Here is a 121,896-nt window from a genome sequence, read left to right as displayed (position 1 = left end):
CTCTAAGCTGAGCTTTCACACTGCATGGGGATGCTCTTCCCAATTCACTGCCTTAATCTCCTGCCGCTTAGAGGCCACTTGCCTCTGGGATCATTCCTTGACCCCACAGTGTAAGTAACACGTTCTGAAACGCCTCTAGATGCCATAACACCCTGTGTTTCTCTCTCTTACCCCAAACAATGATGAGATTATCAGTCTACAGGAGACCGGTGGGTTCACCTGTCTGTATCACTCAGCAGACTGTAAGTGCTCTTAGATATCAGAAGCCATGAATCTTCTTTATCTTTGTAATCCCAGTACATCATACAATGCCTGGCACATAGTGGATTTTCTAAATAAATGACTTGCTAACAATTTGCTAAGTAAATGACTCCCAATTCTATATCTTAGTCCTGGCCTATTTCCTGTAATTTAGCTGCCTGCTGAGCATTTATAATTGTTTCTAGCTAGTACCTTCATTTCAATGCACTCCAAAATAAACTCAACACTTTCCAAGACTACAGACTTTCTTATCTCTCCATGACAACATTATTATTCTAGTCTCCTGGGCCTAAAATCCAGGCACCATCTCTGACTATTTTCTCCCCCTTGCCAGGCAACATCCGACGAGTGGTCAAGTCTGTAGATTCTACTTTCAGAGTTTCTGCAAACTTTTTCTTCTTTTACTATTTCTACTTCTACAATCCTAATATAAGAGATTTCTTACATTTAGATTAGATGACTAGAAGAGTTAGTCCCATGGGTTTCAGCCTCCAATCTCCTTCTAATATATCCCATTATTAATTTTTGAAAAATGCATTTCCAATTATATCATTTTTATATTAAAAATCTTCAAAGATTCTTTACTCTCTATTTAGTTAAAAACCAAACAGCCTAACATTTAAGACGTTTCCTGATATGGCCCCAAGATGACTGTTCATTCTTATCTTTTACTATTTTTCTATAAGAATGGGATGCTTCAGTTAAACCACATTGTTCTACCATCATGTTCTGCACTTTCCCTCATGGACATGTTTGTCCTCCCTCTGCCCGACTAGTGGAATGCCCTCTTTCCGTCCCCTTTCTCCATATGTTGAAATCCTCCCCACACATCTAGGTTGATCATACAGTCCACATCTACCATAAAGGCTTTCCTCATTTCACGTGATGAAATATGATCTCCTCTAGTGTTAAACCCCCAGAGCGCTTTGTTTCTCTTACATGGTACTCATCAGTACGAAATTTGTATTTGCCCCTTACTATAGTCATACAACTCTAATACTCTGTTTCTCTTCCTGAAAATCCACTGAAGTTAGGAGTGATAGCTTATTTTTTTTTTAATCAACTCACCCCGGCACCAGATATAACTCTCTGTGTACATGGATGCACGTACACATTACACACACACAGCAACCTACAAGACTCATGCACTCTCTATCATCGTGACGAAAAGAGAAATACCCATTGCTCTGCTCTTTTCTCTGCATCTATTATTCAGGAAACATACACTGAAATACTAATCATGGCTATACTTTTTTTATTCCTAGGGCATCTAAGATATATCTCATTCCTGCAGCTCATGATCTTTTTTAAACTATTTCAAACTAGAGGCGCTACTGGACCAGCTGCTTGCTGTCCTGTGTATTTGGAAGACTCCCTTTATGGAACTGTACACAGACCAACGTGGGTCTCTCCCAGGCATCACCTGCATCCCTGTGTTTCCCAAGGTCTTCAGACAGACCTTGCCAACTCCCGGGCGACTTGAGAAAGCGCTGTCCTTCTCAGGTAGGATTCATGTTCACATTTCCAGATGAAATCACCAGCCCCTCTGAACTTGAGAATGAAGGGAGGTCGTTCTTAGCCTAAACAAAAGGGACTTCATGCCTGACTTGTTCCCCAGGGTGAACAAACACAGTCATGTTTACCCTCACCAGGGCACATTTGCAAGCTAAAAAAGACTGGGCATATTCATCCCTTTCCTGTTTAGAGTAATGGGGAGCCCAGCTGGGGTGGTTACCAGGTTCACAAAGAAACAGGCAAAATGTTGGCAAGTCATTGGGAGACCTAGCAACAAAATTCACTGCGCCCACCCCCTTTCCCATCCATCTGAAATGCAGGTTGCCTCAAAGAAGCATGAAATCCCTGGGAACTTCTTGTGCCCTTTGAACAAATCAGCTCGATGAAGGGAGATGACTCAGTCTCCTTTGCCCCCGAAAGCCGGAGCCAACTCTGGCTACCAGCAGTCTTGGCTTCACAAAAGAACAATTTACCCTGGTTCCCTCCCAGACTCCAGTCAGTCTCCCTGCAGCTTCAAGTGGCATCAAAGAGGGTATGTATACTTTGTTTAATTATCACTTGCTCTTCTGGAAATAGTTCTTTGAGGGCCTGTGTGTGGAAATGTGCTCATTTACAAATGGATGTTTCTATTTGCCAAGTAGAACAGCTCAATGCAAATGAAAGAACTCTTCCTTTACATTTAGGAAACTTTTTTTTTTTTTTTCAAATGGGACAAATCAGCACTGCCCAGTTATGAACTGGTTCTGCTGACTCTCAGCAATTTAAGACTGTTAATTAAATTGGAAACTGCTTGCTTTCTGTGGTGCAGCAGAAAGGATTTATAAGACATACATGCCTTATATATATCTTATATATGGTGGGGTTTTTTTTTCTCTAAAGGAAAATGTGTCTGTTGAATCTTTGTATTGGTGTATAAACCAGTCCTGACTTGGCCTGGAGCAAGACTGCTGATGGCAAATTGAGACCTGGAGACACATCTCATTGCCTGATGGATGGAAGAAGCTACCCAGCCATGTTGCCTCATTTTTCTCAGGAGGAGGGAGGACTACACCTCTGTTCAGAGGAAATAAATCACAGGGTCAGAGGTCAGAGGGCATTAGTCTATAAAGTTTTACGACCTGTAGCTGACAGTTATTTCTCTTGGATAGAGGAACAAGAAAAAGAAAAGACAACTTGTACTTGTTCTCTTTCTCATTTCTTATCTCTCTCTGAATTTAATTTCCTTGTTGTTGCATTCAATCCCAAAACATTGCTTTCTCAGCGTTTCTATTATTTATTCTTCACTATCTCATTCATTTTTACCACTGTTCGCTCCAGAATTCTATTTACCTTTTCTCAGTCGTGCTATTACTGTTTTATTTGTTTCAGCCAGCTTGTCATCCTTCTCCAGGAACTTACTGTTAGCAAAGACTTGTTTATTGACAAATTCCTGTCTCCTTGAAGAAATGCTGAATTAAATTGTTGAGATAAATCCTTTATGTTCTTGTACATTTTTTATATTATTAAGGTTATTTTCTTAATTTTACATTTATTTTTGTATTTTTACATTTTATTTTGGGCCTTGGATGGCGGGAAATAGACGAAAGGATAACAAACAAGAGCTACACTATCTTTTTAAACATTTATTTCTAATGTTTTATTTTATACTTCATTAAAAATTATTGAATATTAGGCTTAATTTTAAAGATTTCTCAGCAAATTTAAAAATAAAATGAACCTCAGTACATGCATCTATGTAATTTATTTGGAAGAAGGTATTTCTGAACATTAATGGAAATATGTTCATTTTGGTTGTTTAAACAATACAAAGATTATGAATAAAATAAAGAGTAGAATAGAATAACAGAACTTAACAGACCTCCAAAAGAAAATTAAAATTTAAAAATGAGTCTGGAATAGCAGTAATGGAGATCAGAGGCAGAGAGACTGTTCTAGAATGAATTAGGGATGAATCATGTGCTCCTTCACGTCCATCAGAATCATCAATAACTGTCATTTTCTGAGTGATAGCTAGTGATAGCTAGAATGAAAGCTTCTTTGAGGTAGCTCTGTGTCTTGTGTGGAGCTCTATGTCTAGCCTCTAGCATAATTCCTGACACACAAGAAGTACTCATTAAATACGTGCCTGTGAGTCAATGACTGAACACAATTATCAAAGACTTATGGTAATGGGGTTCTGATTGCAGGAACCTCCTGTTCGCATATCTGTCCTCTATCACACTATAGCCCACAGTGTAGTTCTTGTGGTTCTCTATGTGCACTGTGTTTTCTCATTTTAGGTTTCAACACTGTGCTGCCTGACTGGAGCAGATTCCTCTCTCTAACCACCTTTACTTCCTTCTTCCTTTTAGCATTTCGTTTAGATGACCCTCCTCAGGAGCTGGGTGAGGTGCTGCAACATATAACATGCATCCGACTCTACTGGAGTTGCATGTTTGGCTTGCTAGACTAAAAGCATCTTGAAGGTAAAAAGAGTGTCTTACACAGCTCTGTACCCTCAGTGTCTAGCCCAGAGCATGAGACAAAATAGAAGCTAACATATCTGCTGAATTAATAATGAATGAAGGAGCAACAACAAAAATGTGAAAAAATAGAAAGGAGTAGCAGATAATGGCAAGAAGAGGTTGAAAAGCAGTCCTCTGCCTTTACCTTGAGAATACAAAGCACAATCTTATACAACAATTAAATTGATTTTGATTCCAGTGCCCTCCAATGTGGACCATTTGGTTAGATATTTGTTGTTCTGAGAGATTAAAGGTAAGGAATAAGTTGGGTAGTGTAGATTGTTCAGTTAAGAGTATGAATGACTAGAAGTGAGAGGTAGCGTCATGTGTGGGCGTTGTCCCAGTCATACAATGGGGAGCACTATGGTGGATTCTCCCACTCTACCTGCTAGAACTTATTCCCCACTCTCCCTTAATGCATTCCTTCTCATCTGGTTAAATCTACATATTTACTGACTCTATAAAATACCTTATTAATTTGTACTTTACCACCTTTTCTCAGTTTCCCTCTTTTCTGTTGTTTCTTCTCCCCCTTCTCACATATAAAAATATGATCCTTCAAAGATCAATTCATATTTTTCTGCCTTCAGACTATTCTAAGACATGCAAATGGTGTTTCTGCTATCTTCAGAACACCTGCAGTATTGCCACCTACACTATACAATCGATAGATGACATAACTATGAATAAGACTGTATTGCCCACTGCTTTCTCCACTCAATTTGTCTCCCAACCAGACTGTAAACTCTTTCAGTTCAGACTGTAAACACTTTGGACTTTTTATACTCCTTTACGGCACTTGCCCTTATAACATGCTAGTTACCCCATGAGTAATTGATTGAGAAAAATGGGTTACTAGATAGCTTTTATATATATGTATGTAACATCATCCTCAGACAGCTATCTGATTATCCTACCCAAATATTGCTTTTAGGGCATCCTGATTTTATAATTTTATATGGATATGTGTATGTAAGCATAGAAATGGTTATAGTTAAAGATGTAAATATAGAGAAGTAGAAAGAGCTCTTTCATTGTTTCATTGGACCCTTCAAGAAGTTCTTAAACTTGCAAGCTTCTTTTCTCTTCTTTCTTTCTAAGAGGGCATGATAAACAGTTGTTTACTGCCCTTTGGATAATGGACTGTCACAAACACTACTCTGGTTTCCTCCTTTCTTGGCTAAACAACCTTAGCCCCTTTAGACATTTAAATGCCATGAACAGATGCTCAATAATATTACTTGGTGGTTAGCCATAATTTATAGTGCTTATTTATGGAAGTAGATGAAAACAGAAGCCTTACGTATTTTTAAACTTTTCTTTCACATATGGCATACTTTAGAGAGAGTGAGGATTTGGATGAATGGATAGATGAATGCAGCTAATATTATCATTTTGATCTCATCTAAAAGCGGGGAAACATAGGAAACATTAGAAAGAAAGCTAAAATGTACAAGATGCTATTTTACTATTAACTCAGACTTTTCTTATGCCAGATGGTGTTGGAGGAAAGCTTTTGTTTTCTTGATGATAGGCATTTCCTTTGAATTTTGCTAACCAGACACATTTCCTCTCTTTTCAGTATGCAGAGACACAGCAACCATCTTTTAAACACCTCTTAGATACAGTAACTGGTTTGGCATTTCCTGGTGACTGTGGGTCTGACAATTGCTCAGAATTTCATCACTGCTTCAGTCATATGTAGAAGATGCTCCCAGAGATAAGCATGAGACCCCCATCAGTAGAGTTATTTTAGGCTTAGCATTACTAAAACAGCATCAAATTCTAATTGGACCTACCAGACTTAATTTAAGGAGCTATAGTGGACTAACACCAATGTACTGTGACATCCAAACTATCAATACAACATTATATGTAATCACAAATGTGTGTTTGTGTGTGTGTGTGCATGTGATGTATATGGTAGAGGGGAGGGCAATGTGGGTGCAGGCTGGTGGGCTGAAGACACCTTTAACCTTGCTTTTGTACTATACCAGATAGGTCTTGGTACTGCCTCTCAAGCAAGGCCTAAGAGTATAAAAGGGAAGGGTAACTAAATAAGCAAAAGAGATAGAGGTTGCCATGCTAGTCAAACTAGATCTTGAGATGTTAGGAAACTGAGAGGTCAGTTAACACAACTTCTTACTTGATGGGGAATGCCATTTCCATTGTCATCAGTGAATATCAACTATCCTTGAAAGGCTATATTAAAAGATTATTATTTATTTTGCAAGCATAAAGACAGAGAAAGAAGAAGAATTGAAACTATTAATTTTCAATTAACAGTTGGGAAGGTTAAAGATAGGGATGGATTTAGTCACCTATTAGCAGAATGTCAGACTTAAAGGCACTTCTTGAAGCTGAGAGATGGGTGTGTGCTTGTGGCATTTAGCTCGGCAGGATAGAATGTAAATTACACTTCTTGCCCTAAGAGCTGGATTCTAGCACAGGCTCCATCATTAGCTAGCTATGTAGCACTGAGCTACACACATGACTTCTCACCAGTAAAATGATCAGGTAGGATTAAACGATTCCTAAGTTCTTTTCCAGCAAGAAATTATGTGATCCTAAAGAAAACATTTACTTCTAACAGTAGATCAACTGTAGTACTGATATGAATCTCAAACTTTCTATCACATTCTCCTCTACTGAAAATTATATCATCATTGTGTCTACCTCATAGGTTTGCTCCATATCTTTTTCTCTGAGCCCTGCATTTTTCTTTATAAGATTATCTTGCTTCCAGATTCCTCCCACAGACTCGGTGTTGGATTAGAGAGGTATTAATGTGCAGAAGGATGATTCTAAGGCTATTATGTATCTTTTCCAGATTACATACTGCACAAGGGTACCCAACTGAAGGATCAAGTGGGAGCTGCAAGCAGGGTGCCTTGGGTGGATGCATCCACCTGAAGGCAGGCATGCCTATTGCTAATCCATTCTAGGGTATTGGCTTAGGGTATTCTGAAAAGTGGGATTCACCCATTTGTTCTATGATCTGAAAAGGTCTGAAATATACCAATGCTATTAGCATTGACTCTCCAATGCCGAACATATATCACAAAACCAATTACAAGAGACTCTGGGGTTAAAAAAGAGATGTTACATATTGGTTCCTCTTAAGGGGCAAAACATTCCAAGACAGCTCAGATTAAACTTTTGCATCACCTATTTTGTGGGAATAACAGTACATTATCATGGGAGAACACATTTTTAAGTGAAATTTATTGGATAAAACATCCTCCAGGCGAACTTGCACTGAATCCCTGCTGAATGATCTCAAATGAATAAAACAAATTATATACACTGCATTAGGCCTTAGCATGTATAGTACCGTCAAAAGGAAATTCAAACACTCTCTGTAGATGCCCTGCCTGGCAGAAGAAGGCAAATCTCATTGAGGCACTTGTTGGTAATCCTTCTCTCTCATAAAGAATTTGATAGACTTTTCTGCAGATATTCAGCAACTTATTTGGGGTTTGGAGTGAAAATGTGGTGTAAAAGGCTGCCCTAAAGTTTCATGGAAAAATGTAAATTGCGTGAGTTTTCTTCCAAATCAAATCGGACTGAAAATGGCTCCCACAGCTTCTTCCTTCAACCATAAGATGTTCCCATTAGTGCCAATTAATGCTGAGACCCTGGCAATCTGTGTGCATGATTCATTAATGAGGAGCCTCATTTACAGTTGAAAAAGTAACGCAATGGAGCAACTGCAGTAATGTCCTGCTTTTTCCACACTGACCCATGCTCTGCCAACTGCTGACCTCTCCCCGCAGAGAAGATTTCCTCCAGCTGGTCGATGGCAGCATATGCACAAGGGACAGTGGACATGGCAACAATGAAGGTGAAATCTCACCTACCATCCCAACCTCCATGCTTACTTGAGACCAAACATGATGCTGAGATTCTCTTTCTTCTTAAATGAAATTTCTAGTTTAATTAAGGAAGGAACAGAGAAGCTGAGACCTCTATTACTCTACAGCACATTGCTTTTCTACAAGGTATCCACTTCTTCAACACCCTCTAAATCTGTAGAATATCCTGCTATCCTCATTACTAACATGACACCAAAAAACAAATGGGCTCAATTAATTTGTAATGCTGCTCTGTGTGAGAGATACTGGTTTTTACAATATAAATATATATGTACATCTTTTTAATTTTGCCTGAGTATTTCACTGCAATGACTGATGATGGTTATTTATTTAACTGTAACAGTCAAATCAACTTTTCCCTCTATCTAGTTGCATCCTTCCTATTCTCCAACCTAAACAGGGATAAAAAAAAGAAGGGCCTGGAATTCTGGGCACCAGCCAGTGTCCCAAATCTACTGTAGCCAGAGAGTAGGGAGAATGCAGCCTGAAGTCTAGAAAGCCGGGAAACACTAATCCTCTTCAAAATGAGAAAGTGACTTTCTCTGCCTTGGAGGGAAAAACACACCAGGCCCAGCAATCTCTTTTTTCCATGAACTTAGCAAGCATTTTTCTCCCCACTCCCACTCTTACTGCTCATAGGAGAAAACATGACACACTTATTAGCAAGGTCATTTTAAATACTGTTTTGCTTAAAACAGCATCAAATTCTAAACAAAAATCTGTGGGTTTTCATTTTCATTTTTAGTTTATTTCTAGTGGGAGCTGGGCTAAAATATAATTTTATACTTTCTACAAACAACAGTGTAAGTAACAATGAAGAGGAAATGTTTATGCTGCTGATATGGTTTGACTCTATGTCCCCACACAATTCTCATCTCAAACTGTAATCCCCATGCGTTGAGGGAGGGACCTGGCGGGAGGTGACTGAATCATGGGAGAGGTTCCCCCGTGTTGTTCTTATGATAGTGAGTTTGAGTTCTCATGAGATCTGGTGGGTTTCTTTTTTTTCTTCTTCTTCTTTTTTTTGAGACAGAGTTTCTCTCGTCATTCAGGCTGGAGTACAGTGGCGCAATCTCAGTTCACTGCAACCTCTGCCTCCTGGGTTCAAGTGATTCTCCCACCTCAGCTTCCTGAGTAGCTGGGGTTACAGGCGCCCACCACCCCGCCCAGCCAATTTTTGCATTTTTAGTAGAGATGGGGTTTCACCATGTTGGCCAGGCTGATCTTGAACTCCTGACGTCAGGTGATCTGGCGGTCTTATCAGTGGCAGTTTCCTTGCTCTCTCTCTCTCCTGCCACCATGGGAAGATGTGCCTTGCTTCCCCTTCCCAATCCGCTATGATTGTAAGTTTCCTGAGGCCTCCCCAGCCATGTAGAACCGTGAGTCAATTAAACCTCTTTTCTTTATAAATTACTCAGTCTCTGGCAGTATATTTATAGCAGTATAAGAACAAACTAATACAGCTCCTAAGCAGAATCAGCTGTTTTCCACATCTTTTAGCAATAGTACATTTGATCAATATCCCTTCTGAGCCATTAACAAGCATGTGACCTTGAACAAGTCTCTAAACCTCTATAGGCCTCAGTCTGCTCATCTGTAAAATGAGACCACCGGATTAGATTTTCTCTATGGATCCTTATAGCTATAAGAGGTTATGATCCTGCACATGAATTGCAAGTGACTCTTACATAGGTGATAAAAACCACTGGCCCAACACGCTATTGAAATGAAGGCCGTTTCTAGCTTTTTCTCTCCTGGATGAAGATGGAAATAACAATCATTATCTGGGGCCTTGGGGGCTACTTGCTTGTACTCAGGCTTTTTGGAAAGTTGAAAAGCATTAATTGGTTATCTTCCGGGTCTAAATCTACTTCAAAATTGATTAGAAATGTTGTATTTTCTCTGTGAGATTCAGCAGTGGCTAGGTACTCAAAAGAAGTTATTGTTAAACAAGGAAGCATAGTCCAGCTCTCTGGAGGGATCAAACTAAAACGAACTTTATTCCTACTTAAGCCTCTGGTAATTTTCTAGAGTATGAAGGGACCAAAAATTACCCAGGCAATTAGACATTTCTGATATGTTTAACTAAACTGAAGCACCGTATATATCTCATAGAGTTAGGATGATGCTGGGTAAAACGTATTAACTGTACTATCCAACCCAGGTAAGTTTACTCATGAGGCTACATACTCTTTAGGTTTATAACTTGTCATTCATTTAAAAATATTAATATCTGCAAGGATTCATTGGCTACAATGCCTTTTATTTTGTATAAGGCTGTGTAGTCAGATTAAGCAAAGGTTAATAGCACCAGTTTGTTCTTTTCAGAGAAAGGCAAAAGCCTTTGGACTTATGGACAGAAATTACACAGGGTTAACTGTATCCTTACAAATCTCTATGGAAAGGGATGACCGGACTTTGGCTTCATTCCCTCAATCGCTATATCAATAGAAGAAGTGCTATAATTTCATTTCTTGGGCAACCTATTCAGATAACCTTTCACACAGAATTATAGCTTCTATTAAAAATGTGTATCCTTTCCCAAAGCCTTTTTACTCTCTTGTTTTAATATGAAACAATTGAGAGTTATAACAGCACATTGGGAAAGAATTATTATCCTTGTCAACATCCTTAGGGGACTTGATTAATATAAGAACCCCTTCTTCCTAACTAATGATACTACAGGCTGCAGGAGCATTCCCCAAACAATCGTGTAATTCCAGTCCTTTGTATCTGGTGTGTATCTGACAGACTGGTCAATAGCTTCTGCTGAAGAAAAGTATTCCTCTCAATTTCAGTCACAAAGCAACCTCTAAGGAAATTCTCAAGTCTCATAAGTAGGCTGGACTTAGAACATCAGGCTCACCTGTGACACCTCTGCCTCAACAGAGATGTTGAATTCCAAAAGATGTTGAATTCCAAAGAGGAGGCTTTACAAGGAAATCTGGAGGATGAATGACAGAGAAAGGTCAGGTACTGTGGTACAGAGAAAGACAGTCAGGTAAATGGTAAAAATCTTAAATTATTTTTATATGATGATACAAGGAATAATAAGCTATTGTATATGGAACACTTTCTTTCTGCCAGCTAATTTTCTAAGTGTTTTACAAGTATTAACTCATTTAATCCTCACCTCAACCTTATAAGGTAATGTATAGGACTATAATATGTAAACAGTTTTCTCTACTACTATTTTACTTAATGTTGTTTTGTTTGAATTTTCCTATATCCTTTCTTTCCATTTGATATGTAAAAGCTGTTGACTTTCATCATTTACGTGATCTACGACTTCATTCACTCATCACAAACTTGGCTTGAAAGTTTCCTCTTTGCCAAGAAAGGGCAGAGAAGCTTCCAAATATATAATAGGGGATGAGTAAAGGATGAGCATAGATTTTATTGTAGTTTCTCAATGGTGTCAATTGAGTTGTGTGCCTTTGCTTTGGTAGAGCAGTCGTTATGTTTTCGACTGTGCCAAAATGGCTAATAATACATTTGGTGTCCAGTATGGACTGAACTGTGTCCCCCTGCCTCCCAAATGTATGTGTCCAAGTCCTAATCTTCAGTACCCCAGAATATGACTATATTTAGACATAGGCATTTAAAGACTAAGGTTAAAAGAGGTCATATTGGTGGGCTCTAACCCATGAGACTGTATTTAGAGACAGGGCTCTCAAAGAGGTGATTAAATTTAAACAAAGCCATTAGGGCAGGCCCCTAAGCCAATCTGACTGGTGTGCTTATAAGAGGAAATCTGGTTCTGAGGGAGACACTGGGGGCACACACAGAGGGATGACTATGTGAAGAGGCAGCAAGAATGAGGCTATCTGCAAGCTAAAGGTCTCAGAAGTAATCATACCCTGCCAGCACTTTCACCTTGGACTTCCAGCCTCCAGACTTATGAGAAAATAAATTTTTATTGTGAAGCCACTCAGTCTGTGGTATTTTGTTATGGCAGCCCTAGCAAGTACAGTATAGAGCAAAATGCAGGCTTTAGCTGTTTTTCATTTAACCATTTCCCCTTTAATTAGTTAAAATAAACTTGTATTAACGAAAAAGCAAATCTTGATAAGCCTTTAGAACACATGTCGAAAATGGCCAGTCAAACTCAGACCATATGTACATAAATAATTTAACCCTGGCGATTTAGTAACACTACCGAGAGCCTATGGGAAGTGTCCAGCGAAGAAATGGTGATATTTACATATCTTACTAAGCAGCATTTGGTGTTCCTCAATCCTAGGAACTACTGGAAATTGTAGCATCCCATGACCATGGGCATCTGTAGGTCCATCCACAGTGCAGCGCAGAGCAGTAACAGCACAGAAACATATCTTTTAATTGTCCTGCCTTTCCATGGCATAGTTGGGTCTTGAAATCAGTTACCTTGATGCCAAATCTTTACTTTTTTGGTATATAGGCTTTAAAATGTTTAGAACATACTGACATTCAAGTATTTATTAAATTGTAATTTTATGTTGTATATTTATACTGTGCTTTGGGTAGTGGAAGTAGATCTGAGAGAGTATTGATACTTACCCTTTTTCTTGAGGAAATCTGGGGGTCCAAAATTCTAAATAACTGAGATGTGTCATCTAGTCACATTATTATGCTGAGTGCTCCTTACGCATTTTGGAAAATAAGGCCCATTTCAAAATAATATCTTTTAAAATTTTGGCACAAGTTTTTATGACAGTGTTGATTAAAAACTCAAAAAAGATAAAAGCATATGCTGTCATTTTAAAGCACAGATGTCTCCCTTCAGAGAAATCACATGCTCGCTCTCTCTCTCTCTCTCTCTCTCTCTCTTTCTGTCTGACTCTCTCTCAGACAGTGCCTTTGGTTATCCATTGAGGAATATAATCATTTCCAACATTGAGAAAGGTTTTCTTACATAGATGATCTTAATCTCTAATGTAGCAGTTTGTCTATTTCTTCCTTTTAGGTCTTCAGCAAAAAGAACAGCTGGTCTCAATCTTTTCTATGTCAGTTTTTCACATGCTGGGGGACTTAAAATGGTGAGCTAGGTCATGTCTGTCAATTATAATAGCAGACTTGAATTCATATAACCTTGTTTCTTTTAACTCCCTATGCCTGAGAAACAGAGGGTGGGGAATAACTGGTGTTTGGCAGGGTTTCATACGTTGCCATAATCTTATTTCCAAACAAAGTATATCCTGATCAGATTTGTCCTAATTCTTTAGCAAAATGCCTCAGGAAAAGTACACAGGATAACCAAGAAAATTTCTTCTGTGCATGGTTGAAGTAAACTCACACACAAAAAGGCAGACAAGTCCCTGTGATTTTTCCTGTGTTACTCGTGTTTTGTAAAATGTGTTAAACACTTGCTAAACACATTTTGTTAAACACTGTGACCCTTATGATCCTCAATTGCTCGCCTTTAGATTAAAAAGTAAAGGTTTTAGGGTTTTGGCCTCTATGGATTAGCTTGGCCATGTCAACCCTCCCATAAGTAACAATGATTAAATGTAAACAAAATTTAAAAGCAGCAAACAAACAACTATTTGAAGGCACTGCAGTGACCAAAAACAAGCCGAAACTAGAGAAGACTGCTTTTGAAAGACAAGCTGCAATAGGTGAAACTTACCATTTTGTGGCTATTTGCCTAAAAAAAATATATAAAATACAGCAGAAAGACAAAACTCTACATGCTTGAGGTCTCAGAGAATATAGTTTTGGGTTGTCAAGAGGGGTCAGAATGCTTGGGGAGGAAATCTGGAAAGTGAAGGGACTGAGGAGATGATCCCTAAAACAAGTGTCCAAAATTTACCCAGACTCTTGGCTAACCAGTAAACTATATATTTACAGGGAAGATCCTCGGAGGCCAGAATAAAAGCAGCAGGTGGAGGCTAAAATTACTGTGTAGAGAGTCAGCTAATACCAATGTAAGAGACAGAGTTTGACTATCAAATTAACTGCCTCCTAGAATATTTTTTAAAAATCATTCCCCCAGATAAACACAGCAGAATCCAGAATCTTTACAAAATACATCATTCATAATGTCCTAGATCCAAATAAAAATCATTAGATATGTAAAAATAAAGGAAAATGTGACCCTCACTCATGAAACAATGAACAGAAACAAACCTCCAGGTAAACCAGGTGTTGCAGTGAGCAGACAAATACTTCAAACAGCTCTTACAAACATGTTTAATTTCTTAAAGGGAAATATGTGTATAATAGATGAACAGATGGGGAATCTCAGTGCAGAAATAAAAACTATAAAAAAAGAGCAAAGTGGGAATTATAGACCCCCAAAATACAGTAATTGAAATGAAAAATTCACTGGAGGGGCTTAAAACAAATTTCAGATAGCAAAAGAAGGAATTGGTAAACTTGAAGATTTATCAGTAGAAATTATCTAATCAAAAGAACAAATAAATGAAAAACGGAAGAAACTTGAACAGAACTTCAGAGATCTGTGGGACAATAACAAGAAGTTTAATGTACACGTAATTTGAGTTCTAGAAGTCAAGGCAAGAGAAAATGGAGCAGAATAACAACAAATTGGGGAAATAATAGCTGGAAACTTCTCAAATGTGCTGAAAACATCAATTATACTTTGGAAGATACAGTATTAGATATTCATTTTCCCCAAATTAACATTAAATTTTAATCATATTCCAACAGCCATTTTTATAGACATCGATAAGCTTGTATTAAAATGTACGTGAGTATGCAAAGAACCTAGTATTTGCAAAACAATCTTAGAGAAAACAAAAAAGAAAAAACCTGCAAGGCTTGCACTATTTGACTCTAAAAATTACTCTAGGTTAATTTAATCAAGACAACATAGCACCATCACAAAGATAAACAAATCAATGAAATAGAATGGAGTGTCCAAATGAACCCATGTTTATATGGCAAATTCAGTCTCAATAAAGATGGCAATTTAGTTCAATAAGAAAATGACAGTCTTGTCAATAAATGGTGCTGGATCAAATGAATATCCATATGCAAACAAAAATGTTCAGCTCCTAGTAACGTCATGCACAAAAATTAATTTGTGATAGCTCAGAGGCCTAAATATAAAATCCAAATCTATAATGCAGCATACAAGAGTATTTTTATTAATATTACAAACATTAAAGAAATAGGCATAAAGAGTGTAAAAAATATTCAAAAATATGTATTTACAAAACATATTTGACAAAGGACTTGTATCCAGAATAGATTCATAATTCCCACAGTTCAAACTATGGGCAGAAGACATGAACAGACAAGTCACAAATTAAGTTATATACATGGCCAATAAATACATGAAAAATTACTCAACAAATTAAAATGATTTATCACTGAATTCCTATAAAATGGCTAGAATGTGTAGAGTGAAAGAAAGACAAGAAGAGTACATGCTGAATGATTTCATTTTTGTAAAGTTTTAGAAGAAGAAAACCTTATCCAAGGCAAAAAGGATATTAGAATACTGGTTATCTGGTTTGGGATAAGGGGATACAAGTGGAATGGAATACAACAACGCTTTAAGGAGAGGCAAGAAGGCCCTAAGTTATGAGGTGTGAATTGTGGGTTACTCAGTTCTATTCAGTTTTTTGAAGTGTACATTTCATGTTTGTGTATTTTATTATAGGTGAATTTTACCTCAAAAAATTAAAATAATACCACTAATACTACTAATGATATTCAAACTGTAGATACAAAATGGTTGAAAGCACAGAAAAAACACAAATGGAAGAATGTTGATATTTGTAAAATCTGAATGATAGGTCCATGGGGTTTCCATGTACTATTTTACTTACTTTTTATGCTTTTACTTCAGAAAATTTATAACAAAAAGTTAAAAATAATTTGGTATGTCAGCTGGGCGCAGTGGCTCACACCTGTAATCCCAGCACTTTGGGAGGCCCAGGCAGGCGGATCCAGTTTGAGACCAGCCTGGCCAATGTGGTGAAACACATCTCTGCTAAAAATACAAAAATTAGCAGGCGTGGTGGCGGGTGCCTGTAATCCCAGCTACTCAGGAGGCTGAGGCAGGAGAATTGCTTGAAATTGGAAGGCAGAGGTTGCAGTGAACCAAGATCACGCCACTGCACTCCAGCCTGGGCAACAAGAGCAAAACTTCATCTCAAAAAACAACAAAAAATAATAATAATATTTTGATATGCAATACAAACAGTAACATGACAATTATTGGAAAATGGCATTATTCAATAATTAAAGCTCAAATTTGTATTAGATTTTATCTAAAACAAATATAATTGCTCACACACATAAATAACTTTTGTAACTTAAAAACCAAATGGAACAAACAATCCACTTAAACATTTATAAGAAATTTAGGAGGAGGTTCCATGAAGGCCGAATAGGAACAACTCCAGTCTACAGCTCCCAGCATGAGCAACGCAAAAGACAGGTGATTTCTGCATTTCCAACTGAGGTACCGGGTTCATCTCACTGGGGCTTGTAGGACAGTGGGTGCAAGACAGTGGGTGCAGCCCACGGAGCATGAGCCGAAGCAGGGCGAGGCATCGCCTCACCTGGGAAGCACAAGGGGTCGAGGAATTCCCTTTCCTAGCCAAGGGAAGCAGTGACAGACGGCACCTGGAAAATCAGGTCACTCGCACCCTAATACTGTGCTTTTCCAATTGTCTTAGCAAACGGCACACCACCTGGCTTGGAGGGTCCCACGCTCACGGAGCCTCGCTCATTGCTAGCACAGGTGTCTGAGAATGAACTGCAAGGTGGCAGCAAGACTAGGGGAGGGGTGCCCGCCATTGCTGAGGCTTATGTAGGTAAACAAAGCAGCTGGGAAGCTCCAACTGGGTGGAGACCACCTCAGCTCAAGGAGGCCTGCCTGCCTCTGTAGACTCCACCTCTGGGGGCAGGGCATAGCTGAACAAAAGGCAGCAGAAACTTCTGCAGACTTAAACGTCCCTGTCTGACAGCTTTGAAGAGAGTAGTGGTTCTCCCAGCACAGAGTTTGAGATATAAGAAAGGACAGACTGCCTCCTCAAGTGGGTCCATGACCCCCGAGTAGCCTAACTGGGAAGCACCTCCCAGTAGGGGACTACTGGCACCTCATACGGCCAGATGCACCTCTGAGAGGAAGCTTCCAGAGGAACAATCAGACAGCAACATTTGCCATTGTGCAATATTTGCGGCTGTGCAGCCTCTGCTGGTGATACCCAGGCAAACAGGGTCTGGAGCAAAGCTCCAGGGTCTCTAACAAATTCCCAAAGACCTGCAGCTGAGGGTCCTGTTAGAAGGAAAAGTAACAAACAGAAAGGATATCCACACCAAAACCCTATCTGTACATCACCATCATCAAAGTCCAAAGGTAGATAAAACCACAAAGATGGGGAGAAACCAGAGCAGAAAAGCCAAAAATTCTAAAAATCAGGGCACCTCTCCTCGTCTAAAGGAACGCAGCTCCTCGCCAGCAATGGAGCAAAGCTGAACAGAGAATGACTTTGATGAGTTGAGAGAAGAAGGTTTCAGATGATCGGTAATAAAAAACTTCCCTGAGCTAAAGGAGGATGTTCGAACCCATGGCAAAGAAGCTAAAAACCTTGAAAAAAGATTAGACGAATGGCTAACTAGAATAAACAGTGTAGAGAAGACCTTAAATGACCCGATGGAGCTGAAAACCATGGCACGAGAACTACATGACATATGCACAAGCTTCAGTAGCCAATTCGATCAACTGGAAGAAAGAGTATCAGTGATTGAAGATCAAATGAATGAAATGAAGTGAGAAGAGAAGTTTAGAGAACAAAGAATAAAAAGGAATGAACAAAGCCTCCAAGAAATATGGGACTATGTGAAAAGACCATATCTACGTCTGATTGGTATACCTGAAAGTGGCGGGGAGAATGGAACTAAATTGCAAAACACTTCAGGATATTATCCAGGAGAACTTCCCCAACATAGCAAGGCAGGGCAACATTCAAGTTAAGGAAATACAGAGAACTCCACAAAGATACTACTCGAGAAGAGCAACTCCAAGACACATAATTGTCAGATTCACCAAAGTTGAAATGAAGGAAAAAATGTTAAGGGCAGCCAGAGAGAAAGGTTTGGTTACCCACAAAGGGAAGCCCATCAGACTAACAGCAGATCTCTCGGCAGAAACTCTACAAGCCAGAAGAGAGTGGGAGCTAATATTCAACATTCTTAAAGAAAAGAATTTTAAACCCAGAATTTCATATCCAGTCAAACTAAGCTTCATAAGTGAAGGAGAAATAAAATCCTTTACAGACAAGCAAATGCTGAGAGATTTTGTCACCACCAGGCCTGCCTTACAAGAGCTCTTGAAGGAAGCACTAAACATGGAAAGGAAAACTGGTACCAGCCACTGCAAAAACATACCAAATTGCAAAGACCATCGATGCTAGGAAGAAACTGCATCAACTAACAAGCAAAATAACCAGCTAACATCATAATGCCAGGATCAAATTCACACATAACAATATTAACCTTAAATGTAAATGGACTAAATGGTCCAATTAAAAGACACAGACTGGCAAATTGGATAAAGAGTCAAGACCCATCAGTGTGCTATATTCAGGAGACCCATCTCACACGCAGAGACATACATAGGCTCAAAATAAAGGGATGGAGGAAGATCTACCAAGCAAATGGAAAACACAAAAAGGCAGGGGTTGCAATCCTATTCTCTGATAAAACAGACTTTAAACCAATAAAGATCAGAAGAGACAAAGAAGGCCATTACATAATGGTAAAGGGATCAATTCAACAAGAAGAGCTAACTATCCTAAATATATATGCATCCATTACAGGAGCACCCAGATTCATAAAGCAAGTCCTTAGAGACCTACAAAGAGACTTAGACTCCTACACAATAATAATAGGAGACTTTAACACCCCACTGTCAACATTACACAGATCCATGAGATAGAAAGTTAACAAGGATATCCAGGAATTGAACTCAGCTTTGCACCAAGCGGACCTAATAGACATCTATGCAACTCTCCACCCCAAATCAACAGATTATACATTCTTCTCAGCACCACATCGCCACTTATTCCAAAATTGACCACATAGTTGGAAGTAAAGCACTCCTTAGCTAATGTAAAAGAACAGAAATTATAACAAATTGTCTCTCAGACCACAGTGCAATCAAACTAGAACTCAGGATTAAGAAACCCACTCAAAACCGCTCAACTACATGGAAACTGAACAACTTGCTCCTGAATGACTACTGGGTACATAACAAAATGAAGGCAGAAATAAAGATGTTCTTTGAAACCAATGAGAACAAAGACACAACATGCCAGAATCTCTGGGACACATTTAAAGCAGTGTGTAGAGGGAAATTTATAGCACTAAATGCCCACAGGAGAAAGCAGGAAAGATCGAAAATTGACATCCTAACATCACAATTAAAAGAACTAGAGAAGCAAGAGCAAACACATTTGAAAGCTAGCAGAAGGCAAGAAATAACTAAGATCAGAGCAGAACTGAAGGAGATAGAGACACACACACAAAAAAACCCTTCAAAAAATCAATGAATCCAGGAGCTGGCATTTTGAAAAGATCAACAACATTGATAGACCACTAGCAAGACTAATATAGCAGAAAAGAGAGAAGAATAAAATAGATGCAATAAAAAATGATAAAGTGGATATCACCACCAATCCTACAGAAATACAAACTACCATCAGAGAATACTATAAACATCTCTACGTAAATAAACTAGAAAATCTAGAAGAAATGGATAAATTCCTGGACACATACACCCTCCCAAGACTAAATCAGGAAGAAGTTGAATCCCTGAATAGACCAATAACAGGCTCTGAAATTGAGGCAATAATTAATAGCCTACCACCAAAAAAAGTCCAGGACCACACGGATTCATAGCTGAATTCTACCAGAGGTACGAAGAGGAGCTGGTACCATTCCTTCTGAAACTATTCCAATCAATGGAAAAAAGAGGGAATCCTCCCTAACTCATTTTATGAGGCCAGCATCATCCTGATACCAAAGTTTGACAGAGACACAACAAAAAAAAGAGAATTTTAGACCAATATCCCTGATGAACATCGATGCAAAAATCCTCAATAAAATACTGGCAAACCAAATCCAGCAGCACATCAAAAAGCTTATCCACCACGATCAAGTGGGTTTCAACCCTAGGATACAAGGCTGGTTCAACATACACTAATCAATAAATGTAATCCATCTTATAAACAGAACCAAAGACAAAAAACACATGATTATCTCAATAGATGCAGAAAAGGCCTTTGACAAAATTCAGTAGCCCTTCATGCTAAAAACTCTCAATAAATTCAGTACTGATGGAACATATCTCAAAATAATTAAAGTTATTTATGACAAACCCACAACCAATATCATACTGAATGGGCAAAAACTGGAAGCATTCCCTTTGAAAACTGGTACAAGACAGGGATGCCCTCTCTCACCACTCCTATTCAACATAGTGTTGGAAGTTCTGGCCAGGGCAGTCTGGCAGGAGAAAGAAATAAAGTGTATTCAATTAGGAAAAGAGGAAGTCAAATTGTCCCTGTTTGCAGATGACATGATTGTATATTTAGAAAACCCCATCGTCTCAGCCCCAAAATCTCCTTAAGCTGATAAGCAAAGTCAGCAAAGTCTCAGGATACAAAATCAATGTGCAAAAATCACAAGCATTCCTATATACCAATAACGACAAACAGAGAGCCAAATCATGAGTGAATTCCCATTCACAATTGCTTCAAAGAGAATAAAATACCTAGGAATCCAACTTGCAAGGGATGTAAAGGACCTCTTCAAGGAGAACTACAAACCACTGCTCAACAAAATAAAAGAGGACACAAACAAATGGAAGAACATACCATGCTCATGGATAGGAAGAATCAATATCGTAAAAATGGACATACTGCCAAAGGTAATTTATAGATTCAATGCCATCCCCATCAAGCTACCAATTACTTTCTTCACAGAATTGGAAGAAACTACTTTAAAGTTCATACAGAACCAAAAAAGAGCCCACATTGCCAAGGCAATCCTAAGCAAAATAACAAAGCTGGAGGCATCACGCTACCTGACTTCAAACTATACTACAAGGCTACCGTAACCAAAACAGCATGGTACTGGTACCAAAACAGAGATGTAAACCAATGGAACAGAACAGAGCCCTCAGAAATAATACCACACATCTACAACCAACTGATCTTTGACAAACCTGACAAAAACAAGAAATGGGGAAAGGATTACCTGTTTAATAAATGGTGCTGGGAAAATTGGCTAGCCATAGGTTGCAAGCTGAAACTGGATCCCTTCCTTACACCTTATACAAAAATTAATTCAAGATGGATTAAAGACTTAAATGTTAGATCTAAAACCATAAAATCCCTAGAAGAAAACCTAGGCAATACCATTCAAGACATAGGCATGGGCAAGGACTTCATGTCTAAAACACCAAAAGCAATGGCAACAAAAGCCAAAATTGACAAATAGGATCTAATTAAACTCAAGAACTTCTGCACAGCAAAAGAAACTACCATCAGAGTGAACAGGCAACCTACAGAATGGGAGAAAATTTTTGCAATCTACCCATCTGACAAAGGGCTGATATCCAGAATCTATGTAGAACTTAAACAAATTTACAAGAAAAAAATCAATGCCATCAAAAAGTGGGAAAAGGATATGGACAGACACACTTTTCAAAAGAAGACATTTATGCAGCCAACAGACACATGAAAAAATGCTCATCATCACTCGCCATCAGAGAAATGCAAATCAAAACCACAATGAGATACCATCTCACACCAGTTAGAATGGCAATCATTAAAAAGTCAGGAAACAACAGGTGCTGGAGAGGATGTGGAGAAATAGGAACACTTTTACACTGTTGGTGGGACTGTAAACTTGTTCAACCATTGTGGAAGACAGTGTGGCGATTCCTCAAGGATCTAGAACTGGAAATACTATTTGACCCAGCCATCCCATTACTGGGGATATACCCAAAGGATTATAAATCATGCTGCTATAAAGACACACGCACACTTATGTTTATTGTGGCACTATTCACAATAGCAAAGACTTGGCACCAACCCAAATGTCCATCAGTGATAGACTGGATTAAGAAAATGTGGCACGCCGGGCGCGGTGGCTCAAGCCTGTAATCCCAGCACTTTGGGAGGCCGAGACGGGCGGATCACGAGGTCAGGAGATCGAGACCATCCTGGCTAACACCGTGAAACCCCGTCTCTACTAAAAATACAAAAAACTAGCCGGGCGAGGTGGCGGGCGCCTGTAGTCCCAGCTACTCCGGAGGCTGAGGCAGGAGAATGGTGTAAACCCGGGAGGCGGAGCTTGCAGTGAGCTGAGATCCGGCCACTGCACTCCAGCCCGGGCTACAGAGCAAGACTCTGTCTCAAAAAAAAAAAAAAAAAAAAAAAAAAAAAAAAGAAAATGTGGCACATATACACCATGGAATACTATGCAGCCATAGAAAAGGGTGAGTTCATGTCCTTTGTAGGGACTTGGATGAAGCTGAAAACCATCATTCTGAGCAAACAATCGCAAGGACAGAAAACCAAACACTGCATGTTCTCACTCATAGGTGGGAATTGAACAATGAGAACACGTGGACACAGGATGGGGAACATCAGACACTGGGGCCTGTTGTGGGATGGGGGGAGAGGGGAGGGATAGCATTAGGAGATATACCTAATGTAAATGACGAGTTATTGGGTGCAGCAAACCAACACGACACATGTATACATATGTAACAAATCTGCACGTTGTGCATATGTACCCTAGAACTTAAAGTATAAAAAAACAAAGAAGAAACAAAAAAAAGAAAAAAAGAAATTTAAATAGACATTTTACTAAATGATACAGATGGAAAATAAGCATATGAAAAGATGCTTAGCATAATCTGTCATTAGAAAAATAAAAATTCAAACATCAATAAAATGTCACTATATATTCATTACAAGAGCCAAAATAAAAGAGATTGAAAATTCTAAGTGTTGGCAACTATGCAGAACTAGTGTGAAAACAAAATTAAACACACTTACCAAACTACCTAGAAATTTCACGTCTAAGCATTACAAGGGAAATAAGAGGATATGTGCACACCAAGATTTGTGAAGGAATGTTTACAGATAGCAGTTTTACTCATAATAACAAAAAACTAGAAACAATCCACATGTTGACCAACTTTAGAAGAGACAAATTCTGGATTACATATACTACAGAATGCAATTCAGCAATAAAAGGGAACAAACTCTTTATATTCACATCATGATTGAAACTCAAAAACATCGTATAAAGAATCATAAAATAATCCAGTAACAATATATTACGTAGTCTATAATTTTGCTTATATGAAATGCTAGGAAAGGGGAAAAAATCAGTGGTTGCCAGAGTTCCATGGGTGGAAGGAGACAACTGATTACAAAGCGGCAGGTGAGAATTTTCTGGGATGATGGAAGTATTTCCCATCATGATTGTAGCAGAGTTAACAGCACTGTGTACATTTGACAAAACCCATGGAATTGAACAAGTTAAAAGGGCAGATTTTGCAATTTAAAAAGTGGATTGGGGTTCCTGGTGCTGCTTGTGTGCTCGTTTGGTGCGGACCTGGTACCTCTTTTGTGAAGCGGCAGCTGAGCAGACTCCAGCGCTCGCCATGGCCTACGAAAAGCCCAAGGAAGGAGTCAAGACTGAGAACAACGATCATATTAATTTGAAGGTGGCGGGGCAGGATGGTTCTGTGGTGCAGTTTAAGATTAAGAGGCATACACCACTTAGTAAACTAATGAAAGCCTATTGTGAACGACAGGGATTGTCAATGAGGCAGATCAGATTCCGATTCGATGAGCAACCAATCAATGAAACAGACACACCTGCACAGTTGGAACTGGAGGATGAAGATACAATTGATGTGTTCCAACAGCAGACGGGAGGTGTCTACTGAAAAGGGAACCTGCTTCTTTACTCCAGAACTCTGTTCTTTAAAGACCAAGATTACATTCTCAATTAGAAAACTGCAATTTGGTTCCACCACATCCTGACTACTACCGTATAGTTTTCTCTATTCTTTCATTTCCCCCTTCCCCATTCCTTTATTGTACATAAAGTAACTGGTATATGTGCACAAGCATATTGCATTTTTTTTTAACTAAACAGCCAATGTTATGTTTTGATTGACATCAAGTGGAGACGGGATGGGGAAAAATACTGATTCTGTGAAAATACCCCCTTTCTCCATTAGTGGCATGCTCATTCAGCTCTTATCTTTATATTCCAGTAAGTTATTTTGCTCTCACTGTTTTAACAGAAACACACAACGTAAAAATCCTTGCATAACTTGTTCAATTGGAGACTTTTAATGTTTTTCATTTATCATTGTAAAACCAAGGACAATTTTATAACTTTTTTTGTACGTAGCTGTTACATGTAGGGCAATCTGAGTTTAAGTAGGGATAAATTACTCTAAAACAAAAAAGAATCCTAGATAGTTTTCCCTTCAAGTCAGGCGTCTTGTTGTTTAAATAAACTTCTTGTTTAAAATGAAAAAATAAAAATAAAAAATATAAAAAGTGGATTGGAACATGCTTCTACATACACAGAATCTATCTTCCTTGGGAAGTTTAATTTTTTTTCCTGGTACTGTTTCTGAAAGAATACAGTATGACCACAGAAAATCACATTAAACATGAAGATGCAGAATGGAAAGCAGGCTTAGACTTCAGCACAGGCACTAAAAGGCTCAGGAAACACTATGCTCTACTTAGACTCAGTCTTATGACTCAGTCATAGTAAAAAGTTATCCCTCTGAAATGCTAACGAACTGTGTGGTTTTAAATACATCGTCTTCAAATCAGTTCTAAGTAAAGGCCAACTTTTTACATGCTATCCTACTTGCTGGCTATGCCTTATGGTCACTAAGTGCTTCTCTGAGAAGTTGTTGCGTAGTGTTATTTCACAGTCTTCTGTCCTTTTTATGAGTCAGAGAAGGAGGGCTCAGTTGAGAATTAAAGGGGGAAGAAATGAAACACAGAAAGTAACTTTGTCTGTATTGGGAGACAAATGGAGCTAAAAAGGCAATCGTTTGAGACTAGTGGTGGTATCAACCTGTCCACAAAGATTTTTGTTGTGGTGGTTTGCAATTGTCTTAAGGATGAAAAATTCAAAATGTATCTAAGTAACATTCCTAGTAACTCAGAATGTGAATAACCTTCCTGATACCGTGTTTTGCATTTTTGTATTGTTTTTGTCAAATAAAAAATCATATATATGTATGGTGTACAATGTGATGCTTTGATATATGGATACATTGTGGAATGGCTAAATCAATCTATTTAACATCTGCATTACCTTGCATGCTATTTTTTTTTACAGTGACAACACTTAAAATCTACTTTCAGCAATTTTCAAGTATATTGTGATAATAATTACAATGATGTACCCTAAATCTGTTGAACTTATTCCTCCAGTCCAGCTGGAATTTTATATCCTTTGGCCAACAATTCCCTTGTTTAAGTTTCTAGTTGCCTTTTTTGGTACCAGAAGTCATAGAATGCAAAGATGCAGAGGGAACAATGGGCATCATTTGGTTTTAGTAAACCAAGTAATGATTTTTATAAAGCCTCACTTATAGAAAGCTGCCAATTCCAAGGCTGCCAACAGTTTCCTGACTGTGTTTACACCCAGTTTGTCAACATCACAGCAAAAAGCTGACAGAGAAGATCTATGGTGTGCCTGCTGCTAAACTCAATGCCAAAACTCACCATTCTTGGGCTTCTTATCAGGGCTGTGTCCCAGAACAGCTATTCCTAGAAACCAAAATATGTATGTGTGTGTGTGGTGGGGGTGGGAGTGGGGGTAGGGTGGGGGGAGTGGTGGTAGTGGTGTTGAATGTAGGAAAAGAGACATTGGAGAGATGGCGTCTTCATGGTTTCCGTACCATATTTGGCTGGGTATATCAACCACATTTAGGATGTCTGACTTTTAGTCACACATCAGAATTTTGGTGGGAGATCTCTCCTTTTCTCTTCTTGAATCCCAGTGCTCTCCACACTACACCATTCTGCCTCCAGTTGAGTAGATGTTACCATAGGCATGAACTGGCAAGGGAAAGGATAAACCAAAAGCAAGAAGGCTTCTTGGCTGTTGCAATAAACAAGGATAAACACCAAATTAAGTAGTAATTATGATGATGTGAGAAAGTTGAAGATACAGGAAACATTTAGGAGGAAGAATTGGAAGGTCTTGCAGACCTGATGAGGTATTGAAATTAAGCAGGGGCAACTGGGTGGAGGGCACCACCATTCTTGGAGCTAATGAAACAGAAAATGCTGCTGGCTGAATTTGGGAAAATTGGAGAGCATAGGCATGTAAGGGATCCATGTGAAAATTCACGAAGAGTCTTAAACTGTGGAGTGAATCTTGTGGCTTCATTGTTTGCTTGCTTAATATTTGATGTAACTGTCTATACTCTTTCATGTCCACTTACTTTGCTTTCTCAATCTTCTAGCACATTTATACTTAGCTTCTTCCAGTTCCTTGAATGCTCTTTGCTTTATCTTTCTTTTGTGACTTCTGCACATGAGTTTCCAGGCCTCTTGCCTTCACTCATTGCCACTTACCCTTCAGGTTTCCACTGAGCCATCCTTTCCCCTGGAAACCTTACATTTCCAACCTCCCAGGGCCCAAGTTAGGTAATTCTCTAATATACTTTGACTTCCCTTATTGGAGGAATTATCACCAATACTGATACTGGACTTTTAGTTGTCTCTCTTCATCTCAATATTGTAAACTCTAATAAGACAAAAACATTTGCCTTGTCAATAATGAAGCCCAAAGATCACAATAAAAGTTAAATACGTGTTAATAGAAGTGAATATTTTTAAAATTATGTATTAAACTTAAATAAAATTAAAACATACAAAGATATCCCAATTCTCACTCTTTGTATTCATTATAATTTGTCTTAATTTATATAAATTATAATTCATAAGTGATATATGAAATACATACATTCATAGGAATATAATTACATATTATATAGCCATATATGTATGCATGTGTATGTATATGTACTCATGTACTGTATTAGTCCATTCTGCATCCCTATAAAGGAATACCGAAAACTGGGTAATTTATAAGAAGAGAGGTTTATTTGGCTCACAGTTCTGCTAACTGCATAAGTAGCATGGCGCCAGCATCTGCTGCAAGTTGGGACCTCAGGAAGCTTTTCCTCATAGTAGAACGTAAAAGAGGAGCAGGTGCGCCACATGAGAGACAGAATAAGAGAAGGAAGGGAAGAAATGCCAGGCTCTTCAATCAGCTCTCTTGTGGACTAAGAGAGCAGAACTCACTCATTACTGTGGGAAAGGAACCAAGCTATTCATGAGGGTTCCACCCACATGTCCCAAACACCTCCACAGGGTCCCACCTCCAACATTGGGATGGGAGATTTTAACATGAGATTTGGAAGGGACAAACATCCAAACTATATCATGTACACATATACATACAAACACACATACAATAATATAATTCAATGTATTGCCTTTTGCTTTATAGCACCTTGCAGATATTGTGTGTGTTTTTTTAAATATAAATTGAAGGTTTGTGGCAACCCTGCATCAAGCAAGTCTGTTGGTACCATTTTCCCAGCAGCGTGTGCTCACTTTGTGTCACATTTTGGTAATTCTCACAATATTGCTAACATTTTCATTATTATTATATCTGCTATGGTGATCTGTGATCAGTGATTTCTGATGTTACCACTGTAACTGTTTTGGGGTGCCGTTAACAATGAACTTACTTGGTAAATGTCATGTGTGTCTGACTGCTCCACTTTCCTTCTCTCTCTCTCTACTTCAGCCTGCCTATTTTCTGAGAACAGCATTATTGAAATTAGGCCAACTAATAAACTTGCGATGACCTCTAAGTGTTCAAGTGAAAGGTAGAGTTGCATGTTTCTGACTTTAAGTAAAAAGCTAGAAACGATGAAGCTTAGTGATGAAGGCATGTCAAAAGCTGAGATAGGCCAAAGCTAGGCGTTTTGTGTCAAACATTTAGTCAAGTTGTGAATGCAAAGGTATTATTGAAGAAAACTGAAAGTGCTACTCCAGTGAACACACAACTCATAAGAAAATGAACAGTCTTATTACTGATAGGGAGAAAGTCTTATTGGTCTGGAAAGAAAATCTAACCAGCTACAACATTATCTTCCTTAAGTCAAAGCCTAATCCAGAGCAAGCCATAATTCTCAATTCAGTGAAGGCTGAGAGAGGTGAGGAAGCTTCAGAAGAAAAGTTTGAAGCTAGCAGAGGTTAGTTTTTATAAGGTTTAAGGAAATACGTCATATCCATAACATAAAAGGGCAAGATGAAGCAGCCAAGTGCTGATGTAGAAGCTACAGCAAGTTATTCAGAAAATCTAGTTAAAATAACTGATAAAGGTGGCTACAGTGAAACAACATATTTTCAATGTAGATGAAACAGCCTTCTATTGGAAGAAGATGGTATCTAAGACTTTTGTAGCTACAGAGGACAACTCAGTGCTTTTCTTCAAAGCTTCAAAGGACAGACTGACTCTCTCATTAGGGACTAATCCAACTGGTGACTTTGAGTTAAGCCAATGCTTATTTACCATTTTGAAAATCCCAGGGTCCTTAAGAATTATGCTAAATGTACTCTGCCTGTGCACTATCAATGGAATCACAAAGTGTGGATGAAAGCAACTCTGTTTACTGAATAGTTTACTGAGTAATTTAAGCCCACTGTTGAGCCCTAGTTCTCAGACCAAAGGATTCCTTTTAAAATATTGCTGCTCAGTGACAATGCACCTAGTCACCCAAGAGCCCTGATGGAGATGTACAAGGAGATGAATCCTGTTTTCATGCCTGCTTCCACGGCATCCCTTCTGCAGCCCATGGATCAAGGAGTAATTTGACTTTCAACTTTTACTATTTAAGAAATACATTTCATCATATTATATGTGCCATGGTAGTGATTTATCCGATGGATCTGGGCAAAGTCAATAAAAACCTTTTGGGGAGGATTCAGCATTCTAGATGCCATTAAGACCATTTGTAATTCATGGTAGAAGGTCAAAAGATCTACATAAAAAGGAGTCTAGAAGAGTGAGTTCCAGCCCTCATTGATAACTTTGAGGGGTTCAAGATGTCACTGGAGGAAGTAACTGCAGATGTTGTAGAAATATTAATAGAAAGCAAACTAGAATTAGAAATGGAGCTTGAAGATGTGACTGAATTGCCGCAATCTCATGATAAGCCTTGAAAAGATGAGGAGTTGCTTCTTATGGATGAGCAAAGAATGTGGTTTCTTGAGATGAAATCTACTCCTGGTGCAGATGCTGAGAACATTGTTGAAATGACAACATAGGATTTTAAATAGTGCATAAACTTAGCTGATAAAGCAGCAACGGGATTTGAGAAGGTTGACCCCAATTTCAAAGAAGTTCTACTGTGGGTAACATGCTACCAAAGAGCATCACATGCTATAGAGAAATATTTTATGTGTGTGAAAGGAAGAGCCAATTGCTGCAGCATACTTTATTGTTGTCTTATTTTAAGAAATTGCCACAGCCATCCCAAACTTCAGCAATCTCCCCTGTGATCGTCAGCTGCCGTCAACAATGAAGCAAGCCTCTTTACCAGCAAAAAGATGATCACACTCTGAAGGCTCAGATAATCATTAGCTTATTTTAGCCATAAAGTATTTTTAAATTAAGGTATGTACATTATTTTCAGACACACGCCATTGCACACTTAGTAGATTACAGGATAGCATAAACATAACTTTTATATGCATTGGGAAGCTAAAGAAGTTTGTGTGACTTGCTCTATTGAGATACTCCCTTCATTGTAGTGGTCTGGAGCTGAACTCACAGTATCTCATAGGTATGCCTGCATGAGAGCGAAAAAAGTGAGAGAGAAATGGGAAAGGGGGATTGTTAAGAACCAGGAAACAGAGTTTTAAATAAAATTCTGTCCTTAAGAAGCAGAATATTGCTTTATATATGGCATTTAAATACTCGATTTAAATTTTATCATTTTTATGAAGAAGATATAAGATGAAGAAAGTTTTATGCTCCTTAGTATTTATGTGAATCTATGAAAATAAGCAACCAAGAGGCTTATTAATTGCCATGTGTGAACAGGGATTTTTCAAAAGCAAGGTAAGAGCTAGGGTAATGTCCAATAATATGTGAGTGGAAACGGATTTTACTTTTTTTTTCAAAAATAAATATTACAGCATGAGTCATTTTCAAGAGCAATTTTATTCCTGGATTCTTCAAGTTTGTTTTTATTATTTATTTATTTTTATTATACTTTAAGTTTTAGGGTACATGTGCACAACTTTCAGGTTTGTTACATATGTACACATGTGCCGTGTTGGTGTGCTGCACCCATTAACTCGTCATTTACATTAGGTATATCTCCTAATGCTATCCCTTCCCCCTCCCCCCACCCCACGACAGGCCCCAGTGTGTGATGTTCCCCATCCTGTGTCCAAGTGTTCTCATTGTTCAATTCCCACCTATGAGTGAGAACATGCAGTGTTTGGTTTTCTGTCCTTGCGATAGTTTGCTCAGAATGATGCAAATTTTATTTATTATAAATAATTAACTAAGCCTAGCAATAGACTTGCTCAATATGTGTGATGCCCACCATAATACAGAATAAGTCAAGTGCAGCTAGTTAACACTGGTAAACACCTTCTCCTAACATTCAACATTAATGAGAGGCAACACGGAGGCTATAGGCACAAATCAAGTACATGCAAAAATTAATGGCTAATATGGTAGTACATCATTTCCAAATAAATATAAGATGTGTAAACAATAGCTGAGAAAGTGGAAATCTTTTCAGCTGTTCTAAAACAAAAGAATAACAAATTGGGAAAAGTCCTGAGACATCATGTAATCCTACGCAACTGGAGACTTGTACCTTTTTGAAATGCCCCAGTTAAGTGCTGTCCCAGTTACCCTTGAAAATCTCTGCAGAGGCAGTCTCACTGAAGTAACTCATTTCACCTTTGGACAGCTCTGTTTACAGTACAGTGTTTTCTTTTATTGTGATCCCTGACGCTTCCATTTATTGGTTTTAGTTCTGCCACTGTAATCCAGCAAAATACAAATACTTTTTTTCAAATACTTCTTTCACATGATAGCCTTGGATTACTATTACCAACCTAGAATGAATCCCGAATTTTGTATTTCTATGCAACAGAAAATGTAATATGACAATCAAAACTTTTTGGAGCGAGACATGAATAGAAGTTTAATTTCTTTTTTATTCACTAAATTACAGAAATTATAGTTCAGCTTAAATTCTGATTCATGTTGTTTTTAAACTACCGCTGCCCTCTTTTAAAAGTATCACACCACCTTCTTGCCTCTTTTTTTAGTCTGACATCAATCACCATAATCTAATTGTTCTTGTTCTTGCTTCTTGATACCTAGAGGTGGGTGGTCAGTTTGATGACATCTGGCATTTAATGCTTGCTGAGTTCTCTCTTTTATAGAAATAATTTGACGTATTGAAGCAGGCTACCAGCTTAAGTATGCTGGGGAGTGGGGTGGTTGAGGATGGTGAGGGCCGAAGCCACTTCTGCTTTCAGATAAAAGTGTGTTGTAGTACAGGGTTAAGAAAATAACATCAATAAAACAATGAATTCTTTGGAATAAGACCAGACCTAATTTTGTAGCCTGGCTTAGAAAGTTACTGTCTACATAACCTTCATTAAATGAGTTGATTTCACTCAGCCCTAGGGTCCTCATCTATAAAATGGGAATAATGTTGACTTTGCAGGCCTGCTGTGATAATTAAATGAGACTGGCACACTTCATCTAGTACCATGTCTGGCTTCTCCTGTTCCAAAGCTACTGTAGAGTTAGACACTTAGCTCTCAGTTGTTGGTAGCTTCCCCAGCACACCTGCTCCCAATCATCTCAACAGTATTTTTGTTTAGGGCAGTCCCCCACCCCACAGTCAGGACAGGTGGCATTTTCTGCTCTGGGCTTCCAACTTCTAAATGGGAGCTCCTCAGCAGTGGTTAAGGCATCAGGTTTCTAATTTCCCAGAATAATAAAGGTGCTGGCAAGGCAAAGACCGAAGAGAAGTTGAATGTTTCCAGGACTCAGTTTGGTATGTCCCTGAGTGACTCAGGCTGCTATGCTTCTGAAGGTCCTCTGGATGGTATTGGAATGGCTTTGCATGAGAGAAATCTGCCGCTATTGCCCAGTGAACCAAGGAAGAAGAAACATATACAGAATATTGAATTAGGGCCAAGAACCCTGCCAGATCTGTGCCTCAAAAAAAAAAAAAAAAAAAAAAAAAAAAAACCTCATTAAGATATTCATGCATTCATTTATGCACTCATTAATTTATTCATCAAAAGTGTTGAAAGCTCCCTTTGGGTCAAATTGTGTGCAACAGTCCCAGTGAATAAGTTAGAATATAGTATAAAAAGTACAGTAAAAGATGTAAAATGTACAGAAATGATACAGAGAAAAGGATCCCCTAATCCTTGGGGTTCGAAGAGAAGGCTTCCAGGAAGAAATGACAGAAAGTGAGGTTTGTAAGCGAATAGGCTTTCAGAGAAAGGATAATTCAGGCAGGCATAGGAACACACATGTGCCAACAGAGGAGGCTTGACCTAGCATAGCTTGTTATGGAAATGTCCATATGTTGATATTATAGAAGCTTAACATGCCAAAGGGGGTTGTGAAAATAGCTTAAGTTAGAAGAAGAGTGTTGTGGAAAAAAGACCAAAACCTTAAAATTTAATCTAAAACTATGCTGCTTACCAATAAAGGAAAGGTAGAATTCTCACTAGTTAGTAGTGTCTGCGTTGCTATCACATTTCAATTCCTTTGCATATCAAAATCTTAGGCTTCCTGACATATAAGGGTACAACTTAAAACCCATTTGAGAATCAAATTTTGTTGGCAATGGAGTGGAGATTTTATGATCGCAGGTGATGAGGGTATACCTTGTGAAAAGGAAGGGAGGAGAACTCAGGGTAAAAATAGGGGAGAGAAATCTTACAGAACACCATTTTCAGAAGGCTGTTTGTGAAGAGTAGTGGCAACTTAGGCTTGAAAGAGGCAGAAGCTTTTTCTGGTAAACATTAAGGTGCTCTTATTTTGTAGAGACCTTATATTCTTCTCTCTAGCAGGAAGTTATGTGAGATGAAGTTCTGACTGATATAGGAGGGTTGGCTTTTTTTAACCAGGAACCTGGACTTGTGTGTTATATACATCTTGCAAGGCTAATAAGAAATTGTAAGCATGTAGAGTCATGATCAGATTTGCATTTCATAAATATACCTTGATCACAATGCAGAAGACCAATGTGTGGGGTATGAGGCTGGAGGCAGATAAATTAGTTAGGAGGCTATTGCAATATTCCCAGGGAGAGATAATGAGGGGATTAAACTAAGAAGAGCCATTGGGAATAGAAAGGGGATGATGAGGTTATCTAAAAAAAAAAAAAAAACCCACAGAAAATAACAAACATAATGGGGAAAAATTAGATGCATTCTGTTTAAAGTTGGAATAAGGCACAGGTGACTGCTATCCGGTATACTTTTCAACATAGCACAGAAATTCTGTCTGATTCAGAAATTTTAGAAGAATAAATAAGATGTATACAGATTGGAAGCAATGATACAGTATGTGATTGTTTGCAGATATGAGATACAGGGACACACACGCATACACATACACATAAAAATCTACAAACTATTAAAATTCAAATGAAATCTATCAATATGCTAGATACAAGATTATATTACAAATCAACACACAAAAGATCAACAAATTGAACAAAAAAAAAAAATTGTGCCAAAGACCAAATTTCCACTCAGGGAATGTCCTCACACAACTATCTCCCTTTTTCTCCTTCACATCTAAGGGTGGCAAACCTCCCTGCCCGCTTCAAGGGTACCCTTAACAACCAGAAAACTCTATTGTCTCTTGTGGTTTTCCTATACTTGACTGCACTTACGTAAAATATCGTTTATTAAACTCTCTGGCTAGGACCATGACGAATATAATTCCTTCTCAAGATGGGTAGTATTAGCCACCATAGAAGCTCCATTCTTCTTGTCTGTCATTGGTTCAATAAATGTTTGTTGTCATGTGATTCCATTTTGGCCATTAAATGAGGTTGGAATTCTGTTGACTAGCTTCTGAAGAAATGTGTACTCATAAAAAATTACAAGAAAAAAATGGTTTCTTCTATCCTCTGAACATTGTTCTATCTGAATGTGCAACCTGGAACTTCTGAATCATCTTCCTATCAGCCTGTGGATGAAGTCATCCCAAAGTGTTCCTTCAGCACTGACAGATGGAAGTGAATGGATGGAGAGGGAGAATGCAAAGGGCCGGACTCTAGAGAACTTCAACACCTGGTAGGTGGTGTGAAAAGAGGAATCTCAGAAAAGAGCAATATTAATCAAAGAGACAGAAGATAAACCAGAATAATAGAGAAATTAAAAAAGAAAGAACTTCAAGAAAAATGTCATGGCCAATATCATGTTGCTGTTGGAGGGGCTTGTCAGGTAAGGTCTGAGCAGAGACTAGACAGTCTGAAGCAAAAGCAGTTGCAGTGGAATGATGGTGCTGAAACCCGAGTGCTAAGGCTTGAGAGAGAGAAGAGGCATTAGACTGTGTAAGGAGACCATACGAGAAGCTAAGTACATTTTCAGAGAGTTTTCCAGTGAAGCAGAGGAAGAAAAGTAGCTATGTAAAGTTGTTATTCCTTTTCTTTGTTTTTTGTATAGGGAATAATTCAGGGTGAGAAAAACCTATAGGTAGAAGTGATAAAGTCACAAAAGAAGAGAGATTATAGAACTGTAACCAACTTGAATAGCCAGGCCATTTTGAACAGCGGGGTAATTTTAATTGACTTTACCTCACATATTTGAACATTCAGACCATCCCTATAGTCTGAAGTGGTGTTAGAATCTGGGTTCCTACTTACGCTCTCTTCTCTCTCTCTCTCTCCTTCTCTGTCTCTCCGTAGAGTATTAATACTAAAACTGCAACCTCTGTATGCTGAAAGCATGTCACTTTCCTTTAGGATTTATGTGCTTTGACCCAGCCTGATCTCCCCTAGAAATGCCTGTGGCCCTGGTCACTGCTTGAGTTGTTGGTAAGTGATGCTGTACTGAAATAAGCGCTGGGGAAAACTCAGGAGGGCTGATCTCAGCCAGAGCACTTGAGCAGGATGTACCTACTTCTGATGGCATTTTTGGCTGGGAGTCATTTCTCTAACTCCTGAAATCTAGGTCTTGCCTCAGGGCAGGGGGCTTGGAGCTTGGAGAGAGACAGATTGGAACAGGGGATAGGTGTTCAGATGAAGGTCTAGAAAATGTAGTTGTAAAAAGGCAGAGCAGCAACTAGTTTATTTTTTTTTCTTTCTTTCCTTCTTTTTCTGTTTCTTTTCCTTTTCTCTCATTCTTTTCTTTCTCTCTCTTTTAAATTACCAAAGCCTTTATAATAATTAAAGATAGTCAGAAAATAATCTAAGCTTTTTAAATTTGTTTTGCACTTTTGGGAATTCATTTCCTCCCTCACGCTCGCCTCCTGTATTTCCTTCCTATTTAATATTAATGCGATTCCGATCCTGCTTCTCCTCTACTCTGCCTGCTTTCTTTTTCAACTTCAGTGACGAGTCCCTGGCACTCAGGTTAATTTTCCCTTTATTTTAATTATTTCTGCTTTCTCATCTTGACCTTTCCTTCATTTCTAATTGATGCCCTAAGACTGCTCTGAGAAAATTAAGTCACCTCCATCCATTTCAGAGGACCAAAGTGTGTATTGCTCAGTCACAAATTCTCCATCTCATTTTCTCCTGTAACAGAGGCCCATAGAGATTAGTCAAAAGGGCCGGGCAAGGTGGCTCAAGCCTGTAATCCCAGCACTTTGGGAGGCCGAGGCGGGCGGATCACAAGGTCAGGATATCGAGACCACAGTGAAACCCCGTCTCTACTAAAAATACAAAAAATTAGCCGGGCGCCGTGGCGGGCGCCTGTAGTCCCAGCTACTCAGGAGGCTGAGGCAGGAGAATGGCGTGAACCCGGGAGGCGGAGCTTGCAGTGAGCCGAGATCGCGCCACTGCACTCCAGCCTGGGCAACAGCGTGAGACTCTGTCTCAAAAAAAAAAAAAAAAAAAAAAAAAAAAAAAAAGAGATTAGTCAAAAGGAGCAAGAGATGGGTGACCTATTTGTTCATGGTAGTTAAAAATTTAACATACAGCAACAGCACATTTACCTCATTTCCTGAGGGTATGGGGTGTTCCATGGAAGTGATTTTTAGAACTAACAGGAACTCAGTGTATATTTCTTTTGAATATCAGGCTCCAATATTCAAAAGAAACAACTTTCTCTTCAATGGAAGTCTTTGTGAAGACTGATCATCGTGGGATGCACTTTCTAAATAGCAACCTCAATACATAATGCCACTGGAAAAGGGAGGCAGTGAATTTATCTGAGTTTAGCTCTGCCAAACTCTCCAGGGACGAGGTAGGAAGGTTTGGGAAGTTACTTCATTTCTCTAAGTAGCTTCATCTGAAAAATGAGAGTTTTAGTTCCATGATGCATTTCTAAGATCTCTTCCAGCCTTGCTAGTCTGTGATTCAACTTTAACTTTTCTGTTTAAATTGTTCATGGTTATTATGAACATTAGTTATTATTATAGTGATACATTCAGGCCTAGGCTTTATGAAATAAAACTTTTCAATAAAGAAATAAATGGATACATGACCTTCCATAAATGAAACCAATATGCTACCCTATGTAAAATACTTGTATCTATCTTGGCAATTTTTTAACCTTTTTATTCAGCAATTATTTACAACTTTATATGTCTCTCAGCTCCCTTTTTATAGCTTTTTTCTCTGTTTTCCAATTTGAGGTTTCTAACCTGCTATGTGTTGGAAAGTAAAAATCACCATACTTGCTATAAATGTGCACAAACTGTCAATGAGTTCGAGATAATGAAATGACTTAGTGTGCTATGAACAACATGCTTTTGTGTTGTACATTTAGTACCATTTCTGCTAATTTATTTGTACTAAAAATATTTCAGATAAATGAAGTTGCCAAGTAAGTAGATTCTTGTATTAAAATATTATAACACTCCCACATTTAAGAAGACTAATACATCCTGGCAAGCTTTATTGTTTCATTTTAAATAGAAGTTAGAACCAATTCTATAGAGTCAAAGAATGTGTACAATATTTGTTTAAAAATAAGCATCATAGTCACAAAATATCATGTCTAAAATTCAATTCTAACCCCCTTGTGGTAGAATGAGAAGAACATGGGCTCAAGAATCTAGCAAGAATATGTTGAATCCAGATATATGTTTGCAAAGGGGATTAATCCTAGGCAACTACCGAAGGGCTCTGGATTCCCAGACTTGCCTGTGGAGTGGAGATGAGAGCACCATCTCCCAGGTTGGTGGGTGAATTACCTCACTTATTAACACATACAATTTATTAAAAATATAGTATTTTCTTCTCATTGTCATTTATTATTCATCAAAGACATTTTGATTACCTTGAAATTGCTTGCAGAAAGCAATTTAATTTTTTTTCTTTATCAACTTTTATTTGCAAATCGGGATACACGTGCGGGTTTGTTACAAAGGGATATTGCATGATGCTGAGATTTGGGGTATAACTGAATCCGTCACCCAGGTAGTGAGCATAGTACTCACAGGTAGTTTTTTTAGCCCTTCCTCCAACTCCTTTTCTCTTCACTCTAGTAGTACCCAGGGTCTATTATTTCTGTCTTTATGTCTGTGTGTACTCAATGCTTAGCTCCTACTTGTGAGAACATGTAGCATTTTGCTTTATCCTTCTGCATTATTTCCCTTATGACAACAGCCTTCAGCTACATCTATGTTGCTGCACAGGGCAAGATTTCATTCTTTTTTATGGCTGCGTAATATTTCGTGGTGTATATGTACCACATTTTCTTTATCCAATCCACTGTTGATGGGCACTTGGGTTGATTCCATGTTTTTGCTATTGTGAATAGTACTGTGATAAACATATGGGTGCATGTGTCCTTTAGGTAGACCAATTTATTTTCCTTTGGGTGTATACTCAGTGATGGGATTGCTGAATCAAACTGTAGTTCAACTCTTAGTTCTTTGAGAAATCTCCAAACTTCTCTTTACAGTGGCTAGACTAATTTACATTCCCACCAACAGTGTATAATTGTCTCTTTTTGTTCTGTAGTCTCACCAATATCTGTTATTTTTTGACTTAAAAAAAAACCATTCTGATTAGTGTGAGATGGTGTCTCCTTGTGGTTTTGATTTGCATTTCTCGGATGACTAGAGATAATGAGCATTTTTCATATGTTTATGGGCTATTTGTATGTCTTCTTTTGAGAAGTGTCTGTTCTAAAATTCATATGGAACCAAAGAAGAGCCCAATAGCCAAAGCAATCCTCAGCAAAAGAACAAAGCCAGAGGCATCACATTACCCAACTTCAAACTATATTACAAAGCTGTGGTAACCAAAACAGCATGATACTGGTACAAAAACAGGCACATAGACAAATAGGACAAAATAGAGAATCCAGAAATAAAGCCACACATCTACAACCACCTGATCTTTGACAAATTCAACAAAAATAAGCAATGGAGAAAAGACTGTCTATTCAATAAATGGTGCTGACATAACTGGCTATTCATATGCAGAAAGAATGAACTCCTACCTATCACCATATAAAAGAAACTCAAGATATTTGATTAAAGACTTAAATGTAATACCTCAAACGATAAAAATCCTAGAAGTAAACCTAAGAAGTATTCTTCTCAATATTTGCCTTGGCAAATAATTTATGGCTAGGTTCTCAAAAGCAATTGCAGCAATTGACAAGGGGGACCTAATTAAACTAAAGAGGTTCTGCACAGAACTCACAAGTTCAGAAACTATCAAGGGAATAAACAGACAACTTACAGAATGGCAGAAAATATTCACAAACTATGTATCTGACAAAGGTCTAATATCCAGAGTCTATAAGAAACTTAAATCATCAAGCAAAGAGAAAATAACCCCATTAAAAAGTGGGCAAGGGACATGAATTTAAAATATTTTTACAGGTCATAAGGAAGTTTATGAAAATGAACATGCTACTAATTATGGATAATCCATTAATACAGAGTTGAAAGTGAGTAGGTTAACCAATGTGAATGTAATCAACCCATCAGAAAATCTAAACAAGCTCAGAATCCAAAGTTACCTCATCTACCAAGAAAGCAGTGCAGTGCTTTGAGAGAAACTCAGATGTGGACTAAGAGACGTGGATTTGAATTCCAGCCAGACAACACTTTACTAATTGTGTGACTCGGAACAAGTCTCTTGATCTTTTGTGACTTAGTTTTCTCATTTACCAAGTAGAGGTATTAAGATATTAATATTTTGTATCTAGGCTTCACTAGCCTATTGTCAGGGAGAAATCAGATGAAATAAGTCATAGGTTTCAGAAACTAAAAGTGCTCTGAAAATGCAGCAAGTCATTATTACCACAATTACATTCTACCCTATTTGACCAGTATCAGTATATTTTCTGAATATTTAGTCTTAAGAATAAACATTCCCCTACTTTTACAAAACTCTGAATAACTTACAAAAATAATTCACATATATATTTTTTTAATTTTTTGTGGCTTCTCTTTAATGTCTAGTTCTATATTATACATACTGGATGATTCAAAATAATACAGGATGCAGATTTAAAACATAGATGGGAAAATAAAAATAAACAGAAACAGAATAAAGGTTAGTCCCACATTTTGAATTTATGGTCTTCATCCTCATTTCACACCAAGAAAAATAGCTCTGTTGGGTCAAAGAACACATGAAACTCTAAATTATATATAACTTAGGTTTCTAATAGATACTCACTCTTTTCTAATAGATATTCATTCTTTTTTCTCAGTCTCTGTGGACAATAGAGTAGGACCAGACATCTGAAAACTTTCTTCTTAAGGATTGCCCACCTTTTGGAAAGCCGAGGTCATCAGTTGAGGCAAAGAGGAAAGGTCACACACAGTGAATGGCTCAGGTCAGTTCTCCTCTTAGGGGGCAGCACAGCAGAGTGGTTGCAAAAGTACAGCTGTACAACCAGAGAGGCCTACGTTTTACTGCCTATATGTGAAATCTTGAGTAAATGCCTTAACAACTCTTAGCGTTGGCTTCCTAAGTGAAGATAAGTTTACGTGTATATGTCGCCAGATGAGTGTGAGTATTAAATGAGATAATCATGAAAAACTCTTGATTGGCACACTCAATAATGACAGCTGTTAATAACTGCTAAGCTTTAGAGAAATAGACTCTCCCTTTTTAAACTGTAAAATAAATAAAATATGAAGATACTAAGCAGGACTTGGTTAGGCCCAATGAAAAAGGAAGCCTAGTTTAAATAAACTGAGTCAGTCTCTTTTCTAGGTCTTAAGCTAAAAAATCTTAGACTCTTAGAGGTCCATACACTGTATAGTCCAGAGTCCAGTTGCAAATAATTTTATACATTTCTTATTTCTACCAGAGCATTTTTGGATATACTCCCTAATAGATAGTTACTACTTTTGCTTTAAGAAATCAATTATTTTTTCAAGAAATAAAAGTATTAATTTTTACCTCCAAAAATTTTCATACCTTCAATTTATTTCTTAATTTCATGTTGTCTTTTATATTATTGAACTTGTGAGTCATATTTAGAGTCTCTGTTTCAATATTCTTTTCTAGTAATTCCATTGCTTCTACCATTTGGAGACATTTTTCTATGACATATTTTTTCCTGCTTTTGGATCTTTTAGTCAGCTTTTTTGGTCTGCCTTGTAATTTTTTATTGAATAGCATATATTTTGAATTTTGCATTGTTGGGTGATAGATTTTGATATATTCCTTTAGGTAGTATTTGTCTCTGTTCTGGCACACAACTACTTGAAATCACTTGGGTCATTTACATATTTGCTTTTAAGTTATATTAGGGAAGTTGCAATGCAATCTTTCTTTTCAGGTTAATTGAGTCTCACTAGTAAGATGATTCCTCTGTGGAGACTCTACCTGAAGCCCCTTATATTATGGGGTCTTTCTCTGTTGACTAGTCAGAACATGATTTATTTCCAGCCTTCTGAGAAGTTCAAGACTTGTTTAGCCTGCTGCTTTTTGCTGTTTCCTTCCAAGACCTAATATATGTGCATATCAGTACTCAAAGATGACTGAAGGGCCATTTCTGCAGAGTCTCTGTAGCTTGCTGCTTTCTATGAAGCAACCTCCTCTCCACTGCCCCTCAATTTGAGCCTCCTTGGCCTCCACAAACTCTTATCTGTATCTTTTCAAATCACAAATACTACCAAGCACTTCTTGGGGCCACTTCTCCCTGCACTGTAGCCTAGAAACTGCCTCCAAGCAGAAAGTGGGGCAGTTATTAGGCTCCTCTCATTTGCTTTCCTTCTATAATACTAAGGATCCTAGTCCTGTGCTGCCTTTTGTGAAATGTCTGGAGACCATTATTTTATGTATTTTTTTTTCTAACTTTATTGTTGTTTAAGTCAGGAAGATTAAGCCACTCTTCGTTACACCATCATGGTTGGGAGCAAACATCTACAACTCTGTCTTTACTCTTGAGTGACTAATTGACTGTTTTCTTTAATAATTTTTGCATGTATTATTTTATGAACTTACTGCTATTGTGAAGTTTACTGTCAGTGCATTTGTCATTTATTCATAGGTAATATGCCTCCTTTTCCCCCCAATCCAAAGCAAGAGGGCAAGGGAGCTCGTTCATATAGTTCATACAGGTAGGAAAAAAAAAAGCATCCACGTTTGCCTGAGACTGCTCTAGTCTTTGCAATGAAAGTCCTGTGTCCAGGATAGTTGGTCATCCTACAATACAGGTCAGCATCTAAGGGTAAAAAAACATGGTGAAGAAGGGTGTAAAGCGGATTGAGAGGGACAAATAGAAGGTATCTAACACACATGGTCTTGATAATGTTTTCATATTAATTCTCCTAATTCTTAATCTTTAAAAATATCACTAATTCTCTAATTAGTAAAATTTTAAAATTTTACTACTTCTCCCTTTAGTTGTGTATAGCATGCCATTTAACCTTTCCTTTTTTGTGTGTGCCATATTTTTCTCTTATACAATTTCTGTTTCATGATTTTTCAAATTGGCTAATGTATGTTCGTTTGTTCTTTTTTTATGGTTCTATGTTATCTCAGATTGGGTTCTCCGAGAAGCAGACTCTCGGAAGTAGATGAGCAAGCAGGACATATGCTAAGTAGTTATTGGGACCAACATCTGCGAAAGGGAGAGAGACAAAACAGGGTTTGAAAAGAGTGAGAAGATGAACTGCATGACAGTCCCAATGAAAGCTTAGCTGATGCCAGGGGAAGCTCTGGAGATGGAATGGCCTTTCAGATTTATACTGAATTGGACCAGGGGGTTAGTTTATCATCTATCTGATTAATCACTGGAAGTGGGGTGCCCCTAAAAGGTGGTGTGACCTCAAGTGAAGCAGTTTCTTTATTTGAGGCAACCTACAAAGAGGACTCATAGCTGAAAGGCCTATCCTGGAAGCCCTCATAGCAGCTGGGGAAATAAGTATGTTACTTCCAAAGGAGAATCTGAGTAGTCTCTCACAGCAACCACCACACGTTATTTTTTCTTCTCTTTCTTGCATGCCTTTATTTATGTTGATCATAAATGGTAAGCTTTATCTTATAGCTTATTAGCTTAGCTAATCTAAATTTTTTGAATGTCTGATTGTGTGGTTTATTGTGTCTATTGACTTCAGTTGATGTGAATGACGCAAGAACTGCTTTTCTTGGTGTATTTTGTAAGTGTGCACGAGTAATTATTTCCTGTGGGAATTTAACTGTAGAAATTCTCTGTAGCTTATATTTAAGGTTTGTCTTTCTAGAGTGTTTATAATTTACTCTGCTGTAGGTTTTCTTAGGTTTTTCTTTTATGTTAACTTTTAACTGGCATATTCCTGTACCACAGGGTTACATTTTAACTCCAAACTCATGTGAGATTCAGACTCAGGATATCAAAGTTTAGAGAAAGCCTTTGATGTTTTTGTTGTTATTCCTCCAGCCACAGCTCAGGTGGAGAAAAAAAAGCTTCATTATTGTCTCCTTGTGATGAACTTTTGTTAATCTCTACCTTTTCCAGATTATATGAACATTATTCGGGGATTATACCTTGGCATCACTTTCTCACAAAGGCTCAGAGTCTCAACTCCTATTTCTGTGGGATAATTAAATTGCAAATTTAGGCAACCTTATATATTAGTAGTTAATGCCAGCTGATGTAACAAATGACCCCAATATCTTAGAGGCTTACCACAACATAAGTTGATCGTTCACATATCATTCAATAAAGACTAAGCATCTCTCTTGGATACTTTTCTCTAAATAGCAGTTGGGGGTCTAGATGCCTTCCATGACATAGCTTCCCTATTTTCATTTGCTTCCAGATACATGGATGAAGGAGAGAGTGTGTAGAAGTGTGAATAGGCTATATTTAGGGATAGTCCCTCCTACCCACCATCCATTGGCCAGAACTCACTCACATGGTCAACTTAACTGCAAGGGAGGCTGAGAAAGATACAAAGACACATGATTATGGATAAACACTAACAGTTTCTGCCATATTTTGACAGAGAATTGCCACAGTATAATTCTTGTATTACACATAAGCTCAGTGCTCTGCTCTGGTTTTCCATTCCCTCTTTTTTTTTTTCTCCTTGTGAGCTCAGCTAAGCATTTAATGGGTGTTAGCCTATATTTCTAGGTATTTTGTTCTTGCAAAGCTTTGAGGTTGTCTGGTTCTCCATATTGCAGAGAACAGAAGTCCAAATTTGCCAGTCTAAATGCAGCTGTCCTAAATATGCTGTTCAGACAGGATATTGTCTGAACAATCACTGAAAATTTCGAGAATCTAACACAGTGCCTGACACATAGGAGGTGATCAGTAAATGTTGGTTAAATTGTAAAATTATAAAATATAGCACTCTACAGAAATCTTTATGCAAAATATCAAGAATCCATGAGTTGCAAAATCCAACAAGAAGTGCTCCTGAGTTATCTTTGGAATTGCTTGCATGTTACAGCAAATGGAGATACCCTCTTTCTCATTCTATGAAAATTAGGCCTCTGCTCTCCTAATGCCATCAGTGCTAAACAGACCTTAATTTTCTTTAATGCTCATAGCTTCCTGACATAATTTTGAGTGAGGGGACTTTGCCTTACTCATCTTGCCTAGCACCATATAAATAAAGTGGTTTTAGTGCTTATGGGTTTTCCATTCTCCTGGTTTTTTTATTTGAGGGTTAAAGCACATAGAGTGTAGTGCTCTGTGTCTGGATGTAATGACCTAGGAGTCCCCTCATCATCTGCCATTATCTTTTTCAGCAAGTAAATGCTGTATTTTCACCTTAGTCTGCCCCAATATTTTACTGCATCTAGAGATTTATAAAGGATACAAGGTTGAGGGTAAGAGAAAGACAACAGAGGCCTACTCTGCAACTCTGCAATACTGTTTGCACACACAGATTGTGCAGTCAGTATTTATGTACCTTGGAAAACCAGGTTGGATGACAGCACCTAGAGAACAGCTTTGTCTTTCATTTTGGTTTCATTTCCTGGTGTCATGGAAGATGAGTGCTTGTTTCCTTTGCTGTTGGCAGGTGTCGTACCCAAATTCAGCTGCATTTTCCCTGTAATTTACTTCTTCTATTCTTCTTGAAGTAAATGTCACTCATAGTTTCTTGTAGCTCCCATTGGCCTAATGTATATAAAATGCAACCCTCAGTCCTGAACTGATAGCTGATGTGTGGATGTTACAAAAACCAGATCAGTAAGATCATGCAATGGAATTGAGGGCAAACCTTGGGAATAACCGTGGACAAGTCCATTAACCTGTTTTGGCCTCAGCTTCTTTATTGGTAGAGTACATATGTTAATCTATATCATCCTTTCCACTGTGACATCTTGGCGTTCTAGCTCTTGTGGATGTTTTTTATTAATGGTTAGTTTCTGCATTTCTTAGTGAATTGTTTAAAACATTTTCTTACATGTACACTTAATTATTGGTCTAGGCCATTAATTGCCATTTTGTGAATCTATGTATTAAATATTAAATGTGGATGCATCGCTGTGAGTGCAATTTCAGATGGTGTTGCCTTGAGGAAAACATAGATTACAAGTAACTCAAATGTTTTCTTGAAATCCTCAAGACTAAAAAAATTCTCCAAATAGTGCACAGAAATATTTTTTAACATCCCTTGCTCTTTCTACACTTCTCTATCTTCATAAACTCTCTGCAGCCTCTTCCCTCCTCCAAGTGCAGAAGAACCTCTTAATCCCTCACTTCCTCTCTTCTTCCTATCAATTTCTCTTAAATTATTTCATTTCTTACAGAGATTTCATGCTGCCTTTCTTAGTCCCCAGAGAATTATAGTTTATCTTCTATTCTCAGTCTATTCTTACCCTTCTCTTCATCATCTGTCTCCATCCACTTCTTGGGCAAAGGATAAAAGACAGGGAAGCAGACAGGGAATTTCTCCTTTTTGCCATATTCATCTCTAAGTGATGATTTCTTTTTTGGAAATGGTTATGAAAGGGCAGGAATGATAATTCAAGGAAATAATGATGAGAAACATGAGAAGGGTGTATTTCAGCTCCTTACCTGTGGTGTAGAAGAGACCTGAAGAAAAGAATAAACTTCCCAGTAACAATACCTTCTCTTCTCTTCTCTTACATTGAGTTTATTAAAGTGCAGGGGGTCATGAGTCCTTGGAATATGAATCTGGGCACACTGCCCATTATTACCTTTCCTCCCAAATACTAGTAAACTGTGGGATCTTTGTGGGCCAGTTCCAAAATTATATAATATTCAAGTGCCCACTTCGGGCAATAATTACCTCCGAAAGCCTATTATAAGACAAGTTAATTATGGGATAGAAAAGTAGACAGGTAATTCATTTTTCATTTTTTTAAATTCAAACTTTCTTGAGTTGATTCTGAGTTGGTCAGTTTCTGATCAAGTTTACTCTTATCTAATCTAAATGTCCACAAATTGGTATAAATTATTGAATATGTGGACTGGCCTCCCAACTGCTGACCCTGTAAGAGAAGGTATCTTATATGATTTAGAAACCATTGACTGCTAGCATTAAATAATAAAGGTTGTTTCTAAACACAAAATGTCTCAAGAGATGCAGCTGTTTGCACTATTGTGGTGACCTATGACATCAGAGGTGGCATCTCTGTGATTAATCTGGTCATTCTTTTATCTTTCCACATCATGACCACAAGATGACTTCTGTAGACTCAGCTTTATGTCTGCATCCAAGCAGAAAGAAGGGGAACGGGCCGGGCGCGGTGGCTCAAGCCTGTAATCCCAGCACTTTGGGAGGCCGAGACGGGTGGATCACGAGGTCAGGAGATCAAGACCATCCTGGCTAACACGGTGAAACCCCGTCTCTACTAAAAAATACAAAAAACTAGCCGGGCGAGGTGGCGGGCGCCTATAGTCCCAGCTACATAGGAGGCTGAGGCAGGAGAATGGCGTAAACCCGGGAGGCGGAGCTTGCAGTGAGCTGAGATCCGGCCACTGCACTCCAGCCCGGGCGACAGAGCGAGACTCCGTCTCAAAAAAAAAAAAAAGAAAGAAAGAAGGGGAACAGAGAAAAACTTTCCCCCCCTTTAATTAGGAAACTATAAGCAAGCACTTTCCCCAAACAACCCTACCCCACCCCTACCCACTGTCATCCCAGTAGGCGTGTCATTTGATAGAACTAGATTTTGTGGCCATTCCTGACTGTAATGGAGGATAGAAAAGAAGAGGAGGAGACGGATGCATGAGCCACTGCCCAGGGCCATGAATACCGTGGCTCTGAAGTGATTGGGGTGCTTCTTTCAAGGAAAATGGGGCAGGGGCTGTGACAAAGCCAGTCCTCACTTGTTCCAAGATACCTCTCAAATAAGTGGACATCATCTTTTAGAGACCTTTTTAAAAGAAAAGGGCTAGTAAGGTTTTGCAGAAGTTTACTAGTAAGTGTTGATCAAATAATCTTCAGTATATGGAGACTTGTTCCATTACACCTCTCAAAGAAGTAGAGCATCATCTTTTAGATAACTTCACCTTTAAAAAAGAGTAGTAAGCTTTTGCAGAGGGTTTTCTAGTACATGTTGATAAAATATTCTTCAATATATGGGAGCAGGAAAGAGAAAGAGGAAAGGGAAAAGAAAGCATGAATATCCATGGGGAAAGTCATGGAACTGAGGCATTTTTTCCTGGTGAACCTAGAGTGTAAATTTATATTTCTCTGTAGAATTCATCATCCATTCTACCTTGCATTTTCCTTCTATGAAATTATTCATCCACCCCACCTTGGTGCTTCTAGATATTCTACTTTAATCTGAGTTCCTCAGTACTAGCATGACTGAGTGGTACCAAGTGACTATGGGTACATCCCCTTCCTTTAGTTTTGTAAAGATAAATGAAAAGCTGAATGTGTAACTCCCTGAGAACCTGGCAGGCACAGTGGTATGCAGAAATCACACAGTCAACACAGGCATGTGGGAGAGTTTTTCCTCTCTTGGGGAAAGAGAGTTTCCCCAGTGCTGAAGAACTGGAGGTATAGGTATATTCAGAAATACTTGCACACTGAATCTGTGTTTACACCTCAGCTCTAGATAAAGCCTTGCTGCCTTTGGACGTGTTTGAAGAACTGTAAGAATCCAATGTTTAAAAGCATTTCTTTAGATGTAGTGAATAAATGTGTTTCATAATTTCTTCTGGATAGAGATGCAAACCTTAAGTATAAAAGACTGGGGAATCAACAGCAGAGTGTTTCAGGTCTGGAAAGACACTACTTTGTGTGTGCAATGGTACTGCAGCCTTGCGGCCCCCGAAGTTGAAATCCCTTAGGACTCTGAGGTTGAGGAACACTTTGCTGAAATACGGTTTTCAGTTCCAGCCCTATGTGCCCTCTCACATCCATTAAAATATTTTACTGTGAGGACTTAAATGACAAAGTAAATCTCACTTTATGGTAGATCTATGCATGTGGTTCTTTCCCTCTTGCTAGCCTCCAGAAAAGCAGGTTTCACAAGTTAAGACTGATGACATGGAAGACCGTGGTCCTGTTTGCTCTTCCCAGTGCTGGGTTTTCCTGCCACACTTCAACAGGGCTGTCTGGGGAAAGACTGCACTAATGTGGAACAGGTTGCTACTACTGGAAATATACCAGAAAGAATCTTGTTGACTAAAATTACCTGTTACAGCAGCCTCAGCTAGTGTATTAAATGAGTTCCAAGGAAAAAGAAAACTGAAAAAAAAAAAAACGAGGCACCTGACAAGGCACTGATAGCACATTTATTCCTATCAATCACCAAAATCCTAATAAGAATTGGTAGTCTGCTCACCTTATTGAAGCATTGGGAGAAATCTGGGAAACATTACACCAAGTACATGTCTGCAGAGGTATACTCCTGAACCCCCAAAGGCAGGCCTATGCAGAGAAGTAATTTCTAAATTCGAAGGTTGCAGCATCTGTGGCTGATATATGGAGAGAATGGTTATTGAATCCCAGCAAAGTCACCCTATTCTTCTAGTGTGGTTTCCTCCTGATAATAAAGGAGCAGCCTGTCTCTGTATGAATGACTTCGCACCCACTTAGCTGTGAATTTGGAGCAGAAATAACTTGGAAGAATCCAAGAAATGTGGGCTTTAACCATGAGATGCCAAAAACCTGTGGGGATAACACAAGATCAGGAACCTAACCAAGCAAAAAGCTACAATTTTTATTATAAAGCAAGTAGCAGCCACAAATTGAAAGGCATGAGCTATATCAACCAGTTATAGATACAGCAGAAAAAGAAGCCACACAGAAGGATGCCATGTGGAAAATGTTCTGTGAGCTTCTTAAGGAAACACAGAGCAGAGAGCACGGTGCGGAACTAACATCCCACAGGCTAATTCTTGCTGTCAGATTACAATGCCTTGATTTGCAGTGATTGTCAAAAACATGAGTCGCTAGAGTTCATCCCCACCCCCACACTTCAATAAAGATTTCCTGGTAACTTCACTGACAGTAAATATAGCAATAGCTGCCATAATCTAAGTCCACTGCACTGGGAGTAGGCGCTGCTCCCAGCCACTGAGGGTCTGAGGCTTTGCTGTTCAACACGGTGACTTACAAGATTTCCTTTGCTCTTCTATCTGTGGCAATAGCATATGCTTAAGCACAAGCAAGCATAGAGTATCTGGGAAAGGAGCACTAAGGAAAGCCTTTAATTACTTCATACATTTGCATGTGGCCAATGTTATAGTCATGGAGAAGAGCAGAATAGGTATTTGGCTAAATATTTTATTTTGGTGTCAAGAACAAAACAAAGACTCTAGACATTGGACTGCTGAATAGCTGTGCTTTTTCCTAAAGAAATGATATCTGAAAACAAACAGCCCTAAATACAATTAGCGGTTTACAAATCACTCTAGGCCTTGGTTTGAATGACTTTGCTCTGCCTGGCTATAGTTAAATAGAGTTCTAATTACATGTAAGTACCATGGGGCAGTGCTGCTGCTACACAGAAGACCAGAACTGTTCTGTACAGAGTGGCTTTCTGACTTGCTTAAAATTCTTTTCTCAATGGAAATGTTATTAGAAACCCAAATATATAATACATTAAAAAGCTGAGTTTTTAAAACTTACTATTTTAAAATCATTATAGACTCATAGAAATTTGTAAAAATAGTACAGATAGGTCTCACATATCCTGCACCTAGCTTCCCTCAAATGTACTATCTTACATAAAACTCTAGTATGACATCACATATCAAAACAGACCTTCTCCATTATTACATTGTCATGAGACTTTGTAAACACTAGCTTGAGTAAAAAAAAAAAAAAATCTCAAAACATAATTGTATGTATTACATTCTGGTTGCTTGGCTTTTACATGTTTTGATTACTGATGCCTAGATACTACCCCTTAGTTAATCAGCCAATAGAAAACATGCTCTTAAAACAAGGTTCTTCATTTATAATAATAATGACAAATCTATCTTTCAAAGGATCTCATTGATAATTTTGTGTTTTTAGGCTGCCATCTTATGCAATCTAATTAGATGACAGTTTTTTTTTAAAAAAAATTGAGATCTAACACTTTCTTAGAATAAATTTTTGCTATCTATCTACCTGACAAAGGGCCAATATGCAGAATCTACAAGGAATTCAACCAAATTTACAAGAAAAAAAAACAACCCCATCAAAAAGTGGGCAAAGGATATGAAGAGATACTTCACAAAAGAAGACATTTATGTGGCTAACAAATGAATGAAAACAAGCTCATCATCACTGGTCATTAGAGAAATGCAAGTCAAAAACACAATGAGATACTGTCTCATGCTAGTTAGAATGGCGATCATTAAAAAGTCAGGAAACAACGGATGCTGGAGAGGATGTGGAGAAATAGGAATGCTTTTACACTGTTGGTGGGAGTGTAATTAGTTCAACCATTGTGGAAGACAGTGTGGAGATTCCTCAAGGATCTAGAACTAGAAATACCATTTGATCCAGCAATACCATTACTGCATATATATCCAAAGGATTGTAAATCATTCTGCCTTAAAGAGACATACACACGTGTGTTTATCGCGGCACTATTCACCATAGCAAAGACTTGGAGCCAACCCAAATGCCCATCAATGAGAAACTGGATAAAGAAAATGTGGCACATATACACCTAGAATACTATGTAGCCATAAAAAAGGATGAGTTCATGTCCTTTGCAGGGACATGGATGAAGCTGGAAACCATCATTCTCAGCAAACTATCACAGGAACAGAAAACCAAACACCGTATGTTCTCACTCATAAGTGGGAGTTGAACAAGGAGAACACATGGACACAGGGAGGGGAATATCATACGCTGGGGCCAGTTGTGGGGTGGGGGCCTAGAGGAGGGACAGCATTAAGAGAAATACATAATGTAGATGATGGGTTACTGGGTGCAGCAAACCACCATGGCATATGTATACCTATGTAACGAAACGGCACGTTCTGAACATGTACCCCAAAACTTAAAGTATAATAATTAAAAAAAAAGAATTGTAAGTAATTGCAGTGCTTCCTTTTTAGTGTTTTACGTGAGTGCATGCATCGTTAGTATCATCTTCAACCAGTGAGGGACTTTCAGAATCCAAGAGGGTAGATTTCTGGAGAGCACTGCTGTGTGTGGCATGCTACCTAAAGTACTCAGTCATGAACCAGAATGGTCACTACAAGTAATTTTCTCCACACTGTACAGTTTCCTCTTATTCCAAACACCTGGAAGTTCGCCTTCATCTTTGTTCTTTACAAAACATTAAAAAAATTGTTAATACAAATTAATTCTTTACATTGTGGTATGTACTAAGTACAGATTACATAAAGCCAAATATGAGCATAAATATATTCAGTGAGTGACAGAGGCCACACAGAAATAGCTCTATCGTTAGAGAGCCTTAAACATGCCATCATAAACATTCCTTAGGGATTTTCCATGTGTCATATATTACCTCATTTAGTCTTCCTAACCTTTCATTGGGGTAGGTGTTATGACTTTTTGTCATAACTTTGTAACTTTTCAGATGAGAAAATTGAGGCTTTAAGAAATTAAGTTGTGCTATATCACAAAGCTAAGTGGAAGATTCAAGATCTGAACTTCAGTTGAATACTAAACCAGTGCTTTTAAGTGCTATACAGTGTGTTCTCATAGGACATTGTGGAAACCCTTATTCTGGAGGGACTAACGATCTCTCTAAGGCCCACACAGGATCTTGCTGATCAGGGAACATGTAGGTGCTGATACTGTCAGACTAATCATAGAATTATGATTAATGAAGCTCTCTTTTGACAACTGTTATTGTTCAAAAGTCAGACTTTAATTTCAACCTTCTTCCCCAGCTATTCATAACTCACCTGTATTTTTATTCTGTTCCCAAATGCTATTGCATGTAACAACAGCTGACAGGGATTTCAGGAAATATGAATCCTTTCATGTTTCCTTCAATCTGGAATGCCCCCAGTAAATACTGTCTACCTAGAAATGCTGATTTTTTCAGCTATGTGGGACTTACCATCTTCCTAGTAAGGCACTATCGGCATTAATTCGTCTGAAAGGAAGACATTCTCCCGTACACTAAAATGGGCTCGTCTTCCTGTCATTTCCAATATTCTAGCGACAAGTAGCTTAGGGGAAAGCGTGGGTGTTTTCCTCTTTTATGCCCATTCTCTGCTACCTGAGGCTATATCCAGCTTTTTTGGGTCTTAAAACTCATACAACTTGGCAATCCCTTTTTAAGAAATGTAATACAGAAATAGCTTCCATTTTTACAACGGGTACACATTGCTAAGGCCCCCTCCAGATCTTAGGAAGTGGCCCATGCAGGCACCTCTGGGAAACTTAAACTCCAATAGCTTCATGATGCAGACAATCTCAGCCTCTGTGGGGTAATGCTAGTCTTCTGAAGCCATAGAAGAAAGACATTATGACACAGGTATACGAACATCTGCTTCAGAACCAGAGAGAACTTGAGACACCCTCAGAGTGCTAGGAGGGAGGTGGGTAAAGGGAAGGGCATAGGAATCTCCCGGGGAAGGCAACACTCAGACTCTATCATACACCTGGCATCTGGCAGCAAATTTTATGTGTTATTGACTAAGAAAATGAGTATAGAGGATGTCCTCGACAGGTCTCACAGGTGGATTTTTCTGATCTAATGAGCCAATGAATTGGTTCTGCTTTAGTAAAATTCAGATATTTTAAATTAAGATCTCTTTAAAAACTCTCTATTTATTTTAAATATGAGGCTAGGACTTTGACTCTGTGATCATTCTTGGTATCCAGCATGCCAGATCAGTTTTCCTTGCCACTCCAGAGCAATCGAGTTCATGACAGAAACGTGCAAATCCATGTCCACATATGGTCAGACAAGCCTCGTACGCAGAAGGACATGGCGAATTAAGAAGTGCATCTGTCCCAGGCAAAATGCGTGCCCGGAAAAAGTGGATTATGTCCGAGCTTTAAGATACTGTGATGTCCAATTTATTTATAATGTGTTTTCAAGGCAAAAATCCAAGGATGTGTAAATGTAAGGAAGGGAAGGAATAAAAGCAACATTTGAAACTCAACGAGCTCCAGATCATTTTCATCAAACTTATTTCCAGTCACTGTCACTCCCCCGAGCAGACATTTTTGTCATAAGGCACCAGGCCAATGCAGTCAGGTTCCTGACAGATTTCTTCATCAATCCAGGAAATATATAGTGGGCTATTTGTGCCATCTGCCACCCAGGTGTCAGTCATTGAAAGGCAGCGCGGAACCCAGGAATGGCATTTGGAAGACTGCTCAGTGCTGCACTGAGAAAGAGACTGGGAGCACATCAAGTATGATAATGAAAACGACCACATCAGAAGAGCACAAAGGAGACAAAGACTTATGTTGAAGCTCTGACGAATGAGAGGAAATTCTACTGTCTCTCAGCCAATTGGATAAGAGTCTTGTTTTAGAAATCATAAAAATTTCAATATTTCTCAGGCATTTTGTAGTGGTTATTATACTCTGTGTGTAAGTATCTCCCTTGTAATAATATTTGCACACCCTTCTTTTTGGAGAGTGAGAACATGAGGGAAGAAATTTCTGTTAGAGACATCCTAATCCTGACCTCATCTCAGCTTGTAATAAAAAAGCTTCACTGTATTTACCATCCTGAAATAATTATGATTTTCACTTGGAAACGTATTAAAGTCACAGCAGTAGTCCTCTCTTAACCATGAGGGATATGTTTCAATACCCCCAATGGAGGCTTAAAGCCACACATAGTATCAAACTCTAGAGATACCATGGCTTTTTTTTTTTTTTTTCCCAAATCAGATAGCCAAGATGGTTATTAAATGACTAACAGGCAGGAAGGGAGCAAATGCCCTGTGGATCCACTAGACAATGGGAGGATTCACATCCCTGGAGGGACAGAGTGGGGCAGTGGGAGATTTCATCACACTACTCAGTGCAGTGTGAAATTTGAAGCTTATGAATTATTTCTAGAATTTTCCATTTGATATTTTCAGATCATGGTTGCCCATGTGTAACTGAAACCACAGATATAGGGAGGTGCCATTGTACTGCAACTCTTGTACAAGTTGGTGTTTAAAGCACTGGAGTCTTGGGTTCTAAAAGGCATCCATTTTATTTGCCTCGAGATGAGACTGTCTTAAATTCTCAGTTTGGAAGGCTTAATACAAGCCACTGAGTTTTCACGCAAGGTGGGCCTATAATGGAACTGCACCCAATGTCATCGAAGGGGTCACTGTTTTGTCTGTCTTTGTACACTGCTCAAGTATCTGTGTGACTGGTGCTGTTGTAGGTCTCAGTTATACTTATCCTGTTTTCAACATTGGATCATGACAAAAGAGTGTAGTTGGTAAAACTTCCCGTTGGTATCATTCTACCTTTTTAGTGCTGCTTCTGCTTTTGAAGGGGTTCTGTGTTTCCTTCCCTCCCTAACCCCTTTACCTGTCTCTTGCCTTCCACTCAAGTTGCTACCTGTTGCTTGATTCCAACAAAACCTAACCTGGGGCTTAGGAGCATTCGTAAGGACTTGGGTTGTGTTTCTCAAACTTGAGTAATATGTGTTTCCTTTTAAAGAGTAAAACAAAATACTTCTAGATCTTGAAAATTAACTAATGATTCTTGCTGCTTAAGTATGTATGAGCATAAAGCTAGGTATAATCTCCATCTGTTTAAAACTGTTATACAAGAATACACCTAAAACAAATTTATATATTAAATACAAAGAAAAGCTATAAAATCAATAAAAGTCAAATTAACAACATTAATTTAATGTCATGGAAAAATCTGTTTTGCTAAAATCCAATCGACTGTCATTATGAATACTCTGTGCTATGGCTCAGGCTCTTGAGTTTGACATGCATATAACTATTGTATGTCCTGTGGTGACTATATAGGCGTGCAGGACAATTGTCATTTTGACATCAAGACAGGCCAGTATAAGGACATTCCCATACATTAGAAGAATTACAAGATTCTACTATTTTTAGATGTCTTCTTTAATTTTATAAATAATCTTGGAATTTTTAAGAATTCCATTCCAAACAATGACTATATTGATGGTTACTTATAACAAGTTTTCTTATTGTGTACTATTATTATTGCTATTAAATAAAAAATCTCTTGAAAATTTATATGCCCTAGTTTGAGTTTCTTTTGTATGTATTTTTTTCATGTATTTAATTATTGAAATAGAATGCAACAAATGCCAAATCTGAGACTTGTTAGAAACATCCACAGTTTTTTGCAATTCTACAGGAAACCTTACTCACTGCATAATTTATTGCAATTTTTTTTCCTTCAAACCTTCGGCAATATTTGGTCTGTGTCTTCCCAACATCTTTGCTGATAGAGGAACATGTTTTAGTTTATTTCCATATGCTTTTCATGTTTTATTTCAGTCATTTTTGCTATAAAGAGAAAAACAGCTATTTACTCCAATGGTAAATGGCTTGGGGTTTTTTTTTTTTTTTTTTTTGTCATTAAGAAAACTTAAAGTCCGCTTTCATATATACATAAATCATATTACAGATATGTACACATATAAAAATCACATTATACATACACATATAAATCATATGTATTACATATACATATATAAATCATATTTATAGATATATACACACACACATATATATCAAGCATTAGAAAATTAGTATTGAAATAATCATAGCCTCACAGGCATTTACAAAATTAGTCTAAAGAGGTTCCAGATACCTTTCACCTGGCTTCCCTCAGAGGTAACATCTAACATAACTCTAGTATAGCATAAAATATCAAAACTGGGAAATTGGCATCAGTATACAACCCACAGGCCTTATTCATTATGAAATGTTAGTAAAACTTTGTAAATACTGGCTTGAGTATAAATGACTTCTATTACCAAGAAAACAAGTATAATGTGTCCCATGATCCAGGTGCTTAGTTAGTAAATGTTTTGGTGCCTGTTGTGATGTTTTCATAGTATCCCTGAGCTAATCCTGTGAGGGAACACAGGCAGTTGGGATGAGGCTCTTCATTTATAATAATGTAAATCCATGTTTCAAATCCTTTTGAGGCAGGAGGATAGGGTCTGGAGGCAGGGAACCTGAGGCTGTTTCATGCTGACTTCCTAGAACTAAATTGAAAGGAAAAACATAGTTTTGCATGCCTAAGTAACAAAAAGACCAGGGGCATTCAGGTCCTTTTGACCTTTTTCTGTGTTGCGGATGGGAAATCGGCTGTCTGCAACAAATCATATCGAGTGTGGGTGGAATCTTCGTTTGCAACTTTGTAACTTTACTGCAGCCTCTGAATGGTTGTTGTCCACAACGAATCAGACTGATTGACCACAGAGTCTTCATTTGTATAAATTTGTAACTTCACTTCAGCCTGTGGTTGGCTGCTTTCTGCAACCAATCACTGATTGCAGGCTGTCACTTCATTTATACGAAGTGAGCATGAAGTGGCCAATGGAAAACTTCTTGGGGATATTTGGACCCAAGAAGATTCTGTATTTGGGCTCTTGAGCTGCTGCTGGGGTCCACTCCCACACTGTGGCGTGTACTTTCATTTTTAATAAATCCCTGCTTTTGTTCTTGTGTTGCTTCATTCATTCTTTGCTTTTCTGGGCGTTTTGTCCAATTCTTTGTTCAAAATGCCAAGAACCTGGACAGCTTGCAGTCATGACCCTCTACTGGTGACACTTTTATTGATAATTGTTGTTTCCAGGCCCTATTTTGTGCAATCTGATTCGAATACGATTTTTCAATTTTATATATGGCTGACAGTTTTTTTAGAAATAGAAAATCTGTCAGTTCTCTCCTTTTATTGTTTCGTACAAGTACATGCATGATTATTATCTTCAACCTAGTTTCTCTACAGGAATCTTCTTTCTAATCACTTCATTTTTTAAGTATTTCACTAAAATCAGATATTTATGTAGTAAATCTACCTAACTAGGTACATGTAAGTTACATAATCACTTAAGATAAAAGAATGAGGCTCCAATTCCTCTCGCCCTACCTTTATGTTTAGGAGCATTGTCTCTTCATTCAGGGTTACTTTATATACTTCATGTGACACCTGACCTATGACTTCCTTGTGAATATTTAGAAAACATGAGTTGAAGTTTAAACACTCAACTGATCCTTGTATCCCCTACCGGAGGTTATAAATTCCATTTAAAATAAACTGACCGACAGGATATAAATCCTTCCTGGTTTGTTCCTTTCTAGCCTCAGCTTTGAGTTTACATGCTCACAATACCAAACTACTGATAACTCATCACATACATCTTGGTATTTCACAGATCCTCTCCTGTATAAATGCTTTTCCATCCATCTGGAGTTTTCTTCCTTCTTTTACTGATTGAGAGGACTTCTCTTCTTTGAAAGCCCAGTTCAGTTGTCTTTTCTTCCACTAAGATTTACCACACTCTGGGAAGCTGAGGTGGGCGGATCACTTGAGGTCAAGAGATTGAATATCCTGGCCAACAAGGTGAAACCCTGTCTCTACTAAAAATACAAAAATTAGCTGGGTGTGGTGGCACACACTTGTAGTCCCAGCTACTCGGGAGGCTGAGGCAGGAGAATCGCTTGAACCTGGGAGGTAGAGGTTGCAGTGGGCTGAGATCGCTCCACTGCACTCCAGTTTGGCAACAGGGCAAGACCCCGTCTCAAATTAAAAAAAATAAAAAATAAAAAAACCACACACACACAAAAAAGATTTTCCTCTTTCCTTCTCTGTATTTCATGCCTGTTCCATGTGAATCAACCTGTGTCCTAACAGCTCATTAGGCTGCAATCTATTTCATTATATCTCTACGTTTTGAATATTAAGAGTTAAGGTGTATTCTTCTTCTCAGTGTTTAGCATTTTGGACTACATTTATTTTAGACTGGGTCTTTCCCCCGCCCCATCCCCCCAAAAACAATGGCTTGTCTTTATCATGTCTTGATCATTTGGATCACAGGGAACCACTAGAAGAATCACAATGATGGTGAGGTCGGAATATTTGCCAATACAATTTTTAACTGTGATTTTCAGAACTGATGCAGCTGGAGAAAGGAATTACCTGTAAAATAAATAACAAATTTTTCTAGGATGGGTTCAGTTTTCTGACTATTGTGAAAGAATTTGGAGGACAATACACATTATTTCCCTGTAACATTCAGGATTATTATTTCAATTGTGAATTAACCTATTATTTTCTTATTCATAAAGGTACAATGAATATTTCCTAGGTATTTTGTGACCTTGCCTCCATAATCCCTCAGAGATTCTAACCTGTATTGCAGCCTTCAGGACTGTAAATTATATTGTGTGGGGTAAGGGGAGAGAGGTGTCTGAAACTAGACTTTAAAACCCAGTCTTTATAGTCTCATGACCTTTGGGAAATGAACCGCAGCTTATACATTTCTAATTTCTGTCCCTTCAGGAGGGTGCCAAACTCAGGCAAAGGGGAGAGAGGCTGCTTTGGGCTCTGCTTTTCTTCTCTGAGACTTGCTTTATAAAGGATCTATTAACAGGCTTAAGGTAAAATTTCTCTATTGCATAAGCCTGAGTATGTAATAGCCACCCATTGTACCCTCTATGAAGTATAAAATCAGATGCCAAGTTTTATGGTTGTTATCTTTTCATTGGTTGGGATTTATAAAGTGTTTGTCTCTGGTGCTCATAGGGGAGACAGTATCTCAGATAGCCCAGTGATCAAAAGAGTATAGTGAGAGGCAATGGGGAGTTAGAACAAGAGAGGAAGGCAGGACTTAGCATATCAGACACATGAGGAGTTATGGTAGATGAAGCCTTGATTTGTTTTTCTTCATATAACCTGGTCCATACTTGGAGGAAAAAAACAGGAAGATAAAACAGGAAAGCCAAAACCGGCATGGCATGGCATGGCATTGCATTGCCAAAAAAGATAAGACCACAGATGGGAATAGGCCCCAAAGAGCTGGAGTTGGCAGTTTGCTCTTGTCAGGTTGTGAGAAACAGCATTGCATATCTGTTCCCAACTCTCCTTCAGAAAGTTATTTTGGTAAACTGAAACTCACCATAGTAGGAATATTTACACCACTGCAAGTGGGAACTCTGTTACAAATCAGGGCTTTTTTTTTTTTTTTTCCTTAAGAGCTGATTATGGAACATTTGCCAGGTCACCCCTGGGAGTAGATTAAATTCAGATAAGTATAAAGATATACATGGGATCAATGGGTCTATAAGAAGGACTTTATCTTTTAGGTTGCTGTGCTTAGTATACATATAATTGCTTACTACTTGCATAATAATTCCACACTTCTTATCAGCATCAGCTAGAGTCCTGGCCAAAACAAGAAAATAGTTCATTCAAAAACTATTGAGTGAACTATGGGTATTCTGATCAAGGTTTAGGGCATGATGAATAAAAACCCAAAGGATTAGTACAAATAACAATGAGGATCCCTTACTATTTTTTAGCCTGAAGAAGAGAGAACAAGGAGCCATTACCAGAATCTGGGGACACAGCAGCTGTGTACAGAAGTGTACTTGATAGGACCTGTGACCTTTGGAAGAAAGATGTAATTAGCCTAAGGGAACCCCTGGGAAGGAGTCAGGGGAATACTATGATCTCACTCTTCTCCCTAAGAAATCTTGTCACTTTCACCATTGGCCCAACCCAATGGTAAGCCAGAGAGCAACGGAGCCTGTTGGTGGAGTTCATTCAGGTCCGAGTCATAGGGAAAGAGGAAAGGTAGAGTGACTCTGGAGATATAAATGGAAGATATCCAGTATAATACCCATGGATGTTGGTTTTATGTATCTTTCTGGTGTGTGGGTTTGCAACATGAAAGATGCTAGGTTTTCGAGAATTGCTTTTGCTGATTCATTACGAAGAGGCAGCTAGCAGTAAACTATAGGTTGCCCTGTCAAGGACTGAACCAGACATTGGTAGTATGGCTGTGCTGGGTCTAAGAACTCAGGTCACTTGTGTTGCTCTTTTCTCTAATTTGCAGGATAAGTGGCTACAACTGGATCAAGTGAATACTAGATATAGATGTTTTCCTCCTGAAGGAACTATCCACAGTAAATGGCTGATGGGAAGAACTGGTGCACTTTTCTAACTGGGGCTTCTCTGTGCTCAGTCTCTATTTCATGGTGGCCTCTGCCCAGTGGTGTGGTAAAGCAGGTTTCTACCAACTTTGTGAGAGACAAATGCTTATGTCTTCCTAACTTCAGTTCAGTGACATCATGATGATAGCTTGAGATCTACCATGATGTGAGAGTTTACACCATGGAAATCAGCAAACAGTATAAATAATTTTATTTTCTTCTCCACAAAGTTTGTTTTTAAACACTGAGCAGCATACCGCTGCCTCTGTATATGGAAATTCTGTATAACAAGTTACTGAGTTCTATGAAACAATTTTTTGCTTAGGTCTCAGATCTGAGTTTCTGCCCTTCTTGTTTTATTATTCTTCTCTCAAAATTTGATTTTAAGTGTCCCCCAAAATTTGAATTCTTTCCCCATGCAGAACTACCAGCTCACTAGAGTATTAGGAAATTTATGGAGTGAAAAACCATCACATATGAATAATTGTTTCTTTTTAAATACTTACTCCAAAATATGAAGGATTGTTGAGGCAAAGGCAATTAAGAAGCAAATACAAAAAAGGCCCCCATTCTTTTCTGAAAGCAGGACATAGATTTAAAAATAAAAAAGGTATCCTGTCCCTTCACCTCAATCCCTACCAAGAATAAAGGTTAACCACTGAAGACAACTTTAGGCCCTTATCATCCTAGCGATGGTACCAGAGGAATCTATATTAGCAAGCTTTGCTAAGTAGCCTCTACCTGCCATTGATTTGCCTTCTGGCAAGTTGCTGCCCCAAGATACTTGGCCCATGACTTCTTTTCTTCTGTTTATTGCATCCGAATTTCATGGCCATGCTCTTCATTGTTGCTCTCAAATAAAACAGTTATTCCACATACCCCATTAAGAGTAGTAATTTCTTCTGTTTCGGGAGTATTTCTGCAGTTGAATGTATACTCACATAATTATTCAAAACATTTGGAAATATCACTATGGCTATAAATATCTCTAATATTTCCAGAATATGGAAAGGCTACCAACAAATCTGGCAGAGTACAGTCTGCTAACAGCCCAAAGACTAGCACTTTCACATCTGTTAAATGCTCATAATTTTTAAACTAATACATTCATTCCAGAAACAGCAGAACAAAAAGATATCCTGCTAGGAGATCTATTTTCATATCAATATTTAAAATGCTTTCAATATTCACCATTTCACACTCACTAAATCTCCAGTGACTTTTTGCTTCCAAGAAATCCATCAATTACAAACCAAAGAGAACATCTAAAAGGACCTATAAAATGGAATACACGTTGGCAGGAAGGGAGTCCAACGCTCACCAGAGAATGCAATTAGCAAATTTTTTTCCTAATTAATGCAACTGAATAAAACGTGTCACCATCCAGAAAATCCATATTTATTATTACCTCAAAGAGAGTCACTCAATATCTAATTTTAGCATCTAGCCTTCAGAGGAAAGTACTCCTCATAATTAAATGATGAAGACACCAAGGGACATAAAAAATTCACATGAAATATCCAAAATATTAAAAAGATTAAAAATTAAAAAATAAAATGAAAAAATATTGGCCTCAATAAAATTTTGTAAAGTAAAAACAATAACTTTGTCTTTCACATTAACAAAAACATTTTAGTGGAGTATACTGATGAATGCTATGGAAAAATAATACTGTTGTGGTGAGAATCACAATCTATAGAAGTCACACTGCCTGGGGATTTACATCCCAACTTTATTTCTAATTGTGGAACCTTGGACTTAATCTGGTTAAGCCATAGCTTCTTAACCTGTAAAACAGGAATGATTAGAATATGCCTTACGGTGTTGTTGAGAAGATTTAAAAATATAATGTCTACAGAGCAGTTGGAACACGGCCTGCCACAGGGTAAGTCCCCAGTGGCTGTTAATAATTATCATTACAGCAATGATGAATGAAGATGAGCTGTGGTGTGGAGGACAGTGAGTTAGACAAAAAACACTTGCTTATCCAGTAATGAGAGAATTGGCATAAATTTTCTGGAGAGAGGCTTACCTGTATGCATATAATTTATTTTCAAGAATGTTTATTTTAGCATTATTTACAGAAAATCATGAGAAACGATGTATAAAAATGTCAGTACCAAAATCATTCAATGAGGTATTATGTAATCAATTGTACTTTTGAGTATTATTTAATATCTAAGTATATAATATATAAAAAAAGCAAAATATAAAATGTGTTTCTGCAGCTGAATTCCTTAATGTTTGTTTAAAATATGAATTTTATAAATTATATATGTGCACAAAAATTATACATGGATGCACAGGAAAAATATCAACGTTAATTCATCAAACTTGTTGATTTTGAATACTGTTATAGTTGATTTTTGTTGACTTCTTTATATTTTTGTGTTTTCTAAGATTTTTATTATGAGCATTAATTAGTTTCAGGATTAGAGAAAAAAATCTAGTGAAAGTCTCAAGTGCTTTATATGTAATTAACAGATGTTCAAGTTAGAGCAGTTCTTGATAGTCTGCTACCCATCTTCCTTTCCTGACAGATGCATGCTCAATTAGATGCATACATAACTTCATGCACAACTGACGGCCTTTGTCATAAGTGTGACTATAATTACCTGGCCAACAATCCCAACACCAATTTAGTAGCCACACATGTACATAAGTTATCTCCATTTTCAAGGCTCTTAATAACTAGCATTTACTGAGGCTATACTTTATGCTAGACATTATTTTGCACACATTAGCTACTTTAATCTTTGTAACTATCCCATGAATTAGGTATACTCTTTTTCTATTCAACAGAACAGAAATTTGAGGCTCACTTAGATTGACTTGCCCACCATTGCAAAAGTCCTATTGAGGAAGTGACAATGTGCTAGCAGCCCTTGCTCGCTCCCTGTGCCTCCTCGGCCTCCGCGTCCGCTCTGGCCGCGCTCCAGGACCCTTCAGCCCAACGCTGCGCTGTTGGTGCCCCTCTCTGGGGCTGGCCGCTGGAGGCCCTCGCAGGCCGCAGGCCGGCGCGGTTCCGGGTGGGCGCGCGCTGGGCAGGCCCCGCATTCGGTGACCCGGCTGGCGCCTGCTGGGCTTGAGCTGGGGACGAGCTCCCTCTGGGCTGCCGGAGCACTTGGCCTAGCTGCTGCAAAGTCCTGCCCTGGAGTGCCAGTGAGAGGTGAAGCATGCTGGGCTTCTGGGACTGGTGGGGAATTGGAGAACTTTTCTGTCTAGCTAAAGGATTGTAAATGCACCAATCAGCACTGTCTAGCTAAAGGTTTGTAAACGCACCAATCAGCACTGTGCCAAAATGGACCAATCAGCTCTCTGTTAAATGGACCAATCAGCTCTCTGTAAAATGGACCAATCAGTTCTCTGCAAAATGGACCAATAGGTAGGATGCAGTTGGGGCCAGATAAGGGAATAAAAGCAGGCCACCTGAGCCAGCAGTGCTGGCGGGTTGGGTCCTATTGCGACTTGTGGAAGCTTTGTTTTTTTACTCTTCACAATAAATCTTGCTGCTGGTCATTCCTTGGGTCTATGCTGCTTTTATGAGCTGTAATACCCCCAAAATCGGCAGCTTCACTTCTGAAGCCAACAAGACCACGAACCCACTGGGAGGGACCAGTAACTCCAGACAGAAGGAAGGAACAATTCCAGACTCACTGCCTTTAAGAGCTGTAACACTCAACTGCGAAGGTCTGCAGCTTCACTCCTGAAGTCAATGGGACCACAAACCCACCAGAAGGAATAAACTCTGGACACATCCAAACATCAGAAGGAACAAACTCTGGACACACCATTTTTAAGAACTGTAACACTCACTGCGAAGGTCTGGGACTTCAAGCTTGAAGTCAGCCAGACCAAGAACCCACCAATCCCAAACACACAATGACTGGAATTTGACACCAAATCAGTCTGACTTCAAGAGATTAAGCACTTAATTGGTATGTATACTGGCTCTCAATAAAATACCTCATACTTAGCTTCTTTGCTTTGCTTTCACTATTGAGCTGAAAGAAAAAAATAAAACTTATTACAAAGTATAATCTTAAGTTCCTGATATTCGTAAAGTTAGTATAAAATAACTTGGAATGTGACAATTGTAGCTAATAAACCAGGCAAGCACACAAGTAAAGATTAGTTGTACACATTTTGCCAAGATAATGCACTTAAAAAACATAAAATAAAAAGTTCTTAACCATATATAGGATATGCACATCGCAGTATTCTTCAAGAAAAATTTTTAAAAGTCTGCTGAATAGGAGTTAATTTCTTAAGAATGAAAATATTTCCTGTTTTGTTTTATTTTGTCTTCAGGTGGATAGTTACGGTGGATGAAAAACAAAGGCAAGGCAAATGATACGGTTTTCATATAGTAATACTGAGCTGATGTAGAAACTAGATACTGTTTCTGGTTCTATCACAATTTGCTACAAGTGCCTACCCAGAGAGGATAAGGGTCAGACAGCTTTTCTTTAATTGTGTAATGAAAGAAGTATTTTATTATCTTAGACCTTTTGACTATATCATTCTATGTTTTTTGTAGTGTCAAAACACCATAGATATACAATAAATATTTATCAAATGAATACATATTTTTAAGTTACTACCTAATTCTATGTACACGGCCCTAGCTGAAGCTTCACCTCCTTAATGAAGTCTGTTAATTATTCAAACTGCCTCAACTCATATATAGTTTGTGCAGTAATTACATATTATTTTTAAACATGGCTTAACAATTTCACATGTAAAACTCTTTCTTAAAATAAGTTGTAAATCAATTTGGCAAAGACAGATGTTTGATAATTTTAGGTACGCCTTGCATTCTATCACAGTGCTCCTTGGGTCTCACAGTTGATGCCTAGCAAAGTCTTGGTGAATGAATGCAGAGTAAATTTGAATCGGCAACTAGATTCAGAATTTTTGACGTGAGGACATTTATTTCATCAAAATGAGGTTCCTCCAGTTACAGTCCAGGTCGTCTTTAAGCCTGTTGCGGTTTTGTCATCACAACCATCATCATCTTCATGATAAAGAAACATTTATTCAGTCCTTCTGCAGTGAATGGCAGCAGCCCAAGCTCTATCCTCGAGTGAGATGGGAAGCAGCTGGCCATCATTTTCTTTGTAATAATCTTTCATATGTTTGAAGACTATTTCCAGAGTCTAAGATCATTAACCTTAAAAGAGCTTTGAATATTGGACAAGGTCAATTGCTACAAAAGAAGGAATCAGAGGAATGATAGGGAACATGTTATGGGGAGAGGAGGCATCGTGTGTGTTACCAGCTTGCTAGCCAGCTCTTCAGTGTAGTGCAGCCAGCAAGCGTGGGAGAAGATGAGCTGTCAGTCTTTTGGTGCACATCATTTGTCATGGGTCCTCTTATGTCTGCAGAGGCAGGGACAACCCTGTTAGTATGCAGAGCTTGTCATGGGACCAGGAATATCTATACACACTGAGTGCACTTTTATTCTTGCCAGTTAATGTAGCTGAGAATGGTTGTACTGCAGGATTGCAATTTTGCCAGTGCTCTTGGCAGTTGAAATTAAAATCAAATTCCTGAATATAGAATTTTAAAAAGATAGATGGCTGTCCTCATTCTCCAAAGAGGTGAGGAATAAATTTGCCACACTCTTTCAGCAGTTATTGTTTACATTTAACAACTTTCCTAAAGTCCAGAGTATGACTTTGGTGTGAGACTACATTTTGACATGGGAATTGGACAAAGATTAGAGATCAGCCTGAAGAATATTCATGTGACTTCTACACTGAACTGCATAATTCTAAGGATAAACATTTTGTGTCCTCACTCACACATCACACAAAGCAGTAGTTGTTTAGGGAAGATAGCGTAGAAAATCTAAAGGACAATTTCAATAAAAATCCAAATTTGGCCAGGATCCTCCTCTGAATGGAAGGAAAACCATATAACTTCAGGTGCAAAATCTCTTTTATTTTCTAGTTTATTTCCCCAAGGTCTAAGCTATATACTTCTTACTGTATCTCATCTTTAGTTCTTTCTATGTCCTCTTTTCATTTGACTCAGGAAAGCATCTTTCTATTTGTGAAATCTTCCTATAATTTTGCTTTTTAGCTCAGGGAATTCAATTAAATTAATCTGAAATATGAAAAGCTGAGGGCCATAAGGGCACCAACACATACCAAAAATAATGAGAAAGATGTAAAAATATTCTGATTTGGGGAATGGGGAGTATAATTGTACTAAGAGGTTTTAATTATTATTATTATTTTTTTCCTGGCAGTCATTCCTTTTATTTTTCTAACCCCTTCACTCAGGCACTGATAAACATTCTTTGGCCAGAATGCTGATGCTGAACCAAGCAGGCTATGAGGGGTTCTCCCTCATGGGCGAGACTAATGTCATTATAAAAATGGCCCTCTTTTACCTTTTTGATTTTTGTTCTTGTGTCATGTGAGGACACAAAGATTGTCCCTGCATCCCCTTCCACCTTCCGCCATGTGATGATATGACAAGAAGGCCCTTGTCATATACCAGAGCCTTGATCTTTGACTTCCCAACCTCCAGAACCATAAACCAACAAATTTCTGTTCATCATAAATTACCCCATCCTAGGCATTCTGCTCTAGCAGCACAAATGGACTAAAACAGGTATCATAACTAAGAAATCATAGATTAATCAAGGTCATGAAGATTTACACCTATGTTTTCTTCAAATAATTATAACATTTTGCCGTTTACATTTAGATCTTTGATCCATTTGTTTTTTATATGACATGAGGTAGAGGGCCCAAATTTATTCTTTCACATCTGGGTATACATTTGTCACTGAGTAATCTTTGCTCCTGGAATCAATTTGCTAGTATTTGTTGAGGATTGTTTCGCCTGTGTTCATAAGGGATATAGTGTTCTACAGTTTTTTTTTAAAATGTCTTTGGTAGGTACTATGGCAATAATAACAATATGAGTTGGGAAGTACTCCTTTCTCTATTTTGCAGGAGTTGTTTACATATTTGTATTAATTCTTAAATATTTGCTAGAATTTATCGTTGAAGCCCATCTGGGCCTGGGGTTTTTGGAGAAAGGTTTCTAAATTACTAATTCATTCTTTTCACTTGTTATATGCATTCCGATTTTCTATTTTTATTTAAGCCAATTTTGGAGTTTGTGTCTTTCTAGAAATTGTAAAGTTTCATCCACATAAATTGACGTGCTGCCATACAACGTAAGTAATTTCTTATTAATTCTTTTTAACTTTATAAAGTTGGTAGTGATACTCTCATTCCTCAGGTTAGTATTTGGGTGTCTTCCCTTTTTTCATGCTTATTTTAGCTAAAGATGCTACCATTTTGTTATTCTTTTCAAAGAATCAACTTTTGGCTTCATTGATTTTATTTTTGTTTCTATTCTCTATTGCATATATTTTCTGGTTTTTATGATGCCTAAAAGGCTTTCCATTTTCTTATTCCAAACAGTCCTTATTTCATTTATTAAAAATATATATTTTAATCTTCAATTGAGAACTAGGAGCTGTACGAGGCTCTGCATATATTATGGTGAGCAAAAACAGACATGGTGTCCAATCTATAGATATTATAGTCTAGATAGAAGATAATCACATTATGAGACCAACAAATGCTTAACTTAACACCAACAATATTCTTAAGAAAAACAGCATGCTTTTAAGAGAAGATATAAAAAAGATACTGGACTTAGAGAAAGGACAAAGATTACGCTCTAGTGGAAGAAAAGAGAGGGAGAAGTTAAGATCAGATCTGAGCAGGTAGAGAAATAGCATCATAAACAGAAGATGCAGTATTTGCAAAAGCTTTGATCGTGCAAGGATCTGGAAGGAGAAAAATGCGGCTGGAATATGGAGAAGGTAAGGAGTCTTTGAGAGGTGGTCTAATACCTAACATACCACACTACTGCTGTCATAATGGATTGTCTATCATGGTGAGAATTTATGAGAGAGAAGAGAGGATCAAAAATACCTGGTGCAATTCATTGAACTAGGAGCATGTGGAATGTTTATTGGGAAATTTCATAAATTCAGCCAGTATATGTTGCCTTGAGTTTAATCTACTTGACAATAGAAATATAGAGTAAGCAACTGTATATAATCATGATAGTAGTCTTAACAACAAGTAACACAAGGTAGCACTTAGTTTTTCTGGGTAATATTCTCAAAGCTTCATGTAACAATTCACTTAATTCTTCCAAGAAACCTAGGAAGAACTATTATTATTTCCATTTTGCCAATAAGACATAAAAAGGTGTGTTTGTGCATGTGGGTGTGTGCGTGCATGCATGTGTTTATATGGTGTGCAGAGGGAAGATTGTAGAGAATTGAGACAGCAAGAGATCAGAGAACTGGGTAGGATTGCCAAACAGCTTTGATGGTTCCTTTGAGGCTACTGAACTAAAATTTATAGTATCAATAGGCTGCATTGTGGGGCACTTGATCCCTTGAGTAGAGACAGAAAGCAAAATGTGGGCTGCCTAAGGGATGAAGTTTTGCCTTACAAAGTGTGATGAAGTGTGATGAAAAGACAAACTCAACAGTGTTTATGGTGTGGCTAAGAATATTACTGAAATAATGCAAAAGAGGAAAATTGGGAAACAGTGGAGCTAGAAACTGGCAGAAAATTGAGGAGTCAGTGAATTTCCTTTCAGCCAATTTTCAGCCCCCACAGCATCCTTGAAAGTCCAGAAGTATGATCTTTTTATGTGATGCTAGCCTATGAATTACCTTGGCTTAACCCTCATAAAAATACCCTTCAGTGTTCTCAAAGTCCAGAACGTTGTGCTTGTTCTCCCTGAGTTAATCCTGACTCAGCGTTTTTCTTAAAGTGCCAAGGATAATCTCAATGGCATCCAATCTGCAGATGTCTGTGCCTTTAAATTCAATAAAGCTGAACACAATAAATCTATCCACAATAAGATAATGTCTCACATTTATTAGACTTTCACTTTAGAGGTTTATTTCTGATTTTTTTTTTAAGTTGAAGTTGAAACTACAAATCTAAACCTTAAACAAACCTTTTCTGTAGGCTCATATGTTGGAAAAATTATTGCTGAGGTAGCTTGGAGGTAGCTTAAATAATAAATGTTTACTATTAACAAATAATTTTGGACAACACAATCTTGGGGCATATATTTTAAGTATCAGTGGCCCTTCACTACTGAGACATCTAGAAAAATGGGGATGAAGGGATAATGAGATACACTGGAACCTTCAGGCAGAATGACACTGAATGAAAAAATGTCTCACAATTTTGTGACTGTTCTGTTATTTGGATTTTCTTGGGCTCACCAAATCAATGTGAGGAATTACATTTCTGTGTAATCCAAGTTATTTACTTGCACATTTTTGGGACTGTAAATGATTCTGACCTTTCCGGAAGTATTATGAGCAGAAAGGACAACTGTCCCTTTAAAACTTGCCTCTTGATGTTAATAAATTAGCGACCTCTCACAGCTCCATGCCAGACTCCATTTGTTGTAATGTTGAATTGAAGTCTCCAGGTGAAATGAACAACTGCCAAGCTAGCCTTTCAAGAAGTTGCCTTTGGGAACATAATACTTTATTATCTGTGTTGTGCCATTCTATGCTGAGTAGTAGTTAAAGTAATGAGAGATCTGACTAAGTGATCTATTTCAAGGTCTATTTTCTCCTTGGCCAGTGGAACACCTTTAGACTGTTCCATCTATCTGTTCTTCCTCAGGGCATAAGGAGTAAGCCAGTTGGCTTGAACTAAAGTCTTTCATCTGTTTTTCAAAAATCTAAATGTGTAAACTGAATTCAGTCCCTAATATGTTTTTCTAAAGCTAAGCTTTTGACTTCCCTAAAATTAGCATCGGTTTTCACCAGTTTTTTTAAAAACTATTTTTTCATTTGTTGGAGTTCAAAAGACCCTGCAAGTTCCTATAACCAGTAATCAAGGGCAGTTATTATTATTTTTTAAATTATCTTTAACCTCTCAATTCTCTTGTTCTTAAGAGATAATAGAACCAAATTTACCTTTCAACAGTCCAGTTCTATCTTGTTCTGACGAACAAAATTTCCTCTTAAAAGCTTTTTGAGGAAAAATACAAATAATCTTCAAAATTTGGCTTGGACATGAAGAGGTTTTTATTAAGCAACATGTTGAGTATAAATAAATTAAAAACGTATTTTAAGTAATAGAGGAAATGCATTTGGAAAATTTTATGTGGAATCTTTCCAAAAGCAAAATAATTGAAAATTTATTATGATGCTTGGTAAAATTGAGGCAAAGCATTCCTTTTTTCTGAGTTTGCTGGGAAGAACCGTAAGGAATTCAGTGGTTTGAGATGTGGAGCTCTGTCTTGTCTTGAACCAGGATAATCTGTTAATATATTTCTTATCTCCAGGAATAGTAACAGAGAAGGTTACAGGAACCTACCATCCTACATATGGAATTAATACTAATAAACTGCACTGAAATTGATTTTTTAAAATAAGTTTTCTACTGTGTCACACAGAATTAGGGAGAATGAAATAATGCTAAAATTCTAGACACTATGACAGGCACTGAGCGGCCTGATCTGTATCAGGGGGCCTATTTGGTACTCCTAGACACTATTTAATGGCATCCTATATTTGTCCCTGCAGCTGGAAAAAGATTGTAACCTTGCACATCCTGCTTCCTCTCATAGCTTATAGACTGTAAACTGGAAGAGCCTTTAGATTACCTCTGTCACTATTGTAATTTGATCTCAGGGTATAGGCTGGTTTCTCAGCAAGGTCTTTTTCTGACTTTTTCCATCAAAATTAGGTCTCCTTCTCTTGTAGTTTCTTTCTCATAGAACCTATTTATTTTCCTTTCTAACCTTTATTACAATTGGTGATTTCAAATTTATGTAAGTTTGTCTAATGTCTACTCTCCCATTAAACTGTCAGCTGTGGCTTCATGGTACACCTCCCATGTCCAGACAAATATCCTGACAGCTCCCCTCTGATTTCAGCCACTCACTTCATGATGACAGTGTCTTCCCTCTAGGGGTATTTAATTTTATCCCTGATCTTCTCCCATGCCGCAGTCTGGTGGTACCCATCCATCACACAGGCATTTACAACCTGGAATACAGGGTGTTAATGTCTCTGGGGATGACTTTCATCCATTGGGGTCCAGAGCTAATGAATAAATCCTTTGGTCTATCCTTGATGGTTGAACTACTGAACTCATATACAGAGTGCACCATTGGCTCCAGTAAGCACTATACAATTGTGAATGTAGCCCATTTTCCCAGCTGTCTTGACCAAGATGTTCACATTCACGTTGAAAAGGCCATATACTTCCTAAATTCAATTAACCGGGTCTGTAGAAAATTAACTGTAGTAGTGAATGCTGGATCCTCAGATACAGAGTGTGCCAGAATGGTTTATCCTGCACTGCACTGAGGATCCTTTTGCCCTTTGTCAACTAATCAGCTGACCTCCACACTTCATTCTCACCTTTTACTGGACTCTGTCTCCAGATTCATTCCCAGAATTCTTTTTCAAACAATGACAGGGCTAGTTCTTACTCCTCACTCCCAGGTAGAGTCTGTGGAGACCCAGGAATGTCAGTGTTGTTGTTCTGGACCTTGGTGGCACCCACCACCTCTTTTCCACGAGTTCTGACAAGGACATCAGAATAATCCACAGTCATCTTTTTTATAATCCTCTTTCTAAAGGATCTTTTTTTTTTTATCTCAAAATTGCACAGCAATCTGGCATCTAAGCTTATACATAGCTCTCTAGTAATTGTTGTGCCTTCAGTGATTGGACATTCAAACCAGCTGACTTTTGAAATTAGTATTTCAATCCCAGGACTATAAAGACTTAGAGATTTTCAAAACCAACCCTACCCTTTGAATTATGATTTGAAGATTGGGAGTAAAGCTTGGTTTTAGAATCTAAGGGTTACTTGCTGGAGCCAGACAGAGCTCTGAGGAAGACAAATGGCCCACTGGTGTTCCCAGGTGCAGAGCCATATGGGAAATGGGAAGCCATATGAGTTTGAGGTTCCAGTCTAAAGCTTCCACATAAGCTTAGAAGGAAAAACTGTTCACCAGTTCTTAGGTATAACATTTACATTAAAATGTGTAACATGTAGATGGTAACCACAATGTACTTTAATTTCTACTTCTCATTATCGCTTTAGAATTTTATTTAGAGGTATATAATCTAGCCCTTCCTCTAGATGAAAATTTGGGCAGGCCTATGACTTTACTTTCCCCGTTTATATTAAGGATGAACAAGCAAACAAAAAATCTAGCCATTTTTAGTCACAAAAGTCTCACTAAAAGTTAAAATTTGAAACTTGACTTAGTGTTAAAGATTCGATTGAACCCATTTCAGGCTGAAAGTCTCCAAGGGCAGGAGTGTAAGGTACTTCTGTTCTCTACTTTCTTCATGTTCACATTCTCTATTTTCCTTCCAAGGAGGTGGTTGAGGCAGGTGAGTCAGTAGGCTGGTTCTTACTTGTCTTACTTGTCAAGAAAAAATTCATTAAATATTTATATAATAATTAGCCTGGCAAATGCCTAAAGTTGGTGACCCTGGGTGTGCCCAGCCAATGATAATCTTTATCTTGTGGGTGCTTTTGTGGCACTGCCATGGTAGCCTGCTTGGTCCCCCTTGCTGTAGCTGCCATGATCAGCCAGATGTATCTGTCTCTCAGATGGCCTCTTGTAACCTCTAACTCAGTCCATGAGCATTCAGCAGCACAACCTCAGCCTTTCTCATAATGCCCCTTAGCCCATCCAGAAGATTACATGGTCAGAACCAAGAGGATGCTGCACTTACTCGTTCCACCACCACAAGGCCAACTCTAGCTGGTGGAAATCACATCTGCAGCACTTGGGGGTTGAGGACCCTCTTAGTGCAGTAGCACTAAACTGGTTCTGCCAGTTAGTCTACCCGATGATTGCCTTCTGGATTTCCAGAGATTGGGATCAAACCCTATCCCTAATTCACTTCAGCTTTGTCAGGCAGGAATCAGATACTATCTTTTAACTGTAGGGAATATATCACAAAGCACTCTGAGTGATCATCTTATCAAGGAACGTTATCCAAAACTTATAAACAGGGCAAAAAGATTACCATGTGCCCTTTCAAATTTTTATCAGAGGAATGTCTGACAAGCCTGTCCAAAGGTCATGTGTCACTCTAGATAAAGATAATATTTTTGACTTAGCATTTGCTGATAAGTAGGACCCAGGCTCTAAAAAGTCAGATATTAACTTATAAAATATTGATCAGTTGCAAATTATTTTTAATCAGTAGGAATGCAAATGAGATGTTTCAGTAGAGAAGATGATTTATGATTATGACACTTTTGCCCTATAGGACACTATATAATGTTCCACCTAACTTTAAATTATTATTCCGGCATTTGTTTCTCTACTGAAAAAATATATGTGTGTGTATTTTATATGTATAGAGATATATATGTATTTTTCTTTGAATCAGGCTTGTCATTAGGTGGGTTTACTCATTAATGAGTTAAATAAATTATTGACACACACTATACATTTGAGAGCTAATTTCCTGCAAATTATATTTTGATGCCCTCGAGGCCCCCTTTCTAAGCTTGAAGTTAGAAAGTGACACCTTGCTTCTCCTACATTGAAGGTGGCCATTTGAGAGTTCACCAAGGCAACTGATCCTTTAAAGAACTGTATTTACAAATCTCTTTCACTAACTCCTTTCCTAACACTCTGATCTCTTATTATATTCATGAAGTGCATGAAATGGTTCAGGATTTCTGGAACGTATTTTGAATCATTTTTCATTGAAAATCAGCATACAGATGGGTTTTGTCTCATTCATGTTTGGCTGCCTGATAAACCATAATATTTACACCTCAGTCAATCTGAGACTCATTAAGTCATCTTCTGGCATTTTGTTTTACTACTACTATTAAAATGAAAGAACACATTGAAAGAACAAATTGAAAGAACAAAGGCATACATGACCATTTTCAACTTCTGACTCACTTGTAGGAAACTAAGGTTTTACATCTGCAACCCCTTTTTATATAATACTTCCCTTTTCTATGTGGATTCAGCCATAGTATTTTTGGACCTCACATTTTCACAATATTATTGTCTAGAAATTTGGATTGGCCCAGCCTCTATTACCTAGGAAGCTAAAAAATGTTCTCTGTAAATGTTGAGCTGGTACAAGATGCATGCTAAGGAAGGGACTATGTTAGAGAAAGTGACTTCACCTCAGCTGTTGCCTTCTTAAATATATAACATAATCACTGTGAAGCTAGTATGATCTTTTGAAGATGTTATAGAACCCCATTTTGTAATATTACCAGAATTACTTTTCTAGTTCCTTCTCATTTGAATAGTGTATTTCTTCAAATTGTTCTTGAATTTATTTTTGATTGGGCTGTGTTTTTTTTTTTTTTTTTCTTTTTGAGATGGAGTATTAATCACTCTATTGCCCAGGCTGGAGTGCAGTGATGTGATCTCGGCTCATTGCAACCTCCGCCTCGTTCTTCTGCCTCAGCCTCCAGAGTAGCTGGGAATACAGGCGCACACCACCACATCCAGCTAATTTTTGTATTTTTAGTAGAGACGGGATTTCACCATATTGGCCAGGCTGGTCTTGAACTCCTGACCTCGTGATCTGCCTGCCTCGGCCTCCCAAAGGGCTGGGATTACAGGTGTGAGCCACCACACCTGGCCCCTATTAAGGATATTTAATGTTTATTTTAGCCTAACTTTATTCTTGGTGCTTGTAGGGCTGAAGTCTCTATATAAGTTCCTTAGTTATAGAGAGTCTCTGTGTACTGGTATCCCCCAGTGATGGTTGTAGTAGTTATGCTCTTGGTATGTGGGTGAGTTAACGGTCTCCTATGAAGTTGGAATGGCAGGAGTCTCTTAAAGTTTATCTCATTCTCTCATGGTGTATGCTTTGTTTATTTACTTACTTTTTTCCCAGTGTCTTATTTACTGAGTTGACGATTCAGTCTTCGGGCCAATAGGGGAGGTATCCCTGGGTAGGCACCGGTTGTAGCTAAGGCAGGTGGGTATAGTGATACTCAGTGATGGGCCAAGGTCCCAGCCTTAATGAGGGTGTCTGGGGGAGCTCTCAATTAGATATGCAAAGTTTTATCAAGTTTAAGAGTGGGAGTTACCTCAGCTCCCCTGCCAGGACAGCAGGAAGAAGAAATCTCCGAATTGTGAGAAAAATAATTCTTGGAAAGAAGCCACTTGAGGAGAAACCAGAGAAAGGTGAAAACCAACTTAAAGAAATTCAAAAAACCAATGCAAGATGCAGAATTTCAAAAAACAATACAAAAAGAAAAACTTTTCAGAGATATCATGAAGAAAAAACAATCACAACTTTAGGAAATGAAAGACACACTTAGGGAAATGGAAAATACAGTGAAAAGTTTCAACAATAGGCTAGAAAAAGTAGAAGAAAGAACTTCAGAGCTAGAAGACAAGGCTTTCAAAGTAACCCAGTCAGGCAAAGACAAAGAAAAAAATTTTTTAAATGAACAAAGTCTTCAAGAAATATGGAATTATGTTAAAAACCTAAGAATAATTGGTGTTCCTGAGGAAGAAGAGAAATCTAAAAGTTTGGAAAACCTATTTGAGGGAATAATTGAGGAAAACTTTCCTAGCCTTGCTAGAGATCTAGATATCCAAATACAAGAAGCTCAAAGCTCACATCTCAATAATTACATTGAATGTAAATGGCCTAAATGCTCCATTTAAAAGATACAGAAAAGCAGAATGGATAAAAATCCACCAACCAAGTATGTGTTATCTTCAAGAGACCCACCTAACACATAAAGAGTCATGTAAACAAATGGAAACCAAAACAGACCTTAAAGCAAAAACAGTAATGATAAAAAACAACAGTATCAACAAAACAGGCTTTAAAGCAAAAACATTAACGACAAAAAAAGGACATTATGTAATGACAAAAGGGTTAGTCCAACAGGAAGATATTACAATCCTAAATATATATGCACCTAACATTGGAGTTCCTAAATTTATAAAACAATTATTACTAGACATAAAAAATGAAATAGCAACACAATAATAGCAGGGGATTTCAATATTCCACTCACAGCACTAGACAGATCAAGACAAAAAATCAACAAAGTAATAATGGACTTAAATATACCCTAGACCAAATGGACTTCACAGATGTTTACAGAACATTCTAACAACTGCAGAATATACATTCTTCTCAGCAGCATATGGAACATTCTCCAAGAGAGACCATATCATGGGCCACAAAACAAATCTCAATAAATGTAAGAGATTTAAATTAAGTATCTTTTCAGACCACAGTGGAGTAAAACTGGAAATTAACTCCAAAAGTAACCCTCAAAACTATGCAAATACATGGAAATTAAATAATCTGCTCTTGAATAATCTTTGCATTAACAATGAAGCCAAGATGGAAATTTTAAAAATTATTTGAATTTGATGATAATAGTGACACAGCTTATCAAAACCTCTTGGAGACAGCAAAAGTGGTGCTAAGAAGAAAGTTCATAGCGTTAAATGCCTACATCAAAAAGTCTGAAAGAGCACAAATAAACAATCTCATGTAACACCTCAAGGGACTAGAGAAACAATAACAAACTAAACTAAACCAGCAGAAGAAAAGTAATGACAAAGATCAGAGCAGAACTTAATGAAATTGAAACAGAGAAATACAAAAGATAAATGAAACAAAAATCTGGTTCTTTGAAAAGATAAGCAAGACTGGGCATGGTGGCTTATGCCTGTAATCCCAGCACTTTGGGAGGCCAAGGCAGGCAGATCACAAGGTCAGGAGTTTGAGACCAGCCTGGCCAATATGGTGAAACTCTGACTACTAAAAATACAAAAATTAGCTGGGCATAGTGGTGCGCACCGGTAGTTCCAGCTACTTAGGAGGCTGAGGCAGAAGAATCGCTTGAACCCGGGAGGTGGAGGTTGCAGTGAGCCGAGATCATGCCACTGCACTCCTGCACTCCAGCCTGGGTGACAAAGCAAGACTCTGTCTCAAAAAAAAAAAAAAAAAAAAAAAAGAAAGAAAAGAAAAGATAAACAATACTGATAAATCACCAGTGAGATTAAGCAAGACAAGAGAAGTTTCAAATAAGCTCAATTAGAAATGAAATGGGAGATATTATAACCAATATTACAGAAATACAAAAGATCATTCAAGGCTACTATGAACACCTTTATGTGCACAAAATAGAAAATCTACAGGAGATGAATAAATCCGTGGAAATATGCAACCCTCCTAGATTAAATTAGGAAGAAATACAAACTGTGAACAGACCAGTAACAAGCAGCAAGATTGAATCAGTAATTAAAAAAATAAAAGCCAACAAAAAGTTCCTGGACCAGATAGATTCACAGCTGAATTACATCAGACATTAAAAAAAAAAAAAATTGGTACCAATCCTACTGGAACTACTTCAAAATATAAAGAAGAAATTATTCTTAAATCATTCTATGAAGTCAGTATCACCCTAATACCCAAATGAGGAAAGGACATAATAAAAGAAAAAAAAAAAAAGGAAACTACAGATCAATATCCCTGATGAACACAGATGCAAAAATCCTCAACAAAATACTAGCTAACTGTAACCAGCAGTGTATCAAAAAGACAATATATCATGATCCAGTAGGTTTAATATCGGGGATGCAAGGATGGTTTAACATACACAGGTCAATAAGTGGAATCTATCCCATAAACAGAATTAAAAACAAGAATCATATGATCATCTTAATTGACACAGAAAAAGCATTTGACAAAATCCAGCATTTAAAAAATAAAAACTCTCAATAAAATTGTCACAGAAAGGACATATTTCAAAGTAATAAAAGCCATTTATGACAAATCCACAATGAACATCATACTGAATGTGAAAATTTGAAAGCATTCCGCCTGAGAACTGAAAGAAGACAAGGATACCCACTTTCACTATTTCTATTAAACATATTACTGGAAGTCCTAGCCAGAGCAATCAGACAAGAGAAAGAAATAAAGGGCATCCAAACTGGAAAAGTCAATGTGTTTCTATTTGACAGTTATATAATTGCATACCTAGAAAACCCTAAAGACTCATTCAAAAAGCTTCTAGACCTGATAAATGAATTTAGTAAAGTTTCAGGATACCAAATCAATGTATAAAATGAGTAGCACTGCTATACACCAACAATGACCAAGCTGACAATAACCCAATCTCTTTCACAACAGCTGCAAAAAATAAAAAGAAATACTTAGAAACATACTTAGTCAAGGAGGTCAAAGATCTCTACAAGTACAACTACAAAAGACTGCTGAAAGAAATCTTAGATGACACAAACATATCCCACGCTCATTGATGGGTAGAATAAATATTGTGAAAATGACCATACTGACAAAAGCAAGCTATAGATTCATTGCAATTCATATCAAAATGCCATCATCATTCTTCACAGAACTAGATAAAACAATCCTAAAATCCATTTGGAACCAACAAAGGGTCCACACAGACAAAGCAATACTAAGCAGAAATAACAAATCTGGGCCAGGCACAGTGGCTCACACCTGTAATCCCAACACTTTAGGAGGCCAAGGTGGGCAGATCAGGAGGTCTGGAGATCGAGACCATCCTGGCTTATACGGTAAAACCCCGTCTCTACTAAAAATATGAAAAATTAGCCGGGCGTGGTGGCACACACCTGCAGTTCCAGCTACTCAAGAGACTGAGGCAAGAGAATGGTGTGAACCCAGGAGACGGAGGTTTCAGTGAGCCGAGATGGCCCACTGCACTCCAGCCTAGGCAACAGAGCGAGACTCCCTCTCAAAATAAAAATAAAAATAAAAATAAAAAAATTAAAAAAAATCTGGAGGCATCACGTTACCCAACTTCAAATTATTCTACAAGACTATAGTTACCAAAACAATATGGTACTGGTATAAAAATAGGACTATAGACCAATGGAACAGAACAGAGACCCCAGAAATAAAGCCAAATACAGCCAACTGATCTTCGATAAAGCATACAAAAATATAAAGAGAGGAAAAGACACCCTATTCAATAAATGGTGCTGGGATAACGGTAAGCTACATGTAGAAGAACGAAACTGGATGCTCATCTCTCACCTTATAGACAAATCAACTCAAGATGGATCAAATCTAGGACCTGAAACCATAAATATTCTAGAAGATAACATCAGAAAAACTCTTTCTAGACATTGACTTAGGCAAAGAATTCATGACAAAACCCAAAAGTAAAAGTAACAAAAACAAAAATAAATAGATGGGATACAACCAAACTAAACAACTTCTTCACAGCAAATAATAATAATAATAATCAGCAGAGTAAACAGACGTCCTAGGAAATGGGAGAAAATGTTCACAAACTACGTATCTGACAAAGGACTAATATCCAGAATCTACAAGGAATTCAAACAAGTTACTATGAAAAAATCCAAATAATCCCATCGAGAAGTGGGCAAAGAACATGAATAGACAATTATCAAGAGAAGATATACAAATGGTCAACAAATGTGAAAAAATGCTCAACATCACTAATTATCAGATAAATGCAAATTAAAACCACAATGAGATACCACCTTGCTCTTGCAAGGATGACTGTAACTTAAAAATAAAAAAAATAATAGATGTTGACATGGATGTGGTAAAAAGGAAACTCTTTTACACTGCTGGTGGGAATGTATGGTGATTCCTTAAAGAACTAAAAGGAGAACTGCCATTTGATCCAGCAATCCCACTACAGGGTGTCTACCCAAAGAAAAAGAAGTTATATGGAAAAGACACGTGCACACACATGCTTACAGCAGCACAATTCCTAATTGAAAAAATATAGAATCAACCCAAATGCCCATCAACCAACCAGTAGATAAAAGAAAATGTGGTATATATACACCATGGAATACTACTTGGTCAAAAAATGGAACAAAATAATGGCCTTTGCAGCAAGTTGGATGGAGCTGGAGGCCATTATTCTAAGTGAAGTAACTCAGGAATGGAAAATCAAATATTGTATGTTTTCTCTCACTTATAAGTGGGAGTTAAGCTATGAGGATGCAAAGGCATAAGAATGACATAATGGACTTTGGGGACTTGGGGGGAAGAGTGGGAGTGGCATGAGAAATAAAAAACTACATATTGGGTACACTTAACACTGCTCGGGTGATGGGTACACCAAAATATCAGAAATCAACACTAGAGAACTTATTCATGTAACCAAAAATCACCTCTTCCCTGAAAACTATACATATATATATGCAATAAAATATATATAACATCACTATTGAAAGTGAATTTGTAGAATACTAGATTTCCTACATAAAGCCTATATTCAAAAATATTAACTGAAATGGTTTATAAATTATCAACTAGGGAATGATTGCCTGATTAGGGTTATGTAAATTTTGGCAGAATTACCTCCACTTTGCTCCAGTGTCTATTATGACAATAGACTCTGGCAACATCTGTTAAATTTTCTTTTCAAGTGTTCAGGTCATAGACAGACACAGTCTTTATGACTTGAACACTTGAAGATAATAAATCCAAGACATTTCACTTAACACAGCCTCTAAAGAGGGAAGCAGTATTTGCAACTATTGACTAAATGGAACTGACAAGAACTTTCAGGTTGGGATTTTCCTTGCTAATTGTATTTCACTTTCAGATGATTGAAACTTTGGAAAATGATGAGGTCAGCACAGGCAAGCACAAAGTGGTTGAGATTTTTATTATCTTCTTAGACGCATAACACGATGCCATCTTAACAATGAAATTTCTATAAAGTTTCAGACTTCTCTTAAAAGTGAAAAAGATCTGTTAATTGCAAACACTAAGATCCCAAGTTGATTATTATTATAGTGCTGCATTTTCTAGGAAAAATGTTTAATAGAAAATGGTCACCCATCCTACCATTTTATGTTCAGATCCTGTTATCTTTGAAATGCTTAAAATGCAAGTTGTATGGAAACTCTAAAAAAGAATTCATTGTGCCAGAATTGACAGAGGGCAGCAGAAAACTTACAAGCGGTCCTCTAGTTGATTCAAAAAAGTAATTAATTGCAGCTGCTCTTTTGCAGCAAGCTAGGAAAATGTCATCAAATACAGAAAACTCCAGAAAGAGTGACAAGGCCTTCCTGTAATTCTCCCAGTCTAAACAGAAATGAGATGAATGCTTTGTGACTGCTGTAGGTAATGAGACTTTGTAAGATTATTATAAATAGGGTACATAATTAGCACTCTACAATTCAGTAAGCACTTTGTGTTGTTTTTGTGAATTTGGAGTTGGCCCCAATGGCTTGACAAAACATTCACTCTCCCTAAATCAGGCAAACATTTTGGCTTCAGACACTTATTCCAAATACATGGACTGTCAATTATTTGTGAAGACAAATTTAAAAAGGAATCAAGACATTAACTACAGAGAGAGGCACTAACAGTAAGAAGGTGGCTACAATGTGTCAACCTGGGGTCATCTGCTCTACGAAGCACACATTACCTGAATTAGGTCATTTAATCTGCATAAGGTACTATTGCTTTTCTCTTTCACAGATAAGAAGCTGAGGTCTAGAGAGGTAAACCTGATCTATATTCATAGATAATAAGTGATATTTAAGCACAGATCTGTCACATTTAAAATACTCGAGTTTCTGAATTCCATACCCTACCTTCCACAGTTTCTGCACTGCCTGGAAATTTATATTGTAGATTTTTTCCCTTTGGGATTCTCTTTGGAAAGGTGTTTGCTACACATTGTAGTGAAAAATGTTCCAGAAGAGCACATGTATTTACCATAGAGAAATTGATGAAGGCAGCCATGACAAACAAAAAAAAATGTTCAAATTATTAATGGATGAGAGTTAAGTACCATCCATCACTCTGTACTTTTATTTGCAAAGGTGAACTCGTAAATATCCAGATGATTTTCTTTACTTTTGGTAAGGATTAAAAATAAAGAGACTAAAATTGAATATGAGTATCTCTGTTTTTATAATGATGGGAAGACATCACCAGCTTAGAAGAACATCAGTAAAGAGGAAGGGATACATACCTCTTTATGCCTAGATATAAAATGGGATTTAGCCCTCAAATTGTATCATGGTCAAAAGCATCTTGAAAACTATGATGTGAACTAGAATCTGTGTAATGTGGGACTGGGATAAAGGAAATGCAAGGAAAGAGTAGGCCAGGTTCCTGAAGAACCCCTTTACTTGTACTAGATGGGGTAGACTCCAAACTAATGCAACGACAAAAAGAAAAGAAAAAACAAAACAAAACAACACACACACACAAAAGACACAATGACTTAAAGATTATAAAAACTTACTTTTTTCATATAATATTTAACCATAAGAAGTTCAAGGCTGCCAGGGAAGCTCTGTTATTCTCAAAATACACCTTGATCTCTGGTTCCCAGTCACCTCCCTCTGCCATCATACCTGCATGCCAGGCAGTGGCAGAGGAAAGTGACAAGGAGAAAGCAGACTTGCTCCACATAAGAGCAAGATCCAGAAGTGGCCCATATGCCATAGGGCTCCATCACCTGGCCACAGCGGGGCTGGAAGAGGTGGCATCTCTAGTTGACTGGACAGGGGTCAGCTAAGATTTGGAGAGCAAAGACTTTTGTGGGCAACTAACAATATCTGTCACATCTGCCAAGGGAAGGAAGAAACCTGGGTGGCTGAGCTGAAGGAAACATCTTGGTTCAAAGGCTGAGTTGAGAATTACCTTCTGTCTCATCAAATCCCTGCCTGTTTTCTGAATGCCTCTCCTCTTCACTCTATCTCTGTAGTATTACAAGGTAGAGAAAAGAAATATGAGTTGTTATGCATGCAAAGGTGGAATTTTGACATTGAAATCCTATTAAACATCATTACAGCTTTCTGGGGTTGATAGTCACACACACACCACCAGCACCACCAATAACAAAAGAAAATGAAAAATAAGCAAGTGGGAAATAAAGGACCAACCTTATTTTTTACCAGCCACACACCTTCTATTTTTATTTTTTTCGTAGAGACTCAAACGATTCCCCTGTCTTGGCTCCCCAAAGTGCTGGCATTACAGGCATAAGCCACTGAGCCTGGCTCAAACATCTTTTATACAAACAAGTATAGGTGTAGGACTTTTCTCTATATATACGTGTTTTTTTTCCTTTAGAGACAGTGAGTCTGTAAGCCAAAGTAGACGGCCCTACTCCTTTCCATTTTTGCAGTTTGTGGAGACAACTCTGAATCTACTTCCCCTACAGGTCACATGGACAAGACTGGGAAGTATGCATTACACACCATCCCACAATCTGAGATGGAATTGCAAGTGTGAGGAGGCTGGTGGCTCTGCTCAGGGTATGCCTGCACCTGCATCACTGACACAGAAGAGTGAATGCTGCACCCAGAGCCAAAAGCTGGAAGCAAAAACCCACTGATGATTGGATGTCTTTTAAATGACACTCAATACTGAGTTCTGACCAATCACTTCAGCCTGTCCTTCCTTTGGGGAGGTAGTAAAGGATAGAGAAAGAAAGAAGTAGTAAAGGCATATTTTTTCCTTCTCTTCAGGTTGAAGTGTTAAAACAAGACTAGAAAATAATACTGTATAGAAAAGAGTACAACAAAATGGAGCTATTCATCCACTGGTTGATTGGTCCTTCTCTGCTAAAGTGGTAATTCAGAGAAACGTTTAAAACCAAAAGACCTTATGATAACATAAAACAAACAGGCCCAGATATGATTCTACACATGGTAGCAATCTAAAGACAACAAGACACAATGATGGAAACACATCTTTCATACCTTCTCTGTTCTGCCACATAGCAAGAAGAAGAGACATTATAAAGTAGCAAAAAAAATCTGGATGTTAAGAATTTGTGGTCCGAGTATACTGCTTTTTAAGAGGTATAAAGAGCTCCCTGCTGCAAGCCACCATCGTGGTCAGCGTTTTTTTGATATCCTAAAGCTCAAGAGAGGCTGGTGCTCAAGTCACAAATACATTACTTGACCTGCTGATGTATATTTAACCCTAAGGATTGTATCTGGGAACACTCATGAGACCCTGAGTCTTTCTTTCTATTTATGTCTCAGTACTGCTGCTGCTGGAATTGGAGAGAAGCTAACATAGGCTTTTAAAGGGAAGGTGCTTCTGAAGGTTTATCAACCCAGAAAGCAGAGCCTAAATTTAGTGTGCATGTAATTGTAAGTCTCAGTTTTCCCATTAGTAAAATGAAAATAATAATAAGTATTCAAACCACTGGGTTATTATGAAGATGAATTAGCATTATAAACGCCAAGAGGGAATACAATGTTTAATATGATGTGAGAATTCAACACATTTTTGATAAAATTTACCGTTCCTTTATGTTAAAAACTCTCAGTAAACTGGATATTGAAGGAACATATTCTAAATAATAAGAGCCATCTCTGACAAACCCACAGCCAACACCATACTGAATGGGCAAAAACTGGAAGCATTTTGCTTGAAAATCAGCACTAGACAAGAATACCTTCTCTCACTACTCCTATTCAACATAGTATTGGAAGCCCTGGCCAGAGCAATCAGGCGAGAGAGAGAAATAGAGGGCATCCAAGAAGGAGAAGAGGAAATCAAACTATCCCTTTCTGAAGATGACTTGATTATATATCTAGAAAACCCCATAATCTCAGTCCCCAAAATACTTCAGCTGATAAACAATATCAGCAAAGTTTCAGGACATAAAATCAAGGTACAAAAATCACTAGTATTCCTATACACCAACAACAGCTAAGCTGGGAGTCAAATCAGAAATGCAAACTCACAATTGTCACAAAAGAATAAAATGCCTAGGTATACAGCTAACCAGGGAGGTGAAATATCTCCACAACAAGAATTAGAAAACGCTGCTGAAAAGAATCAGAGATGACACAAGAAAACGAAAAAACATCCCATACTCATGGATGGGAAGAATCAATATCATTAATATGGTCATACTGCCTAAAGCAATTTACGGATTCAGTGCTATTTCTATCAAACTATCAATGACATTCTTCACAGAACTAAAGAAAACTATTTTAAAACAATATGGAACCAAAAAAGCCAAAGCAATCCTAAGCAAAAAGAGCAAAGCTGGAGCAATCACATTAGCCAACTTCGGACTATACTACAGGGCTAAAGTAACCAAAGCAGCATGGTACTGGTACAATAACAGACACATAGACCAATGGAACAGAGTAGAGAGCCCAGAATAAGGCCACACACCTACAATTATCTGATCTTCAATAAAGCTGACAAAAACATGCAATGGACAAAGGACTCCCTATTCAATAAATGATGCTGGGATAGCTGGCTAACCATATGCAGAAGATTGAAGCTGGACCCCTTTCTTACACCATATACAAAAATCAGCTCAAGTTGGACTAAAGACTTAAATGTAAAACCCAAAATTATAAAAACCCTAGAAGACAACCTAGGTAATGCCATCCTTGACATAGGAACTAGCAAAGATTTCATGGTGAAGACATTGAAAGCAATCGCAACAAAAGTGAAAGTTTACAAATGGGATCTAATTAACCTTAATAGCTTCTGCACAGCAAAAGAAACTATCAGCAGAGTAAACAGAAAACTAAATAATGGGATAAAATATTTGCAAACTATATATCTGTCAAAGGTTTAATATCCAGCATCTATAAGGAACTTAAACAATTTTACAAGAAAAAACCGATTAAAAAGTGGGCAAAGGACATGAACAGACACTTTTCAAAAGAAGACATACATACAGCCAACAAGCATATGAAAAAAATTCACTATCACTGATCATTAGAGAAATCAAAGTCAAAACCACAATGAGATACCATCTGACACTGATCAGAATGGCTACTATTAAAAAGTCAAAAATAACAGATGCTGGCAGAATTGTTGAGAAAAGGGAATGCATATATATACACTGTTGGTGAAAGTGTAAACTAGTTCAACCATTATGGAAGGCAGTGTGGAAATTTCTCAAAGACCTAAAGACAGATCTACCATTCAACCTGACAATCCCATTACTGGGAATATACCCCAAGGAATATAAATTGTTCTGTCATAAAGACACATGCATGGGTATGTTCATTGCAGCACTATCCATGATAGCAATGACACAGAAGCAACCTAAATGACCATAAATAGTAGACTGGATAAAAAAAAATGTACATATACATAATGGAATACTATACAGCCTTAAAAAAGTATAAGATCATGCCCTTTTCAGGAACATGGATGGAACTTGAGGTCATTATCCTTAGCAAACTAAGGCAGGAATAGAAAACCAAATAGCACATGTTCTCACTTATAAGTGGCAGCTAAATTATGAAAACACATGGACAGAAAGATGGAAACAACAGATCCTGGGGCCTACCAGAGGTTGGAGAGTAGAAAGAGGGAGAGGACTAGGGAAAGTACCTATTGGGTACTAGGCTTAATAACTGGGTGACAAAATAATCTGTATAACAAATCCCCGTGACACTAGTTGATAACCTGCACACATACTCCTGAATCTAAAAGTTTTTTTTTTAATAAAGAAGTCAGCACATTATTAAAATTGCTATTGTTATTGTTATGGATTTGATTAGCCATGTAATATGCTCGGTTTCAGGCACAAAACAAGAATTAGTATATGCTTTTACAGCAAAAGATATACAGCCTAGTAGAAGACAGACATAAAATGAAATTAGAACAATAGAATAATACTTCTTCAGTAATTGACATCTTTACTGAGTATGTTACCTGTCAGGAGATGTTTTATAGAGGAAGTCACAAATTTTACCTAATTTAACTCAATAAGAAAAAATTAACAATTTAGAAATTCTATTTTAATCTCTAAATCTGTATGCATAAAAAGAGTCTCACCTGTAATTTCACCCATCCAAGAAACGACACTGACAATTCAGGTTTCTCCCCCAAGCTGCGAAACATATCTGTTGTTTCACATCTTTATGTTCAAAGCCTATCTCTATCCCCACCTAGCTTTTGAAGAATGAATGACATTTCCGTGTGTGCTGTTTGTAAACATCCAGAAATAAGGTACATAAAGCACCTAGCTGGTGTTCCACACACTGAGCACTGAAGGAACAACATCAAACTAATAGGTTCTCTGAATGACAAAGAGATATTTCCAACTGGAAAGGCTTGGTTAGACATGCTTGTGCTTCAGCAAATGCCCTTCCTGTCTTTCAGTCAAGAGGATAGAGGGTGTAGCTGGGGGTTGGGCAACCAGCTTGGTTAGGGGCAGTAGATACAAGGTGTGGAGAATGTGGGAGCTTTCTGTTGGCTAGTTTAACCCTTTTCCTGTTTAGAAAAAAAAAAGTGCAGCTTGCTACCAGAGCTCATTCCGTTTTAGATAAACACGCTCACTGAGGCTGAAGCAAATCTGACTGATTTTCAATGTGAAAATAAAATGTAAAAACTGTTCCTGAAGTTATTTCTTTACTTCTTAACACAGACATCATAAAATCATCTGAATCATCAGAATCATCTATGTAGGATGAATCTTTGGCCAAGAACTCTTTGAGAATGATGTTAACATCATGCATAGAAATGCTACGTTTTCTAGGATTTGACATTTTCAGCTATCGAGAATTACTCTATTTTATAAATGGAAAGACCACTACTAAAACCAAAAGGCTTAAATAGAATGATGTCTTGTTTCCAAAGTCGATATACTAGAGTGATGCGAAAATAATAATGAAAGCGAGATTATTCGTGGCAAAATTATCTCAGCATAAACACCACAGCCGCAAGCACCACCGGCTAGTATTCTTGGGGCAAACGGGTCAAGGATGAAATGAATGTTGAGTATCGAAAAGAATGTGACTTACAGGTCAAGGAATCTTCCCTTTCTAATGAGTATCTGTAAAGAAAAAACTCTTGACTAGCAGTTTTAACTTGCTGGTAAGATTAATGAAAGACAAAATTTGCGGAGATAGCACATGAAGTAACATGATAATTGCATTCAGTTTATACCCGTGTACAATGAATCAGATGACTTTTATCATAAAAGTCTGTGTGGCTAAGTAGCTGATCTACAACATAAATATTTGCTGATACATGAAAGAAAGAATGAGGAATAATAGCATCCTGGGTAGTTTCCAGGAAATTGATAACTTTTCAATAGCTTGGACTTTCTTATAATGTTGTCTGTACTTAGCACATGTTCAAGTTCTTCCCCAGGTATGAGTGCTTTTCTACTTTCTTGTCACTCCAAGAATGACATCCCAAGCCAGATCACCTTTATTGCTCAAAGAAATGTATATGGAGCTTCACAGGCATTCCTATTTCCTCTGACATTTATGTTTCCTACAGTATCCCTTTCCAGCATGTCCTGAAATAGGACATGTTCAGTAGCATGAAATTTGTTGTCTGACAATGTTATCAATAGAGCAGAAACCTTCTCAAGATCCTCTGAGACCTGTGTCTCATATTCATAAAAGTAGTTATTACTTTAGGTGCTGCTCGACTGTGAGCCTCTCTATATTTATTAATTACATCTCTCAGCTGCACTGGATAGCAAAGAGCTGCTGCTTTATGAGTTTTCTCATTTCCCCAATCCTGCAATATTTTGGACTCTGAATGGGGCAAAAAGTAATTCACAAAAGCAACAGTTGTTGTTTGTCTCATACAATTAAATTCTTGGAATTGACTCCAGAGGTGATGTTTTGAGGGGAAACAGAGTATATTGGTCATAAAATGTCTTTGCCATTTGTTGAAATTGGAGTTCGATTTGGAGATGAAATCTGATAAAGTAAACAGAAAGTTACACTGGTGTTTGGAGACCTAGGTTATTGTCTGAGTACTTGTGCTGACTTTCTGGGAAGCTTTAGCTAAACATATTATGCTCTTCTGTGCTATAATTTCTTCATGTGCAAATGTCAGTAGCTGTGTCTACTTTTCTATCAGATGAAAGATTTTAACTAGTAATTGCATGTATATAGCAAGGCACTAAACTCTAAATTACAGTCATGGCATGCTAACTGTAGAGTCACACAGTGCCCTGTGCTTGGTTTAAGAGTCAGCTGCCACTGCATTGAAACTTAATAATTTTTGAATAAGGAACCCAAAATTTTTATTTTGCCAGACCCCATAAATTGTGTAGCTGGTACTGATTCTATTATTGTGATTACCTTCACTTGTAACTAAGAAAACTTTATATATATAGATATCCACACTAAATTTTTTTTTCAGTGATATATGTTAACAATTTATCCAATGTTTTAAAAGAGAAGTATTTTATTAGGTTGGTGCAAAAGTAATTGAAAGTAATGGTAAAAACCGCAAATACTTCTGCACCAACTCTAATAGTTCCTATCCCATTAGCACTCAATATTAACAAGTTTAATATACTACTAATATGAGTAATTTCTACTTGATTTTTTAATAAGATACAGCCATCATTGTCTTATGGGAAAACAAATTAAATCCTTGGGGACAAATTGATGAACTTTTGAAAAATACACCGTGGGCCAAGGTCACATATTCTATACATTTTTATTACTTTTGAAAATACTGAAAGTTTTAGGTAAAAACTACCTTCTAGCACCCAGAGTCCCTGAGCATCTGACAGCTGTCAAGTAGAACCCTAGACACAAGTCAACTCAACAATACCTAGCAGACTGGTGGCCACTGCTGTGTCTGTCATTATAAGCTATAATTAATTAATATTTTTCTTGAAAATATATTACTGAATATGATGAGTAAGTAATATTTACAATATTTATGGGGGTGAGGAGTCACCCAGTTTAGTTAATAAGACACATTTTTGGTGGAACCATCCATATTTTTTCCTTGTGACTTACTTTCCCCTGTCATACAGAACTAATAAGTTAGAAGTTCCTATTTCTCAGGAATTGGAACTTTTTCCTTACTTTTTTTTCTTTGGGAGGAGGGGAAGGGAAGGTGGGTCATAGGGTTGTTATTTGCTCACGTTCATATGCATATAATCGACACATGAACCGATCACAAATGGGTGTCCTTGTTGCATTTCCAGTTTGGGGCTTATCAGCTTTCACTGATTCAGTCTGCCAATCACAAAACTCATGATGTTAAAACGGTGTTTGGAAGAAACTCCCCTCTCATATGTGTGCTGCCATTATGTTCCTTTTGTCATATATGAAAACATTTTTGCTTGAGGGAGCTTATAGTTTTGTTTGAAATGTAAACCTGTAACTGTTGATTTAAAAAATTGTGTCCAATTTGAAGATGAAATCTGATAAAGAGTTAGGCTAGAATTAGGAGACCTAGGTTATTGCCTGTGTACCCCAACTGATTTCTTGAGAGGCTTTAGACACACCATACCTTTCTGTGTTACTACAGGAAAGTATAGAAGGACCACCTAGTTTGAACTGGAAGAGTAAGAAAGGGAAACTCCATTTCAGCTTATACCTACCTGGATGACACTGGTACCTAGTCTGAACTCCCCTGCTTGACTTTAAAGACAGCTTGTAAGCAGAAGGTATGAACCAAAGAGAATGGATAAGTAGAAGGTACATGATGAAAACTACAGTCTGGCCCAATATGAGGAAATAAAGTAATTGAAGTTAAGGAGAGACTTAATTTTTTTTAAAGAGGTAAGAAACAGTAGTTAGTGGGATATTATCCATATTAAAGGCCAGCAGTTTATGGTTGCAGAATCTGAGGATAAGTCAAATTTAGAGTATGTAGTGCTTCTGGGGAATGTTTTCTTTCTTTTAAAAGGTGCTATGTGAAAGCTCTATGAGGAAGTGCATCCATCTTATTTTCTGCCATGTCACAAGGCATATAGACAGTGTTCTCAAGAATAAGCCCCCTATATCGTGTGTTGGGTATTTGAATGAATTGTCCACCCAGTATTTAAGTAAATAAGTTGAAACTGAGAAGACATATTTGTCTGATTCATACCATGCTGAAGTCTGTAACTAAGTTGTATACCTGTAAATTGTCTCCCTGGATAGCTTCCTTACACTTCAATAAAACACTGTGTGCACATAAATAAGGGCTATGCTTATTTCAGATGAACAGACAGAAAAGGAAAAGCACATCATGGATTATGAATGGAGTGAAAATGTCCAAGAATAATTGGACCTCTTACTTTACCATTAAAAATAAGTTTTAAGAGCTATTTCAAAGTCTAAAATATAATTTTTAACTCTTGCTTCTGTGTGTGTTAATATACTAACCTCTCTGTTGGCAGAGTGTAAGGGGTTCTAGGGGTTCAAGGACTTCTTAATGACAACCTAGAAACATTTGTCTCAGTGCTGAATAGGCAGACAGCTTCCAGAATTTTCGTCTAGGTCACTTGAAGGACTCATAACCAAGTCTAGGGCCCAATATATTCTCTTGACAGTGAATTTTTTTGGATAAAGTTATAGACTATTGATAAATGTCTTATATATTTCCATTTGCTTTTCTTATATTGACTATTTTAAAAATACCTAATTCTGAACTTTTCCTGAAAAGGGTGCATTTATGGATGTGATTTTAACTACAGAAAAACAAACTATACCAAAGAGAAGCTATTTATTTAGCTAATGACAGAATGTTAATATAAACCAGTGACATGTATCATGTGAGAAACCATTACAACTAGATTTATTAAAAAATACCTTGAAGAAATAATAGAATGCAAATGAAAATATTTGTAATGAAAACATTATAGGAAAAGATCAATATAATTCGTTTTTAAAAATATTTTAAGCATTGATTTTTAAAATATTTTTAGGGTATTTATTTACCATGAGGAAAAAAGAGTAATTAGTGATTGATTCTTCAGGCAGGGTAAAATCTGTTGTTACAGAGAATATTTTAAAAATCTAATGAAGGAATGTGAGCTGGAGTCCCTTATGTTAAGATGATTAAATGAATCATATTTCATGTATTTAATCAAGCAAAATTATGTCAGTGAAGCAAAGGGCATTATTGTGAATCACAAGGGCTAATACTGTATGGCCTCGGATTGTTCTATCAATTACAGTCTCACAAAGATTTGCAGCCCTGCGCTGTGGGGCTCAAGAGAAGGCATGTGGGTCATTGTCAGAACCACATAGGAAGAAAAGTTCCTTGGAAGGTGGGCCAATGTTTTATTTTTCTTGTATGGACAGCACATTTAGCAGAAATGAAGAAAGGCAGTGAAGAACTAACAAATAAAAGGGACTTAATCTATTCTATTTTTCTTTCTTAAAATTTTTATTCTACTTCTCCTCTACAAATTAAACCCTGTAATTCTACCAAGGTGTGAGTGACATAATGTGAGATATCTACTTAATCAGAGTCCCCTGAGCAGGGAAACTTCAAAATTTCAAAAATTTGAAAGTAAGTTCTGTGCTGCAATGTGAAATTTGGTAAGAAAACAGTCAGGACCTGTGTTTAGTCAATAGAGTTTGGGTGTCTCAGTACCAGTAGGGTCCATGCTGTGTGCAGTCCCTGGGTTTCTGTTGACCATAATGTGATTAAACAAAAGAGCTCTTCCTCAGAGATGTGGGGAACCTCTGATGGATCTCATTATTCTTGGTTTGGATATGACTGACTTGTTTGTTTGTTTGTTGTTTATTGAGACAGAGTCTCACTTTGTTGCCCAGGCTGGACTGCAATGGCACAATTTTAGCTCACTGCAACCTCCGCCTCCTGGGTTCAAGTGATTCTCATGCCTCAGCCTCCCAAGTAGCTGGGATTACAGGTGCCCACCACCACACCCAGCTAACATTTTGTATTTTTAATAGAGACATGGTGAACATGTTGACCAGGCTGGTCTCAAACTCCTGACATCAGGTGATCCACCTGCCTCAGTCTCCCAAAGTGCTGGGATTACAGGCATGAGTCATTGCGTGACTTGCTTATTTTTATGATTCCTGAAGAACATGAGCTCTGAGGTCTCTATTAGGGATATAAAACCCTGTCTCTCCCAGGTCCATCCTACCTCAACAATAGTGTCTTTGGGGAGTTTAAAGTATTGCCTTGTTCCCCTTTTTACAGCTGGACTTCTTTCACCTTTAGCTGGAGTTCTTCTGTAGTTCATTTTCAAATCCATGTATCGTATATACATCATGTTTACCCTTTTTAGGATTTGTGAAAACAAAACAAAACATCTGTGGTCGATTAAAGATGGTTGCAAATACTTTGCTATTCCTCCAATTTAGGTGTGGAATCTAATCATGCTCCCCTTGAATCTGGCCTAGTTTATGGACTTATTAACCACTGGATACTGCAGAAGTAATTTTATGAAGTCCTGAGGGTAGATCATAATAAGTCTTGCAACTTCTGCCTGGATCTCTTAAAACATTCCTTCTTGGACCCTTGAGTCTCCATATAAGAAATCTGACTACTCACCTGGAGAGAACTTGTGGAGAGGGCCTGAAACCGAATGGAGAGGGTCAGGTTACACAGGAGTTTACGTTTTCAGCCCTCCCAAACAAGGGACCAGCCATGTGAGTAGCTATATTGGACCTTTGGACCTTTGGGCCTTTGGTCTAAGTTGGATGCTGGATCTCTCAGACTGAAAGAAGGGAAGAAAAGCAGTATGGGGACCTCCCTCCACCAAAAGACTGAAAATGCCATTGCAGTTGAGGACCACAGAGAAAATAGGAGTTCAGGAAACAACGTAACCATAACAAAAGAAGATAATTCAACAACAGAGAGAATTATACCCTGAGGAGGAAAACTGCAATAAGGGGAGCAGATCTGAAAACTGATGAATAAAAGTGCCAGTTACTCAAGAATCCAAAGGAAGATAATTAAAGCTAGCCACAAATAGGGGGGAATTCTTAATTTTTTTTTTTGTTTCTTTTGAGATGGAGTCTTGGTCTCTCTCCCAGGCTGGAGTACAATGGCGCGATCTCGACTCAATGCAAGCTCCCCCTCCCGGGTTCATACCATTCTCCTGCCTCAGCCTCCAGAGTAGCTGGGATTACAGGTGCCTGCCACCATGCCTGGCTAATTTTTTGTGTTTTTAGTAGAGACGGGGTTTCACTGTGTTAGCCAGGATGGTCTCGATCTCCTGATGTCATGATCTCCCCACCTCGGCCTCCCAAAGTGCTGGGATTACAGGCTTGAGCCACCACGCCCGGCCAATGCTCCTCAAATTTTTGACTAGCCTTTTAGCTCTGCATTAACAAAAACTGGAAGACTGGCATATAAATAAATAATCTTTGAAGAGCTTTCTTAGTAAATGTTCTCAATGACTACTGCTTATATTTTACTGACCACTTTGAACAAGAATAAAGCTGCTAATATGTAGTAGGGTTTTTTTTTTGTTTTTTTTTTGTTTTTTTTTTTTTTTTACCTTGTGGTTTATCGTCAGCAAAAAATAAAATAGGATTTCTCTCTATAAAGGGGAATGGAATACTGAAATCAGGTTGCTAACTAGAATTATTTGTCAAAAAAAGATAAGTACTGTCTAAGAACAGGAATGCTAAGAATGACATTATGATTGTGATCATGACCTAATCCCTACTCCCTCATTTTGTCTTTGAGGAAGACACGAATGATATTCTCTGCACCAATTTTTTGAAAAATATTTAATTAAAGGAGCAAGAACATCTTTGGGAAGAAATGTAATGGTTATTATCTGTGCTAAGATGCTAGTGACAAACAGTGAAATTGGAATAGATTCTTTGGATTCTGTGATTACAAGAATGATACTGCCACAAGGATCTTTGGCCATGGCTAATGGATTAGGAGGTCTCTTGGACTGAAATGATTGGGCAGAAGATTAATAAATTATTTGATATGTATTTTTAAATAGCACCAGAACTAGTGAACAGAAAATGACTTTCTATCATTTCTATGATAGAAAATCTTCACTCCTTTCTCCATTTTCCCACTTGGGTCATTTCAGTTTCTTTTCCAAGTATGCAACTTTTCTGTTAGTTCCACTTATTTGATTGTTTGTCATATTGCCTCTTAAACTTTTGTGTTATTAATTCATATTAATATGTAACTTTTTTGAATACTTTATTTCCAAAACTCATCTGTAATTTTTCTCAAGAAGGAGCCATGTTCTGTGCTTCTCATTTCCCAAAGTGCCTGTCCTAGCTCAACAATGAACATATGCGATCCATCTGTAATTACTTTCTTGAATTGACTGGATACAACATCTAGACAGGAAATAGCTATTAATTTTTGTAAACACTACCTTCAATCAGAAATCCTTCCCTATCCCTGGGATGATATATTTGAAAAACAGTGGTTCCTATATTTCTCTTAAACATTTAAATAATCCACTCTGAACATCTGGACGTTTAAATAATCCACTTTCAAGTATTTTCTACATGTGATTCTATTTGTATGTAGTATAAAAACAGCTAAATATGTTTAGACCAGGCAATTGGCTTATGCCTGTAATCGCAAAACTTTAGGAGGCCAAGGTGGGTGGATTACTTGAGGTCAGGAGTTTGAGGCCAGCCTGGTCAACATGGTGAAACCCCATCTCTACTAAGAATACAAAAATTAGCCGGGTGTGGTAGTGGGCACCTGTAATCCCAGCTACTCGGGAGGCTGAGGCAGGAGAATCACTTGAACCCAGGCAGCAGAGGTTGCAGTGAGCCGAGATCATGCTCATGCACTCCAGCCTGGGTGAGAGAGTGAGACTCCTTCCCAAAAACAAACAAACAAAGACAAAAAGAAGTATAAAAGATAATTTGAAAAAAATTGGACAAAATATTCCTAAGTGAAGAAAAGTCATCAATTCAAACATCCAGGAAATTCATCAAAACTTGAGCAGGATAAATTCAAAGGAAAACACATGTATGCATATCAAATAAAAATGCCGACAATTGAAGTTAAAGAGGAAATTCTGTTTCATGTTTTAAATGTTTTAGAGTTTTATTTTAATTAAAGAAGGACAATTGTGTGTATTTATAGGATATAATGTAATACTTCAATACATGTATACATTTTGGAATGATCAAAAATCATTTGTTTAGCTTTTTGGAAATATACATTATCTTAACTATTGTTGCCTTACTATACAGAAGAACACTTGAAACTACTTCTCCTAACTGTACTTTATACCCATTGAGCAACATTTTCCCTTTCACCTCCACCTCCCTGTTTCCTCCAGCTTCTAGTAGCCATAAATGTACTCTCTACTTTGTGTCAGTTTGACTTTTTATGATTGATATCGTTTGGCTCTGTGTCCAAACACAGTGGGGACACTCAAATCTCATCTCAAATTGTAATTCCCATAATCCCCACATCAAGGGAGAGACCAGGTGGGAGGTAATTGGATCATGGGGACGGTTTCTCCCATGCTGTTCTTGTGAGAGTGAGTGAGTTCTCAGGAGACCTGGTGGTTGTATAAGTGTTTGACAGTTCCTCCTTCACATACACTCTCTCTTAGTTGCCACCATGTAAGATGTCCCTGCTTCCCCTTCTGCCACGATTGTAACTTTCCTGAGGTCTCCCCAGCCATGTGGAACTGTGAGTAAATGAAACCTCTTTTCTTTATAAATTACCCAGGCTTGGGCAGTTCTTATAGTAGTGTAAGACTGGACTGATACATATGGTATTTCTCTCTTTGTGCCTGGCCTCTCGCACTTAACGTAATGACCTCTGGATTTATCCATGTTGTTGCCAATGACAGAATTTTCTGTTTTTATTAAGGTTGAATAATATTCCATTGTGTATATATACCACATTTAAAAAATCAATTTATCCACTGATAGACACTTAGGTTTTTTCCATATATTAGCTGTGGTGAATAATGCCACAATATTCATGGGAGTGTAGGTATGTCTTCAGCATATTGATTTCAGTTTCTTTGGGCATATACCCAGTACTGGGATTGCTAGATCAAATGGCAATTCTATTTTTGGTTTTTTGTGGAATCTTCATACTGCTTTGCAAAATGACTGTAATAATTCACAATACCAACAAAAGCCTATGAGGGTTTCTTTTTCTTCACATCCTTGCCAACATTTATTTTTCATTTTTTGATAATAGCCAATATAACAGATATGAGGTGATATATCTCATTGTTGTTTTAATTTGCATTTATATGATGATTAGAAATAATAATGTTTTTTTCGTATCTGTTGGTCATTTGTGTATCTTCTTTTAAGATATCTCTATTCAAATCTTTTGCCCATTATTTAATAGGGTTATTTGTTTTCTTGTTATTGAGAAGTTAGAGTCCCTTGAATATTTTGGATATTCACCCTTTAACATAACATTTTCAAATATTTTTCTCTTCGTTCTGTTAATATGATAAATCACATTTGATTTGTATATGTCAAACCAAACTTGCTTCCAGGGGTAAATTTCACTTGATCATCGTGAATGATTCTTTTTAAAATTTCTTGCCTTTTAAAAAAATTATGATACATAATAATTTTATGTATTTATGGGGTCATTTTAATGTACTTTTGAACAGGTTTGCTAGTATTTTGTTGAGAATTTTTGCATCTATTTTCATGAGAGATATTGGCCTATAGTTTTCTTTTCTTGTAATGTCTTTGTCTAGCTTTGGTGGCAGAGTGATACTGACCTTGTAAAATGAGTTTGAAAGTGTTCCCTTCTCTTTAATTTTTCATATAGTTTGATAAGAATTGGTACTAGTTTTTCTTTAAATGTTTGATAGAATTCAGTCACGAAGTCACGTAGTCCTGGGCTTTACTTTGATAGGAGACTTTTAATTACTGATTCAATCTCCTTACTTGTTATTGATCTGCTTAGATTTCCAATTTCTTCTTGGTACAGACTGGTAGCTTATATGTTTCTAAGAATTATTTATTTTTTCTAGGCTGTCCAATATGTTGGTGTGTAATGGTTCATAGTTGTCTCTTATGATCCTTTGCATTTCTGTGTTATCATTTGTAATGTCTTCCTTTTCTTTTTAAATTTTATTTATTTGAGCCTGCTCTGTTTTTTTTTTCTTACTCTTACTAAAGGTTGGTCTTTTTTTTTTAGCTTTACAAAAAACATTTCATCTTTTCTATTTTGTTTTAGGGTGTCGATTTTTTTTTTTTCTGCGCGAATCTTTGCTTTTTCCTTCCTTACGTTAGCATTTCACTCAGTTTGTTCTTCTTCTAGTTCCGTGAGGTATAACATGAGGTTATTAGAGATCTTATTTTTTATGTAAGTGTTTATTGCTATAACCTTAACTCTAGAACTGCTTTTGTTACATCCCATAAGTTTTGGTATGTTGTGTGTCATTTTCATTTGACTCAAGTTGTTTTTTAAGTTTCCCTAATTTCTTCTTTGACCTAATCGTTGTTCAGGAGCATGCTGTTTAATTTCCACATATTTGTTTTCTTTTCCATGATTCCTTCTTTTACTGGTTTCTAGCTTGTATTAAGCGAAATAACTAGAGAACTAAGATAAACCAATAACATTGTTTTTGGAAAAGATATCTGATATGATTTCAATCTTCTTATAGTTGGACTTGTTTTGTGACCTAACAAATGGTTTATCCTGGAGAAGTTTTGTGTACACTTGAGAAGAATGTGCATTATGCTGCTGTTGAGTGTAATGGATCCTTATATATCTATTAGATCCGTTTGTTCTAAAGTGTAGTTCAAGTCCAATGTTTTCTTTTTGTTTGTTTGTTTGTTTGTTTGTCTGTTTGAGATGGGCTGTCACCCAAGGTGGAGTGCAGTGGTGCAATCTCTGCTCACTGCATACTCTGCCACCCAGGTTCATGCAATTCCCTTGCCTCAGCCTCCCAATTAGCTGGGATTACAGATGGGAGCCACCACACCCAGCTTATTTTTGTATCTGTAATAGAGACAGGATTTTACCATGTTGGCCAGGCTGGTCTCCAACTCCTGGTCTCAAGTGATCTGCCCACCTCGGCTTCCCAAAGTGCTGGAACTATAGGCAGGAGTCACACACCTGGTCTAAGCCCAGTGTTTTCTTAGTAACTTTCTATCTGGATAATATGCCTAGTGTTGAAAGTCAGCATTGAAATCTCCTACTATTATTGCATTGCAGTCTGTGCCTCCCTTCAGATATCTTAATTTAAAAAATATATTTAGGGCCGGGCGCGGTGGCTCAAGCCTGTAATCCCAGCACTTTGGGAGGCCGAGACGGGCGGATCACGAGGTCAGGAGCTCGAGACCATCCTGGCGAACACGGTGAAACCCCGTCTCTACTAAAAAATACAAAAAAAAAACTAGCTGGGTGAGGTGGCGGGCGCCTGTAGTCCCAGCTACTCGGGAGGCTGAGGCAGGAGAATGGCGTAAACCCGGGAGGCGGAGCTTGCAGTGAGCTGAGATCGCGCCACTGCACTCCAGCCTGGGTGACAGAGCCAGACTCCATCTCAAAAAAAAAAAAAATATATATATATACACACATACATATACATATACATATATATATATATATATATATATATATATATATTTAGGTGCTCACATTTTGGATGCACATATATATTTACATTATTATGTCCTAAAGAGAAAATTTTAAACATAACCAGGGGAAAATACAAAAATAGACACATTATAGTAAGAGGTCAATGATCAAAATAGCAATGGACTTATCCTCAGAAATAATGAGAAACAGAAAGCAAAAGAGTTATATATTTAAAACACATAATTTAGAAAAAATATCTATCAACTTAGAATTTTATATCTAGAAATACATTTCAAAAGCTAAGGTGAAATAAGGATATTTTTAGATAAATAAAGGTCAAGATAATTTGTTATTAGATCAATATAACAAGAATGTTAAAGCATTTTTGGCAAAAGAAATTAAAAATTAATGAAATTAAAGGTCTATGGATAGAAATGTAGATTAATGGAAATGGTAATTGGGAATGGTTGAAGATGAGACATAATTTTTTGTTTTTAAATATTTTTCAATGTATTGATTATAGCTATATATATGTGTAACTATATAGTCAAATATTTACTTGTACAATATATTTATATATCTATAGGTATCTAGATATATAACACATACGCAATTTATATATCTCTCTATATATTTTAGATATATAGACTACATGTTCTATATATTGTGGAATTCAAAACATGTAGAATTATGACATAAACAAGAATAGCACAAGGGATGGGAGAGAAACTGAATTATAATATTACAAGGTTCTTGTATTAAGTATATATATATTCTATAATAATAATTTAAAATAGAGATGGTAAGTTAAAGAAGAAAACATTTTAACCATTACAGTTACCATATACTAAAAACAAAACATCAAATACCAAAGTTTATCTAAAGAAAGCTAATAGTGGAAAGGAAATAGAATATCAAAAATTCATCAAAAAAGATAGGAAATGAGACTTAAAAGAAGAGAGAAGCACTGAAAACAAATAAAAATAAATAGCTGGGGGCAGACTTAAACTCAATCGCATAAGTCATTACATTAATCATTACATTAAATGTAAGTATACCAAAAACTGTAATTGAAAATCAGAGATTGCCGTAAGGAATAAAATAGAAAAACACAAGTATATGCTATTTACAAGATACATTAATTGCAAATGCACACCAAATGCATTTTGCTTCAGGCCATTTTGAGTAACAGGGGTTGGATATACCCTATGACCTTAAAATAACTAGATAACTAAGAGAAATATATAATAGTTTTTAGACACCAGACAACAGGCAGAGCAGGATGGTGTCCAGAGATTTGAGCTTCAAATGGAAAGCTACACAATATATTAGTGATCCTAATCAGTGTAATACAGTGAGAAAAAGAAGTAAAATTATTTAAGATTGGAATGGAAGAAGTAAAACTGTCTTTAGTTGCCAATAGCATTACTGTTAATTTAGAAAATCCCAAGGAATTCACAAAGAAGATACTAAAATTAATAAGTGACATTAGTAGGATTTAAGGATACAAAGTTAATTTACACAAAAACTTGATTAGACAAAAAAGAGGAGCAAGACAGCCAAAATTAGCCTTCCAGTGATTGTCCCTCCCGTGGGAACAACTGAACAACTACCCACATAGGAAAGCTCCTTCCTATGGACCAAAAAATTAGGTGAGCAATCACAGCACCTGATTTTAATACAACAACAAGAAAAGAGGCATTGGAAAAGGTAGAAAGAAAAGCCTTGCATTGCCTACACCACCCTTCCTCCCAAATCTAGGCAGTGAAGCATCTAGAGAGAATCTGTGTGATTTGGAGAGGGAGAGTGAAATGCAAATGTGGGACTTTGCATTGTACTTCATTGCTTCCCTGTTACAGTGGAACACAACAGAGGGCAGAATTCTGCTGATGCCCACAGAAGGAGTATTTAAATCAACCCTGGGCCAGAGAAGAATCCTCTACCTCAGCAGGAGAAAACTGGGTCCTAGCTAGCATCATTACCAGTTGACTAAATTGGCCAAGGATCCTGAGTAAATTTGAGTGGCAGAAGGGGCCACAAGTATTACAGTCTTTGAGGAAGTGCTGGTGCTGCACTGGTCTTAAAGGCAATGAGCTTGGGATGCCACCCAATGTGACACAATCTGTGGTGGCCATGGGATTGCTTGTATCACCCCTCCCCCAACTCCAGGAAGTACAGCTCTGGGAGACACTCCCTCTGCTTGGGGGAAGGAAAAGGAAGAGTTTAGAGAACTTTGTCTTGCAACTTGGGTATCCACTCAGCCACAATAAAATAAAGCACTGGGCAGATTCCTTAAGCCGCTGATTCTAGGTCTTTGCTCCTAGATGACCTTTCTAGACCCATCCTAGGCAAGAAAGAAATCCACTGCTTTGATGGCATGGGGCCAATCCTGGCAAGATTTGCCATCCAGTACCTAAAGTGGCCTTGGACCTTAAATAAACATCAGTGGCAGCCAGGCAGTAGCGGTCCAAAGAATTGGTTAAGCCCCAGTACTGTGGTGGTCTGAAAAGCCATTTGCCTCAGTTATGAACCAGTGCAGTACCAGCTGTGGTGACCACAGGAATGCTCACATTATCCCTCCCCCAACTCCAGGCAGCCCAATGCAGGCAGAGACTCCTGACTGCAGAAAAGAGAGGGAAGAGAGGAGGTAACCCAAGGAATTCTCTTGTTATGTGCTCCAAATCCACCAGGGCTGTGTATGTAGGACCCTATATATCAAGAGTTGTAGTGTTCCTGGGTTTAGGGTGCCCCTAGTGCTAAAACAGCTGCAGTAACCACAGCCTTAGGTCGCAACACTCAAACCACTTTGAATTCTTGGAAAGGCCTCTCAAAAAGGATGCACACAAGCCCAGACAGAACAAATTGGAATAAATACACAAGTCTCTAGTGCCCAAACATTGACAAATATCCAAAAACATCAAGAAAATCTAGAGAAACATGACCTCACCAAAGAGACATCAGTGACCAGTCCTCGAGTGATGGATATATGTGAACTCTCTGACAGGGAATTCAAAACAGCTGTCTGGAGGAAGCTCATCAAACTTCAAAATAACAAAAAGAAGAAATTCAGATTATATCAGAGAAATTTAACAGAGATTGAAATAATAAAAAGAAAGCAAGCAGAAATTCTGCCACTGAAAAATTCAGTTGACAAATGAAAAATGTATCAGAGTCTCTCACCAGTAGACTTGATTAAACAGAATAATTAGTCAGCTCAAAGATAGGATATAAGAAAATACATAGTCATAGGAGAAAAAGGAAAAGCCAATAAAAAAAGAAGTATGCCTAAAAGATACAGAAACTAATCTCAAAAGGACAAATCTAACAATTACTGTCCTTAAAAAGGATGTAGAGAGAGATTGGGGTAGAAAGTTTACACAAAGAAAATAACAGGAACTTTCCAAACCTAAAGAAAGATATGAATATCCAGGTACAAGAAAGTCAAAGAACATTAGGAAGATTCAACCCAAATAGTTACCTCAAAGTATATAATAATAAAACTCTCAAAGGTCAAATATATTTTTAAAGAATGATCTGAAAAGAAACAAGAGAAAAAATGAAAATAGCATATAAAGGAGCTCCAGTATTTCTGACAGCAGACTTCTCAACAAGAACCTTATGGGCCAGAAGGGGGTGGGATGACATATTCAAAGTGCTGAAGTAAAATAATTTTCAACTTAGAATATTACATTCAGCAAAATTATCTTTCAAATATGGAGGCAAAATAAAGACTCGCCCAGACAAACAAAAGCTGAGGGATTGTGTTAACATCAGATCTGTCTTGCAATATGTTTGAGAGAATTTGTCAATCTGAAAGAAAAGGATGTTAATGAGCAATAAGAAATCATCTGAAGATATAAAACTCACTGATAGCAGTAAGTACACAGATAAATACAGAATACTCTAACACTGTAATTGTGGTGTGTAAACCACTCACATCTTGGGTAGGAAGACTAAAAGACAGACATATCAAAAATAATAACTTCAAAAATATTTAAAGTGATAGACAATATAAAAAGATAAATAGGGGCAACAAGAAGTCAAAATATGGAGTAGACTGGAATGAAGTGTAGTTTTTTATTTTTCTCTTTGATCATTTTTTTCTTTGTAATAAGAATCAGTTATCTCCAGCTTAAAATAATTCATTATGTTATTTGTAATGCCACATGGTAACCACAAAAAAAAAAACTATCAACGGTTACACAAAAATTAAAAAGCAGCAAATGAAAACATACTACCAGAGAAAATCAACTTTACACAAAGAAAGGAAGAAGGAAATAGAGGACCAAAAACCAACCAGAAAACAAACAACAAAATGGCAATAGTAAGCCCTTACACCTCAATAATAACATTAAAAAGGCCCAACTACAGGTGGCCTGCAAGAAACTTCCATCTATAAAGACAAACAAACTAAAACTGAAGGGATGTAAAAATGTATTACATACAAATGGAAACGATGAAAGAGGAGGACTAGCTATATTTCTATCAGATAAAATACTTTTCAAGACAAATATGGTAAAAAGAGACAAAAGTATGTCATTATATAACAATGAAGGGATCAATTCAGGAAAAGGATATTACAATTCTAAGTATATATTGACCCAATGCTGGAGCACTTAGAATACTGAGCAAATATTATTAGAGCTAAAGAGAGAGATAGACCCCACTACAATAATAATTGGGTATCTCACCATCCAACTTTCAGCATTGCACAGATAATCGAGACACAAAATAGCAAACTCCGAACTGAACCTGCACTATAAGCGAAACATACCTAAGAGACATTTATAGAACATTACATCCAGTGACTACAGAATACCTATTATTCTCCTCAGCACATAGGACGTCCTCAAGGATAGACTGGAAGTTAGGCCACAAAATACATCTCAAAAACTTTTTTAAAAAGTAAAAATATCAAGTATCTTTCTGACCACAAACAAATAAAACCATGAATCACTAACAAGAGGAACCTTGGAAACTGTTCATACACATAGAAATTAAGCAATATGCTCCTGAATAACCACTGGGATAAAGAAATAAAGAATGAAATTTAAATTTTTTCTTGAAACAAATGAAAATGGAAATACAACATACCAAAAATCTATGAAATGCAGCAAAAGCAGTACTGAGAAAGTCGTTTATAATGATAAACACTTACATCAAAAAGGAGAAAAAACTTCAAGTAGACAACTAATGATGAATCTTAAAGAGCTAGCAAAACAAGAGCAAACCAAACTAAAAATTAATAGAAAAATAAAGATCAGAGCAGAAATAAATTGAGAGTAAAAACTAAATATAAAAGACTAACGAAAAAGAAAAGTTGATTTTTTTTAAAAGAGTAACAAAATAGAAAAACCTTTAGCTAGACTAAGAAAATGAGAGAAAACTAAATAAAATCAGAGACGAAAAAATGGTATACAGCTGATACCACAGAAATAAATGAACCTTTCTCCTTCTACCCTCTACAGATACTGAAATTGAGTTGAAATGTATTATAAACATATGTTTAGAAACTATGAAATAAAACATTTAGAATAAAATGCTAGAGAAATAATAAGATTTATTAGATAAGGCAGCAAAACCTTGAAGCATAAAATTAAAGAATTGGACTTCAAAACTAAAAAAAAAAAAAGTGATCTTCAAAATACATCATTTGGAAAATAAAATAATAATACATAGCCTTGGCAGAAATATTTTCAAAACACATGTCTAATAAACTTCCATATCTCAAAAATTTTGGTCCCTCAAAATTGGGAAAACTTTGGAACAGAAACATCACAGTTACACAAATGGTTAATAGTCACATTAGTAGGTGCTCAGCCTCATTAGTTATCAGGAAAATGTAAATCACAAGCACAATGAGCTATCACTATATTCCCATTAGAATAGCTAAAATTAATATATAAGTGTGTGTATGTGTGTGTGTATATATATAGTCAAGTATTGGTGATAATGTACAACACAGACTGTCATCCACAACTTGTAATGCAAAATGGCACAAAATCGTACTACCATGTAGGAAAATAGTTTGTGATTTTCATATAAAGATGAGCATAAATTGACCATATGACCCAGCCACTTACCTATTGGTATTTACTTGAATTTTGAAAGCTGATATACATACAAAAATATAGACATGGGTATTAATGTAGGTAGCTTTATTCATAAAACCCAATACCTGGACACAATGTCAGTCAACAGGTGAATGGATAAACACATTGTGATAAAGACATTTAGTGAGATACAATTCTCAGAAAATAGGAAGAGTTACAGATACATTCAATAGCATGAATTAATCTCAAAAATGCTAAACAAAAGAAGTCAGACACAACTAAATGATTACTAATTACATTTACATAAAACTCTTAAGAAGGCAAATCTAACCAATGGTGACAAAAAGCAAATCAGTCCTTACCCTGGAAATAGGATTAGAGCTGACGTTTGACTGGGAAAGGGCACAAAATAACTGTTGCCTTAGTGGTTATGTGAGTGTATATTTTTGTCAGAACACATCGAACTGCATCCTTAGAATTGGTGCATTTTTTTCTATGCAAATCATAGTTCAATTGCATTGTGGTTTTTTTAATTATAAAAGAAAACTAAATAGCTAGAGTTAAATTTAAAATATTCAGAAGACTACACAGAAAAGCTGTGCATTCATTGCAGTGAATTAAGAAAAATAAATATAGCAAGCTCATATTGTGTAAGTCTCAGTGTTACAAAAAATAAACAATTCTCTACAAACTAAAGAATAGATTTAATTTATTCACAATGAAAATCCTAAGAGAGATTTGTTTATTGTGTTTACAGATTCATCCTAAAATTTATATAGACATTTAAACAACCAAGAATAACTAAGACAAATCTTGAAGAAAGAAAACAAAACTAGAATACCAGCTATTCCGACTTATTATGCAGCTATTCCAATTAAAACAGTGTATTCTAATGTAAAAGTAGACTGATAGACAAATGTAACAGAATAAAGAGTCCTGATCCACAAATATTATAATCTGATTCATGTCAAGACTAACATTACTGAGTACAGAATTTTCTGATTAATAAATGGTTTTGGGATTATTGTATACTCATATACAAACAAAGTAAATCTTGATCTCTTTTTACAGTATACACAAATTTAGTTGCAGATGGATTGCAGATGTAAACATAAAAGATAAAACAATTAAAGGAAAAATTAGAACATATTTATGATCTAGAAGTAGGTAAAAAATAAAATCTAGTCTAAATAGGAAGGGCTTCAAAGAGAATAAAATATCTAGGGATCCAACTTACAAGAGATGTAAAGGACCTCTTCAAGGAGAACTACAAACTACTGCTCAACAAAATAAAAGAGGACACAAACAAATGGAAGAACATACCATGCTCATGGATAGGAAGAATCAATATTGTGAAAATGGCCATACTGCCCAAGGTAATTTATAGATTCAATGCCATCCCCATTAAGCTACCAATGACTTTCTTCACAGAATTGGAAAAAACTGCTTTAAAGTTCATATGGAACCAAAAAAGACCCCGCATTGCCAAGACAATCCTAAGCCAAAAGAACAAAGCTGGAGGCATCACGCTACCTGACTTCAAACTATTCTACAAGGCTACAGTAACCAAAACAGCATGGTACTGGTACCAAAACAGAGATGTAGACCAATGGAACAGAACAGAACCCTCAGAAATAATACCACACATCTACAGTCATCTGATCTTTGACAAACCTGAGAGAAACAAGAAATGGGGAAAGGATTCCCTATTTAATAAATGGTGCTGGGAAAATTGGCTAGCCATAAGTAGAAAGCTGAAACTGGATCCTTTCCTTACTCCTTATACGAAAATTAATTCAAGATGGATTAGAGACTTAAATGTTAGACCTAAAACCATAAAACACCCTAGAAGAAAACCTAGGTAATACCATTCAGGACATAGGCATGGGCAAGGACTTCATGGCTAAAACACCAAAAGCAATGGCAACAAAAGCCAAAATTGACAAATGGGATCTAATTAAACTAAAGAGCTTCTGCACAGCAAAAGAAACTACCATCAGAGTGAACAGGCAACCTACAGAATGGGAGAAAATTTTTGCAATCTACTCATCTGACAAAGGGCTAATATCCAGAACCTATATAAGAACTCAAACAAATTTACAAGAAAAAAACAATCCCATCAAAAAGTGGGCAAAGGATATGAACAAACACTTCTCAAAAGAAGACATTCAGACAGCCAACAGACACATGAAAAAAAGCTCATCATCACTGGCCATCAGAGAAATGCAAATCAAAACCACAATGAGATACCATCTCACACCAGTTAGAATGGCAATCATTAAAAAGTCAGGAAACAACAGGTGCTGGAGAGGATGTGGACAAATAGGAACACTTCTACATTGTTGTTGGGACTGTAAACTAGTTCAACCATTGTGGAAAACAGTGTGGCGATTCCTCAAGGATCTAGAACTAGAAATACCATTCGACCCAGCCATTCCATTACTGGGGATATACCCAAAGGATTATAAGTCATGCTGCTATAAAGACACATGCACACGTATGTTTATTGTGGCACTATTCACAATAGCAAAGACTTGGAATCAACCCAAATGTCCATCAGTGACAGACTGGATTAAGAAAATGTGGCACATATACACCATGGAATACTATGCAGCCATAAAAAAGGATGAGTTTGTGTCCTTTGTAGGGACATGGATGCAGCTGGAAACTATCATTCTCAGCAAACTATCACAAGAACAGAAAACCAAACACCGCATGTTCTCACTCATAGGTGGGAATTGAACAATGAGATCACTTGGACACAGGAAGGGAAACATCACACACTGGGGCCTATTGTGGGGAGTGGGGAGTGGGGAGTGGGGAGGGATAGCATTAGGAGATATACCTAATGTAAATGATGAGTTAATGGGTGCAGCACACCAACATGGCTCATGTATACATATGAAACAAATCTGCACATTGTGTACATGTACCCTAGAACTTAAAGTATAACAACAACAATAACAACAACAACAAATCTAGTTTTACCTAAAAAAAAAAAAAAAGACAAATTGGACCATACTAAAATTAAGAACTTTTCTTCTTCAAAACACAACCCTAAAAGAGTAAAAATATAAAACAAAGACTGTTAGAAGATATTTATAATACACCCAATGAAAAATTCATACCTAGAATGTGCAAAAAAATCATTTAAAAATAAGGACAATATGAACAATTCATTTAAAAATTGTTAAGAAAATGTAAGATGCACTTATTATAAAAGTATATCCCAATTGACAATGAACATATGAAAGAATGGTAATGCTTACCATTATATGCCACCAGAATGCCTAAGGAGAAAAAGTCAGAAATACCGAAACTTGGTACAGAGGTGGAGTAACTGGAACTCCTATAACACTGATGGTGGGAGCGTAAGTGGGTACAAACAACTTAATTGGAAACTGCTTGACAGTGTCTACTAAAGCTGAAAGAATAAACCCTGTGGCCCAGCATTTTACTTGTAGGTATATATACAACAAAACTGTATTCATATTTCACCAATATATGTGTATCAAAATTGTCATACTGTCACTATTCAAAATAGCTCAAAATTCGCCTTTATTTGAATAGACAAATATTAAGGTATTAACACAATAGAAAACTATAAACATAATGAGGAAAAAACAATGGAATTAGAAGAATTTATACTCTGTTATTACATTGATATTAAATTAAATCATCCCAACATAAAATGTAGCGTTAGACATCAATATAGTGGTTACACTCAGGTGTTGAGTGAAAACTGGAGGACAGTTGTAGAGGAGCTGTAGGGGCTAGCAATAATCTTCTTAAACTGGATGGTGTATATGGGCATGCCTATTCAGGTATAATCAGTTGGAAAACTTCATCAATATGTAAAAGTATGATTTGTATACTTTCCTTTATATATGAGGTACTTAGATTACAAGCTTGTAAAAATAAAAATTTAGGGAAAACTGCTTTTCTAACAAAATCAAAATTCATTGTTCTCAGCTTTGGCAACTCAGCTGAAATTCTGAAATAATAGAAAATGTTCCTGCTATACAAGCTATAAATATACTTAGAATTCCTAATCCTGTATTGTTGTATGCATAAAGGCAACAGATTCTGGCATAGCACCATGTTAGAATTTATGCTATTTAAAGTTAGAACAAATCATTACAATATTTTCCATAAAACTACTTTGAATATTCTAGCTCTGAGAATAATTGGAAAAGCATGTTATTTACTAACTCATGTGAGAAAATGAGGAAGTTAAGTAAAATGAAGTGTCCTGTAACCAATACTTTAGTTCTATTAAGATTTCGTAGGGTCTGGGTCAGAAAAAGGATACTAGGACTTTGAGCAAGATACCAACCATGTTGGAAGAGTTTCTTTCTTTTGCGGCTTCTCTCCTTGACTTGTAGATGACTATCTTTTCCCTGTGTCTTCACATGGTCTTCCCTCTGTATAATGTCTGTGTCCTAGTACTAATTTCTTCTTACTAGGAGAGCAGTCATATTGGACTAGGGCTTACACTAATAACTTCCTTTGACTTTGATTACTTTCTTAAAGTCAGAATCTCCACATACAGTCATATTTTGAGGTACTAGGGTTTAACTTCAACATGTGAATTTTGTGGGGACACAGTTCAGCCCATAACACCAACTAATTTGAAGACTGTTGCAATACTCTTCATTTCATACCCAAGAACTATTAAAAAAGCACCTCCCAGTTTCATGCTAACAGCACCCAATTTTGCTAGGTACCGATTATTCCTAGGCTTTCTGGTTCCTTCCAAGACCTAGAGTATGAATAATCTAGGCCAGCTATCATCATGTCACTTCCCTTTCCGCTCTAGTCATGGACAAATGATATAATCCTGGCCTATGAGATATACAGGAAGTGTACATAGGGAACATTTTAGAAAGGGTTTGTGTTTTTAAATACAGAGAGAATGCAGGAACTAGTCTAATTTATGACTGCAGATTCTGTTGCATGAGGATTTGAAGCTTGGAGTTAAGGAGGCATCTTGCCACTTTGAAGGTAACGTTTCATACGCTCTAAGAAAGCTTAGGAAAAAATGGGGAAAAGCCAAGGAAATCTCAGTGAAAAAGCTCATGTGTAACTGTGACAATAGTGAGTTGCTGAATTAACCTTGTAATTGTCTTGCCCTGACTTCTTGTTGAAAAAAATGAATATAGTCTTCTCTGTCAAACTAATCTGAGTTGGATAATCTATTTCTTGCAGTCAAAGGCATCTTAATTGATAAAAGGATAATATAATCTGTACTTTGAGAGTATTTCTATTGCTCATTTCACAATTATTGTGTGGGAAATGGAAGAAGGGAATTGTTCCTTCTCTTTTTACACAGCTGCTGAAAAAGCCCAGACGCTTCACTACAGATGGAAATAAGACATCACACCTACATTGTTTTCTAGCAGTATACTTTTACATGGAATAAAAAGTTCATGCTTAGGGAAAGAAATTTGTCTAAAAAGTGCTTACAGTTGTTCTGTTATGTTCTTATCTTTGTCCCAGCCTACCTCCTGAAAGCTTTGGTTATTAATTTTAGACTTGTTGGCATTGACAAGATGACTTAGGACAGTTCCTAATGCCTGGTGTTGTCCAATGTTGCGAAACCACTAACAGTCTCCTAGGTTTTCATTCTTTACACTAATGCCAACAAATTTCATTCCAACAGACATCTCTTCCAAGAGGCGAACTTCCAGGTTTCTCTGTCAGATCTCTAGATCTCTCATGCATATAATTTATGTGAAATTATATATAATAAATGCCATGAAATCTGGATTCTCTCTCACTAGGTAGAGGGTTCTACTTCTTCATTGCTTCCAATTTCTTTCCAGTGCTTTGCTCATATTCAATTTCATGCTGAAAGTTAACATCAAGGCAAGTATTTGAAAGCTTATTTGGCTTCAACCTATATTCATCTGATATAGATTGATGAGATGACATTTTATGTTTCCTGAAGACTATGAATGTTCTTCTAGTCATTCAATCTAACAATTACTGGATTGGTTTTTGGAATAGATTTCCACGAAAGGAGGCTACTCTCTCATCAAACTTTAAATAAGGTAGCTGGCACTATATACTATACTTTTACTTTCAAAATTGTTTCTAAAAATGTGAAGAAAAATGGCATCTAAATAAATCCATGTGAAAGTCATCAGGTTGTTTATGCTCAGTAATCGATCTTCAACAGATTTAAGATTATTGGTGTCAGATGAGACTGCTGGTTAAAATCAGAATTGCCAATGCCCATTTCAACAATCTCTCAGTTATCTTCTGCGTTTATTTTGCTTCCTATGAACTTTGGCACTGACATATTCATTTGATTAGGTGGCACATCCAAGCCAAGTTTTTACTGAGATTAATGATTAACCATGTAATGTGTTTCTGGAACAAACATTGAGATTGAGAATCAGGTAAAGAGTTTGGGGGAAATTATCACAAAGTATATAACTATATGAAAGCTAGAATGGAGAGAAACCGACCTGCAATGAGGTTGCACCAAAAACCTCAATAGAGCCTACAGATTGAGGGAAATGTCACTCTAGAACTGCAATAGCATTATGGAGTTGTCTTAAATAGAGGGGCTGGGGACTCATGCTACTATATCCATTCACAAACCAATTACTGGCCACCAGACACTCCCAGGAGAGAAGGAGTATAATCTCAGGACAACTACTTCCTTGTTGCTGAGGGCAATTCCCAGTGAGTGAAGCAGCAACCATTCACAGTAGCTAGCAGATGAGTGCTTCACTCCGGAAAGAAAGTATGGACAGAATACAGCTCTTATGGACAGCTTCTTAAGGTAATTCTATCTGGGAACAGCTACTCCAGGATTTGTCTTATTCTAATAGTGGTCTTGGGGTGACAACTTATGATATAATTTACCTACTCTACAATTATTTTTAGAGTCTTCTCACACTCAGCTCGCACCTCTCCTGGTGTAAATGGCTTGCTTGTGTGTGCACACAGATTCTTATCCTTGAAGGATATGGGCCATAGGTTACAATGCCCTTATCAAGCTATGGCTGCTTCACTTACTCCTCTACCATTAAATCGAAGCATGAAAGCACCGAAAGATATCCTAGTGTATCACCTGTGTGTCAAACATATTCTTACCAAACTTCTGAAGATCAGGGGCAATTACCCCTGCAAACATGATGATTCCTTGCCTTCCCTTCTGGTCTTTGGTACAAATGACTGAGTGGTGGTCATCGCTTAAATTTCAATGGGACTCTTACTAAATTCTTTAGTGGCAGTGATCACCATCTGAAGCCAGGTTCTCCCTATAGACGTACAAAGCCTAAAATGTTACATGGCTAAAAAGCACACGTTCCCCAAGCAGATCTAGGGGGTGACATTAAGCAAGGTTATTTCTTTCACTTGTTGATTCCCAGACCCACGTCTTCTGCCTATTAAGGAAACAACACTTAATTTATGAAGATTAACACATTCTGGGCTGGGCATGGTGGCTCACGCCTGTAATCCCAGCACTTTGGGAGGCCAAGGTGGGCAGATCACGAGGTCAGGAGATCGAAACCATCCTTGCTAACACAGTGAAACCCCATCTCTACTAAAAATACAAAAAAATTAGCCAGGCATGGTGGCAGGCGCCTGTAGTCCCAGCTACTCAGGAGGCTGAGGCAGGAGAATGGCGTAAACCTGGGAGGCAGAGCTTGCAGTGAGCCGAGATCGCGCCGCTGCACTCCAGCCTGGGCAACAGAGCAAGACTCCCTCTCAAAAGAAAAACAAAACAAACAAAGCCAAAAAAAAAAACCCACACACACATTCTGGTGATTTAATGCATTCAGAATGCCATCTCTGAACTGATGCCTGAGAAGTATTTTTAAGATATTATCTCAGTGACCTCTCAGGCTGGAGCTTCTTAGTGGTTGCAGTGTGCAGGAGCTTCGCTGTAGATCCCATGATCCTTTAGTCAATTCAGACTTTCTTTGCTATTAATTAGGCCCCTTGATCTCAGATGATACTGTGAGGGATCTTGTGTATGTCTATCAGATACTCTGTAAGCCCTCAGAAGTTGTGCTGGGCAAGGTCCTGAGGGATGAAAAGGCAAATCTCTATCTCAAATCCAGCCAATCCCAGTGAAGAGGAATGAAACTCTGTCCCTTAGGGGCAGAAGGTTCTTAATCTAGTCAACTTGTCATCAAATTGCTGGTTGATCTCCTCAAGTAATTGTGCCATATTGGTAATGTGGGTTGTTCTTTTATGGGCAGTTTGAGGCATTCAGCAGTGGCAGTAGCCAGATTAGTCTTGATGAGTGAAAGCCTGTGCTATTAGGCCCATGCATAGGTTTCATCCTGCCACCATGCATGAGCCCATCATGCCAGGAATGGGGTGAGCATTCATAAAGGCTAGCTGATGTCAACTAATCAAGTCATTCTGTCTATTCAGTAGTTTTATGACTCTTGTGGTGGGTGCTGTCTGATGGGAATTAACATATGATACAAAGATCCTCATGTGTTGTACCCACTTCCACTCTTCTCCACACTTCCCTGACTTCAGTCTTTTAACATTTCTCTTTTAAGGCCTATAACCAACCAGCCAGGTCATTTGCCATTGACCACAAGACTGTACACATTCTTATTTTGTGCCATTTCTTTATCCACACAAAATGGCTGACCAGGTACACTGCAAAGAGAACTGCCAATTGGGAGGATTTCATCCTCTTTGCTCTCTTTCAGAAACACCTGAGTAAGGTTTAGCACACCTGTCTTCAAGTTTTGATTCACACTAACATACCAAGTCAATCTGTCTGGAAAGTAAATCTGTACCTCTTCCTTCTCGGTTAGCTGATGACTGAGCCCCTATATAAGATCATGTAGACATGAGCTGAGCGGGAAGCACCCATGAAACAGTAGTGTAAGGACACATGGGATCAGATCATCTGCTTATGCAGTTTACTTGTGTCTTCCAGCTCTGCTTATACCCACTCACAAACATACCACCTCCAACTGAAGATAGATTGCTGCTGTGCTCCCCTAACCTATGACTCACAGTGTCTCACATAACTGACTAAAGTTGAGCACTTGATATTTTCTGGTCAGATGCTCCATCTTGAGAGGCATTTAGTAGCATATTAGAACAATTATATTTTCTCTGCAGATGGTACACCCTTGCTACAGAACATCAAGGATTTATATTGTTGTTCTCCTGTTGAAGCTTGCCATGAACTCTATACGGCATCTTTTTCCATCACAGACACATTTAGTATCATAAGTTCTGTCAAACTGTATGGCCCAATTTTCAGAAATACTTATACTGCAGCCTGAATTTTACAAAGTTAGCCACTTCTGTGCCATCTAGTAAATGAGTCAGAGCAAGATTCTCTTGCGCAGAAGTGGGAAGCTGGGCAGATCTCCACAGGATTTATTTCAATTAGCTTCCCTGACACCATGGTACCTTGGCAGCACTTGTATCAGTATTGCCCAAGACTTTTAAAAATGCCCTATGTTTTTAATGCTACGTTATAAAATCTTTATAAAATTAAAAGCATCTGTGAATAAGAATGGAAAACATATTTAAATGCAGATGTGGAATGGCCAGATAAAGTACTTGTTTTGGTAAATAACTCACCAACACTAACAAACTCATGGGATGGTCCACTCGACAACATAAATTTATCAAGTGTGGTGACAGTGTCAGAGACACCCTGGAATCATTAAAACTGTAAACATTAAATATGCAAAGTCAAGCACTTACAGCTGAAGTGCTGATGGGGTATGTACATTTCTTGAGTGAATATCTAGTTTCCATTCAATCAACTGCCATATCTTACTTTATTTTAATTTCTTTAACAACTTAAAAAGCTGAGCACTCTTGCACCGCCAGGGGAGCTACTTTGGCTGATAACAGAGGGCATTTTTCTAGGCATCTATTAACATTTTCCAGAAAGAAAACTGCCTAATTGGACTACAATTAATACTTGTCTATGCTATATTATATTTATTCATACTCTGGGAAAAAAAAAGAAAAAATTAGAAAAACAAAAACAACAATAAAAACAACAAAGAAATCACAACAACAACAAAGTATGTTCAAATGCTTAGAGGCAAATAATATGACTGAGGATCTTAAATTCTTCATCAGGTCAAGAAACTATGAGGGCCAAGTGTGTCTAGGGAAATGAACATTGATACAGGTGAAGTACAAAAGAAAGTGGCAAACAAAGCCTGATTCAGGAAAGAAAAGACTTTTATCATTTTGGGCAAGGATAAATCAGTCATAATTATCTATAATTTATTACTGTCCTATTACTTAACTCTGAAAGTAAGACTATTTGCTAATGACATTTTAAAATTGAGAGAAAAAATTTAGTTGCAATAAAATTTACTCTTCAGTATATGGTTCTATGGCTTTTGACAAATGTATGCAATCAGGTAACTACCATTAAAACCAAGATATAGACCATTTCCATCACTCCCCAAATTTTCTTCATGCCCATTAATAGTTAACCCTTCCCTCGACCAGCAGCCCATGGCATTCACTAATCTCTTTTGGTACCTATATATTTGCTTTTTCTAGAATGTTACGTAAATGGAATCATAAATGGTTTTATTCATGTTCTTGTTTATTTTAGACATTCATTTCTTTTATTGCTGGTAAGTGCTCCACTGTATGAAGGTACCACCATTTGCTCATTCATTCACCAGTTGAAAGACATTTCAGTTGTTTCCAGTTTGGGGTGAATATAAATAAAATTGTCATATATATTTAAGTGCAGATGTCTATGTGAACATAAGTTTTCATTCACTTGGATAAATACCTAGGAGTGAAATTACTGGAAAGTATGGCAAATGTATATTTAACTTATTAAATTTCTAAACTCTGTTCCCAAAGTTATTTTACCATTTTTTCAATCCCACCAACAATGAATAAATTCCACTTGCTCCTCATCTTCCCCAGCACTTAGTCTGGTCAGTTTTCTTTCCTTTTTTTCCTTTAGCTATTGGGATAGTTAACGAGTGGTTTGTTAAGAATGTTGAGAATAATTTCATGTCCTTATTTGGACATTTGTATATCTTCCCTTATGATGTCTTCTCAAAAATTTCTTCACTATTTTAAATTCTATTCCTTTTACTACTATTAAGATTTGAGAGGTCTTTTTATATTCTTGATACAAATTCATTATGAGATATGTAATTTGCTGAAGCTGAGAATTGAATCAAGGATTCAACTCCTTTTACAATAGCTGAAAAAATACTTAGGAATATATCTAATGAAGGAGGTAAAAGATCTATACAAGGAAAACTACAAAACATTGCTGAAAGAAATCATAGGTGACACAAACAAATGGAAACACATCCCATAGTCATGAATGGGTAGAATCAATATTGTGAAAATGACCATACTGCCAAAAGCAATCTACAAATTCAATGCAATTCCCATCAAAATACCACCATCATTCTTCACAGTACTAGAAAAAGCAAGCCTAAAATTCATATGGAACCAAAGAAGAACCCACATAGCCAAAGCAAGACTAAGCAAAAAGAACAAATCTGGAAGCATCACATTACCTGATTTCAATCTACATTATAATGCCATAGTCACCACAACAGCATGGTCCTGGTATAAAAATAGGCACATAGACCAATGGAACAGAATCAAGAACCCAGAAATAAATCCAAATACTTGCAGCCAACTGATCTTTGACAAAGCAAACAGAAACATAAAGTGAAGAAAGAACACGCTATTCAACAAATGGTGCTGGGATAATTGGCAAACCACATGTAGGAGAATGAAACTGGATGCTTATCTCTCATCTTACAAAAAATCAAGATGGACCAAGAATTTAAATCCATGACCTGAAACTATAAAAATTCTAGAAGATAACATCAGAAAAATCCTTCTAGACATCGGCTTAGGCAAGGATTTCATGACCAAGAACCCAAAAGCAAATGCAATAAAAACAAAGATAAATAGCTGGGACTTAATTAATCTAAAGATATTTTGCAGGGCAAAAGGAACAGTCAGCAGAGTAAACAGACAACCCACAGAGTGGAAGAAAATCTTCATAATCTATACATCTATATATGTAGATTATATATATGTTGAGTATATGAATCTATATATATGTTGAGTATATGAAAACATGCTCAGCATCACTAATGATCAGGGAAATGCAAATCAAAACCACAGTGCAATACCACCTTATTCCTGCAAGAATGGCCATAAGCAAGAAATCAAAAAAATAATAGACATTGGTGTGAGTGGGGTGAACAGGGAACACTTCTACTACCCTGATGGTGGGAATGTAAACTAGTACAACCACTATGGAAAACGGTGTGGAGATTCCTTAAAGAACTAAAAGTTTAACTACCATTTGATCCCCCAACCCCACTACTGGGTATCTACCAAAAGGAAAAGAAGTCATTGTACAAAAAGATACTTGCACATGCATGTTTACAGCAGCACAATTTGCAATTGCAAAAATGTGGAACCCACCCAAATGACCATCAGTCAATGAGTGGATGAAGAAACTGTGGTATATACATACATGGAATGCTACTCAGCCATAAAAACAAATTAATTAATGGCATTTGCAGTAACCTGGATGGTATTGGAGACTATTAATCTAAGTGAAGTAGCTCAGGAATGGAAAACCAAACGTTTTATGTTCTCACTCATAAGTGGGAGCTAAGTTATGAGGATGCAAAGGCATAAGAATGACACAGTAGACTTTGGGAACTCAGTGGGAAAGGGTGGGAAGGGGTTGAGGCATAAAAGACTACAAATCGGGTTCAGTGTATACTGCTTAGGTGGTAGGTGCATCAAAATTTCACAAATCATTGCTAATGAGCTTACTCATGTAACCAAATACCACCTGTTCCCTCAAAAACCTATGGAAATAAAAAAATTAAAAAAGGAATATGTGGTTTGCAAACAGTTTCTACCAGTTTGTGGTTTGTCTGTTTATTCTCTTCATATTGTCTTACAAGAGCAGTTCTCCATTTTGATGGAAATCAATACAGCCAGTTTTCTTTTATGGAACATGCTCTTGGTATTGTTTCTAATACATCTTTCCCTTTTCCAAAATTTCAGATAGTTTCTTCAATGTATGATTTTAGACTTTATTTCTAGGTTTAATATTTATACCTGTTACCTATATTTAGTTAATATTTGTATATAATTTAAGGTATAGAGTGATGTTTGTTTTAATTTAATAAAAATATAATTATTCTAATGCCATTTGTTGAAGAGAGTATACTTTATCCATTGATTTGCCTTTGCACCATTGTTAAAAATCAACCAACTGTAAGAAATATGGTTCTATTTCTGAATTCTCTATTTTGTTCCATCGATCTATCTATCTTCTCAACAAAACCCCACACACTCGATTAGAGTAGCTTTATAGTTAATCTTGAAATAAGCAACCTTCCACTTTGATCTTTATCAAAATTATTTTTTCTATTCCAGCTCCTTGTCTTTTCACATAAACTTCAGAACTAGCTGGCCAATTTCTATTCAAAAGACGACTAGGATTTATATAGAAATTTTACTGAATTAAAGATGTTTGGAAATAGTTTATCTCTTAAAATAGTGAATCTTCTAATCTATGAACATGATATAGCTCTCCATTTTGTATATCTTGTTTCCTTTCATCACTATTTTGTACTGTCAGCATACAAATTTGTTAGATGTATACATAAATATTTTATATTTTTGGTGCAGTTGTGGATTGCATTTTTAAAAATGTTGAGTATCAGTAGTCCCCTGCCAGTATATAGAAATGCTATGGAATTTTGTTGCTATTGATACTATCAAATTTGATTGACTCATTTTAACATTGACTTTGCATTCTACAACTTTACTAAGCTCATATTCGTTTTAATTCTGTTTTGTAGATTATTTGTGTTTTTTATGCAGCGAATCATGTTGTGTGCAAATAGAGACAGTATTATTTTATCCTTACTGAAGTCTATGCTTTGTATTTATTTTCCATGCATGATTACATTGGCTAGAATACAGTACAGTGTTAAATAGAAGTGATGAAAATGGGCATGCTTGCCTTGTTTCTCGAAGGGAGAAAGCATTTGGTGTTTTACTAATAAGATGTTAGCTCGAGACTGAGCTGAATTTTGTTTTGGTAGATACTCTTTTTCAAGTTGAGGATATCTTCTATTTCTTATTTTCTATATCTACTAGTATTATCATTGTTTTCTTCAGTCTGTTGAAGTGGCAAATTACATTTTTTGAATGTGGAAGCAGCCTTTTATTTCCAAAATAAATATCACTTGTTCAAAATATATTATAAATTTTACATATTACTGAATTTGATTTGCTAATATGAAATACTTTATGGATTTGTATAGCATTATGGAGTATTGCTTGTGTTTGTATTCATGATAATTACTGGTATCTTTTCTTGAAATATCTTTTTCCAGTTTTGGTATAAGGTACTTCTGGCTTTATTAAAAGATTGTAAAGTGTATCATACTCCTTATTTTCTGTAGGAGTTTGTGTTACTTTAAAAAGTTTAATAACTCATATTATTTTGTCAGTGAAACTATCTGGATCAGGAGCTTTCTTACTTAGCATGTTTTAAAATACAAACTAAATTCTTTTAATAGATAATGGACTATTTATCTCTTTATTCTTTAGTAAGGATCTGTTCTTTATGTCTTTGAAGAAAATAGTCTTGCATATTCTAGTTGCAAAATGTATGGTCATGAAGTTGTCCTTAATATCTCCTAATTACCCTCTTAGTGTTTGTGGAAATATAGTTAAATGTTTATTCTACTGATCTATTCAAATAAGTAGCTTTTTGGCTTTCTATAATTTTTTTTCTGTTTTTTAAAGTCTCCCATTTCTTTTGTTTTTTTGCTTATATTCATATTTTGCTTCTGCATACTTTGTTTTTCAGTTATTCTTCAAATTTGAGTTCCTTAACATGGAAGATTAGAGTTTTTCTTTTTTGAAAAATAAGACTTTATTTTGTAGAACAGTTTGAGATTCACAGTAAATTTGAACAGAATGTGCATGTCCTCCCTGTCCCCTACGTGCATAGCCTCATTATCAACATTCCCACCCAAGTGGTTCATTTGTTATAATTAATGAATCTGCATTGACACAATTTACCACCCAAAAGTCCATAGCTCACATTAGTATTGTGTTGTACATTCTAAAGATTCGGACAAATTTGTAATTAAATGTAACCACCATTATAGTATCATAGTGAGTAGTTTCACTGCCCTAAAAATCCTCTGTGTTATGCCTATGCATGCTTCTCTCCCCACAACCTCTGGAAAACACTGATCTTTTTATTGTCTCAATAGTTTTGCATTTTCCAGAATGTCACGTAGTTGAAATCACACAACATGTAGCCTTTTTCAGATTGGTTTCTATCTCTTAGTATTATTTACTCAAGAACCCTCCATGCCTTTTCATAGCTCAGTAGCTCACATCTGAGCTAATTATAAATAGTTCAATTGTCTGAGCTGAATTGAATGTACCACAATTGCCTGAACGTACCAATTGTCTGAATGTATCACAGTTTATTTATTCACTTATTGAAGAATATTTTTGTGTATTCCAAGTTTTGGGAATTGTGAATAATGTTGCTATAAACGTATGCGTGCAGGTTTTTGTGTGAACCTAAGTTTTCTGCTCCTTTGTGTATATACCAAGGAATGCAATCATTGGAAAATATGATGTATATCGAGTTTTGCAAGATATTGCCAGACTGTCTTCCACATGTAACATTTTATATTTGTACTAGCAATGAAAAAAAGTTCCTGTTGCTCCACAACCTCTCCAGCATTTGTTGTCATCAGTGTCCTGGATTTGGTTTATTCTACTAGGGGTGTAATAGTATCTCATTGTTTTTGTAATTTTCATTTTTCCAATAACATATGATATGAAGCATCTTTTCACATGCTTATTTGCTATCTGTATATCATCTTTGGTGAGGTATCTGTTAAGGTCTTTGGCCTATCTTTTAAGTGAGTTATTTTCTTATTGCTGATTTTAAAAAGTTATTTGTATATTTTGGATAATAGTACTTGATTGGATATGTGTTTTGCAAATATTTCCTCCCAGGCTATATCTTTTCTTTTTATTATTCTGACAGTATCTTTTACAGAACGGAAATTTTAAAATTTTAATGAAGTCTAGCTTACCAATTCTTTCTTACATGAATCATGTCTTTGATATTGTATCTAAAAAGCCATTGCTAAACCCAAGATTATCTACATTTTCTCC

The 121,896-nt window shown here is 37.2% G+C and overlaps 1 long non-coding RNA gene and 1 pseudogene across 1 annotated transcript; both read left to right on the top strand.

Annotated features, from left to right (window-relative positions):
- Window positions 1-1,608: 1,608 nt before the first annotated feature.
- LOC139355443 (uncharacterized) lies at window positions 1,609-97,292 on the top strand. Its single transcript, XR_011606077.1, has 3 exons — window positions 1,609-1,764; window positions 2,097-2,308; window positions 96,684-97,292. It is a non-coding gene; the product is annotated as an uncharacterized lncRNA (long non-coding RNA).
- Window positions 23,729-24,269, top strand: LOC139355442 (small ubiquitin-related modifier 2 pseudogene; annotated as a pseudogene).
- Window positions 97,293-121,896: the final 24,604 nt, after the last annotated feature.

This window comes from Macaca nemestrina, chromosome 7 (assembly GCF_043159975.1).
Source record: "Macaca nemestrina isolate mMacNem1 chromosome 7, mMacNem.hap1, whole genome shotgun sequence".
Lineage (NCBI taxonomy): Eukaryota > Metazoa > Chordata > Mammalia > Primates > Cercopithecidae > Macaca > Macaca nemestrina.
The sequence above is the reverse complement of the archived record's forward strand: the minus strand, read 5'-3'. Positions and strand labels throughout refer to the sequence as shown.